The following is a 144,179-nucleotide window of genomic DNA, read 5'->3' as shown; positions in this document are numbered from 1 at the left end:
GAGAATGCCTGAGAGGGCTCGACTGCATGGATGTTCAACTCTTAAGTGTTGCCTGACATTGTCAGGGTTACCACCACTCAGCAGAGGCCTGCAGGCTAGTTCTAATTGTGCTCCTCTTGTCTTAAACCATCTCCTGAGACTGAAGCTAATTTGTTAAGCAAAGTGATAGTGTCTCTCATCACTGACAAATATTTTATTTCTTCAGACTATTTGACAATATGATAAGCTTTTCCTATGTATAAATGAGCCTGAGAAATAATTATATTTTATGATTGAACTCAGCTGTCCATTCATTTCCAGTTATCTCAAGTTTCATTCCTGGAGGGAGATGAACTTCCTTAGTCCTGGCAACCTAACTACATTTTCCAGATTATATTCAAACATATTGTCTACATTATGCACTTAGCTTAATATTAGGAGCATTATTGTATCTTCCCTTAGCTCTCTAAAAGGAATAGATATCATTTCTACATAAGCAAATGTTAAAATGGAGGGAAACTCTTTTAAGGGAGGTTTAGGCTTTTTGTTTGTTTTTAACTTCCTATACTCAGAAATACCTGCATTAAAAAACACTGGCTTATCTAATGATGCTGTCAGGTTCTCATTAATATATTGAGGAGAGTTGGGAGTGAAATTGATTATGGAGAATAATTTATGTCAGAAATACTCCTTGTGAAAAAAATATGGGGAGAAACAAAATTTGTGACCGTAACATTTTTTAGTTCACCTTTTCTTAAAATGAGAATCCTAGGAGATACAAAATGTTGCCATCCAGTTAAGAATAATTCAAAGATGTGCTGATAGTCCTAAGAGGTTTCTGAAGTCGTTAAAATTAATACGGAAGTCTATTATTTCCCCTATATTTTGTGCTCAGTAGAACATTTTTACTGATGCTATCACTTCTGAGTATCCAGGTTTATAGCCAATATAGTTGCATTTCTTGCTCTTTATTTTTATTTTAAATTATTTTTATTGTTGAGAATTTCACAGATGTCTCTCATTTCCCCCCATTTACCCCCTCTACCCTGCTTATGCCCCACCCCAGGCCTTTACCACACTATTGTATGTCTGAGTTCATGATCTATGCATATATGCATACAAGTTCCTTGGTTAATCTCTTCCCCTCACCTCTGAGATCTGACAGTCTGTTCCATGCTTCCATGTTTCTGTGCTTATTTTGTTCATCAGTTATTTTAATTGTTAGATTCCACATATAAGTGAGATCGTGGGATAGTTTCCTTTCTCTGATTGGCTTATTTCACTTACTAGCATGATCTTCAGCTCCATTCATGCTGTCTCAAGGGTAAGAAATCTTTCTTTTTTATAGTTTCATATAATTCCATTGTATAATGTACCACAGCTTTTTTATCCACTCATCCACGGATGTGTACTTGGACTCTTTCCAGATCTCAGCTAATGTAAATTGTGCTGCTATGAACATAGGAATGCATATTTTTTTTGAAATGGTGTTTCAGGATTCTTAGGTTATATTCCAAGATGTGGGATTTCTGGGTCAAATGGCAGTACCATTTTTAGTTTTCAAGATTTTTTAAAATGTTTTGCACAGTGACTGCACTGTTCTGCATTCCCACCAACAGTATACATCCGCACCAGCACTTGTTTGTTGATTTATTGATGGTACAGTAGTAGATATTCTGGCAGGTGTGAGGTGTTATCTCATTGTGGTTTTCATTTGCATCCCTCTGATAACTAGTAATGTTGACTATTTTTTCATATGTCTATTGGCCATCTGTAAGTCCTCTTTGGAGAAGTGTCTTTTCAGGTCCTTTGTCTATTTTTAATTGGGTTTTCTATCTTCCTTTTGTTGAGTTGTATGACTTCTTCATATATTTTGGAAAATAACCCCTTATCAGATGTATCATTGGTGAATATGTTCTCCCATACAGTGGGTTCCCTTTGCATTTGAGGATGGTTCTTTTGCTGTGCAGAAGATTTATGTTTAATGTAGTCCCATTTGTTTATTTTTTCCTTTGTTTCTCCTGCCCTAGAAGATGTATTGGAGAAAATTCTGCTTCATGAGATGTCTGATATTTTACTGCCTATATTTTCTTCTGGGATTTTTATGGTGTTGAGACTTACTTTGAAGTCTTTTATCCATTTTGAATTTATTCTTGTGTGTGGTGTAAATTGGTGGTCCAGTTTCATTTGTTTTCCTGTAACCGTCTAATTTTCCCAGCACCATTTACTGAAGTGACTGTCTTTACTCCATTGTATGCTCTTGTCTCCTTTGCCAAATATTAATTGACCTTATGGGATAGGTAGATGTCTGGAGTTTCTGTTCTATTCCATTGGCCTATACGCCTGTTATTATGCCAGTATCAGGATGATTTTATTGTAATAGCTTTGTAGTATAGTTTGATTTCTTTAAAAAATTGAATTCCTTTGTTATTTTTCATATAATGTTGTTGAGAGTTTTACCAATGTCCCCCTTTTTTTAACTCTTGGAGAAGTGTCTATTCTTAACCATCACATTTTAATCTTTCATTTTAGATATAACATTCTTTCTAATACTTTTACTATATATGGATAGACACTCATTGTATGTGTCATCGTTGTGTTTTATTGTCAATTGTCATAAATTTGACATGATTTAATATGTTAAACTCTCCTTTCTTGATTTCTGGAGTATTTAAAAATTGGCATTTGTTTCTGATGCAACCAACATTGTACAAAATAATTAAGAGAATCCTTAAGTAATGTAATAAGATGCAGAGGTGCTATGCTGTATAAGAACATTGAGGATATGAAGTAAGCAGAGATTTGGAATGAATAAAATGGTTTTATAATTGCAATGATGTGATTGGTAACAATTTTGAGATTTTCTTTGTGTTTTAACTTCTTTAGAATTATTTTTATTCTATTTTATTTTAGAGGCAATTCTTAATGTGAATCATTACCCTGTGTCTACAAATATGATATTTATTTGATTATAAACATTATATTAAGCATATTAATTGACACACATTGGGTTAAATATAGTGTGGGGGTTAGATTGTGACTGCATTGATCATAAAGTCAAACCTGGTGAAAGAATTGACCATTCTTTTTTTAAAAAAATATATTTTATTGATTTTTTACAGAGAGGAAGGGAGAGAGAGAGTTAGAAACATTGATGAGAGAGAAACATCGATCAGCTGCCTCCTGCACATCTTCTACTGGGGATGTGCCCGCAACCAAGGTACATGCCCTTGACCGGAATCGAACCCGGGACCTTTCAGTCCGCAAGCTGACGCTCTATCCACTGAGCCAAACCGGTTTCGGCGAATTGACCATTCTGTTTAATTTCAAAAACATTTGATTTATCTTATCCCTGAATAGAATTGCCCTTTAATAGGGCTGCAATAACCAATTAAAAAGCATTTTAGCTATTGATTGCTTTGACTTTCTAAATTTTGTCTCCTCAATACACAATAAAATTTTTTAAATTTGTTCCAACATTTGGAACATTCAGAAATATATTTTGGACTTTAGGAATACTGATAACATAAATAATAATGTTTTTCAACAGATAGTAGCTGAGGAAAGATATAACCAAGTTTCAGTAGATATTCATTTTTTCACATTTCAAATTTTGTCAGTTATAACTGGAAAAATCATAAGTTCTAAACTTTAAAATATTTACTTAGCCTAAAGTTCTCAAATTTTCTAGAATTAACAAAGAAACAATCTTGTTTTTATTGACTCCAGTAATTATTTGTAGGCCTCATCCTTTTATAAATATGGATTAATTGGGGGATAAAACTGGTCATAGCATACAAATCCTCTCTGGGCATAGAAGAAAAAGCATTTTTAAAGAACAAATGTACAATTTGGGAATGCATAAATCTTGATCTTATAGGTGTTCAATTTACAACAAGGGTAATGGAAAATGGTTCACTCTGTGATTTTGTTGAGCTTAATTTTGTCAAAAAGACAGGCTTATGTTTGATTCCTGACAACTAAAGATATAGAACCAGGTCCTACTGTCCTTATGTAATCAGGTCCTATGGTGCCTTTGGAATTATTTGTCTATTTTATTAGGTAAAAACTAAGTTTTTAAAATTATTCTAAAGCATTGTCTTTTCTTCAAAATAATTTTATTTTTATCAAGTAATATGTATACAGGTTTAAGTGGCAAATAGTACCACACATGTCATAACGAAACAGATTTGTACTCTGTTCCCCTCTCCCCCCATATTGATCACCCCAGGATCAACTAATTGTATCCCAGACTCTCCTGGAAGTTTGTGTGCAGTTCTTTCTTAATTTTTCAGTATTGGACATTATTTTTAGATGTACTCACATGAAAAAGGAGAATTTAACCTCCTTACACTTGTACATCTCTAGACAACCTCTCCCAGCTCATTTTCCTGCACCCAAATCTCCTAGTGCTTTGGTACCACAAGATTTAATTTACAATATTCTAACTACGTCAGCATATTTCCTATATAAATCCCATGGTTTTATGATTACTGTTTTTTAATTTATTTCACAACTCTTTGTAAGCCTGGAGTTATAAAAAATGTGCTTAGTTTTTGTTTGGCTTAGTTTGCGATGAATATTTCATTCCTAACTTTAATCATTTCCTTTTTGTCCTATATCTTTCTCCTCTTTCTTCCAGTTGGATCCAATTACTCACTAAGCCTACTGAATTTTAGGAGACCGGGACTTTGTGTCATCAGAATCTAGTAAATCCTTTTACTTTTCCTCTTTCTTGGGTGTCCTTCAGTAGTTTACTAAGGAAGCCTGTTCAGGAATTAAACATTCTGTGATGTTACCTATCTGACATGTCTTTATTCTACTTTCAACCTGAGTATAGACTTCAGTAGAAATCTGTAGCCTGGATTTAGACTCCCAGGTGAAAATAATTTTCCCTTAGAATTCTGAGGTAGTTTTTCTATTGTCTCCAAGGTGTTTGTTGTTATTCCCAAATTTAATACTTAATGATTTCTGATTTTTATACCTTGTATGAAAACTGTTCGCTGCCCCTACCAATGCCCTTAGATAGTACAGAGTAATTTCTTAGCCATTTTGTTGTTTTATATTATTGTCACTTGATTTATAACTGCTATTATTACTGTTATTCATTGTGTTTAACACTTTTTGATGCCTCTGAAACTTCAGTATTACATCTTCAGTTCTGGCAAATTTTATTTGTTAATTATTTGACTTCCCTTTATTAATTCTGTCTATATTTCAGTTAGCATTTGCTTTGCAGCAGACTGCCCCAAACTTAGAAGCTTACAGCAGTGCTTATTTGTTCTTTTTTCTCGCCTCTCTTACTGTGGCCCTCTGACTTGATGTGGCTTGGCTGGGCTTCTCTGCTTTACACTTCAGGTATGTGAGTCAGCTGGAGTGGCTGTTCCGTGTGTTCCTCAGAGCAGTGGGCTAGCCAGGTGTGTTCTCCACATGGCAGGGCACATGTACAATAGGCTCAGAATTAACACACTGCCATTTCCCTCCTTATGACATTGCCAGTACTCCGCCTACTGCAAGTGTGGGAATGTAGAGGACATGAAAGAATTGGAGTCAATCATGTAATGAGCCACGCTGGAAGTCCTGTTCATTGAATCTTATATCTCCTGCTTGATTACATTTATATCCTCCCCCCTTTATATTCATTTATGCTACATTTGGAAGACTCTCTTTGATGGTCTCTTTTAACCCTTCAATTGATTTTTTCTTCATTTAAAAAATATGTTTTTATCGATTTCAGTGAGAGGCAGGGAGAGGGAGCGAGATACAGAAACATAAATGATGAGAGAGAATCATCCATCAGCTGCCTTCTGCACACCCCTTATTGGGGAGTGAGCCCACAATCCTGACATGATGCTCAACCACTGGGCAACACTAGCGGGGCATTTTTCATCATTTAAAAAAATTCTTAACAGTGCTTTGTTTGGTTTTAATTTTGTAGCACAGTGTTTTTATTTCATGAAATAAATTATTTTGTCTTTACAAGAATGTTAATTGCAAATATCCTTGCCTATAATTCAAATGATATATATGTATATGTACACGTTTTTTAGGTACTCTTTTTCTCCTGAACATGACATTTCTACAGATTTTTTTTTCCCTTTTGGTGTAGTGGTTTTGTCTCTGTCTTTTATGTTAAAGGTCTTCTCAAGTATCTGGTGATCCTTATTAATTAATTCATATTTAAGTCTAATACATGAAAAAGTTAATGGAAACTCTACATGTAGGTATGGTGGCAAACTGGTGGGCTTCTGGCAGAGATGAATATTCAATATCAAGTTTTCAGGTAAAGGCCTGAGTAACTTGTCCTATGTCTCATGGGTATACAAGCAAGTTATAGCTGATTTACATTTTATTTCTGGAAATAGAAAGGGATTGAATGGTATTTTTTTTCTACTGGGAATTTTTTATCACTTTTACTCACTGTAATTTAGGTGATTCTCCAGGGATACAGAATAGAAGCAAGAAAATTAAGGTGTTCAGATACCAATCCAGAAATTTAAACAGACTTTTCTGCCTCATTAAGCAAGCATTGATGGCAGAAAAGCAGGGAAAAAACAAGCCATTGACACTGACATTTCCATATTCACCATTTCCATACTTCTCAAACTCAGTCCAATAGACATGATTGTGACTTTAATTCCTTTCCCACCCCATTTTTTGACAGCTTGATTCATATTTAATCTTTATGTTGATTTTTTTCACTCTCATCTCTCTTCTATCTCCATTAAATGCTACTTATTCTTGCCTATAATACAAATATAGAATAGTTTATATTTTAAACTATTGTTAGCTTAGCTTCTAGCTTTCCTCTTCATCAGTCATAGTACAGATATGTGCTTAAACATAATTTGGCACAGTTATGGATGTTTTTCAGTGTTTTCAACTAAATTCCCAGCTGATTTATTATTCAACAGTTTGTCATTTTTAAACAAACTGTTGGAGAAGTCTGACAGTTGTAATGTCTAAAGCTCCAGTCAAGTGAGAGATAGGAATTATGGAGAGTACTGCAGAACACTTCCCTTTCTGCCACTATAGCAGTGCTGAATTTATATTGTGGCAAGGAATTGTAAATTCCAATAAACTTTGCCAATTTCTATGTTAAGATTATAACCAAAAGTGTTTTATTTGTTTGTTACATGAATTAAATCAATTAATGACTGTTTTTATTTCTCTTTTAGTATGATGAGTACCTGTATGCAATGACTGGTTCTAGATTTACCTTCCACATTCCTAAACATGGCTAATTTTAGATGAACAGGCTATCACAATTAATAAGTAAATTTTAGGAAGCAGGTGACTTTTATTGATTAATAGCTGTGTGTGTGTGTGTGTGTGTGTGTGCTTATAAAATAGAAAAAGGCTTTAAAACTACCATTCTCTATTTATCCTTGGTTTTCTCTGTATATTCCAGATTTCATATTGCAATACAAATGCCTTCTATTCCTCTGCTCTGGAGAGTTAATTCCATTCTTCTGCTTTTTAATAGTGGGAAAAAGTGATATGATTATCATTATACTTGTAATGATTCCAAAATATTGTCAAATTAACTTTTTTATTTTTGACATTTTAAAATTGGAAAAAATAGTACAATTTACAGATATTGGTTTTAACTGTCATTAACATTTGCCATATTTTCATAATCATGTAGATACATACATAAGTGGATATATTTTGGCTGCATTAATGAAAGGTTCCAGAGACTTGATATTTGAGTCATAGTTATAAAGGCTTTCCCTACTCACAGATGATAAAGATGATAAACATAAATTTACCACAAATAAATACATGCTATCAAGTTTTTAAAACTATTCTTAAAAGACTGATTTTCACTTACTGGATTTTTTATTTACTTAAATTTATTTCCGGACTCCCAGTTAAATTCCATAGTATATTTACTTATCAACCAATATCTCTATATTTTAATTGAAGTGGTAGAGAAAACTATCCTTAATTTCTTCAGTTTTCTTCTTTTTGAAAACACTTTTCCCTGCCTTTTGTGATTATTTTCAGCATAAACTTTATAATCAACTTGTCTAGCTTCAGAAAAAAATAAATATAACAGTATCCATACACCTGAGCACCTGCACAAAATAAGCTTGTTGAAATTGGTGTTAATTACTTAAAAACAATAACCTTAGGGAGAACTAGAGTCTTTGTGTTTTATAGTCTTCTATAGAAATGTTTAATGTCATATCATTTGTTGAAATCTATTGTTATCATTTAGGACTTTAATTTTTCTGTATAGCAATCCTCTAAGTCTGGCATACTTCAAAAGATTTTTTTTCCTGGTAATTTTTTCTGCTGCCATTTATTTATTGGATTTCTCCTTCCATTATATTATCTGTCTTTTTATGTATGATAGCTTTTGACTTTTGTATGTTAACTTATTAGCCTGCTACTATACTGAAATATTTTATTTCCCAAAATAGTTTTCTATTTGATTTTTTAAATTTTATTTATTAAATTATTTGCAAATAAAATTATCTTTACCTTTTGCTATCCATTATTCTATTCTTAGTGGTTTTTTTTTCTTTTCAGATTGAATTGAATAATACCCCAAAAGTAATTTAAAGTTCTAGAGATTATGAATTTACTTAATCATTGCTTTTGGGCTGGCTTTAGATGTCATGTTGATTTAGGGTTTAAAACATACTATTTCAAGTTTTGAAGAAATCACACTTTCTATTTTATTGAATTGTTAATCCAGAAATAAATTTTAGAGCCATTTCAGTAACTCAAGGTAATAAACATATGACTGGATAGGATTTTTCTATATTTCATAAAAGTATTAATGGATTTCCTAATATTGAGCCATTCATAACTATCCTAGAATAAATATTGCTTCATGGTGATGTATTTATTTTTAATCTGCTGATAGATACACTGTTCTTTTTAACATATAAAGTTTCTGGATTGGTATTGCTCTCAAATCCTTTTTTCTTGCCATTTTTATCAAGATTAGATACTGTATTAGTTTCCAATGCCTGATATAACACATCACCACGAAGTTAGTGACTTAAAACAATAGACACTTACTTTCTCACAGGACGAGACCAGAATTCCAAAATCAGGCTGTCAGCCGAGCCACAATCCCTCAGACCCCGAGATTATCTGTTCTTTGCCTTTCCCAGCTCTGGTGACTATCAGCATTCCTTCACTTGTGGCTGCCTCTCTTCCTCTCTTTACCTCTCCTGTGTATGTGTCTAATGTTCTTATACCTATCCCTTACCCAAACACTTGATTGGCATTTAAAGTCGACCTGAATGTTCTCCAATAATTTCATCTCAAAAATGTTAATGTAACTACTTCTGCAAAAAAAACACACACCAGCTTTTTCCAAATAAGTTCTCAGTTCAGGTTCTAGGATGGGGACATTGACATACCTCTTTTGAACTCCATTCAGCCTACTATAGGCACCACTGTTGTTTTTATTGTTTGTGTACAATAAACATTTTAAAAGCCATAGTAAGCTTATTTGGATTTTTTTTAAAAAAGTACGTTTTTATTGATTTCAGAAAGAGTAAGGGAGAGATAGAAACATTAGGGATGAGAGAGAAGCGTTAAGCCGCTGCCTCCTGCACACCCCACTCTGGGGATGGGGACCACAACCCGGGCATGTGCCCTGATTGGGAACTGAACTGTGACCTCCTTGTTCATGGGCCAGTGCTCAACCACTGAGCAACACTGCTGGGCAGCTTATCTGGATTTTTGAAGTTGTAGTAGAATTTCTTCATGAAAATATAGGAGGCTGGGATTTCTTTGAATGTGAGTAGTGTATAAGTTCTTAGATAAACTCCAATACTTTTACCAAGAACATTGGAATTTAAAATTTCTCTTTCTACTGAATTCACTTTTAGTGAATTCTGTTTTCTGAGAAAACTAGTCAGTTTAATTAGGCATCTCCATTTCTCTCTTTCTTAGAATCTTTCCACCCTTTCTTCCTCCTTTACTCCCTCCCTCCCTTCCTTTTTTCCCTCTTCCCCCCACCCCCGCCCTTTTTTGCTCCCTTCCATCCACTCTTTCTTCCTTCCTTGCTTTTGGTCTTTCTAAATTTGTCTTTTTAAATTTTCAGTATATCAATACTTATTTCTCTGTCTTGTTTTTGTTGTATTTCTAACTTCACCTCTTTAAATTTCACATTTTTCAAAGAGAACAGCATATTTAATTAAAAGTTTTATTTTTAATTAAAATATGTTATTTCTGCTCATATCTTTATTTTTTCTTCTCATTCAACTGATTTACTTTACTGTTTCTTTTCTAAAACTTGATTTAGGTGTTCAATGAAATATTCAAAAGGATTACCTTATTAATTATGTTTCTGGGCTCCTCTATATCCTTATGTAATTTTTATCCACATTTTTTTTCACTGCCAGGGGTTTATAAAATTTTCCTATGATCAGTACATTTCTGTTGGCTTCTCCTTTTTATCCCTTATAATTCTTTTACTTTATTAAGAATGCTGTTCATTGATGTGTAATTTGGTGTCCTACTTTGTTTCACTTTATTCTTTGATGAGAATTCTAACCTGTCAGCTCTTTGTATCACCAATCTAATTTTGATCACATTTGTCTTACATACCATTGACTATTCATTTATTTTTAACCATTCTGATTATAAACAAAATCTCTTTTATACAAGTAGAATTGAATTTTGTTCTTTATGTTAATAAGAAAACACAGCTTTATTTTTACTAGGCTAGCTAAGCCTATTTTCATTTATCAGTTCAACTGATTTTTGTCTGTTTTTCAGTAAGTATTTTATGTTAATACTAGAGACCCTGTGCACGAAATTCGTGCGGGGGTGGGGGGGGGCGTCCCTCAGCCCAGCCTGCACCCTTTCCAATCTGGAACCCTGACTGCAGTCAGACATCCCTCTCACAATCCAGGACTGCTGGCTCCCAACCTCTCACCTGCCTGCCTGCCTAATTGCCCCTAACTGCTTGTGCCTGCCAGCCTGATCACCCCCTAACCACTCCCCTGCCAGCCTGATCGACGCCTAACTGCTCCCCTGCCAGCCCAGTTGCCCCTAACTGCCCTCCCCTGCTGGCCCGGTCACCCCTAACTGCCCTCCCTTGCCAGCCTGGTCACTCCTAACTATCCTCCCCTGCCAGCCTGGTCACCCCTAACTACCCTCCCCTCTGGCCTGGTCACCCCTAACTACCATCCCCTGCCAGCCTGGTCATCCATAACTACCCTCCCCTGCTGGCCTGGTCACCCCTAACACCCTCCCCTACTGGCCCAGTCACCCCTAACTGCCCTCCCTTGCCAGCCTGGTTGCCCCTAACTGCCCTCCCCTACTGGCCCAGTTACCCCTAACTGCCCTCCCCTGCTGGCTTAGACATTCCCAACTGCCCTCTCCTGCAGGGCTGGTTCCCCCCAACTGCCCTCTTCGGCTTGCCTGGTCCCTCCAACTGCCCTCCCCTGCAGGGCTGGTCCCCCCAACTGCCCTACCCTGCAGGCCTGGTAGCCCACAACTGCCCTCCCCTGCTGGCCTGATCACCCACAACTGCCCTCCCCTGCTGGCTTGGTCACCCACAACTGCTGTCCCCTGCTGGCCATCTTGTGGCGGCCATCTTTGACCACATGGGGGTGGCCATCTTGTGTGTTGGAGTGATGGTCGATTTGCATATTACCGCTTTATTATATAGGATACATGTCCTATTCTGTATACCCTGTATCATTAACTGTATTTTCTATTTTGATTTCAATATTAAATTTTAGAGTTTTATTTAGATTTTTGCCTTAAGAAGGTCTGTTTTATTCTAATGATTACCTTTATGCCAAAACCTCTATATGGCATCCTATTCTCCTTTTATGTCATATCTGCTACCCATCAGCTTTAAATGAGATTCTGGACTTCTATGTGTTACCTATCATGTAACCACTGAGCCGTTTTTGTTTTCCTCTTACTTTCTCCTTCCTCCACCTTTTCCTAATACATATTGACTCTTAGCCCAAACTTTATTTTGTTTTAAATATTTAGCTAAATGTAATCGATTTTTTCCTGATTATGTTTCCCCAATCATCTTCTATAGAATGAGGATCATTCTCTAGTAGAATCTATAGGATGTCTCTTGGTCACAATATACATTGACTGGCGGCATATTTAAAAGTATATTTCTGTAGCTTGGGTGAATATATACTTGTCTGATATTTCTTTCATTGGATTTCTTCTTGTTACCCCACTGCTGTGATATCCTGGAAGATGCTGTCCAGAATTCTGATAATATGCCATTTTCTTTCCCTTGAGTGGGGCTTGGTATTTTTTTGCTTGGAGATTCTTATATTTTGATTGGCCAAGGTAATTCTTCCCAGGCCTGTGGTAGAAGCTTTTATTATGTAAATTAAAGCCACTACCTCCCTCAAGGAAGGTTTTTTTGAGTTATTGCTCTTAACATTAATTTTTCTTTTATTGGCAGGCTTCATTATCTTTTTGTTCTGTGATCATTTTAAACCTGTAACTTTGTCTCTATTTTTTGGCCCTTTCTCTTTCTGTATTCAATGTCCATTACTGCACTCTTACTTATATGTATTTGTTCTTAGGCATCTTCCATTTTTTCCTGTACTCTGTTAGCTATATTTTACCTCTCCTATTGTAGGCTTACTTGTTGAAAATAAGACTGTAGTAATTATCTCAAATCATTTTAACCAATGCCATGGGGACAAAAATATTTTACTTTAACAATTATACTTCAGACCAATTAGCAGACTCATATCATCAAGGTATGACACAATGCAGATACTAAGCTGGTTGTTGATACTCCCATTTTAACTTCTTTCCTTTTGATTAAAACTTTCTCTATTTCTATATACTTTATTTTTAATGCTTTATAATCTAGAGGAAAATATATTTTCCCACCAAGACAACTGTTAACAGTTGCAACAAGCTTAGCTGGCACAGCAAAATACTATTTAATGAGCACTTAGGTATTTGTGTATGTGTGTTTGCAATTCAATTTTTTTTCCTTAATATAATTGCTTCGAGATTAAAAAAATAATTTGGCCTATTTATCTTCTTTTCCTATAGTACTTCTAGTTATGCTTGATTCTATTTTTGTCCTCTTTATGTATATTTGTATTAATGGCTCAGCTATAGCAGGACATATTATGGGGGAGGAAATAGATGACATGCTTCTTAGTTTGGTTCTGGGTTCTGTTACTACCTCTTTTGTTCTTAGGGAGAAGTTCAGTTTCTTTATAAATGGTGCTGTTTGTCTTCCTCTAAACCTTTAATACGTGTATCAATAGACCCTTTATTTATATGTTACCCTACATCATCCAGAAGAGACAGCACCATCCAAGGTGCCTCCTTCCCAAATTGTCTTCTCGAGCCAATAGACATTCCTACTCACTTTCCAAGCCCTTCAGCTTCCTAGTAATTATTTAACTTCCTAGTATCTATTATTCTGAAACTCCAGAACTCACATGTGCTGTTAGTATTTCCTACTAAATTATGGGAATAATCTACTGGGTGTAAAGCCTATCTTTATGTACAGGTTGTTGTTGTTGTTTTAATCCTCACCTAAGGATCTATTTTTATAGATTTTTTGAGAGAGAGGAGAGAGAGAGAGCAAGGAGAGAGAAGAGTGAGGAAGGGAAGAAGGGAAGAAGGGAGAGAGGGGCAGAGGGAAGTAGGGAGGGGGAGGGAGGGAGAGAGACAGTGAGAGGGAAACATTTGATGTGAGAGAGAAACAATCTATTGGTTGCCTCCCCTGTGCTCCCCAACCAGGGACTGAACCCGCAACTAGGTGTGTGCCCTGACCAGGAATTGAAATCACAACCCTTTGGTGCATGGGAAGATGGTCCAACCAACTGTGCCTCCCTGCCAGGGCTCTTCTCTCTTTATTAATGTAAACATGTCTAATTTCTCTGCTAATAAATTATTTGTTTTTTAATGAATTTTTTGAATTCCAAACTTTACAAATTTTCTACCCTTTTAATTTACTTCCATCTTTAGTTTTAGAAGACCCTGGTTAAATGGTTTTCCTCTTTCCTTCTAGCCTTAATATCTTCATTCATTTTAAAAATTTAACTGAGAGAATACTTGCAGACTAGAAGGATGTAGGTAGTAAAGCATTGAAGCACAACATCACTGGTCTGTGCTTTGTGCATTAGGGAATAAAGGAGCACAAAGCATAATGAATTATTCCATAGATAAGTTCAGGTATGTGATTAACTTTTAGCATATGTTTGGATAGGTAGATGATTACATAAATATAAGCACAATAATTAGCAGTGATATCTTGACTCTCATTATCAAATCTAATACCTGTTCAAAATTAGATAATTCTCTTATATATAAGTCATGAATGCTACCCTAAAAGTGTTAATCTTTCAAATAAATCATGAGCATTTTGACTTTATTCCAAAGATATTATTTTTTTAAGTTTATTGGTATTCTTAAGACACTATTATAAGGTGTAGTTACAGGAAGCAAGTCAGTAAATAAGTGTGAAAACGGATGTATAAATTTGTTTAATAATATGCTTTTTATTAACCATAAGCAGATAGTTAATGTAGGTTATACATTGCATTTGTACAGAATATAATTATAGACCTATGAATCTAAATATAAAAATGGTCAACCAAACATTTAGTAATGGATTTTAAAATCAGAAGAACAAAATTGGAAGATTTCAAATACCTGAAATATGACAAGAATGCTCAATGTCGATAATCATCAGAGACATGTAAATTAAAACCTTGATGAGATATCACCTCATTCCTGCCAGAATGGCTACCATCAACAAATTGACAAATAAGTGCTGGAGAGGATGTGGAGAAAAGGGAGCCTTAGTGCACTATTGGTGAAAATGCAGATGGGTGGAAAACAGTGTGGAGTTTTTTTCAAAAAATTAAAGTGGAACTGCCTTTTAACCCAGTGATCTCACTTCAAGGAATGTATCCTAAAGATCCTGAAACACCAGTCAGAAAGAATATATGCACTCCTATGTTCACAGCAGTGTTATTTCAATAGCCAACATCTGGAAGCAGCCCAACTGCCCATCAGGAGATGAGTGGGTAAAAATGCTGTGGTACATTTACATAATGGAATACGATGTGGCTGTGAAAACAAAGAAACTCTTACCTTTTGTGATAGCATGGCTGGGTCTGGAGCTTTTATGCTAATTGAAACAAGCCAGTCAAAGATAGACAAATAATATTTGATCTCACTTATATGTGAGATCTAATGAACAAAAGAAACGAACAAAATAGAAGCAGAGGCATAGATACATGGAACAGACCAATAACTGTGTGTGTGTGTGTGTGTGTGGTGGGGGCGTGGGGTGGGGGGGAGTTGAAGAAAGAATTTGAAGGGTTTAGCCAAAAAAAGTGTGTGTGTGTGTGTGTGTGTGTGTGTGTGTGTTACTGATACAAATAACAATAGTGGATAGTGGTTGGGTTCAGATATGAAAAAAAATCGCACCAAAGTTGTCAACTGAGGATTTGGACTCAGACCAGCTTGGACTTCATCTGTCCCATCATCTCTTAGCCTTTGTTTTCTCCACTGTAAGGAGTAGAAGGAATCAAATGATACCTTCCTCACAGGTAACTGAAACAATTAAATTGCCACCTTTTCTCATAATAAGTACTCAACAAATGGTAACAATTCTGATGCTTAAAAAACTTAGTAGATAGACCCATTTGTGAACACAAATTTCTACCATTCCAGGAATCCTATTATATCCAATTCAAAATAGGAAAGTTGCGCCATGTTTTTTAACTGAGTTTTATTTTTAAAGAAATTACATGCTATTCCTTTATAGTGTCATTTGATTTGTGTTACTGGAGGAATTAACGGGCCAGATTTCCCTATTGTTAGTGGGCTCTTGGGGTTCTGCTGTAATAAGTGTTTTCAAAAGCCCACATAGGAGAATAGATGCGGTAGAAGACATTATTTGCATGGAGTTACATTTCTCAGGCTGCAAAGTCCCATGCCCCCTTTACTGAGTCGTGGAAAAGGTGCAGCTAGTGGTTCAGCAAAGCCAAAAGGTGGGCCTGTGTCCAGAGTTTCTGTTCCTGTTGCAGCTGGGTCTAGTTCAGCATCAGTTAATTAAAGTCCATCAGTCTATTGTGCGGTCTCACATGTCTGTGGGACACGTGGGTGAGTGCAGGGGAGCACGCCCTCTGAACAGAAGTCACAGGAGCATAGGCAGACAGGAGAGGCAAGAGCCCACGGAGTAAAAACCAAAATATTGTCCTTTTTTTATAATCCTCACCTGAAGATATTTTTCCATTAATTTTTTTTTAGAGAGAGTGGAAGCGGGGAGGAGAGACAGAAACACCGATGAGGGAAAGACAGAAACACCAATATGTGAGAGAAACACATCAATTGGTTGCCTCCCACTTGCCCCGCAACCAGGGCCAGGGACCTGCAACCAAGGCATGTGCCCTTGACCAGACTCAAACCTGGGACCCTTCCGTCCACAGGCAGATGCTCTATCCACTGAGCCAAACCTGCTAGGGCAAGAGTGTGCTCCTTTGCTCATACATTTAAGTATTCAGGTTTCGTGCCCTTGTTGTGGCCCCTCCTATTCTGGCCACTAACTCACTCCCAGGTGTGACCGACAGACGGGTACGCACCTTCCTACCTAACACAGACCTTACTGGGCATATGTCCAAATTCCTTTATCTAGTACCTTCCACTGTTGGTCAGTGGGGAACAAACTTGCACAGTATTAAATTAGCAAAGCTGTATAAATGGCATGCTTCTATTATCCATCCTTCCCTTTACTCCTTTCCTGTTAAATGAAAACCAGGTTATTATAACAGTATCATAAATGTTCGTTTGTTCAGCTGTGCTGCATGTTCTTGCGGAGGGGGAGTACCCATTTCTGACATCCTCTTGTAATTGTCAGAGTCGGTCATATCTGTCGCAGAATAGACACTGAGTACATGTGGTTTAGTGCTCGGCACCTTTGGTAGCTTTTCATTCTGTATATCCAACATTTGACATTAGCAAGCTAATAATGCAGCACCGGTAGGGGGGTGAGGTCATTTTGGTTGAGGTTCTTATAAACTTTAAAGTTACTTTAAAATAAGCTGTTTTTCATCTTAACACTACGCTGTCGGGTGAATTTCCCGCCAAAATATAAGATGGCGCGGGCAATTATTTAGGTTTCCCCGCGCAAAATCAGAGTTAGTTTAAACACGTAATAATATTCACAAAACTCAAAACTAAAGACGTCCGGACACAAGAAGTATTTCTCAATAACTATTCTCTTTGCATGGTGAGATATCCAGGGATATCGGTTATAAAATGAGAAAACAATACATTGGTACCCTAACAGTATTGTACTCGACCAGCGCCATAAAGTGTTCTCTACTTACAAGGGATTTTTATGATACCTATTACCCCAATGGGTATGAAACGGTTCGCATACGCAGGTAGGTATCTTTGTGAACGGCAAACAAACAAATATTTGGTAATACGCAGTTACAATCGGCCCGAGTTTACACGTTTCCCGCACTCCACCGCAAATCTATATGAACCGAGTTAAGACGGCTCCCGCGGAGTACGACTTAACTCGTTTCCCGCACTCCAAGTGTAGTCTTGAAATCAAGAACCATCCTTTACTTCAAGACTTTAATATAATGCATTTAACTACAACTTTTGAAGTAATTCTAATTTACTCTTTGGTTATTTTCTCTTTAAAACATTTTTTTGTTCTAATGTATACTTCTTTTTTTTAATGTATACTTCTTTAAAAGGGGGATTATTTTTAAATATGTATTAAACAAGCATGAAACATATATCTGATTTAAGGTAGAAAAAGAATTTACAAACTAAAGTAAGTAATGTGGGAAGCACAGGTTTTTAGAGTCAACTAATGCAAAATGGAGTATATCTTAGGCAGGTAGAAGGTCAAATATTCAGTCAGATAAGGATGTAGGAGTCCAAAAGACACAGGAAAGGAAATCCAGGCAGCAGTTATTTGTATACTGAGAAAAACAGCCATTATTAAGGAAAGCATATGAGAATCTACATGAATTTTTCTACCTAACACAAGTTATATGCACTGGAGATGAATGCAATCCATGTTGATTTCATAGTCTATTTCCTCATTACTCTGTTTCGTTTCTGGAAGTGGCCAAAGGGTATATAGTTGGAATAGTCAATAGAATTCAATGGGGGAAGGGGTAAAGAGAAAAGAGTTCCTGACACTTTTAGATTTTTTAGCAGGAAAAAGTTTTAGTTTTGTTTTTCTCCCAGATACCCTTAAACTAAAATGATACATATCTGCTGCTAAATATATGCAGTAGCATTAAGGATATGTATTATTTTCTGATATTTGAATAGATGCAAACATTATATTTAGAGCTTTGACCTCAATCTCAACTGTAGTATTTCAACAACAATGTTGTATACGTCAAAAATATTATTGCCTGGCCAGTATTGCTCAGTGATTGTCAGCCCATGAGCCAGGAGGTCAGGGTTCAATTCCTGGTCAGGGCACATGTCCAGGTTGCAGCCTTGATCTACAGTAGGGGCTGTTTAGGAGGCAACTGATGAATGATTTTCTCTCATCACTGATGTTTTTCTCCCTTTCCCTTCCTCTCTGAAATTTTAAAATATGTATTATTTTCAAATATAGCAGTTTTGCCATAGAAGAAATCTGAACTAGATATTTAACACATTTAACTAATTTACAGATTTAGGGTAGTTTATAATGTGACCTCTTTAGGGATTATGTTTATGCTTAGGTCCATTTTGCAGCTGGTGAGAAATAAGAAACATTATAAATTTGTTGGCTTTCATTTTTAGTTTATCTACAGTTGTAATACCTCCATACTTCATGTTGAGTAAAATGTCTCTTGACAGTTGTAGCTGCAATATGTTATTATTTTTCCTTTGCTGATTTATAGATATAGACTTGGGGAATATTGTGAACTATGACAATTATTTTCTTTTTAAGTTTTCCTTGGATTTTTTTTTCATTTAAAAATAATGTCTACATTACATAGTTATAGGGATGCATAATATATGCTCAATTTCCTTTCTTCTTAATTTTCTATTTTTTCTTCCTCCCACTATGCACAGCATGCCACTGAGTTACTTAAATATTCTCTACCTTTTTGCCCCTAACTATGGGCTTCCAGATTGGAAAAGATCTGCCATTTAGTGTTACATTGGGGTATATGCTGCTTATAATAATTTAAAATAGGATATTATTTTTAACCTTAAATTAGTTATGAGACATCTTTTGCCGATTAGTCATTTACTAACGTTATTACCTTTGACCTACAAATTATACCCCAGAGGACATGACCCTGCCTATTTTAAACCATTCCCTGCTAATATGCTAAAACCATGCTTATATAAATCAGTGCATAGTTTATCATTACTGGGATTTAAAGGAATAGAACTTGATGATTTCACATGCACAACAAAATATGCTGCTCTTCCATGTTATTATCTTACTAACACTATGGAGTTCTCTTTTTTAAATCTTCCTGCTCATTATCCTTTGATGTCCTGGAGCAATTCCAGTTATAAGCATTTTCTCACCACGTGAACACCAACTTTTTAGACAGTAAATCCTATACAGTAATTCCATTATTTTTTAAATTTTAAATCACTCTGTGTTCCAATTTTAACCCTCAACTTATTTTTCTATCATTTTACACTTTATTATTTGTAAAGTCTTTAGATTTCCCAGATGGTATTTATTAGTGTTCAGTCTCAGTAAAATGTTACTCACTTCCTCTTTGTAGTCTTATTGATTCTGCTACAATATATGAGCTACATTTAGCATACTGTGAATGATTTACCAATGTAAATCTATCTTTTCAAGAAAAAAAAAAATTACAAAATTCACCAGCTGATGTACTATTGCAGTTATTTATTCTTTTCTACTAATTGTGAGACCCTAAAACAAAGTTTTTTATTATAATGCTCTGGGGACTAAATAAATTTAGTAATATCTGACAAAATCTCTTACCAGTATTCTATACTTTGTTGTCTTATTGTTTGCATTAGTTAGCAAGGAATCAGATAAAGTTTAATATGGAGACTTTAAAAATGTAATTACATTTTCTTTTCAATAGTTTTAACTAGAGTATACTTTGTTATTTTCTAAGTATTCTTAAGCAACATCTTAACTTGCTCTAATTGTGAAATGCAATCCAACTACATCATAGTGATTCAATGAAAGAAGAATGGGTTTCCAGTCCCAGATCCATATACTGAGAAAATTTACTTAAATCATGTAAGCTCTTTATGTTCAGTGTTCTAACTTGTAAAATTGGGATAACATTTCCCTTCTCATAGTGATAATGTTAGAAGATACAAGTAAAGATAAAATTTACCAAGAAAGAGTTTCCTAAAATTAAATTATTTACCTAAATTAACTGAATGTGATTATCATCATGCTTCCCAGAAATTACATTAATTTTGATTTTGATATCACACTTTGACTGATAATTCCTATTTTATAGGCAAGGAGTCTAGTGAAATGTTATATAATAGATGACATAGGGTCATAATATTATCATGAGGATTAAAAGAAGATCTTTTAGCACAATGCCAAGAACACAATCACTATTCAGTAAAGGTTAGTTATGGCTTTTATTATAATAGCTATGTTTTATCCATACTATTTTCTTTTTTAAAAAACATATTTCCATTGATTTTTTACAGAGATGAAGGGAGACAGATAGAGAGTTAGAAACAACGATGAGAGAGAAACATCGATCAGCTGCCTCCTGCACACCCCCTACTGGGGATGTGCCCTCAACCAAGGTACATGCCCTTGACCAGAATCGAATCCGGGACCCCTTAGTCAGCAGGCCGACGCTCTATCCAACGAGCCAAACCGGTCAGGGCATACTATTTTCTTTTTAAAAATTTACCTGAGTTTACTGAAGTGACATTATAATAATCATCTGCATTTTGTGTGTGCACCACTCCAAGTCAAGTCTCCTTCCTTCACCATTTATCCCCTCTTTAACCTCGTCTATCTCCCCCCAGCCTCCTTCATCTGGTGATCACCACACTTTCGAATGTGTCTATGAGTTTTTTGTTTTGTTTTGTTTGTTTGTGTGTGTGTGCTTAACTCCATACTACTTTTTGTTAGATATTATATTCAGAAGAATTAGGATTATCCCAAAGTATAGAGTCACCAGTTGAGTATGCATTCTTTTATTCATTAGCTGCTCAAATGATTGGAATCATGGCAAATATTTAACCTTAAAGCATGTTTCCACATGAAAACTGAATTAGACTAATATCCAGTAATGGGTCAGATATCAAATAAGGGAGGTAAGGAAAATATACCTTAAAGAAACAGAAGAAAATAGTAAATGTGTATTTATTATTTAAATTTAAGATGGTACTATGGTACTTTAAATATAGATGAAAACCTATCCTATCTAATAAAAGACAAAAAGGGTAATTGTACCTTCGCTACGCTTCCCATTGGCTAATCAGGGTGATATGCAAATTAACCGCCAACAAAGATGGCAGTTAATTTGCATACTAGGCTCCAGGTGGTGGAGCGAAGCCAAACGTATCCGAAACCTGCCTGACTGCGAGGCCTCACGCCCCCGGGATCAGCGGAGCAGCGAAGCCTAAAGGCTGGGGGGATCGGGGGCCATCTGGTTGGAGCCCAGCCAGAGCAAAGGCCTGGGTCCCAGGTGCCAGAGGAAAACTGGTGCCAGCAGCCAAGGGAAGGGAAGGCCTATTGCACGAATCTCTTCATGCAACAGGCCACTAGTTGGTTTATATTCTTTGGTAGTAAGCAGATATACACTCTTAATCTATCTTAGAAGCAGAAACTTGGATCTGTTTCCTAGAGTGGATTCACTTGATGTATCACACTTTAAATATTAATCATTCTTCTGTGGTTTTCTTTTCATTTTCCTAATGAGTAAAAATAATGAGTACTTTCTAAACATTTCCTTGTCATTTGGATATCTTCTTTTCAGAATGCCTCTTTGAGTCCTTTCACCATTAAAAGTACTTTATATATTTTGTATATTAACCCCTTATCAGAGGTGTTGTTTGCAAATATCTTTCCTTTAGTTGGTTGCCTTTTGATTTAGTGGATGGTTTCTTTGGCTGTGCAGAAGCCTGTGGTTTGATATAGTCCCATTCATTCATTTATTTTTGCTTTTGAGGTTAAATCCATAAAATCCTCTTTAAGACCAAGGTCCATAAGTTCCGCACATATGTTTTCTTCTATGAATCTTATTTTTATTTTATTCTAGGTCTTATATTTAGGTCTTTGACCCATGTTGAGTTAATTTTTGTGTATGTTGACACCTAGCAGTCTTGTTTCTTTCTTTTGCATGTAACTTTTTTCTAACACTATTTATTGAAGAGGCTTTATTTTTCCATTGTATGTTTTTGGCTCCTTTGTCAGAAATTATTTGTCCATATATATGTGAATTAATTTCTGGACTCTAAATTTTGTTTCATTTGTCTGTGTGTCAACACCATGCTGTTTTGATCATTGTCACTTTGCATAATAATATAAAGTTAGGATGTATGATACCTTTGATTTTGCAATTTTTTTTTTATTGCTTTGGTTATTTTAGGTCTTTTGTGGTTCCACACAAATCTGATGACTTTTTGTCTTTATCTTAAATTTTTTTCCATTGAGATTTTGATGGGGATTATTTAAATTTATATATTACTTTGGGTTATATGACCATTTTAACTATGTTGATTTTGCCAGTTTATGAACATGGAATATTTTTATATGGTGTCTTCTCCAATTCCTTTTAATGTCTTATAGTTTTCAGTGTTTAGATCTTTCACATCTTTTAAGTTTATTCATAGGTATTTTCTTCTTGTTGTTTTGCAATTACAAAAGGAACTTAAAAATATTTTTCTGAAATTTCATTAATACATGGGAACATCATGGATTTTTTTAAAAAATATATTTTATTGATTTTTTACAGAGAGGAAGGGAGAGGGATAGAGAGTTAGAAACATCGATGAGAGAGAAACATCGATCAGCTGCCTCCTGCACGCCCCCCACTGGCGATGTGCCCGCAACCCAAGTAGATGCCCTTGACCGGAATCGAACCTGGGACCTTTCAGTCCGCAGGACGACGCTCTATCCACTGAGCCAAACCGATTTCAGCCATCATGGATTTTTGTACATTGATTTTGTATCCTGAATAGCAGTGGTAAGAATAGGCATCTTTGTCATTTCCTGATCTTAGAGAAAATCTTTTTTTCACCATTGAGTATAATATTAGCTGAGGATTTGTCATATATGGCCTTTAGTATGTTGAGGTACTTTTCTTTTATAATGATTTTATTGAGTACTTTAATCATTAGTGAATGCTGTACCTTGTCAAATGGTTTTACTGCATGTATTGATATAATTATATTATCTTTTTTAAGATGTTTTTTATTGTTGTATTACAGATTCTCCCTCTTCCCCTCATTAACTCCTACCACCCCACCTCAACACCCATTAGCCCTACTGCACTATTGTCTGTGTACATGGGTTATGCCTATATTATTTGGTTAATCTCTCCCCACCCTTCCCTCTGAGATTCATCAATCTGTTCCTTGCTTCCATGTTTCTGAATCTATTTTGTTCATCAGTTTATTTTGTCCATTGGATTCCACATATAAGTGAGATCATGTGATACTTGATCTTTATCTAGAGGCCCAGTGCACGAATTTGTGCACTTTGGAAGGAAATTAATTAGAAGAAATATTTTAGAAGCCGGGAAGGGACCACAGGAGGTTGGCTCCAGGGCATGTCTGGCCCCTCTCGCCCAGGCCCCATTAGGGTTGATCAGGGCCAGCCAGCCAGGGAGGGATCATGGGAGGGCTCCAGGGAGTATCTGGCCCATCTTGCTCAGTCCTGATTGGCTGGACCCCAGAAGCAAGCTAACCTACCATTCGGAGCATCTGTCCCCTGGTGTTCAGTGCTCATCATAGCGACTGGTCAAGTGGTTGACCAAACCACTTAACATATTAGGCATATATATATATAGATAGATAGATAGATAGATAGATTTTGTTTAATGTGGTGTATCACATTGATTGATTTGCTTATGTTCAACCATCTTTGTTTCCCGGATTGACCCCCACTTGATCATGATGTATTATTTTTTTATATGTATTGTTATATTTGATTTGCTAGTACTTAGTTAGAATTTTTGCATCTGTATTCATCAGAGATAATGGTTTGTAGCTTTCTTAGTTTTATCTTGCCCAGGTTTTGGTATTAGGGTAATGTTAGCTTTATAAAATTAGTTGAGAATTATTGCCTTTTCTAGTAGAATATTTTTTTAAGTGAAACACATTTTAATATTTTTCATAGGTTTCTTTTCAAAGAGGATCACATAAATGAGAATATTTTTATTTTATAAAAATAACATACATATCTTTGTTCTGGTTGGCCACTTACTAGGGATATTACTTGGTCTAATACCTATCCTATTTTTTATTGATTTAATTGTTTGTAATTGGTGATATTTATAAAATTATTTCCTACTGCACCAGAGGTTCAAACATCTCATTCTGAATGAATAAGACATTGGCTTCTGAATTACTATTATGGGAATATTTTTACTCATCCCTCATGCCCTACACAACACCTTTGAGAACTGCTAGTATCCCATTAGTGTATTCTTTGGCCATGGAGACAGTCACTATTAACATTCACTTCTGAAGAGAAATACAGAAAATCTTCCCTTCGACATTTCCTTTCACTATTACAGTTCACATCACCTGGTATTGCTATTTAAAAATAAATCTCTGCCATCAATATCTTAGCATGGTGCTTTCCCAGACAGAAAATGTATTTGGTACCCTAGAAACAAACTCCATTATTGGACTTTAAGTAGTTTTCACCTCTGCCCATCTCAGATTTTTTCACACACCTTACAAAAATAAATTTGCATTCTTAATGTTATAGGGTTTTGATTATGCTGTACTTTAATTTACAAACTCACTTATAGATGTACTAGAGGCCCAGTGCATGAATTCGTGCACGGGAGAGGTCTGACTGGCCCAGCCCCAATAAGGACGGATCGGGGCTGGATCGGGGCCGGCATGTCAGGAGGAGGTGATGGTGGGAGCTTGGCCAGCTGGCCTGCCCCAATCAGGGCCTGATCAGGGCTGGGCTGGCTGGGGGGAGGGGCCGTGGGCAATTGGCCAGCAGGCCCCGCCCCCTAATGGGGTGATGGGGCTGATTGGGGGCCAGTGGTCTGGGGGAGGGGCTGTGGGTGGTTGGCTGGCTGGCCCTGCCCCTGATCAGAGTAGGGTGGCCGATCGGGGTCGGAGCTGGCTGGGGGAGGGGCTGTGGGCCATCAGGGTGGTGGGGACCTATTGGGGGTGGGGTGGCCAGGGGGAAGGGCTGCAGGAGGTTGGCCTGCCAGCCCCACCCCCTGACTGGGCTGGTTACTGGCTGCAGTGGGCATCATAGAACCAGTCATCCTGGTCGTTATGGTGTTATGGTCGCTGGCTTTATATATAGGGAGAGATAATATACTTTTATAGATAGAGGATAAAACCTTTCTATATGCTAAAAGTCATTTTGCTATGTTGTCAGTAAAGTTTTTATAAAACTCATCGTTTTAAAACAAATATAAACATGACTATTTTTTTTTAAGTCAGAATTTATAAATGAGCTCATGAGTAAAAAAAAGCAGCATTATTTCGCCTAACCTCTTTCCCATCCACAGAGGTAAACCTTGTCATTTTTGCTTTAAGTTTTTTTTAGGGTTTGCCTCCAACATTTCAAAAATATGTCCTTGATTAGTCAACAATAAAGAGAACTTGTTGAGCCGAGGCCAGTTTGGCTCAGTGGATGGAGCGTCGGCCTGCGGACTGAGGGGTCCCGGGTTCGATTCCGGTCAGGGGCATGTACCTGGGTTGCGGGCACGTCCCCGGTGGGAGATGTGCAGGAGGCAGCTGATCGATGTTTCTCTCTCATCGATGTTTCTGACTCTCTATCTCTCTCTCCCTTCCTCTCTGTGGAAGATCAATAAAATATATTAAAAAAAAAAAAAAAAAAAGAGAACTTGTTGAGTCCCCACCATGAAAGATAAGGATTTATTTGATTTAATTACTTCTCTTCCTCTTCCTTCACCCGATATTACAGCCTTATATTGTTTTTTACATTTCTTCTATCTATCTATCTATCTATCTATCTATCTATCTATCTATCTATTTATTTACCAGAGGCCCAGAGTATAGCGCACGATTAGGGCCATGCCTGCCGTCAGGGCCACGTCTGTCGCCCCGCGACGCCTCACACGCTCCATGGACACTGCCGGCACCCCGCCCGCCGCGAGAGCCACTTCTCATTTGTGATATAGGCTATCATAATATCACAGGCCTTTTATGATACAGATTTTTGTAATCTGAAACACGAGGTTACAAAATAGTATGAACGAGTTAGAGTCATCATGCCTATGAGTAGTCCACAACATATGTCTATGTCTATGTTTTTATCATCTATCTGTCTGTCCGTCTATCTACCTACGAGTATATCCTAGAAGCCATTATTAAACCCACAAGGAAGACCTGGAAAAATGGAAAACCGTTTGTTTTGTGGTGACATGGCATATGAGGGACACTGGCATAGATATCTTATGTTTAGAACTAAAAGTAAATATCAGACTTTGAATTAAACCACAATGTTCACTTTCACTCTAAGTACCAAGTGTCAACTCTCACCCAGCAGCCAAGCCCTCAGGAGGCCTGAGTTCCACTTCACTGCACCTTCCTGTTAATCTCCCAGTTTAGCTTTTCTGACAGATTTGATCCAGCAACTTGCTACATACAGATTTCCTTTTTCTCAAATTTGTTGAATTTTCTACTCAGCTGATAACATCCAAGCCCTGAACATAATTTTCTTCTCTTCACTGTTGTTGATTTATTCCTTTTTTGGGCTTACACAATTTTATTTCTGCAGGGTTGTAGAGAGAGTGAAGGCTCATATATGTAATTGCACAGTCACCTTGAATAAATGTCAACCAGCTCATATTTAAATGAGATTTATACTTACATGATAAGATGACTGATACCAGGCTTGCTCACAATTGTTGTAACTGTTTATTGCTCTGAATTGAGGCTAAATATGAGAGTGGCTAAAGTTCCACAGCAAGGACAATCTGGGTATTTTCTTATTTTGTTTTGTGGGTGGTAGGAAGCTTGTTAATACAGTAAAAAAGAAAAATCTTGCATAAGATCTATTTTACTACTTCTAATAGAAAACTATTGAAATTTAATTTTTAGTAATTACTTGTATGTATATATGTCTCTCTGAAGAGGTCTAAGAACATTTTTTCATCATCGAACTTTTTAATAGTGTGGCTTCTATTAAGTGTAGAATGTTGGATCTTTAAGACTTTGAGATCTGCTATTGATAAGAGAAAATATATGTAGCTAAGGCAAATTATTTCAAGAACTGTCTCATAGTGCCCTGATGCCCTTTATTAGCCAACTTATAACATTGGAAGCGCATTCATGAATAGATAACTTAATCTTCCCATTGAGATGTTAAACCAAGGTCCCAACCATAAGTCTTTATTATGTCTTTCATTGTAATTCTTGAGAGGATATAAGATTGCCAGAAAATCTTGGCCAATTTCCAACTCCAATATTTTACCTGGCATTTTACATAGCTTACTTTCATAGGGATATTTTTTAGATTTCATCCTGTCCTCTCACCCTGGCATGTTATAATTTGTAAATCAGAGGCAAACTACCTTTATCAGATATAATTGGTGACCCTCGTTTACTATACTTAGAAAAAAGGAAATAAGATTGCAATTATTTTAGTGTGTATTTGAGAATAATAGTCAGTTCCAAACTTTGCTATTTTATTTTCTCTACTTTTAAATACTAATATCTGATATGTAAAAAAAACAAAAAAATTAAACAAATCCCAAAATAGAATTGGGCCCTGGCCAGCTGTGTCTTAGTTGGTGGGAGCATCATGTTCTGTACTGAAGGGTTACTGGTTCAATTCTTAGTCAGGCCACCCAGGTTTAGGGTTTTAGTCCCTGTGGAGACATGTATAGGAGGCACCTGAGCAATGTTTCTCTCTTTTTCTCTATCTTCCTCCCTCTCTCTAAAAATAAAAAATCAAACAATGGAATAATGAGAAGAAGATTTAGTCTTATGTTTATATGACCAAATAAAGAAAAAAATAGGAGCATTTTAGCATACATTGATACTTTATGAGGTAGTAGTCAGCCTATAAGATTCTTTCTCTGGAATAAAATAAGTTATTACAGCTGAAATGAAGAAAAACAAACATACAAACAAGCAAACATAACCTATAGAGATTTAAAAATGGTTAGCCAATAAAATTTTGTTTCTTTGAACACTGAGACTTGTGGAAAGATGGACAAATCATTGGTATGTTGTTTACATTATCTATTCGTTAATGGATATAACTAGCTAGCATACTACAGAGAGTTTTCTTTCATTTTTGCTAAATGTCAGCAGTGATGTGGCTCAATAGTTCATATGCTCATTTTTAAAAAACGGATTCACTGTTTAATACAAGTCTTAATTAAAGATAGTTAGGGCAGAAGATTGTTTTTCTGGCGCTGACACAGACATCTAGGTTTTTTTTTACTGACCCTGTCTGCCAAAAGTGAAACATAATGCCTGAGGGTCCATTTTGCTCTCAGAAAATGAAAGCTGTGAGACTCCTGCAGGCTCTGCATAGCAAGCATACACATGTGGTGATTATTTTTAATCCTGATGCTTTGATTCACTCAGAAAATATAAGAAGACTGTTTCTGTGAATTATGCTTGTGAAACTGTAGTGAAGTAACTTGCCTGAAGTGTCTTTTTAAATGCAGAATCAGGAATTGCTTTCATACAGAAGAGAATCAATTTTCCCACTGCAAGTGGTTATTGAAAGAAAGGACGCGTTTTATAACTCACTGAGTATTCCAGTGAGGAAATACTGAATTCTGGTGAGGACAGTGCAAAGAGAGACACAGACAAGGAGATAGTATTGATCTGGCTTAGGGCTTACTTGGTCTTTGAATCTGAATGATCAGAATTTGTATCACACTGGTTTGAATCTCAGCTCTGATGCTTACCATGTTAGCTGATCATGCGGCTGGTTTCTGTTTATCCTCTGCTACTTCATCTCTAAAATGAACCTCGCTGTGAATGCACCATAAACGTTAGGTATGTACAACTTCTTTATTATGTATGTACAACTGCTGGGCACAGAGCAAAATCCAGCTTAAAAGGAATACACTGAATGGCTTAGTACTGTCCACTTCCCACAGCGATTTTTCTTTCCCTTCTAAAATGTGTGCCCCACAGCAGGACAGAAGGGATACTCTATGGAATTATTTTGTCCAAATCCTCTCAAGCTGCTTCTGTGGGGATGCAGACATCTAAGAATTAACTCTGACAGCGGGGAACTCTCAGGAGATAATATAGTCTCTGTATTTCTCTGGCTGCAATTCTTCTGAAGCCTGTGGGCCCTACAAACAATTGCTTTCTCTCTCTCTTCTTTAGTTTATTCTAGAGGATCACTGCTAACGTGAGTTTGAGCTCCAACTTCAGGTGGCTTAATTCTGGGGATAGAGAAAATTAAATGCTCTCTGGGTGTCTGTAACTACTTGATTGTGTTCAAGGTGCTTCCTCCTCTAATATGTTATGGAATGATGACTTCAGTACCAAGAAGGAGAATCACATTGATTAAATGCAGAAAAAGTTTGGCAAACATCTTTTTATATTTTGGCTATGGCAAATGTCTCGGAAAGAAAAAGAAGGTGCAAAGTTTAACAGGGCAGAGGATGGCTCACATGTAATAGGTGCAATGAAAATTTAGAGTAATTATTCTACTAAAAGTTTGTCAAAATATATTTTACTTCCAAGAGTTGGTTATTTTTCAGGAGGCAATTTGTAAAATACAACTGCTGTGCAAAAATAGATAAATCCACGACAAGTGATAAGTTATAAAGACATTCAGAATAAAAACACTTGGAGTTGGCAAGTGTAGGATGCTGATTCTTTCTTGTGAATTCATCACTGTGAAGAATGGAAGTAGCAATTACATTTGCTGTATCATGTCCGACTGTACAAACAATTTATGGGACTCTTTTTCATTGAAATTAAAAAGCATAGTGTTCGAGTCAAGAATCATTTCCAAATTGATGCACATATATCAGTTTCTTCCTCCAAGGGTTTTGCTTTGGATTTGGGAGAGTGTGGCTTATCTGTTTCACAGAATCAAATTGTTAATCTGTCCCTTCTTTTCTGTGTGGCTGGAAGAAACATCGCTTGATGGTACTGAATGCACGAGTAAAACAAAAAAGTTGACTAATTTTGTAGGATTTTAAATAGAGATTAGAAGTAATACACATATAACAAATATTGCCAGGCCTGTCTGACTTTGAGGTAAATATAATTGAAAATGACACCCTGCGATACAGCCCTCACCTGTGTAACTACAAGGCTTTGGTCCCTAATTACTGTGAGATGCTTTCTAGGCTTTCATGGGTGATCTGTATGCACACAAATTTTTCCCCAAGTTGTTGTGCTTCATATTTCCATTGGAAATCAGCTTCACTCAAGCAGTTTTACGGGAAAACCTTACTAATTCGACTTGCTGACAAAGGAACTCTGCTTTCCTGTCATTCTGGGTCTTTCCTGTCAACCCTGCTGAGTGCTGAGTTTCAGGTTCAGAGAAATACTGAGCAGAAATGAGAGATTTTCCGTAACCTACAAATGCATAGCAGCCTACCCATTATCGAAACCCCCCACCACTCTTGGTTACAACTGATGAACCTACATTGACACACCATCACCCAAAGTCCGTAGTTTTTATTACTGCTCCTCTGGGGGTTGTACATCTTACGGGATTGGACAAATTTATAATGGCAACTTATCACCATTATAATATCACACAGAAGAGTTTCACTGCCCTAAATAAACTCTGTGCTCCACCTACTCATCCCTCTCTCCCTTAACCCCCTGGCAACCTCTGATCTCTTTATTGCCTTCATAGTTTTGCTTTTTACTAAATGTCATAGAGTTGGACTTATACAATATATAGCCTTTCGTGATTGTCTTCTTTCATTTTGTAATATATATACGTTTCCTCTTTTTATAGCTTGATAGCTCCCTTGTTTTCAGCGCTAATATTCCAGTGTCTGAATGTACTGCTATTTACTTAACCATTCTCCTAAAGAAGGAAATGTTGGTTGCTTCCAAATTTTGGCAGTTATTAATAAAGCTGCTCTAAATATCCATGGGCAGGTTCTTTTTTTGTGACATATGTTTTCACCTCCTTTGTGTTTACGACATTGCACGATTGCTGGATAGTATGGCGAAGAATAAGTTTTAGTTTGTCAAATACAGCAAAACAAACTAACAAGAAAACAAACAAGCCAGTCTATTTTCCAAGGTGGCTGTACCATTTTGAATGTCCACAAGCAACGAGAGTTCCTGTTGCTGCATATCCTTGCATATGTTTATTCTCTGTTATGTTCTAGGTGTTATGATAATCAGTCTACATAAGTAATGCCATTTATATTTACTCAATCTAGGAGTACAGACAGAATTTTACAGATGAATAAACTAATACGTAGAGATTTTAAATTGGAAATAAGAAGTAAAGGCAAGATTTTATTTTGTGTCTCTGAATTCAAATTCTGCACATTTAAGCACCTAGGATTGCCACACACAAAGATGCATTACTTCCTTCTCTTCATCATTTTAAAAATATTATTTCCTACTTTTCTGTATCTCCACCTTCTTCACTACTAATTTTATTAGTGTTTTTTAAAATTTATTTTTATTGATTTCAGAGAGGAAGGAAGAGGGTGAGATAGAAACATCAATCATGAGAGAGCATCATTGATCAGCTGCCTCCTGTGCTTTTGGGGATTGAGCCTGCAACCCGGGCATACTACTGGGAATCGAACTGTGACCCCCTGCTTCATAGGCTGATGCACAACCACAGAGTCACCACAGCCAGGCTAATTTTATTCATGTTTTTCATAAAAGGTAAGGCTTTACTCTGTTGAGTGTTTGGTGTTCAATTCATTAAAGGTGTTAGGTACATCCAGAGTAATCAACTATGCCTATTGGAACAGCCTATTGGACAGGGAGCAATAATGTCTTCATACCTAGTAATAGCCCTAGAAAAAGCACACCGGCTTGATCATGGGGGAATGAGACCAAGGGTAGCAAAGGAGGCCACTGTTGCTGCCTCCTTGCCTCACATTTGGGAGGAGTTAATTATTGAGCAGCAGTGGTTTCAGTCCTCAGCAGACAGCCTCCCCAGAGCAAAGCTGCCAGGGCTGCTTCCAAACCTGAGCTAAACTGATCCAGCCATTATCTGGCACAAGGAACCAAGCTTTCTGCCCTGGGGAATGTTACATTGTATTTTCTGGGATTTCTTCCAGCACATATCCCCTCAGAGAGCATGGCCTCATCGCGTTATTTTTGACTGACTGGACTAAGACTGCAGGTTTTGCCTTTCTGGAAATCAACCCGCAGCAAATCAGCTTTGATTATCGATTGAATTTACAAAGCTGTTTATTCCTCCTCGAATTTCCTGGTCTCAGGAACTCTGGAGTGAAGTCCAGTAAGATAGCACATTATGCTATGTCACCTAGCTTCCAGCTTCCAAACCTGTCTGAAGGCTTTTTAAAAAACACTAATGAAGATTCACTCTTCTTCATTCAAAAAGTGAACCTATTCCAACTTGCTTAACTATCCATCCTAGGACAACCAACCAGTATTAAATTAAAATAAATTGTATGTTATATTTCTAAGAGCAATTTCTAACAGTTTTATATTAATTGTTTTATGTGAGAATTTTAGAGGGACTTGGGATGATAAATAGCATTGTTGGAAATGCCCACTAAAGAGTAAAAAAAAAAAAATAATAACTTGGTATAATCCTATCCTATATAATAAAAGCCTAATATGTTAAGTGTCCGACCATTTGTTCAACTGTTCGACCAGTCGCTATGACACAGACTGACCACCAGGGGGCGGACGCTTCAACTGGTAGGTTAGCTAGCTGCTGAGGTCCAGCCGACCGGTACTGGGCGAGATGGGGCAGAAACATCCTGGAGCCCTCCCACAGTCCCTTCCCTGGCCAGCCAACCTCCTGCGGTCCCTCCCTGGCCAGCTGGCCCCAATCAGGACTGGGCGAGACAGGTGAGATGGGCCAGACACACCCTGCAGCTCTCCCTTAATCCCTCCCCAACCTGATTGTGCACCGGTGGGATCCCTCGGCCTGGCCTTAACTTCTCGCAACTTGGGAACCCTCAGGGGATGTCAGAGAGCTGGCTTCAGCCCTGCAGGCCAGGCCAAGGGACCCTACCAGTGCACGAATCCATGCACCAGGCCTTTAGTACATTAATAAAGATAATTATAACAGCATAGTAGTTATTACTTAATATCAAATTGTGCTAAGCTTTTTAAACACATTTTATAAATTAACCTTCATAATAATAATAAGTAGGAAATATGATTTCTATTTTTGTTCCAAGTACAGAAACTGAGATTTGATTTAATGATAGACTTCAGTTCCTGGCACATTCTCATGATTGTCCTGTGCCCACAAATCTTCCCTTTTCACTCAGCATACATTTTTAATATTTTCTTCCTTGATTCCCAATCTCAAGGCCCATTTTCTCGATTCCGCACAGGCAGATTTACACTTTACAGTGTTAATATATGTCCTGGATAATCATATATTTACATATTTTTGCTAAATACACAGAGCTGTGTTGTTAATTTATGTAAATGCTATTGTGTTATAGAAAGCAGCACTATGGTTTAAAGTTCTACTTTGGTGCTGAATGTATATCTACTCTTTTGTTTCAAGCCACTAAACAGTATTGTTATCTGTCATATTTTACTGAACCATTCCACTAGTGATAGGCATCTATGTTACTCTGCTTCCCATGATCAAAACTGCAGAATGGTGAATATACTGTAAATCCCCACCTTTAGGTCAACTATAGTTTAATATTAGCAAGTTTATGCTATTTAAAATAAGATATATCCTTTATATCTGAGCAAGACATTCTCTGACTCATATATGCAGACTTTTCTAAAGACCATTTTCAGAGCAGTTTTAGGTGCACAGCAAAATTGAGAGAAGGCAACAAATACCCATATTTCCCCATCTCCACACATGCACAGCCTCCTCCACTTATCAACATCCCCACCAGATTAGTACTCCCTTTTTGTTATAATTGATGTACCTCCATGGACAAATTCAAAGCAGAGTCTCTTCAAAGTTATTGTTCCTTCACCATGTTATTATAAATACTACACATTATCTTTAATTGCATGCTATTTATAATTATTTTATAAGTATATTGCATGGAATATTACATACACATATCACAATGTGTATTTCTGTGTGAATTTATATGGGATTACATATTTGAGATATCTTAAGGATGCATCCACATAATTTGCTTAGTAACTCCAAAATGTCATTTTTCTAACCTTGTGATTTATATTTTAGGTTTGGGTACCAAAATAGTGCCAAAAGCAAAGTTTCTTATTTGGTTGTTTTTCATGTATAATAAATTCAAGTTCTGAACATACCATTTTTTTGGTTCAGTTATGTACAACTTTTTAACGGCCAATAGCAAGCTGATTAGTTGGAAAAAGAGTTGTAGCTTATCACTGATTTTATAGGACTGGAGAAATTTGATATTATTTGCTTGTATCTTCCTTATATGTTACATGACATGTAGTGGCTTTGCTTACATAGCTAGATATACAACCTTGCTTCCTGAATATAAATATGTATACTACTACTATAGTTTTTTCTCTGTAAGTCTAATAACACATCATTTTTAGATGCCATTGATAAAAAAAATTATCTTCCAGATTTAAAAATACAGAAAAGTTGCACTCATTATCTTTTAATCTCAACTTTAAATTTACTAATCTTTATACATTCCTAGTAAAGACTTAATTATAACATTTGCCAGATGTTTACCATTAGAAATAGGATACAAACATGATACCAAGTTATCTTCTTTGAGATGTATTATTACATTCTTTTGGCTCCTGCCCTCATCCATATATCTGAGACATTCATATTACAGGAGAGCCATACTTCTCTACTTATTCTGATCACTGCCTTTTAAATATCAGTTTAATTGATAAAAAAAAAGGCAGTTGACATGTCATTTAATCACCAGATTAGGACAAGTAAAATTCCAAAAATGATAATCAGATTCTCAAAATCCCCTAAAGAACCATTGCAAAACCTTATTTTCTGGCCCAGGGAGACAGTAATGGAATTAACAAAGAATCTCTGACTCATCAGTCCTGACAACTGTGATCACTGCATTGTTGGAGAATGTTCTTGATCTCCATGATCATGCCATGGGCTACTTCATGGGCTACTTCACTGGTTTGCTTAGTAAGTCTGTCTTCTGCTGTTGTCTTATTGTTGTTTTTTCACTGCCTCTGCCAGTGACTCAGAACTCCCCTCTCTTCCTAGGTACTCCAATATTCCAAAAAGGAAATTGGGAATGTTTTTGCTGAAGTAACAAAAAAAAAAGTTACAGCACACTTGACCTGTGTCTGTAGCTAAGTATTGCTCTGTTTGTAGCAAGCATGACTTCTGGTATGACATGACAATCCTCCAGCTTTAATTCTCTAGAGTAGAACTTCATCCACTCATAATTCTGTTACCAGACAACTGATAACAAGTGACTGCTGTAAGCATAAAAGCAATGCACTCTTCATCTGGTGTTTAATCTGGGAAAATACTGTGTAGTTACCATTGGCTCTGAAACTTGTTCAATGAGGTTATCCATAATCTAGAGGTTTAAAAATCTCCTTGAAATAAATTAGAACTTTCTCCCCCAAGTGTTCATGCCAAAGCACTTTGTGAGGCATCGATTAAATAAAAGCGATGGGCTTCTACAGAGTAAGAATCTTTTTCTAACAAAAAGGGCCTGTATGAAACAACATGGATCACCCAAGTGTGAAGTGATTAATAGGACTATGTACCCAGCCAGAGACCTTTGCAATTAGAGAAAACATTTTTGCTTCATCTTTTTGCAAGGTCGGAATCAATTAGCATGTTCAATGGACAGTACAGTCCTGGCTTTTTCTTACAACCTGTAATAGACTCAATTATTTTTCAGGGTTGCTTCCATTCTGTAAATAAGCCAGTATTGCCTGGTTTAAACCTAAATGTATTTTTAAAGTATATTTTTATTGATTTTAGAGAGGAAGGGTGAGGGAGAGAGAGAGATAGAAACATCAATGATGAGAGAGAATCATTGATTGGGGATTGAGCCCACAACCCGGGCATGTGCCCTTGACCAGAATGGAACCTGGGACCCTTCAGTCCACAGGCTGATGCTCTATCCACTGAGCCAATCCGGCTACGGCAAAACTAAATGTATTTTAATGAGAACTGTAGCTCCTAATTCCTCTCTTTTCTGGGAGACTTACACAGTGGCAGAAATGTCATACCAAGGAAGATGAAATAGGTAAACGGTAAACTGTTTTGCCTAAATGTATAGTGTATATTAAATGTGTGCTCAATATACTAATAGTAATATCAACCTTACCTTTGATCTATTCTACTTATCCTGAATCAGGATTGTCATTTGAACACATTAGCAAAATCAGGCAGATTTGTCCAACATGATGGATATTCACTAGGACTTATGTCAGTAAGACAAAAAGTATACCAAGGAGGTAGTGAGTTCAATTAGTGATCCCCCACCTTTCTCTGCTACATAACAATCCAGTGAAGATAATTGTCAGGACATAGACCTTCGGATTACACATACACTGCTTTGCTGTGGACCGGATCAATATGTGGTCTGACACTTTTTTTCTTTATCATTTTGAGGTCCAAATTCCTCCCAATGGCTGTGAATTATTTAGCAGAAATTGACAGAAAAAATTAATCTCATAAGTGAATATATAAGTAAACATATTTTATAGGCTGCTCAGAGTGATAGTCTTATCATTATTAAACTACCATCCTTGTACACAAAGGATAGAAAACCTGGGTATTATCTCTTTTTTTCTGTGCCTTACTCATTTTCTGTATAGGAGTCCAAATTTTCAAAAAGAGCTGGCAGTGTTCCAGAAGTTAATTTGTGAATCAGTTGTTTGAAACTCAGAATATATTTTCCCATAGAAACAATATTTAAAATGATGGTTATGTTCTCGGGACAGCCTATAACATCCTTACTTAAACTGTAATAAACTTTAATTGTAGAACCTAACATAGCTGTATAAAACGGGCTTGATTTGTCAGAGCTTCAGTGGAATGCGGTTTTATCAAAGGAGGAGTCAAAATTATATTTCTTCCACCTCATCCCCCATGTACACCAATTTCTCAATAGCTGGATTTTGAGTGAAGAAGTAGGCAGTCTCAGTGCATTTGGTAGTGGTCTGACTGAAGTAGTTTGTCTAGGCTTTGTCTGGGAGATACTGGGAGGAGGGGAAATTGTAAAACTCTAAATGTGGAAGCTTAGTCAGAAAGATTCTAGTGCAAATTTGCCACAAAAAGCATCAAATTGCAAACAAACCAAAACAAAGCATGGTACTAAATAGTCTGTGTAGAGAAGACTACAAAACCCTTTGTTTGACCTCAGCTAGGAATGTGCACACCAGGAGATACAAATTGTTAGCTGCTCTGCACATGTCTAAGAATGATCATGAGAGCATCCTGAGTATTGATTCTGGAAATTTTTATACTTGGGAAAGTCTAAGTTATGTTACATAACATTCAACCACAAACATTATTGCCTTAAAATAGCAAACTTTTATTTCTCACTCATACTACATACTCCTCACATTTTGGTCGCAAGAATGTGGATGGGACGTTCCTGAACAGTATAATCACTCAGAAATCTAGGGTAACAGCATAGCCAACATCACAATAGTTTCAATTCATCATGCCAGATAAAAAGAAATCTCAGGAGGATCCCTCTCCAGGAAAAAAAAAAAAAAAGCCTTAGCCTGGAAGTCTCAGCTCAGCCAGAACTAATCACATCATCTCCACCCAATCACAAGAGAACCAGGGGTGCAATCCTACTATGTAAACACGTACGCGTGAAGTACGTGTTTAAGAAGAAAATCAGGAATATTTGTGGAAGTTTTTAAGACTGCCCCACACAGATCGTTGACAAGCTATACTCAAGCAGTGTTTGATAATCATCTTGCAAACTCCTACTACTAGTTTTGCAGATCTCAGGTAAGTGCTAGGACTGGAAACTCAAGTGCCTAAATAATCATTACTGAGGTTTGATTGTGAATGTGTTAGCATAGCCAGTGGTCGGCAAACACATTAGTCAACAGAGCCAAATATCAACAGTACAACAATTGAAATTTCTTTTGAGAGCCAAATTTTTTAAACTTAAACTATATAGGTAGGTACATTGTTATTAACTTAATTAGAGTACTCCTAAGGCTTAGGAAGAGCCACACTCAAGGGGCCAAAAAGCCGCATGTGGCTCAAGAGCTGCAGTTTGCTGACCATGGGTATAGGCTATTTTCATACATTTATAGAAATTTATTTACAGGGTGGGGCAAAAGTAGGTTTAAAGTGGTTTCTGTGGGAAATAATGCAAATAATTAATAAATCATAATAAAAGAAGAAACTGTTTCTCGTACTCAAAACTGTAAGCCCACTTTTGCTCCACTCTGTATGTATCACACAAAACCAAACAATGGATTTTTCTCCTAAGAAAAATATGCTTGAACTGAAGGATTTTACTTGAAATCTTTCCTCTTGCCAATTTGATTGGAGAACCAGTTCTGTGATTTTGCTTTTGTCCCTGAATAGCACAAGAGGCCTCCTGTCCTATATCAGATCTTCTTCAGGTGCCCTCAATCCATTTTCTTTATCCCGCTAAATCAAGTATGCAGTGTGAAATGAGTAGCTCAAGATTTATTATAGTCAGTGGGTTCAAAAGCTCCTGTCTCTCTGATTCTTACACTGTCTAGGTTTTGAAGTAAAATTCATCATGCCCAGAGTACTTAACATTTATTAGTTACATAATTTTAATTTATTAAAAAATAGATGTATTGTCTGTTAATTATAAAAGAAAAACGCTTCACTTTAAAAGTTCTATGCTGAGTTGTTTATATTTTCCATAGTGCCAATTTTTAGTATTATCAGTGGAGGACTATTTTTCTAATCCTAAAAAAAATAGTATTTGGATTAGATTTGAGAGAATTTCAAATCCATTTTATTTTATTTATGTGTGTGTGTGTTTGCTGTTAAACTTCCAAGGATTTAACAGTGGTAAAGATAAAAATCCATTAATAAAATATATACAGTAATTGGTTTTACCTTTTTTTAGTTATATGTATAATAGTAATTTTGAGCAAACCAAATATTCCTGAAAAATACTTTGGTTTTTCATATAGCTTACAACTTAAAATTGTTTTATCATAGCAACCTGATGTTTTTGACAAGATGAATAAGTGTGGCATGCAGGTAATTTGTTCAGTAAGTCGTTTGGATATAATAGTTGAGAGAGAGGAGAAAGAGAGAAAACCTAATGTTTTTTCCTTCTTTTTCATCCAGTAACATTGTTTATTACTGATTAATTTATTCATTCTTTTATTGAGTACCTACTACGTAACTGCCATATGAGATATGTTACAGATGGCCTCTTTGTACTTTCAACAAGAAAGATAAATTAATAAAATATAAGAAAATTAAAGAGGCATATATGTTAAGAAAAACACACCCACTCTTTGTTGGTACATTTCAGTGTGGTGAACAGATAGTGAATAAATGAGCCAAGCATCTAATATGCCTGATGATGAATGGTATAATGAAGGGAAATAAAACTGGAAAAGAGAATGTCTCTGTATATTTGACTTAAGAAATTAGTAATTTCTTTGCTTAGAAGCATATTTTATTAGAGGCCCAGTACATGAATTCTTACACTGGTGGGGTCCAGCCAGCCCAGCACCAATTGGGGCAGATGGGGGCAGAGCCTGTTGGGCGGAGAAGATGGTGGGAGGTTGGCCAGCCTGCCTGCCCCAATTGGGGCCAGATCAGGTCTGGGCTGGCTGGGGGGAGGGGCCATGGGCAATTGGCCGGTGGCCCTGCCCCCGATTGGGGTGGGTGGGTAATTGGGGGTGAGGCTGGTCGTGGGGAGGGGCTGTGGGAGGTGGGCCAGCAGGCCACACCCACAAATGGGGTGGGGGGCCTATCAGTGGTCAGGAGCTGGGGGAGAGGGCAGGAGAGGTTGGCCAGCCAGCCCCACCCCTGATTGGTTTGTGTGTGGGCCATCGGGGGGGAACTGGCTAGGAGGAAGGGCTGCAGGCTGATCAGAGTGGTGGGGGCTGTTTGGGGGTGGAGCTGGCTGGGGGGAGGGACTGTGGGGAATCAGGATGGTGGGGGCCCATGGGGGGGGTGGGGCTGGCTGGGGGGAGGGGCTGTGGGCTGATTGGGGTGGTAGGGGCCCATCAGGGGTGGGGCCAGCTGGGGGAGAGGGGCTGCAGGAGGTTGGCTGTCTGGCTCTGTACCCTATTGGGATGGGCAATCGGGGGTGGGGCTGGCGGGGGGGAGGGCTGCAGGCCAATCTTGGTGGGAGAGGCCAATTAGGGGCAGGGCCAGCTAGGGAGAGGGGCCATAGGAGGTTGACTGGCTGGCCTCACCCCCTGATTAGGCCAGTTCGCTGGCCGCAGTGGGCGTCATAGCGACAGGTCATTTGGCCTTTTATATATATAGATTGTTTAAAAACAGGTTGAGAGAGAAGGGCAGAGGAGAAAAGAGAAGAGAATTTTCAAGAAAAACCTTGCGCTTAACAACCTGATGTAACAAATGCCTCATCCACATAGAACTGAACAGTTTCGATGTGCATTTATCATATGTAACTGTTCAGAAAGCACCAAAGCACTGTTTGTTGACCTAACCCAGTATTGGCAGGGGCCCTTCTCTAGAGAAGTGTTAAAATTGAATACTTTAAATCTTTCTCGCTTCTATTTATTTTATTTTTCTCTTGGGTTCATCCAGCAGACTAAAGAGTTTCCATGCTGAGCTCCAGTCATTCATTTTTCAAGTATTACAACACAAAAGTAAAACCTTTAAAGAATATATATATATATACACATATATTCATTCTAACAGAATAGGTTTAAAACTGATGACATTCTTGACATCCAATGTAATAAAAAGGAGATAATTAGGGTTAGGTCATGAATTAGAAGACTATTTCATAACATATTTATTCTAGCATATAAACTTTCTACATTATATATCAGCAAATTGAAAAATGTTCATTTTACCATTGGGGGCATGAGAAATGTAAACAAAATCAGTTCCCATCTATCCTTTTACTCATTATCATCCAGCCTCACTTCAATCTCTAAGCCTGTTCAAATTTGAAAGGCAGTAGAGGGAACAGTCAGTCAAAAAATGAAACACACAGACACAAATAAAAGGAATAAATAAATAAAATTATTCTTTTTATTTACTTCCTTAAAACACAAACACAGCACAATAAATGATAATAAAGGAATAGATTGCTCTTACACCTAACTGTTTCACAGACGCACAGCATCCATTGCCTAAGTAATTAATTGTGAGTTTCCTGGTAAAACTGCTCAACCGACGTGCTTATAATGTCTGGCCTTCCCTTTGCTCCTTTAGTTTTATTAATACTAGAGGCCCGGTGCACAGGATTTGTGCACTAGTGTGGGGCGTGGCCTGCGGCCATCAGCCTGCTGTGGGAACGTCACTCATCCAGGACAGCTGAGTGGCTGTGGACCCACCCTCTGTGGGAGCAGCTGCTCATCCCAGTCAGCAGAGCGTCCCACTGTGGGAGTGCACTGACCACCAGGGGGCAGCTCCTATGTTGAGCATCTACCCCTTGGTGGTCAGTGTGCGTCATAGTGACTGGTCAACTGGTTGTTCTGGTCGTTCTGCCATTCGGTTACTGGGCTTTTATTATATAGACTAGGGGTCCAGTGCACGAAATTCATGCACTGGTTGGGGGGGTCCCTCAGCCTGGCCTGCCCCTTCTCACAGCCCGGGAGACCTCAGGGGATGTCCTACTGATGGCTTAGGCCTGCTCTGGGAGTGGGCATAAGCTGCAGTCTGGCCTCCCTCTGCCGGAGGTGACCGGCTGATCATGGAAAGGCACCGCCCCCGTCGCCCCCTCGCTGCTGCTGCCTCTGCCATCCCTCTGCAGGCGGTGACCCAATGATCAGGGGAAGGTGACGCCCCCATCATGCCTCTGCTGCTGTTACTGCCAGCCGCGAGGCTGCCTGAGCCTCGGCCTTCACAGCCACTGCAGCTTGCCTGAGCCTCGGGCCCTTGCAATGGCAGTGGCCATTGGCGACTTGCCTGAGCCCTGGGGCAGCCCTGGGCAAGTCCCTGCCCAACTGCACCTGCTGCAAGCGCAGCCTGCTGATCGGTCATTACTGTGATGGTGTCCCGACCAATTTGCATATTACCCTATTATTAGATAAATAGGATTAGCTAGCTAGTTACAATGGTAACAATTATGTTTGAAACGAGAGAATATTACCATGTTAAGAGATGAAATTATTTTTTAACATGTTCAGTTAAACCAAAATGTAACAATTGCAGAATTATTAACTAAAATGGTGTAAATGATGACAATTCTCAATTTGGGACACATAAAGGCTGATCATTTTGTTTACTAAATTTTAATTTGAGTGCATTTTCAATTTTTCTCAAGCTTAAGAATAATAATGAATGATAACCAAGCAGATATGTCAGAAACCGATCTTTGATCATTTATATACATTATCATTTTTGCAAATGAGCCTAGTTCTCTCATAGTAATTGTTGAGTAATTTACATATACACTAAAGGCCAGGTGCATGGATTCATACACTGGTGGGGTCCCTCGGCCTGGCCTGCACCCTCTCACAATCTGAGACCCCTCAGGGGATGTCGGAGAGCCAGTTTTGGCCTGGTCCCTGCAGGCCAGGATTCATGCACTAGGCCTTTAGTATGCATATAAGGTCTTTGGTTAATCTCTTCTTGCACTCCCCCCACCCCCATTCCCTCTGAGATTTATCAGTCTGTTCCATGTTTCCATGCCTGTGTGTTGAGCGTCTGGCCCCTGGTGGTCATTGCACATCATAGCTATTGGCCGGTCGGCTGGTTGGACAGTTGCTTAGGCTTTTATATATTTCTAGATATATCAGTCTCATTTTGAAAATAACTGGTTCAAAGTATAAAATACTATGTTGGCTGATCTTAAAACCCCCAATACTGAGACATTTTGGTTCTAAGGATACCCGCTATATGATATATTGACAGAACCAGAATGTTTCTCTGTGTGGATATAATTATTAATAGGAAAGCAGTTTTCTTTTATTTTAGGTGGTCTTCCTTTTCTGTCATTGACCAGCTACAAAATTATTAAACACTAGGAGTGTACATTTCTTCATTTGTAATATGAGGGTTTAGCTGAGTCTTTCTAAAACCTAAAACGTTCAGTAATTTTAAGAGAGATGAAATCTTTCTAGGCCTCAGTTACAACACATTTTAAAGAAAGGGTGGATTGCATGATCTCTGAGATCTTATGAAGTTCTCCTTGTGTGTGTGTATGTGATTGCGATTGTAGTTCTGTGTGTCTATGTATCTATTCCTACTGAGAAAATAGACTTTGAGAGTAAGTTACAGGATATCTTATAAATAAGTAATTTTAAAATCCTAAAGAGAAAATAGAGGAACAATAAAATAAAGCAAAATTAGAAGATGTTCACACCATATAATAAGTTTATTGATTTTAGATATTAAGATATACATGGAGTCAATAAAGGTATTAATAGTAAAAACAAACAAACAAAAAACCCCCAAAAACCCAGATAGTGATTTTTGGAAGCCAAGTTTCTCAGTGCTGGAGTGGGAAGTTATAGATAAGCAAGGTGAGAAGACTAGAATGGTCTACGTTTAAACTCAGGTTTAGCTTAAAATAGATCCAGTTGGATACTTATAGAAATACAGTTATGTGTATATACATTAGTTAGTGCACACATGTATTTTGCTCAGTCAGCTGAGAGGGCCTGGAAGCAGCAAGATTCAAGATTCAAGATTCAAGCAATAGAGCACTCATGGTATTCCGGAACTTGGTTTTTAAGACCATTCTCCAATGAAAGCAACTAGAATTCCTTGGATAAATGGCTGGTGTTGAGGGATGTTTAAGAATGTTTAATGAATCAAAGATGCAGAGGTAAGACGAGCACACAGGCGATTGATGCTGGGCAGAGGGCTACAGCTCACTTAGGCATGTAGCAAACTCTGTACTCTCAACCATTGCTTTTATTGGGGTTTGGCGCGAGGTTAGTGCGTCAGCAGTTAATCAACTAAATCTTGTTTTGTTCTATATTATAACAATAGCGTATTGAAGACAACTTGCAGCTGTGCCCTCCCTTTCTGCTCTACACCCATGACTATTTAATCTTATCCTTTCTCAGGTAGGTAAATGTTCCAGGAACTCAAGATTGTGTGCAATCTTGACCCAGCGTGACTCGCTTGCAAGTCACGCGGTGCTCCTGATGGAACATCCACTTCTTCTTAGCAGGATTTCAGATCCTTGTTTACAAATGTCCAGCTACAGCTGGTTCTAGGGCTCAGCCAGGAAATACATACGATGAGGAAGTGTTCAAAATAGACAAACCCCTCACTCATGGCATATGTCAGAGAACTCAGGAACAACATGCAAGAGCTCTTGATGGCCAAAGTTGGAGTAATTTAAGCACCATAAGTAAGCAGTATTACAAGCCAAAGTATAAAATAAATATCCTTGAGACTGTACTGACATGAGTAAGTGACTGGATAAATAAATACATAGGGGAGAAAAGACAAACCTCTCAACGTACAAGAATTACAAATATATGTTTTAGATACTCCATCTTCAAGAAGAGGAACATAACTTCTCATTCCTTAAGTGTGGGCTGTACATAGTGACTTTTCTTCCAAAGAGTATTGCATGGGAAGAGGGGCAGTGAATTTACATTTGGTAAACCTCAAAGACGCTACCTCAGTCAAATGATCAAGGTAAATATCCATAATAATGCCTTCTCAATAGTGTAGACCCTTAATAAATGACAAAACTGGAAATTTACCTCTGTGGTCTTCCTCCCCCAAACCAATAATCTCAATTGAACCGTGGGAAAGGCATTTTTAAAATCCCAATGGAGGAACAATCTACAAATTATCTGACCAATATTCCACAAAACTGAATAAAAAGCAAAGTTTGAGCAACTCTAATATCTAAAAGGAGCCTAAGGAGATAACAAAATATAATGTGGTGCCCTGGGTGGCATGGTGAAACAGTAAAAGAGTAAGAGGACACTAGATATGAACTAAAAAAATCTGAACGAAGTATGAACTTGTTTAAGATAGTGCGTCAATACTGTTTCAATAGTTGTGACAAATGTACCGTTGTAATGTGAGATGCGAATGATAAGGGAAACTGGGTGTGGGCTATGTGGAGCTCCCTGTAAGCTGTCTCCAATTTTTCCGTGAATATAAAAGTATTCTAAAATTAAAATTTTATTAAATAATTTAATATTTTAAATTTGACTACTAAATCAAGATTTTTAATTTATTCAACTTTTTTTTTTTTTTTCTGAACGTTTTCTTTACAATTTTTTACAAGGCAGTATTTTTTTGGTAAAGTTTCTCTGAGGTTTCAAAGGACTTTAGAACAATTTCAAATGTTGCCTTGATCATATGAATGGGAGTGGCTATTAGAGTTTAATGTTCAAGAGGCTTTTGTAGGTGTATTGATAATACGTTTCTCTCAGGAAGATAAAAATAAGGCAAATTTTCACAGTGCCAGAATTGTCACTCTAGGATTGCAGAGACATTGGGGGAAATCTGGTTTAATAAGAGATACATGTGGATTTTGAAGACTTTTCTGTAAGGATATCACACATTCTATTTTTAACTTCATTCATATTGTCTTCTTTATCATTCCATTTGGGTTGGATTTTGTTAACCTTGATTTTTATGCTCACAGGAGTGACGTTGTTGCAAATTAGCAATTGCAAGACTTAGATTGTAAAATTGACTATAATAGGGATGGTTTAGAATTAAGCAAAAATATTGTATTCTGAGGATTAGTTAGCTTTTATTTATTTACAGACACTTTAAAAAATGTTTTTATTGATTTCAGAGAAAGGAAAGGAGAGGGAGAGATAGAAACATCAATGATGAGGGAGAATCATTGATCAGCTGCCATCGGCTTGCCCCCTACTGGGTAAATTGAGCCCGAAACCCAGACATGTGCAACTGACTGGGAATCAAACCCTGACCTTCCAGTTCATGGGTCGATGCCCAACCACTGAGCCACACCTGCTGGGCTAGTTATGCTTTGAAATGAAAAAAAAAAAAAAATAGTAAGTTTACTGGCTTGTCTAAAGTTGTAGGAGTACAGTTGGTTTGTTTGGATATTTTATACATCCCCTCTCTTTTTCCATTTCAATTGACAGCTCTTCACCTCCTTCTCTCTTCTCTGACAGCCTGCTGACATGTCTTGGTATCTTCTCACCCTGTTCACTTTCTCTAACCTCTCCCTCAGGGAAACTAAAATGTCAGCTTTGACTCTGGAAAAAAATTGATTCTTCTTTGGTAGTTTATTTCTCCTTCATAATATTCTTTATTATATTGTTTGGATGCTCATATGCCATTATATTAATAAAATTATAAGAAACGCAATTATTATTTTCCATTCCCTTTTTTTATATTACATTGAGGGATCTCCAAGAATTAGCATTCAGAGATTTAACTGATTTGGTAACTTATTATCTCTGTTTTTCTCTCAAAACATGATAACTTGTAAATTTCCAGTGGCCATGTTCCCATTGATGGGGGAGACAATGAAGTTTAATGCCTCCACAGAAAAACTACTTGTCATGCTCTACCCAATATATTAAGTTTAGACTCAGAAGAGATTATATTACTGTAAAAACCTGGTGTACTATAATTTATGGCGGAAAAAATGTACTCTCATTTTTTTAAATTCAAATTTTTAGTACAAGTGTGATTTATAAGGATATAAGTCTTTGCTAAACAATGTTAAGTTCCCCATTAATACCTAATCAGTTTCCAATAAGGAGTCTCTGTGATTGTACCTATTGAATAGATTTCAGGATTTAAACCATTTCTTCTTGTAAACAGAATCTCAGAACCACTTTAATTTTTATTTTAAAATCCTATTAAACACCTCCCTCCAGGTAGACAAAAGGATCTAAATGGAGCATAGAACAAATAGACCCATCAGTTAGCCTAGAGATAGGAAAGTCCAAGAATAGTCATTGAGGGATAGCAAATGGAAATGGGTCAGAGAGGGTAATGTTGCTGAAAATTAAGATCAGAAATGAACATCAAACGAAAAAAAAGGGGGTCAGTTTCTAGGAATTATTAGAGACCTGGGTGGAATCCCATGGAGAATCAAGTAGACAAATTTGGGTAAAAAGAGGTTAAATATATAGGAAAGGAGCCATAATTTATAGGAATATGAGAATGTGTATCTATCAAAGCATCAGAGATAATACTTCTGCTCAAGTCACACAAGGCAGGAAGTCACAGTGTCAGTAACATCTTTTTTCTGATACTGAAGTGGAAGTGGATGTGATCTTTGACACATATAAGCAAAAGAACTGTTCATTCTGCAATAGAATATTGGGAGCCAAATGCATGTTAAATAGTAGCCAGAAGTGAAACGAGGTAGAAGACATATTTAGATGCAGTTAGAAAAGGAATTTAATGATCCAAGCATAGACATTAGAAACTAAGCCCAAACTGGAAATCTGAAACCTATGCTTACTAAAGAAAATACCAAGTTGTGTTCTATAAAGTTATAGATTTTAATAATTGGCTCCTCAATAAATGTGACAAAGTTATTAAGGCTTATGTGAAATTACTCCAGACTGTTACATAAAACCCAAGAAACCTTACATAAGCGAAAAGAAAACTTCTGGGAATTTTGTTTGTTAGGAAATTGGGCTCATAAATTGCTAATGCCTTTTCTAGATATTGCCCATAGTAAAAATATATTAAAATAAGAGAGGTGTAGGAGGCTTAACTATAAATATATACAACTGCCTTACATCATAAAAAGTCTTTTAATATTATGCAATGATGTGGATAGATTAATGAAAGAACTTATTCATATATGCATAATCCATGGACAGACAATAGTTCTGTGAAGACTTGGGGAGGGGGCAGGAGTGGGGGGAGGGGGTCAAAGGGGGAAAGGGGGGGCACATCTGTGATACTTTAAACAATAAAGATAAAGATAAATTAAAAAATCTAATTACCTGTCTCATGTATCCCAGTTGACAGCTTGGGGGATGTTATTAATGCACTAGTGACCCGGTGCACGAAATTCGTGCACATTAAAAGGGAATTAATTAGAGGAAATATTTTAATATTGCTATTTGTTCTTTCTCTATAATAGAAGTGTCAGAGATGAAAGAAAATTAGTAAAATGTATATGAAAATCTTCCTCCTGTCAGAGTCTGGGGTGCGCCACGGGAACCAGTGTCAAGTCCGGGCCCACCCATGTGCGCCTCAAAATTGCATGAGACCCAGACCTGGCCGGCCCCACCCCCACTGGGCTAGATCCAGACCCGGCCGGCCCCACCACTGTCAAGCCCCGCTGGGTGGGGGGTGTGGCCTCAGGTTGCCTGGCCTGGGCCAGGGTGTGCGCCTTGAGGTCCCCTGGCCCGGGCCAGGGTGCGAGGCCTGAGGTTCCCTGTCAAGCCCCGCCAGGCAGGGGGCACAGCCTCAGGTCCGCCGGCCTGGGGCGAGGTGTGTAGCCTAAGGTCCCTTGGCATGAGCCAGGGCAGGGGGCATGCCTTGAGGTTCCCCATCAAGCCCCACTAGGAGGGGGGCACAGCCTCAGTTCCCTGCTGATTGCTCATTATGGCTTATTACAGGAACTTGGCCTCCGCTGTGGGCGTAGCCATCTTGGCTGTTATGGTGCGATGGTCAATTTGCATATTCCTGCTTTATTAGATAAGATTTCCATATGTCTGAAATGTTCCATTTAAGCAAAGTACTTTCTGTAGCATCAATGTATAAAATAGGTAAAAGTGGACTGATTGACTTAGCTGGTGAGGGATATCCAGCATAATTTTGACCACATTGTCTTTTATCAGCCTTCACAGTGGTGCTAGGTAATGGGAGTTCTAGGTTTCTCTGGAATGTAAAATAAATCCACTGTTGTAAACCACATAACTTTCAATGACAAATACTACACTCTTGGGTCACATTAGTTTTTTTTGTGTGTGTGTGTGTTTTTTTTTTTTTGCAAGTCATTTAGAAGCATTGGAAAATCATTTATCTTTTACCATTTCAATAATTTTAGCAAGAAAATAAAGTCATATGTTTTTAAAATAGTGAGAAAATAGTTACATAAAAATGAATCAGTATCCCATTATTATTTTCATATTATATTTTCAAGATATATTACTGTTTTGAATGCTTATGAATGTTTCCAAAAATACTTTATGCACTTGCATATGCACACACACACACGCTCCTCTTTATACATATGATAATGTAAATAACATATCAAAGTTCTGATAGGTTAAATATATACTTGTATCTTAAATATATATTAAATGTATGCTTATATCTCTTTTAAATATATATTTTATTGATTTTTTACAGAGAGGAAGGGAGAGAGATAGAGAGTTAGAAACATCAATGAGAGAGAAACATTGATCACCTGCCTCCTGCACACCCCTTACTGGGTATGTGCCCGCAATCAAGGTACATGCCTTTGACCGGAATCGAACCTAAAACCCTTCAGTCCACAGGCCGATGCTCTATTCACCGAGCCAAACCAGCTACGGTTGCTTATATCTTATTAAACATATATTTGTATCTTATTAAATGCTGCATAGAATTTCAATGTTTGGATAAGCCATTATTTATTTTACCAATCATTATTTTTTATTTTTTTAATATATTTTATTGATTTCAGAGAGAAAGGGAGAGGGAGAGATAGAAAATCAATGATGAGAGAGAATCACTAATCAGCTGCCTCCTGCATGCCCCCTACTCGTGAGAGAACCCACAACCCCAGCATGTGCCTTGACCAGAATCAAACCAGAGACCCTTCAGTCTACAGGCCAACGCTCTATCCACTGAGCCAAACCATCTAGGGCTTACCAATCATTATTAATTAACTATGTATTTTACCGTAGGCTAAATTTTTATTACAAACTATTATTTAATGACCATCTTTATAGATATATTTATAAATGTGTGCACATGTTTATGTAGATGGAGCCCTAGAGATGGAGTTATTGCAGAATTGCTGTCAATGAGCTATGGGGGAACTCATGCCAACAATGATATGAAAGGTACTGTACCTCTGCTTCCTCCACCATGTGGTAAGTCATTACATCTATTTTATCTTTGCCAGAGATTTGAAAATGCTGTATAATTTTTTATTTTATTCTGCATTTCTTAATAGTAGGCAGACTGAAAATATTTTCATATATTTCGCAGCCATTTTATTTTTTTTTATAAACTGCCTGTTCATATCAGTTGCCAATTTTCTATTTAATGTTAAGGAAATTGCCCTCTTTTAAATGGCTTGAAAAAATATCCAAAGTTTTCTATTTTAATTTTTATTAATGAATTAACACTTGGTATTATTTTTTATGGATTTGATATAAAAGCTAATTGTGAGTAGTTTTTACTGTCAGGAACTCTTTTTTTTTTACATTATCTAGTTACCTGCATAAAATGCACCTTAGAAACAGAATTTCCCTTTGTTTACATAAATATAATAAATATCTTGAGTAGTTATTTTTTTCTCATTTCAATAATGAGACATATATACTATTTTCCTTTTTGATTCATGATGGCTGGAATTTCAGAGCCAAGTTTAAAAATTTGTATTTGCTGTCATTTTTAGTATATTTCTATCCTTTATTTTGCAATCCACTTTTTACTTTAGATCCATATTTTATTGGGCAATCTGAAAATAATGCTATTTTTTATATGTGTGTATACATATATGTATGTAGATCTAGCTGAGTATATGGTGGGGGGGAGGGGGGTGTGGTGAGGGAGGGAGAGGGACAGAGGAAGGGAGAGAAAGAAATCTGTTCCAAGGAGCGTGAAATTAACCTTGACAGTAATGTCAAAATTTAGTCTTTCTGGTTATCTACTTCTACATAATAAACTTCCACAGAATGTAATGGCTTAAAACAACATGCTGTCTTTTATAAATTTTGAGATTGATGAGCTGGACTAGGAGGTTCTCATTGAATTACAGTTAGATGGCAGCTGAGGTTGGAGTCATCAGGAAGCTTTCTTCACCTTCTTACACTTAGACTGAAATAGCTGGACTAAGGGGGGATTAGTCATTTCTCTCTCTCTCTCCACATGTCCCTGTCATGTGGCTCACTTGACCGCTTTCTCAGCCTCACAATCTCAGGAAAATTGGATTTCTTACATGGTAGCTCAGATTTCCAGGAGATTCAAGGAGAGGGTACATAGATCTTGATCCTCAATGAAAGAATTAACAAAAGATTTATACCATTTGTAATTTCAAATGCCATCTAACAAGAGTATATTGCTTTGGATAAAATTGCTTATAATACATTGGTATATCCTATAAATATATGTATCATGCAATACAGCTGATACTTAAACATATATTCATGTATTCTCTACTATATTGTACTGAGTATAATTCTGTGCATGTCCTATTCTCTATATGAAGGTGTTTTATTACTCTTCATCTCTTCCTCACAATTCTATAGGTTGCTATTATAATTCCCTTCAGTACCTTTTTGGCAATAGGCACAGAGTAATTTGTTTTAAGTTAGATTGCTAAGCATTAGTGTTATAACTGAAATTTTAATCTAGTGACATAAGAATTTTTATCCTGGGAATTGCTAGGATGATGTGATTATCTACAGGAGGGGGCTCAACAGGGAATACATGTAAATGCTCATAGATCCACAGAATCTTAGAAAATACAGATGCAACTAAAGTTCCTCTCTATGCAAAGGGAGAAAATGACTTTTAACACAGAATATATAATTTCATGATAAATATTGTATAGATACCCTTCCTTCTAATCTCTCTTTTATGAAGTTAGCCGATACAGGTGAAGATAATTTATCTCAAACCCCAAATTAAACTTTTAAAAATATATATGTCTTTTTATTGATTTTAGAGAGGAAGGGAGAAGAAGAGAGAGATAGAAACCTCAAGGATGAGAGAGAATCATTGATTGGTTGCCTCCTGCACGCTCCACACTGGGGATCCAGCCTGCAATCTGTGCATGTGCCCTGACCGGGAGTAGAACTGTGACCTCCTGGTTCATAGGTCGATGCTCAATCACTGAGCCACACCAGCCAGGCTAAACGTTGTTTGAAAGTAAAGAACAGAATGTATGCTATGTTCCCCCCGCTCCCCCATGAAATGTTTGGTGGTTGCTTGGAAAGTAAAGAGATCTTTAAAGACTGATTTTCAGCCATAAATAATATTATCACTAAAACAGTCTTTTCTTTTTTTATTTATAAATTTATTTTTTATCAAAAGTTGAAAATAGAGCTATGAGGCAGGTAGAACACATATAAAGGTAGGACACATATAAGGATCTGCATTTAAAAAAAATATTTGAAATACAAATGATGAGGTTCAGAGAATTTATATCATATGCATAAGTCACATAGCTAGTATGTAACTGAGCTAGGATTGGAATCTGGGTGTTCAGACTTCTAACACATGGCTTCTCCTACCATATCAGCAATCTCTTCGGGCTTGACCCTCATAATCTTTGACTTCATAAAGTCTTCAGAAGCACCCTATAGAGTAGGTGTTTTGTGCCCCAATTTTTAGATGGCAAGATTGCAGTTAAGATAGAGTAATATAGCTTGCCTAGGCCATAGCTAACAAGTGTTTGCCTGCATCTGTTATAAATTATTTCCTTCATGCTAGTGAACCATTCTCAGTATGTGATGTGGACACTCATTTCTAGTAGCGTTTTTAGCAGTTTACTAAATTATTATTGCTCTAAGATTAAATGGTTGAGTATATATGGAGTTGTTTATGTACTGTCTATAAATAACCCCTAAAATCCCATCTCATTCTCTGCAATTAAAAAAAAAAGTGCCCCCAATGCAACTGCTACCAAATGGAAAGTATCAATGTGTTATGGAGTCATTTGCTCTTTCCCAAATTTTAGGTGCTCACATTTTTATTCTGATTAAAATGCTCTCATTGATTTTTCAAATTTTATAAAATGAAAAGCCTAAGATAGAGTGAGAATTCACCACTGGGAGCCATGACTTTAAAATGATTTGTGACTGTTCTTCAAATAGAACTGAGAAGATTAGGACTTATTTCCTGTAAGGATGATGCTGATTTTCATCTTTTTAAAATCTTACCAGAATAGAAGCTATATTCATTCTTCACAAGCCAAGATACCTTTCTCATATATATATATGGATATTAAGATAATTTTTAAAAATCATATTTCTGAGAACTGATTTCAGCAATAATTAGAGATAGGCCGCATTTGTGACTAAGTGGCCATCTCAACTCTAGTTACTCTCTGTTCAAGACACTGAAATAGAGCACCCTAGTTGCTTTCTATGTGTTTTTAGATTGAATTAGCAGAGAGATTGAAATAACTGTTTTCCTCTAAGGTATAGAATCTAGTTCTTTGGCAACAAGATAGGAAAGTTTTATTTTTCATCTACTCCTCTTGTTCTGTTAAGAGGATAAATATATCATTTTGATTGCACAAAGATAGATACTCTAATTCCGATATCAACACATTAATTCTTCAACATAAAATCAGATGAAATTTGTTAAGGGCTTTCAGTAAAATAATCTGCAGGATTTTAAAGGTTTAAGATTATTGAAATAAAGGGAAATAACAAGGACACACTGAAATTCAAGAAATCATTTTTATCAAATATGGATCTTTAAATATTTAAATTTAAAATACATACTTTAAAAAATCTGAGGTTATTTGGGTTTAGGAAAATGCAGTGTTATAAAAAGCAAATGCTTATAAACTCTGAAGTTTATAACATAACCTTAATCAAGTGTCTATATTTTACACACATGAGATTGTTTGACTAAACAATTATTTTACTTAAATGTGCAGAATTTTTTCTATCATGTAATTCTTTCACAAACTTGAGCTTTATCATAATACCACGTTAAACTTTACTACATAAAGGAAATTTAAAGATATTTGTTTATTTTGTCTGTGAACAAGTATCCTTTACAAAAAACTTTGATCAATTGGTGTACTGAATTGCCATATTGAATAGGGAATCCCAAGACTAACCTGTTCTAAATCTTAATTCCATTTATCTTTTAACATAATATCAAAAAATATTTTCACTTTTAAAGGTTGGAATAATATTGTTATAGGCAGCTTGTTCAGTTAGATACAACTAGGGAAAAAGAACAAAGGACCAGAAGAAAAGGAGAGGGTAAGAAGAAAATATATTATTCTTTTTATTTCTTACAAAAAAGATTATTTGAGTCAGAATATAAGTGTTTAAGATTCCATTTATTACTATTCAGCACACATTTTGAGTGTTTTTTTTTTATTTGAGATAGTCTCAGCTTGAATATTCCATTACCTTCCTTGAAATTTAAAATATAAGTTTATTAAACAAAGTGAAATATAAATATATCAAAATTATACACTGGTAGTATGGAATTTTACGAGTTCATGTTTGCATTTTTGGAAACTCATTTTCTTCAAAATCCAAAGGGTTCACATCTCTTCTAAATCTTTCCACAATTCCCAACAAGAATATTCAGGAAGGATTCTCAGATATTTAATAGTTGGTAAATAGAGTAATATAGTCTAAGGCTGTCCTGGAATCCCTTTCCAGAAGTACTTACTTGCAATGAATATAAATAAGGCAATGAATTATTATTTGTTACCTTATCTCTTCAGAGAACCATTTTATCTAGACGGTTATTTTTTGAGACTATGAAAGGTTCTATACTCTTGACACTTCTGTTACATGTGCTGTCACTTCATATGCTTAAAACATAATGACACATATTTTGGCATGTGCTTTTTTATGATAATTCAAGCATATTCACTCCACAGTTCCCCATCAACACAAACATCTGGCATTTCCGTATGTAAAAGGGAGCATTTCTGGGGTTTTACAGAAAGTGGCTCTAGTTCCCTTTAGCTCAATCAGGATAAGAAATAGTTCAGGGTAACCAGAGACGGGCACTAATATATGGTGTCTCTAAGCATCACTGAAACACTGAAGATGTAACAGCTACTTAAAAACTCAGTGAAAATGCATGAAAAGCTTCAAAGGAGCTCATCTTCTGGGAAACAAATTCTAAGCCATGGCAGCTGTCATTCCATAACCAGTTTTGTCAGCAGTGCCAACATGAAGCTCCTTCAAATAGATCTATGGTCACAAGGACTGAATTAGGGTGGGCCTATTAGTTGTATACATTTTTTCCGGACTTTAGCAGCGTAATCAACACAGATTTATTATCTTAGAATCCTGTAGGAAAGGATTTAACATGGGTCCCATTGAGCTAAAATCAAGGTGTCAACCAGGCTGTAGACCTTCCTGAAGACTCTAGCTGAGAATATTGCCTTTTGAAGCCTCTACAAGCTCCTTGAGTTTCGTTTTTTGTTTGTTTGTTTGTTTTTTCTTCATGTAAAATTTTTATTGAGATAAATGTACTTTATTACATTATATAGGTTTTAGGTGTGCAGCATTATAACTCTACATCTGTATACACTATGGAGTGATCACCACCAAAGGTCTAGTTTTTATGCATCACATACAATTTTTTACCTTAATCCATTTTGCTTTTTCTCACCCCCTTCTGTTCTGGTAACCATCAATCTGTTGTTTCTATTTGTTTGATTTTGTTTTTGTTTCTTATATTCCCCATATAAGTGAAATCATATGGTATTGACTTTAAAAAAATTAATTGAATTAATATATAATTTACATACCATAAAATACATTCAAAGAGTTCATAGAGTTTTGATGAATGTATATGCCCGTGTAACCAACACTACAATCGACATATAGTAAATTTCTATAACCTGAAAAATACATTTGTGCCCATTTGCAATTAATAATACCTCCTAATCCCAGGAATGCATATCTACTGACCTACTTCCTATCAGTATAGACTTTTCTTACTTTTTCTATAATTTTATGTAAGGGAAGTCATTCAGTATGTGGGCTCTTAATTTGACTAGCTGTTTTCAGTCAGCATGTTTTTTTGGATCTACCCATATTGTTGAGTGTATAAATACTTGTGGTAGGTAAAATTCTAAAATGGGTCTCAAGATCCCTGCCCTCTGGTGTACATACAACTTCTCCAAGTTATGCAATCAAGCCCTGATCTAGGAGGGATTTTGCAGACAGAATTAAAGTACTAAATCAATCCACCTTAAAGCAGTGAGGTAATGCTGTGAGTCTACATTTAATTTAAATTCCATTTTCCAATTGATTGTTGCTTGTATATAAAAGTACCAATGATTTTTGTCTATCCGACTTGTATCCTCTGTCCTTACTAAATCACTATTAGATCAAGGAATTTTTTATTGTATTGTATTTTTAAATTAAATGTATTGGGATAACATTGATTAATAAGATTATATAATTTTATATAATCTGCATTTCTTAATTTGTGGTTTCTTCCTGGTCAAAGCCAGCAGTGGTGGTTGAATCCTTCTCACCTGGCATCACTTTGTTGTTGTTGTTGGTTTTTTTTTCTGAATTTAATTATATATTTATTTTTATTTTTTAATTTTTTAAAACTTCTTTATTGATCAAGGTATTACATATGTGTCTGTATCCCCCCATTACCCCCCACTCATGCCCTCTCCCCCCTGTTGTCTGTGTCCATTTGTTAAGCTTATATGCATGCGTACAAGTCCTTTGGTTAATCTCTCTCCCTTACCCCCACCCTCCCCTACCTTCCCTCTGAGGTTTGACAGTCTGATCGATGCTTCTTTGTCTCTGGATCTGTTTTTGTTCATCCATTGATGTTGTTCATTATATTCCATAAATGAGTGAGACCATGAAATATTTATCTTTCTCTGACTGGCTTATTTCACTTACATAATGCTCTCCAGTTCCATCCATGCTGTTGCAAATGGTAAGAATTCCTTCTTTTTTACCACAGTGTAGTATTTTATTGTGTAGATGTACCACAGTTTTTTAATCCACTCATCTGCTGATGGGCATTTAGACTATTTCCAAATCTTAGCTATGGTGCATTGTGCCTTAAAAATGTAGGGGTGCATATATCCTTTCTGATTGGTGTTTCTAATTTCTTGGGATATATTACTAGAAGTAGAATTACTGGGTCAAATGGGAGTTCCATTTTTAGTTTTCTGAGGAAACGCCATACTGTTCTCCACAGTGGCTGCACTAGTATGCATTCCCACCAGCAGTGCATGAGGGTTCCTTTTTCTCCACATCCTCTCCAGCACTTGTTGTTTGTTGATTTGTTGATGATAGCCATTCTGACAGGTGTGAGATGGTACCGCATTATCATTTTGATTTGCATCTCTTGGATGATTAGTGACTTTGAGCATGTTTTCATATGTCTCTTGAAAAGTATCTATTTAGGTCTGTTGCCCATTTTTTGATTGGGTGGTTTATCTTCCTTTTGTTAAGTTGTATGAGTTCCCTGTAAATGTTGGAGATTAAACCCTTATCGGTGATAAATTGGCAAATATGTTCTCCCATGCAGTGGGCTTTCTTGTTGTTTTGTTGATGGTTTCTTTTGCTGTGCAAAAGCTTTTTATTTTGATGTAGTCCCATTTGTTTATTTTCTCCTTAGTTTCCATTGTCCTAGGGTCAGTATTAGTGAAGAAATTGCTTTGGCATATGTCTGAGATTTTGCTGTCACTTGGCATCACTTTGAACTCTTCTATGTATTCCTCTTCCACTCTTCGGGACCCCTGTGATTATCTTGGGCCCACCAGGACAGTCCAGGATAATTTCTCTATTTTAAGGTCAACTGACTTGCAACCCTTAATCCTCCCTCCCCTTTTTTTAAATGTAAGATAACATATTCACAGATTACAGAGATTAGGGTGTGGGCATCTTTGGGGGCTGTTATTCTGCCTATCTCCTTTATCACTAATCATCTGGTTTGTAGACTAGGTATTTCTTAAACTCTTCAAACTGTGGTCTAAAACCAGCTTGTTCACATCTCTTTTTGTGCTATTTTTATCTGTTATTGCTCATTGAATATATTTTGGATGACTCTAAGACCAATCATTCTCCATATTTCTTCCTGTCTCTATAACATGACTGTCATTTCATGAGAAGTTTATAAATTAAGGGTAATAATAGACCTGCCTTTATTTTTCTCTTGTGGGTGCCAGCTCTGATTATAGTCTTTTTCCCCCCTCCATAAATGTTTGCATCAGTCTGACTGTCTGTCACTTTTTTTAATCCTTCTTTTTGGCAGCAAATTACTGGCTTTCATTGGTTCCTTATCCTACCTTTACCATGCTTTGATTTTCTTTGTTATCTAACACCTTTAGCACTTCTAGAATGACTGTCTTCACTGCTAGAAAGAATATGAGAAATCTACACTTGTAAGACAAAGGTGACAAAATTTGGGCTGTGTTGTCTACTGTTGTTTCCCCCTGTTTTATAGTAAGCTTAATGCTGATGCACACTGAACTAGCCTTTTGGGAACCCAAAGCCACACGTTCTGTTTGTTTGTTTGTTTTGGTAATCCACACCCAAGTATATTTTTCCATTGATTTTCTTAGAGAGAGTGGAAAGCAAGGGGAGGGAAACATTGATGTGAGAGAGACACATGGATTGGTTGCCTCCCACATGAGCCTTGATCAGGGCTGGAATAGTGCCTGCTGCAACAAAGGTATGTTTCCCTGAGCAGAATTGAATCTGGGGCCCTTCAGTCCACTGGCTGATGCTCTATCCACCGAGCAAACCAGCTAGGGCCACCCTGCTTTTAAACAGTAAATACCTATGCTTTTGTAGATAACTATATTATTTAAGGGTGTCAGTTTTGAAGCTAGACTGCATTGGCTTGAACAGTAGCTCTAATATTTACTTGGCTATATAGCCTTTGGCAAATTACTTAACTTCTTCCTGTGTCAGTTTTCTCATGTGAAGTAGCCTTCTTAAAAGGATGAAGTGAAATGGATTGACATTTGTATGCTATATTATGTGCTAAGTAAGTTATTCTTTAACAAGAGTTTATAATGTACCAAGTAAATACCTACATACTAGTTACCAAATGTAATCAATGTTTCTACATGTTTTTTTTTTCACACACATAATCAACTTTTACTTCACCTTTACTCTTTAACCTTTTAAGTAAGTATTTTCTTACCTTTGGTTCCAGATAATTAGTACATTGGCATCAGGTGAGCAAACACATTGAACCAAGCATCCATGAATACCAAAGGCCTTACTTAGACAGTCAAAGACCCAAGGGAAGCGATTTTTTTTACAGTTGCCATTTATAAAGAAAAGTAAGTTATTGATATGAAGAAATCACAAAAATGTCCTATCAACAAATAAGTATTTTTTCCTGATAAAAATATTAATAGACAATTCCCCTAATATCATATATATGAATACCTATCTCTGGCACTCTGATGTTCATTAAAGGTTTGTATTTAAAAATAGGTCCAAGTGACTCTTTCTAGAATGTCAAAACAACTTGTTAGGACAATTAAAAAACTGGTTAAATTTTTTGTGGGTGTCTTACAGGAAAAATAGGCAATTGAATATATTTATTTTCCTCTTTTAAGTACACAGAGCAGTTTCGGTAAAGAGAGGCAGGGGATGGGGGACACATAGGGAAGGAGAGAAAAGTAAAGAGAGACAGAGATAAAGAAATGGGGCTGGGCAGATTTATGTTTCTCTTATACTTAGACTCTCAGCTCCTCTGAGCAGTGAATAATTCACCAGGGAGACAAATATAGTCTCCTTAACTCAATGCTCATGCCACCAGGCAAAGACCAAAAATGATACACAGTTTTATGAACAAGATGATTCACTTGTTAATAGAATAAGTATCCTGAAAGTTTTAAGAAAGTTAGAAAAATGTAGGCATCAGAGCAGAATTTTGTTATGATATTCAATATATTATATTTAATATATATTTTGGCCAGAAATAAAAATCAACTAACAGACTGAATATAAGAAATGGATTTTAGAAAACAGTAAGGGGTAAAGCCCAGGGTTCAATATAAGAGACCCCCCAAAAAAATCATCTAAGAAGGAGGAAGTTAGGAAAAAATGTTATACATAACAGAACTATGGTATTTGCATAATTCACAACATGCGTTGATCTAGAAAGTAACCTGATTGCACAACTTAAGTCATATCAGGGTCACAACCCGGAAGTGTGGACCACAGTGTCTGCAGTGAATATGATGTTAGGCTTTCAGTTCTCTTCATAAGAACTCATAATTGAAACTTGATGACAGCAAATAGATGATTGATAGGCAGATAAGCAGATAGAGGTGTAATATATGTATTCAATTGAAAAGGTAGGTTAGTAGGCTGTTATGACTCATTTGACCAAGTTTATGGATTGTAATTTTTTATATATGTTTTTATTGATTTTAGAGGAAAGGAGAGGGAGATATAGAGAGAGAAATATCGATCGGCTGGACCTATATTTTTTAATATTATTTCAGATTTTATCTGAAGACTTCGTTAATGGATGTATTTTCTTCCTAAGAACAAGAGTATAATAATTAATTCTTGACTTAATTGGAATCTTGAGCCTGTAGGAAAGTTTAGTTGAAAAAAGCCAATACAATAAAAAAAATTGATTACTAAAAGGTCATCCAGGAATATTACATCCCTTCTTCTCTGAGTAATCAGAACTAACATTGGCAGAGTTTTTGGCAAACAAAAGCAGAACATGATTCACATTCTATAAGTCAAAAGCCAGATGAAACAATAAACCAAGGACATAGAGATAAGCTTAAATGTAAGTCAAAATAATCATCTTCCATAAATAGTGTCTCTTGTGATGAAAGCTGAGAAGCCAAGGGCAAAAATAATTTTGAGATCCAATTTTCTCACAGTATCATGACTTAAAGTAATACAGGTCCAGTGGGATAACATAACTATACATTGTCTAAATTAATTACAAAATGGATTCACTTATAGAAATAGAGTATTAAAGATCAGTTTTTCAATATGATATTTGTTTGCAGAGTTCTACACGATATCAGATTTAATTTAGAGCTACACATCCAAAGGAAGGGCAGAAAAGATGAAAATTTCAAGTATTAGAAAAAATAATCATTTGATAAATACTGTTATAACCAGTCATTTTTAATAGCCATTTAAGGAATGTGTTTGTAAAAAGCCATGATCTCTATTTGATAAATATGCACCTCACATGTTATATTGCCCCTTTATTTTCATAGCCCCTTATGGATAAGTGACTTTAATCTTCTCTTTAAGAAACAATTACATTAATTTACATTTTACTTTTGAATGTTATATATTTTTCTAAATAGCATGTAAAGAAATATAACAAAACCCAAGTTTCTAATTTTATTATACTGACATTTGTTAAATTTCCATTTCACTGATTTTTCTGTAATTTTCAAGAGCAAATGCTAAAGTCAAGTGTGTTAATTAGATAGGAAGGGGGAAAATTACCATGCTGATTTAGCAAGTGAGCATCACAAGGGATTGGAGGTGACTAACAAAGGGTCCTTATCTTTTTTATTCTGGCTGTGGGAGGAAAACAGTGCAGGTACTCTAAACTATCAGCTGCGTGCAATTTGGGGAACAAAACATGATAGCTTTGATTTGGCTCCCCAGAAAGCAGAGGCACAGATGACAACCTCCCCTTTGGATTTAAAGATGCAAGAGAATAATGATGTTAGAGGTTTCACAGAAGTTTCCAATCCAAAAACTGTGATGATTCAAAATTTAACAAAGGATTTAAAATTTCAGACTAACCAGATTGATAGGAAGCAATGATTGAAGGTAAGGACCAATGGTGAGTTACCAAACTATTGTTAGGAGATCACCATGATTTATAACAGAGGTTCTCAACCTGTGGGTTGTGACCCCTTTGGGGGTCGAACAACCCTTTCACAGGGGTCGCCTAAGACCATCGGAAAACACTTATACAATTACATATTGTTTTTGTGATTAATCGCTAGGCTTTAATGATGTTCAATTTGTAACAATGAAATTGGGGGTCACCACAACATGAGGAACTGTATTAAAGGGTCGCGGCATTAGGAAGGTTGAGAACCACTGATTTATAAGAATATCCTATATCATAGGATTTGTTAATTTTGGCTAATTTTGATCAGAGAACTCCTCACTTAAAAATATATTTAAACATTACACCGAACCATTTATTTTTTATTCTTCCTTAATGAGAATTGGCAACTTTCAAGCATGCTCACTACAAAAGCAGCCACATATTCAATGATGTTTGGCAGAAGAATATAAAAAGCTTTAAGTATTAGCACTTCCTGTGGCAAACTCAGAATCATCATTGATACAAAAGTCAATACCAACAGAAGCCATTTGCCTGCTTCAAATAACCTCTATATAACCAACATAACATGTGTGATGATGAAATGGCAGGGGGGAATGTTTCAACAACTATAACTAACATAGTTACCCATATGGACAACATGCTGAGGTGAATGTGTAACCCAAGTACTCTGACTAGGAAAATGAGTCAAGAAACATTAAAAAGGAGGCCAAAATTTACAATATTTTATATCACATAAAATTGTGTAACTAACGTCATTTCCTTAGGAATATTAGATTTTCTTTAAAATAAATGATGTTTTATTATGTTGCAATTCATAAAGCCCTTTATTATAGAAAATATTACTGGGTTTTATATTAATGGTTTTGACATTTTAGCATTACATTTTATGTAAAATTTTTAAGACGTCCTGTGCTTCATAGAATTTTTATCTCTGTATTTCTGTCAGTGTTTGACATAATGCTTTGCATATGGAATGTGCTAAAAAACTGCTTGCTTGCTAGATTTAATTTAAATTAAAAGTTCAGGAACTCGATTTTATAGGCACCGTGCATGATAGAACTTTAAACCTCCTTCAACAGAGGAAGGCCAATGTAAATCTTGACTTTGGTCTGTCTTTAGTTTTTGAAATTGTTCAGTGCCAATAGGAAACACTGATAAAAGTCCCACTTGAGGAATTGCACTTGTTTTTTAAAAGCTTTTAATAGATTTTATGGCTACAATGATCTATCTATATCTATCTATCTATCTATCTATCTATCTATCATCTGTCAACCTACCTATATTTAAAGTGGAAAGATACTATATTTACCATATATATTTGCTTTAGTATATCTGTACTTTAAAAAACTTTGTAAGTCGATTCATTTATAATTACAAACAATCCTTACTATAGAGATAAACAGAATTAGATTCTTATAAGGGAATTTGAGAAACTCTAATCTCTATTCACATTTCTAACTATGAGGGCCCTTAAATCATTAAAATCAGAAAAGCAAAAAAGAACCAAATTCAGTCTGTCCAAACTAAACATCACTCTATTTCATTCATAGAATTCTCCTTTTTATGAAGAATGGAATTGCTTTCAAAACATCCCTGTAAAAAGACTCAACTCTCCTGTCTCTGAGAATGAATGTACTAATCCCACTAAACTAAAGCATCCTCAGGATCAGTCAGCCTTTATTACATTTTGAATTTTAATGTCTAGCTCAGTACTAGGCTCAGAAAAGCTACTAAAATATGCTTATCGCAGTGTATCCCATTACTTTGCATTAATTTAGCAAAGTTTCTATCTCCTGATATTCTTTAGAAATGGAGCAAAAAATAGAGTATTTCGATGTGAAGAAACTCTAGAGTAGTAGTTTTGAGGTGTGTTCTAGGAAGCACTAATCTAGCAAAATGATTGCATTAAAAATATTCCACAGTTTCACCTGGAGAAGTGTATAACACATGCTACTTTGTATGTTTATGCATCGCTTCCCAATTTGGTTTAAAACCGTTTTCTGCACAGTACTCACACATTCTTTGGAGAAGACTAGGAGCGATTGGGAGGATGTTTCAAGTGGGGCATCTTCTTAAGTTAGGCCCTGGTAATGTGACAAAAGAGGTGGAAGATGTTGGAAGGAGAGCTATGTGAGCACAATGCTAATAATGTCATGATTTCGGCTCAGTTTTATTGCTCCACTGTGAGGAATTCAGAAATGGAATGTAACATTTAAAAGCCCTCTCCTCACTCTGAAAACACATAGCATTTATTCTCTGTAACAGTTTTAACTATGACCTCTCCTATTCACTGCACATATATGCCGATGTGTCTGAGTACTGCTGACCTCCCTAAGTTGTAACCATATTGAGGATATCTGCTCATTGTTGGTTATTAAGTGATTATAAAGCAGTTTTTTAAACAGTTTATTGGTGTATAATTGATATGCAAAAATTGCAGATATGTAATGTATTCAATTTTACGATTTTGGACATATGCATTAATCCATGAAACCATCTCCACAATCAAAGTAATAGATATATCCATCACCTCCAAAGCGTATGTTGCCTTGTTTTTTTAAGGTAAGAACAATATTTTTTAAAGATGTAATGCTTTAAAAATTTAATACTTTATACAAGATGGTGAAATATATTACCCATATTTCACATATGCAAGAAGTTTAGTCTTAAGCTGGTACCTACCCAGGGAAGGATTGGTTGTAGGTGGGGTGTGTGGAGAACATTTGAGTTAACATGAGAAATTATGGTTGTAGAGCTCTGTCATTTAAGAGCTGTGTAAGCTGGGATAAGCCAATGCATTTCTATATAAAAATATAAAAAGATACATGCCCTGTATATTTCTCCGATTTATTATGAGGTTCAAATGGGAGCATGGACGAGATGATTCTATTAAGGAGTCCATTATTATGATTTTATTTAATTCCAACAAGTATTTGAGGATTGTTTGAATTATCATTTTTCTTCCAATGGACTAAATTGCTTTTCATGCTGCCAGCTTGCCTGAATGTCTTTGAAGCTGAATAATCCAACTTTCTATATAGGGATCTACCTTTTGACTTTATTACATTTTAATACAGATACAAGTTTAATTCCTCTTTTTTACTACATTTAACTACATTTCCCCTTTAGAAAAATTCAGTAAGTGAAATTACTTTAAAAACATTTTCTCTATGTATTTGGATTGGGAACCCACACACCTATAACATTGGTTCTTAAGTAGGTTGGTAATGCAGCCAATTCACCTGAAGGGTTTTGAAAAGAGACTGTAGTGTCCCTTCAACAGAGTTTGATTCAGTAAGTCTCAAGTGAGGCCCAAGGATCTGTAATTCTAACAGATTGCCATGCGATGCTATGGTTTTCTTTCTGAGTCAATCTGTAATTGACTTCTCTGACCTTAATTTTCCATCCTGTTTTCAATCCATACCCAGTCTATTGCTGTCAGATCTTTAAAAAAATTCTTCTTCTTCTAATTATATTTATACTAGAGGCCCGGTGCACAAAAATTTGTGCACTCGGGGGAAGCAGGGGGGTCCCCCAGCCTGGCCTGTGCCCTCTTACAGTCTGGGACCCCTCGGGAGATGATGACCTGCTGGCTTAGGCCTGCTCCAGGGTGGCAGAGGGCACGCCCAATCCCTAGGTGCAGCCCCTGGTCAGGCTCAGAGCAGGGCCGATTGGGGAGTTGGGGCGCCGCCCCCTGTCATGCACAGAGCAGGGCAGATCGGGAGGTTGCGATGCCACCCTCAGTCACGCTCAGGGTAGGGCTGATTGGGGGGTTGGGTCACCGCCACCTGTCACACTCAAGGCAGGGTCGATGGGGATGTTGCAGCGCCTCCCCTGTCACGCACAGAGCAGGGCCAATCAGGGGGTCGGGGCGCTGCCCCCTGTCACTCACAGAGCAGGGCCCATCAGGGGGGTTGGGGCTCCGTACCCTGTCACACACAGAGCAGGGCCCAGCAGGGAGTTGAGGAGCTCCCCCCCTGTCATGCACAGAGTAGGGCAAATAGGGGAGTTGGGGCATCACCCCCTGTCACACACAGAGCAGGCCGGATCAGGGGGTTGGGGAGCTGCTCCTTGTCACACTCAGGGCAGGGCCAATGGGGAGGTTATGGCTCTACCCCGTTACACGCAGAGCAAGGCCCGTGGAGGGGGGTTGGGGCGCCACCCTCTATCACCCACAGAGCAGGGCCGATCAGGGGGTTGGGCACCACCACTGTCACACTCAGGGCAGGGCTGATGGAGAGGTTATGGCTCTACCCTGTCACACACAGAGCAGGGCCCGTGGGGGGGGGGGGAGGGGTTTGGGGCGCTGCACCCAGTCAAACACAAGCCGCAGGGCGATCAGGGGATTGGGGAGCTCCCCCCTATCAGGCACAGAGCAGGGCTGATCAGGAGGTTGGGGCACCTTCCCCTTTCACAAACAGAGCAGGGCGGATAGGGAGGTTGTGGCCCCGCCACCTGTCACACACAGAGCCGCAGGGCAATCGGGGTTTGGGCGCTGCCCCCTGTCACGCTGATCCTGGTGCCGGGAGGCCTCGCTGCTCCGCTGATCCCGGTGCTGGGAGGCATATTACCCTTTTACTATATAGAATAGAGGCCTGGTGCATGGGTGGGGGCTGGCTGGTTTGCACTGAAGGGTGTCCTGGATCAGGGTGGGTGTCCCGATTGGGGTGCCTGGCCAGTCTGGCTGAGGGGCTGAGGGCTGTTTTCAGGCTGGTGGGTTGACTGAAGCTCCCAACCGCTCCTTTTTTTCTTTTTTTTTTTTTTTATTCTGGGCAAGCTTTAGCTCTGAGGCCTTGGCTGCTGAAAGCCGGTTTGTGGCCTTTGTTTTTCCTTCTGTATTTGATACAATGTTGCGGTCCGGCTGGCTGAAGCCTGGCTGACTAACACAGGTTTCTGGGGTTTTGTTTAGCTTCTATATTTGCAACATAGTTGCTTAGAGTTGCAGTGAGAGGCCGGCAAGTCAGGCGGGGAACGTTGGAGTCTGCTGTCACTGGAGCAAGCAAGCCTCCCTGTTCGCTTCAGTGCATGGCTGCCGGCCGCCATCTTGGCTGACAGTTAATTTGCATAAGGATATGCTGATTAGCCAATGGGAAGGGTAGCGGTCATATACTAATTACCATGTTTCTCTTTTATTAGTGTAGATAGTTATGTTTTACCTTAGTATGAGTGAAATTTAAAAGAATGTTAAAACCATGAAGCAATAAAAAAATACTCATGAAGAAATCAGCCTATCTCCCGGACCCCAATAACTTAACTAGCCTTTCTCTGTTGGTCAACACCCAAATGTCAGTGTATCCTCGAATTTTAGCTACATGCCATTTGTCAGGACCCATCCTTATTTCCAAGAAGTGATACAATAATTGGAGATCAAGACCCATTTTTCACATTTGTCATGGTGGGGAAGTAACAACTAGGCTACTTCAAAATGAGTCAGGTGGATGGATTATATGTTAGGGATACTGTGACCTAGAATAGGGCTGGGTTTTGCAGATAATGAGGGAAAACTGGTCTATTCAGCAACTCTAGCTGAAAGTTGCAATTCTGGTGTACTTTATAGATGAGTTCCTTATTTTATTTTAAAAAAATATAAGGTGTACTAGGAAAATTAAGAAGATATTGATAAAGATCACTAAAGATAATGTTGATTATGAATCTGAACTTCAGAAGTAATTCTGAATACTAATTTTATGACTTAGGAAAGGATCCATTAACCCAGAAGAAGTGTTGTTCACAAAACCGGTAATGAACTAACACAAGCAAATCACTAGTTGTCTTTGTTCTTATAAATTCAGAAAAGCTGTGTTTCTACTTGGCTGTAAAAAAGGAATGTTTAACACAAGAAAATGACATAATTAGCAGTTAATGTAAAGTAACTAAAGTGTATTAGCCCTAGTCAAATGAACAGTTTTATTTTTCTTGCTGTCTTTAGTAATCACACATATATGAGTCATTAAAAAGCCAGTCTGGTTGGTTTGGTGCATACTGTTTTATCACTTTTTCTCTTTGCCAGCACACACATTTACCCTTAAATGGTTCACATCTGTTCTTTGGCATGTAGTGATATCTGAAGGCCTCTGTGCCTCCTTCTTTATTTTAAAGGGACAATGGGAAGCTTTATTGTATGAGACTTAAGGAAAAGTCTTGATTTCTGAGGCTTCTGGGTAATTGGCAGATTTCCCTTACAAGTGGGCATCAACTCTTTACAAAATGTTAATCATTTAGAATCTATTTATTTGTTATGATTATGCCAGGTTATCTGATAAAATTTGATGAGCAGTCCCTGATATTTTTTCAAGTTAATGCCGATACTTAATCATTTTGCTTCCTATCCAAAAATAAACCTGGTTCATTAGGATAAACATATATCCCAGTCCCAGAGCAGTCCCACGTCACACCTGTTGTCCTAATGCATTCATTAATTTTTTATTTAAAAAATATTTTTATTGATTTCAGAGAGGTAGGGAGAGGGAGAGATATTTAGAAACATCAATTATGATAGAGAATCATTAATCAGCTGTCTCCCACATGCCCCATACCAGGGATGGAGCCTGCAACCCGGGCATGTGCCCTTACCAGGAATTAAACCATGACCCCCTTGTTCATAGGTCATTGCTCAACCACTGAGCCAAGCCGGCCTGACTTAATGTATTTATTGATGTTCTTTCTTATACTCTCAAAATTGCACACAATTGTATGACCGATAATATGTTCACCCTAAATATGAAGCAGAACTGTGGAATCAGTAAAGTGAGAGAGTAGCTGCTGTGGGAAAGGATCTTAGTAAAGGGACCACTAAGTTAAATTTATGAGAATCAAAATTAAAGGTTTTAAAATTGATAAATGCTTTAACGAGGTATGAATTATAGCATGTTCTGTAAAGGCTATTTTTTTCGTTTTTATGTATTGTCTGGTCCATTTTTAGCTATTTGGTATAGCGAAAATTGGAACACTATTTAATCTGTTCCATTGTTACTTCTAGAGAGATGCTCTTTTGCCTGCATCGAGTGTGCTTTTTTTTCCTATTGAACTTATTAATATCATCTAGTTTTGCCGACTGTGGGTATTCAGTATGTACTTTAGCCCAGCTGCATGGCTCAGTGGCTGAGCATGTACCTATGAACCAGGAGGTCATGGTTCAATTCTCAGTCAGTCTCATACCCAGGTTGTGGGCTCAATCCTAAGTAGGGGGCATGCAGGAGGTAGCTGATCAATGATTCTCTCTCATCATTGATGTTTCTCTTTTTCCTTCTCCCTTCCTCTCTGAAATCAATAAAAATATATTACACACACACACACACACATGCACACACACACACATACACACATACACACACATATATACTTCAGTGATTTTTATCTGTTTCTTAGCTTCTGTATAGAAAGACCCATGACATCTTTTATTTTATTTGAATCAATTAGAGAGCCAGGTGTTTGATAGTGGTGAATAGAGAACTATTTACCTAGCATTATGAACAATTTCTTGTGTTAGTTGCAGTGCTGGATTTCCTACTGAGAAGTTTTCCAAACACAAGTCCCTGTGTCAGTATTCTATACTTGCTTTAGTTGATAAGGTTACATCAATAATTTTTTTATCTAAGAATACTGTGGATATAAAAAGATCTGGTGCTGTGCAATGTAAGAATAGAAAATGACACTGGGACTAAGCAAAGGGATTTACCTCTGACCACAGGCATGTTTCTGATGTTCCTGCTGTGTTTCTTTTCTCTCAAAAATGAGATTAGGGCTTCTCTAAGCTGCATCATAAGTAATAAATAGTAGTTTATAAACTACCAAGGATACAAAAAAAATTTCTGTCTGCTTTTCAGTTAATGATCTCAATACATATTCTCCTTAAGCAACCTGTAGTTCCCTACATATAAGTAATATATTTATATGGTTTCAGAAAAACATTCAGTGAGAACTGTAGCTGATTCAAATGTGAAATAGTGATATTTTCTGGAGAGTCATTCATAGCAACAAAAAGGGTACATTATACTTAGTTACAGGGCTTTCAGCCAATACTCATTAAATCTTACTGTGTCGACTATGGTATTATTCTTAGAACTACCACTATTATAGATATTATTAGCTATCTATTCTGCAAATTACAAATAATGGCAAATACCTTTTAGAGTTTAGGCCGTACATGCTATCAGACATAGACATTCCCAGGTGTTTCTAAGAGATGTCTGTTCTGAAGGTAGAGCAGTCAATATTAAATGCAGACATATTTTAAGATCACCCATAGTAGCTGTGTTTCTAAGGCTTTCAGAGTGACATAGGTGATTTTTAAGGAAATCTGTTGTAGAAATTTTTAAATGTGGTCAGTTTTTAATTTGCAAATATACCTAGTTGAATGTGTGTCTGTGGCTCGTGTGTATACACACATACGTACGTTAGGGCAAAGCAATAGTTGTTTAAAAAGACAACATAGCCATAACCGGTTTGGCTCAGTGAATAGAGCATCGGCCTGCAGACTGAAGGGTCCCAGGTTCGATTCCTGTCAAGGGCATGTACCTTGGTTGCGGGCACATCCCCAGTGGTGGGTGTGCAGGAGGCAGCTGATCGATGTTTCTCTCTCATCGATGTTTCTAACTCTCTATCCCCTTCCCTTCCTCTCTGTAAAAAATCAATAAAATCTATTTTTAAAAAAAGACAACATAAAACCATATAATTTGGACTCTTAAAATGTATTTCTTGTCATTGTTGATTATATAGAACTATTAACAAAAATAGTCTTTTCATCAAAGAGACATAAAACTAATACATTTTGTATGCTCTTATTGCTTCATTATATGATTTCCAAGATATTTTGACTATATCAAACAACCATTACTATCTAAAATATCCAATTATAAGTCATAACTAACATACACAGAAAATCAAAGGCATTAAGTAGATTTAATTTTTATGTGTCAAGAAGAAAAATGTATGTGTAACACTAAACCCTGTATTTAAAAGACATAAGTAGATAAGTGGAACCCATCAAAAAATTTTGAAAGATAATCATATTAAAATTCCAAACAAGAAAAACTGAAAGGGAGCGAGAGGAGGAAAAGAGGGGAAAAACCCTCAATGATCTGCAATAGATGGGACACAGAAGACGTTCTCTCGCCCAAATCTCCTAATCCAGGTCAAAGTAAGCATTTCGCCGCTAACTCCCCAATGACATTTTTGTAGAGTCAAACAGAGAAAACACAAGCAGACACCAAAACACCAAAAACAACAATTGGAAAACATCTTTGAGAGGATGACTATGTTTTCTTCTTTTTAAGTGCTATATTCTCTATTCTGGTCTTTCCCATGCAAAAATCCAAACAAACAGAGTAGGTGCCAGTAGCTGGAAGACTATAGTTGGTGTCTGAGCTACCTATATAAAGATTTTAATGTGGATTACATAAAATCAATATTATTGTTAAAAATCATTTTTTTTCAGAATATAAAAAAATTCTCAAGTTTGCAGGGAGTGTGCAGCACCAAAAATGATTTATTAGCTTCTGTATTGAAATACTTGCTTTAAGTCTACTATAGTTACATAGTGTTATAATTTACTAGAGGACTGATGCACAAAATTCGTGCAAGAGTAGGCCTTCGCAGCCCCGGCTGCTTAGGCCCTCCCAGCCCTGGCTTTGTCCAGAAGGTTGTCCAGAAGGTCGTTCCGCTGTTTGGCTGTTCGGTCAATTTGCATATTATGCTTTTATTATTATAAATTGTTATAAATAGAAATTTGCTAAGACACATTCCTCCTTGGTATGTATGAGATAGCTGATCATTGCACACACATTATACTTTAACTCATTATATCTAGAGAGGAAAAAATATTCTGTATCAGGTATACATAGAAATGTGAATTATTAAAATTTTACTATGGTTTTAGGTCAGTCTTCTATAATATTTATAATTATCCTGCAAATAAATATAGAAATGCCAGTAGTATACTAGAAGTGCTTATGTTTTATTTCATGGTTGTATTATTTAAAATGTCACTATTGTTAATAACAAAGCACTAAACAAAACTAAACTAAAAACAAAAATGTCATATTTGTTTCTAGTATAGTTTAAAAAAGTAAGCACACTCTACTGAAAGCCAAATATAGGGGAATAAAATTCTTGTGTAACAATCCAGAGAAAAGTGATACATTATACATGGGAGAACAATTATTCAAATGAATTTAGATTTCTCATCAGAAAACATAGAAACAAGAAGGCAAATTTTAGATGCTGATAGAAAAGAATTCTATATAAACATATCCTTCTGATATAAAAGTGAATAAACCATCTTCAAATTAAAATAAACTGAAAGAATTTGTTGTTAGCAGACTTGCTTTAAGTAAATATCAAAGGAAATTTCTTAGGAAAAACTACCACCTCAGGTAAAAATGAATGTTTAGAAATAAAGAATGAGCAACATAAATTGTAAATTTGTTCGTAAATGTGATAGACTATTTTTCTCCTCCTAAGTTTTAAAAAATATATATAATAGTTGAATGCAAAAAAAATATTGTCTAATGAAATTTTCATTCTATTCAGGTATAATATACATGAAAACTACAACAAAAAAGAGGGATGGTGATGATATCTGTAGGCAACATTTTTACATTTTTAATTTGAAATGGTAAAATATTAATAGACTGAAATATGAAGCTTGTATATTAATATCCCTTAAAATCACTTAAAACTATAGAGATATTTAATAAATAAGTTAATATAAATACTGAATAATATTTAAACATCCCCTAAAGACAGAAAGTTGAACACAAAAAAAAAAATACAAAAGGCCAATCAGAAAATAAATTATAAAATTATATACCCAAATCCAAATGTATCAATAATAACATTAAATGTAAATGTAAATATCTCAGTTAAATAGATTATGATTAGATGGTATTTATTATTAGAGAGATGTACATTAAAACCATAGCAAGGTAGAGACTTTTGTCTGGCTCCAACACACCTCTCAGAATGGCTAAAAATGAAAAATTTATACAAATAACACTAAAAAGGATGGGTGTAAATCGAAACACTCATACAGTGCTGATAGGAATGAAAATGCCTCAGCCGCTCATTAAAAATTTGTCAGTTTCTAGTGAAAATATATGAGCATGAACCACGTAATCCAGCAGCTGCATTCTTGATGTTTAATATCGGAGAAATGAACATTTATATCTACACAAAAACCTGTACATGAATGTTCATAGCAACTTTTTTCATAACAGCCAAGAAAAAGAGAAACAATCCAAGTGTCTTTAAAATGGATGAGTGGTCGCCAAAACCGGTTTGGCTCAGTGGATAGAGCGTCGGCCTGCGGACTGAAAGGTCCCAGGTTCGATTCCGGTCAAGGGCATGTACCTGGGTTGCGGGCACATCCCCAGTGGGAGATGTGCAGGAGGCAGCTGGTCGATGTTTCTCCCTCATCGATGTTTCTAACTCTCTGTCCCTCTCCCTTCCTCTCTGTAAAAAATCAATAAAGTATATTTAAAAAAAAATAAAAAAATAAAATGGATGAGTGGTTAATCTCTTCCCACCCATTCATCCATTTTAAAATTTATTTTTTATTCCTCACCCAAGATATTTTTAGAGACAGTGGAAGAGAGAGGGAAAGACAGAGAGAAACATCTATGTGAGAGAAACACATCGATTGGTTGCCTCCTGCAGGCACACTGACCAGGGCCCAGGCTGCGGAGGAGCCTAGAACCAAGGTACGTGCCCTTGACTGGAATCAAACCCCCCTTCGGTCCACAGGCCTATGCTTTATCCACTGAACCAAACCGGTGAGGGCCATTCATCTATTTTAAAGGCACCTAGATTGTGTCCATTAAAAACAAAACAAAACACTTCTATGCGTATATGCAAAACCCACGGACATAGACCATAGTGTGGTGAAGGCCTGGGGAGCTGGCTACAAGGGGTCAATGGGGAAAAAAGGGGGATATCTGTAACACTTTCAACAATAAAGATAAATATATATTTAAAAATGGATGAATTATTATGCAAATTGTGGCACATTCATACCCTGGGATATTACTCAGTACTGAGAAGGAATAAATTATTGGCACAGTAATACATGCAAGAATGGGAATGGAACCTCAGGCTCATGCAGAGCGAAGGAAATACCTGTCTCTAATAATTACATAGTGCTTGATAACAACCATGTAGCATCCTTGAAATGACAAAATTATAGAAATAGAGAACAGGTTCGTGGTTTCCAGGTATTAGGCAGGGGAGGAGAAAGGGCAAGGAATTAGCTGTGCCTATAAATGGGTATCATGGAGGATGCTTGCGATAAAATTATTCTCTATCAAGACTGTGGTAGTGATCACATGTATCAGAAATGAGAAAATTGCATAGAACTAAACACACAAACATGGCATAGGGTATGTAAAACTGGTAAATTCTGACTAAGGTCATTGGATCGTATCTGTGAATTTCCATGTTGTGATATTACGCTATATTTATGTGAGATATCACCATTGGGAGAAACTTTATGGAAATACACTTGAATCAGCTCAAGCACTGTTTTCTCTATTCCAGCACACCTATGTCATGCACAATGGACCAAATTAATTCTCCTTAATGACTGGTATAAGTTTCAATTCTGTTATTGAATACATTACTGTACAGTTTATAAGTGTTTTTCTCACTGAAGTGTGAGCTTATTCAGGAAAGTGTATATGTCCGATCAATTTTGCTATTCTCAGATCCTTAGTATACTGCCTGGCACATTGTAGGTACTCTATTTAAGTATTTCTTCAATGAATAAATACAGGAAAGAATGAAATACCACAAAATAAAAAAAGTACTCTGAAAAATTTCTTAGGTCTACAGAGACTTAGATTTTTCAAAAAAAATTATTTTAAAGAGAAGTGCTAAATTTTATTGGTTAGAATCTTTGGCAATATATTTTTCTGACGTATTATAAGTGCCTATTTATCAGTAATAAAAGAAATTGCGACCAATAGAAAAATGGTCAATTCTGTATCTTAAATAGCCACTGCCGACATGACCATCTAATTTCTATTGAGGTGTACAGAGGCAGCCAGACACATGACTGTTACTGTGCAGCTATTTATTTTCTTCACAGCATAATTTCCCTTCCAACAGAGATTTGCTTCTAGAGCCACAGTAGAAGGTCTGAACATAAATATATTATTAATTTGAGATTTTTGATTTGTTTTTGGTGGTAAGTCCTATTGGATAAGTAATTTTCTAATAATTTGTTTAGGAGACATAAATATTGACATGATAAATAATGAAAATCTGGATTACTAACTTTGGAATTACACATTACTCACATCCTTGTTTATGTAATTCCATGTAATTATTGGCTAAATAGCAGGGAAAAAGATGTATGTGCACACAGTTTATTCTGATTCAGTTATGGCACTGTCTTTACATGAACTATTACAAAAGCAGAGATATATGTGAACAGCTCTCTAAACAGTTATTTGATGTGTGGTATATAGACTGAGATTAGGGAGCTACTAACCAGAAACAACTATATGAGGTACGAAAATTAGAAAGGATCAAGGAAAACCTTAAAGTATATTTTCTTTCCCTTTCTTTGCTATTCCTTTTCCCCCCTCTTTTATTCCTTTCTTTGCTTCCTTCCCTTTCTCCTTTCTCTCTCTTCCTATCTCTGTCCTCCCTTCCCCAAGTCTATCTTTTCTTTTTTTCTTTCATCCTTTCTTAATACAAATTGTTTTCTTGTTTGTTCATTTGTTGCTTAGTTGTATATCCCACATATGAATGAAATCATATGGTTCTTGACTTTTCCTGATTTAGTTCACTTAGCATGATATTCTCAAAACCCACCTATGTTGTTGTAAATGGCAGTATTTCATCTTTTCTTATGGCTGAGTAGTATTCCCTCATGTATATGTACCACATCTTCTGTAAGTAATCTATCAACAGACACATTGGTTGTTTCTATGTGTTGGCCACTGCATATAATGTTTCAGTGAACACAAGGGTGCATGTATCTTTGTAATTAAATACTTTATTTCATTCTTCAGGTAGATACCCAGAAGAGGGGTTGTGTAAGTTTTTTTATATATTTAGATAGTAACCCCTTGTCAGAGCTGCTGTTTGCAAATATCTTCTCCATTCAGTTGGTTGCCTTTTTATTTTATTGACAGTTTCTTTGGCATGTAGAGATTTTTAGTTTGATTTTTTAGTCCCATTCATTCATTGTTGCTTTTACTTCCCTTGTCTTTGGACTCAAATTTATAACATCCTCTCTAAGACTCATATGTGAGATATAAATTTGAAAGCAACCAATGATCAAATAAGACAAATAAAAAATGCTAGACATAGACAACAGTGTGGTGATTACCAGAGGGAAAGGGGGCCGGGAGGGATTGAGGGGTAGAGCGGCTCAACTGTATGGTGACAGAAGGAGATTTGACTTCGATTGGTGGGCACACAATGAAATATACATCTATTTAATGTTATTAACCAATGTCACACTAATAAATTTAAGATAAATAAAACATGTAAATCATGTTAAGTCACTTACCCCATGCTCAAAGCTCTCCAGTGACTTCCTATTGCATTTCAATGTATAACCCAAAATCTTAACCAGCACTTTAAAGAAACAACATGGACATAATCTGGTCTCTGATACCACTTTCTCTTCAGTCAAACTGGGTTTATTGATCTTTCTTGACCCACAGTAAGGAATATCCTGTCATGGCATCTTTGTAGTCACTCTTCTCTCCACATGGGCGGTTCTAGGTATTCTCAAAGTCTTTTCCCTCCCTTCATTCATGTCTCCACCCAAGACAGCCATGTCATACCTTACTGCCCAGCCTACCTAATACAGTATATCTTTGTAAGTCACTTACTGTGACCCTATGATTTTAGTTTCTTCAAAGCACTTATCACTATAAAACACTATGTGTGTTTATTTTCTCACCCATTAGACGCAAGCGATGTGAATGCAGGGGCTTATTTTGTTCGGTACCAAATCCTAGTGTCTGGAAAGCATTAGGGCCTAAATTATTATTTTTTCCTCCAGTGTAAGAATGAATGGGAAAAGAAAAAAATGGAGAGCTAAGTGTTTTTTAAACACAAATAACTGGACAGCACTCTCCAATATATCTTTCCTTAATGGTGAAAGTGTTCTATATTTGTGCTGTCTCACATAGTAGCCACTAGAAAAATGAGTGTATTAAGGGCTTCATATATGGCAAGCAATACTGAGGAATGCATTTTTTATTTTCTTTCATTTAATTTGAACAGCCACATTTCTATCATATTGGACAGCACAGCTCAGGACAATAGCAGAGGCAGGGAAATTACTAGGCCTACTAGCATAGCATATTGACCCAAATATTCACTGTGCAATTAATGTTTTAATGCCCATCAAAATGTTTGTATTATTTGAAATGAGTGCCCTGGTGTTACTATGTTATCAAAAAATTTAATTTCAATTCCAGTGATCTCATTTTGACTTAAACTTATAGTTCAATTATGTGATATTGGAACTTACAAGCATATGAGCAAACATTATGTTTTTAAGTACTGAGAATAAAATGAAAATAGAAAGAAATAAATTTTGATTTTCAAAATTTCCAAACATTTAGTAAACAGTTATTTCTGTTGTTAGCAAAGGTTTGAATGTATTTAGAGAATTAAAAATTAAAGAATTACCCATTTTATTTCATGTCTAATAAAATAATCAGAAAACTATTAAATGTGCTTGGTGTACAAGTATTTTCAATGACTCTATTACTTACAACAATGCAAATTGGGTATAGTCTTCACACCCAAGAATAATGGACTTACAGGAACTAGAAATATACTATATCCTATTGTTGAAGTTCATATTTGGGACTAAACCACTTGTCCTAAAAATGTATAACAGAATACAATATAGTATCTCTATATATAAAGCAGTAATATGCAAATTATCCATTAGGGTGTCACAGTCACAACCGCGGGTGGGAGGGCCTGCATGGGGTAGTGGGCGGGGCTGTGCGTGGTGAGGGGCAGGGCTGGGTGCACATCAGTTCACCAGGAGATAGGTCCGCCCCACGCCCCCCCCCCCCCCCCTCACTGGAGGCCGCGGCTCCCTCCCGGCTCCCACGGAAACGGTGTGGCTCCCTCCTGGCTCTAGTGGGCGCTGGTGGCTCACTTCCGCCCGGTCAGGGAACATGCCTGGGTTGTGGGCTTGATCCCCAGTGTGGGGCCTGCAGGATGCAGCTGATCACAGTTTCTCTCTCATTATTGATGTTTCTATCTCTCTCTCCCTCTGCCTTCCTCTCTGAAATCAATAAAAGAAATTTAAAAAAAAAGAAATACCCCAAATTACAATTCTGAATTACATAAGTTTCTGGGGCCAGAATGCACACTATTCAGATGTTGAAACCAATTATGCATTGTTTCTGGGAAGTTCTAAATATACCTGAGGAAAAATTAAGACATGAAAGAAAAACAGTTTTTTTGTTGTTGGCATCATTTTTCTCTAGAGAAGAGTATCTCTTAAGAAATGCTATTTGTGATGGACCGAATGTCAGGAATAATTATTCCACATGACATTGAGTAGGACAGCGGAGATGCTTCATCCTTCAAAATTTCCTGACTCCAGGTAGCGTTTTTGAGAGTTCAAAATTAACACTTAAGGCAGACTACAGCTGACAGTATTCACTCAGATTTGTATATGCAGGAAAATGAATCATTTTCACTTATTTTCAGTCGTAATATAGAATCTTTTGGCATCAGGAGCGAAAAGCTAAGCTTTTCTGGTGTTCCTTTGCCATGAACACTGTAACAATAATGATGAGTTACACTTGGATAAATTTATAAAGGGCTTATGTGATTATTCTCAGTGAACAATTGTAAACCTGCCATGTAAAATACATGGATTGCTTAATTTGGGTTTAAATACCAGCTATAATGCAAATAATGTATTAGGTCTTGACAACCCTGTAGATGTATACTCTTTAATGGGCCTGCATGTAAAAAGTATGGAGTGCAATTAAAAAATGACATGTAATATTTTAGGAAAATTAAAAAGAAACTCAATCAACATGCCCACTGATTCTAAAATACCTTATAAAATATACCTCAGAACGGTAATTTCATACTAACAATGTTTCTTCCATTGTTAAATTGTCTTTATGTATACTTCAGGTTTCTTCCGGTGCCACTGTTCATAATATTGTCCAATGTAGGGCCGACAAATACTGTTTCTGAGGCAAATAAAGCTTGTTTTTAGCCCTTTCGCGATCTGAAGAAACTAGAATCATGTATGAAAGTTTTATATAATTAGATACTAAACATAAGGAATTATGTATTTTAACTCAACTTTTAAAATAAGTTTAATTACTGACAATATATAAACATGTAAGGAAATTTGATGTTTATCAAGAATTTAAAATTCTATTTTATGATATTGGAGGTATCCCATTTACAATGAAAGAAAGCAATGTTAATCGGTGAAAAAAAGTTTACAATATGGCAATTGCGTCATGAAGTATCCACATCAGAGTCTGCTTTGCCATAAGGAAACAGATACTTCCCACAATCATATGTCTTTAGAAGATATTGGTAACATAACCATGTCTCTATCTACCTTTTCTTACATGGCCTTGTAGCTAAAACTTTCTATTTTTAGTCCATATTTATCATTTAATCCTGTATTCTTGAAAACTATATTGTGATGTTATCCCATAATCTTTTATGAATCTCTTCTTTCTTTGAGGCCTTTATCTTCTCTATAGGTTTCCATGTTATTGGGAGATACAAGGTTTGATAACCAGAAAATCTTTTCAGTAGTAAATCCCATTCTAATTTAGGAGTCCCTCATCTTGATGCCTTAACACCCTGAATTTTTCTCAGTATTTTTTCTTATTTCCCCAAACACCTTGTTATTTCTTCATAGACTCAACGGTTTCTATACACAAGTGGTTCTCGTTGCATAATGCCTTTATACTCTTACAGTTATTGAGGACCCCGAAGAACCTTTGTTTGTGTGACATATCTATTGATAGTACCCCATTAAAAACAAAAATGAAACAAAATTAAACACAAGTATACACAAATGCATACTTCATCAGATATGGCATCAATGATGTCATCACAATACATGTAGCCTTTGGAGAACCAATGAGAAAATGAGAGTTAAAAACAGCAAATAATGTCCTAGTATTAGATCCATTGTAAGGTGCCTCGGAGACTTTAGGGGTCCCTATACCACATTTTAAAAACTAATCTTTTCCATAATTGTTTTATGTGTCTCTCCTCTGCTCAATGATTCTTTTCTCCCTGGATCTTGTATCATTTTACTTTATCTTTCTAAAACCCACTAACATGACTTCTTTATAGTAAAAGCTTGGTCAATATTTGTTGAATAAATATATAGGTTATGTATCACATGGCTACATTTTCTTATTATTTTAATACATATGAAAATATATTACTTTATACTGTAATACTATATAAAGTTGTAAATATATACATTTATGCATGTATATACTTATATATGCACAGTTTTGTACACATAAATATTACAGTTGTGCCTAAGTTCAAGTTATTATGGTGACTCCTGATTACTATTGTCTCAACAGGCAGAGCACCTTGGGCAACACCATATTTTCAATAAGGCTTTGATTCTGCTTCTATACTGAAGTGAAATTTAAAAAAAATGACAGATAGTTTGCATTTTGTTAAATAGAGAACTCTGGAATATTAGAAGGGAGTCGTGGTGGCAAAGCCAGGAATTGTGGAGTAAGACTAGCTACACAGGGTCTTTTGTGGTTCCATACAAATACAATGACTTGGTGTTCTATTTCTTTTTTAAAAAGCCTATATCATTGAAACCTATATCATTTAATTAACCAATATCACCCCAATAAATTTAATTTAAAAAGGAGAAGAAATGGCTACAAACTCTGGTAAACTAAGATTTAGTGCCTTGGCCTTTTCTCTTATCACATTGAGGGCCGTGTTACAGAACTCTGTCTCTGCTCAGGTATCTCCTCCTGCCAGTTGTTATTTCCTTCTTCCCCTCCGGTTTGATGTTTCTCACCAACTGTAAACACTGAATTAGGTCTGTATCACAGAAGGATGTCTAAAGAGAGAGGGCGCTGTAATACATAACACTCCAGAAAGAGGGGTTGCTCACTAATATGCTCTTTATTATATCAAAATACTGATTCCTACATAATAAAAGATAGTTTAAAACAGAATTTGGAGCTAGATTAAACCTGAGTTTAAATCTGTTTCTGCCATGAACTGGTTGTGCATCATTAATTCAATTATTTAAATTCACCAAGCCACAATATTCTCTAGTCTAACAGTAAGATGATGTTCCTAATTTATTAAAATGTTTTAAGGATAAATAGATGACTATGTATTATGTACTTAGCATAGTACTTGACACAGGGTATTTAATTACCTGTGGCTATAAGCCAGATATTTAGGCAAGGGTAAAGGTAGTTACCAATTGTATATAAACATTGTAAAAAAAAATTCCCACAAGTGATTCTGATCTCAACTATCCCTGTTACCCTACGCAGTCTACCTCCCACATTGAAAATCATATCTCTTTCCATAGTACACAATTGGTGTATTTTTATGGCTATGCACATTTTGTTTTAATAAAATACATGACATTTTTTTCTTTTTTGTGTCTTTTTATAACAATTATGGAAAATTCCCACACACATACCGAAGTAGAGAGAATAATACAATGAACCCACATTCTCAATAATCAACAACTTGTGGCCAATTTTCTTCCATCTGTGTTCCCATTCTTTTTAAAAATCTTTTTATTGAAAGTATTACATATGTCCCTCTTTTTCCTCCATTGACCTCTTCTAGCCTGCCCCTGCCCCGACCCCAGGCGCTCACAACCCTATCTGTGTCCATGGGTTATGCATATATGCACACAAAAGTTCTTTGATTGATCTCTCAACATAATTGCTCCAACAATTTTATTGAGGTCCCTTAAATTTAAATAGTATATACGATTCCATTTCATTTTCCTATATAAACATAATAGTATTACATATAACATTTTATTACAGAATATATGATGTACTAAGTAAACAAACATATGGTATATAAGCTAAAGGAAAAAAATCCACTTACAACTTAGTCAAAATTATTTGGGAGCTTCTATCTACCTATTAATTCAATGACTAATTGCTACCCATGCTAGAGAGTAATGGGGTCAACTTTAAAAAGAAAAAGAAAAACCCAGAAGCTTGAATTTTTACTGTTCTGTTTTAAACATCTGTTCTGCTATCCTACGGGGTAAGCTTTTGACAAAATCATCTATTAAGATGTCTCTTCACAGTTTCACTTTTAAATAGTTTTCTAAGCAGAGATTGAATGGAAAATTTAAATCCTATCTAATAAAAGACAAACATGGTAATTGACCATACCTTTGCTACGCTTCCCATTGGCTAATCAGGGTGATATGCAAATTAACTGCCAAGGAAGATGGCCGTTAAACGCCAACAAAGATGGCAGTTAATTTGCATACATAGGCTCAATGATGGGAGGTGAAAGGGGAAGGACAGAAGAAAGGTGATCGGAAACCCAGGCGGCAGGCAAGAGCTTTTGCCCTGCACCCGGGCTCTGGATCAGAGAACCGGGACCGCCTTTGCCCGCCCCCCAGTTGGTGATCGGGATCAGAAAGCCGGGCCACAGGCAAGGTGGCAACCCTGGGACCCAGGAGCCCGACGGCGAGGTCTGCAGGCGAAGCAGCGATCAAGCTATGAGGGGGAGTGTGGGGGGTGGAAGGAGCTACAGGAGCAGCTCTGGCCGGAGACTGAAGACTCCCGCCGGAGCAAGGAGCAAAGACTGAAGGCTCCAGCCACAGCGAAGACTGTGTCCAGAGAGAAGATGGAAGGCGGTGGCCAGAGTGAAGGCCTGGGTCCTGGGTGCCAGAGGAAAACTGGTGCCAGCAGCCAGGGGAAGGGAAAGCCTATTGCACGAATCTTTTTGTGCAACAGGCCTCTAGTTTCTAATACAAAACTAAGAACCTTAGTCTTGTTAATGCCCCACCTATCAAGCCTGTCAGCCTAGAGCTGCAGTAAAGAGGGAACCTCTGTAATAGAAGAGGGGCTGTTTTCATGATATAAAAAATTAATGATTTTAATGGTTTGTGATTAAGTTCTGTGATGGCAGAAATTTTATCTATTTTGTTCTCTGATGGAATCCCTGCCACTTATAGGAATTATTTTAATTCTTCTTGCTTTATTGTGAATCCAGGTATACTTCCATCTTTCTAGTATTCCACTCCTTTTTATGCCAAAAATATTGATAATGAATTTAAGAAATCTATTTCCTAGATGTTGGACTATAGTTGTGTATTAAATAAAGCATAGGGTACAGCATAGCATAGTGGGCCCATGATAAACTTTTAAATATTTCTATTTATTAGAAGAGTAAGAATCTATGATAAAGAATCACAGTAAAGCATCATGGGAAACTCACATTGCACCTTTTTAAAAAATTGAGACACACAATCAGCTACACCTGTTATATAGTGAGTGCCACAATGTAAGTTGCCATATTCTAAATGATAAATCATCTCATTATCTTCATAGTTACAAATGGAATCCTGCCTGCTAACATTTCTTAAAATTTTAGAAGTTTTTAGGATGCAGCATTTTTTCTTCCCTTTTTCTTATTTTTATGAAAAGCTCCCTTTTTACTTTGGATTCACATGGTGTTTTTTAGCTTTAACTACAACAGAAAACACCTAGAATGCATGAATTAAATATCTAACTGGCACAGCAAAATTAATAGCTTTCTTTGGTTTTGTTTTTGATATGGCAAGAATGGGTTTTTATACTAACTGCTTATTTACAATGATCTCCTTTCAGCAGCTTGCCCTGAACAACATGAAAACACAATTAATATCAAAGTTTATCATCTGACTTATAGCAGATGAAATTCACAATCTATTACAAGCTTTTTTAGTAGTGTTGCTCCCTTGATTTATAGTGTGTAAAAACCAAAAGCCCTTTTGCAGTTGTGTAGAAATCTGCTTTAGTAGAGTTGAATGATTCATTGGTTTATCATCAAATGTCCTCCAATATATTTAGTACATAAATATTAAAAGCAGACCATTCTTAGATATAGGATGAACATTGTAGAATTGTAACTTTTCTGCTGTTGGAACAATTTTGGCAAACATTAAGTCAACATATCTCATTTAATGGGCTCACAGTGAGTTAGGTATGGTGTGGGCGAGGTTTGCCTCATGTAAGGGAAGCAATTAAAGATTTTGAAGCTAAAAGCAGTGGTTCTCAACCTTCCTAATGCCATGATCCTTTAATACAATTCCTCATGTTATGGTGACCCCCAATTTCATTGTTACAAATTGAACATAATTAAAGCATAGTGATTAATCACAAAACAATATGTAAATATATATGTGTTTTCTGATGGTCTTAGGCAACCCCTGTGAAAAGGTCCTTTGACCCCCAAAGGGGTCGTGACCCACAGGTTGAGAACCGCTGAGCTAAAGTAAGACATGACCCAATATACCTCTTTGTAAGATCACTTTACCATGAAGAGAATAGACCCAAGGGAAAAGAACAGAAGGACTTGTTGGGACACTATTGTCATGGTCTGAGTTTTTTACTCTATAGATTTTTTACTACATGTTGAATAATAAACTTAGATTTTTTTATATGATAAGTGTCCCTTGAATCATGTGTTATATCTTTATTCTAGTTCAGTATTATTTCTGGCTCCTGAAAAATACAGGGATTAGTACAAGTACCATATCAAATAAAGTGTCTCCTAACTTTGCTTATCATCATGAATAGAGAATATTATACAGCCTGAATATATTAAAAGTGATATTTGCAAATAAGCAGCTAAAAGAGCATTCGTTTGTAGAGATGTTTAAGTTATGACTACTTGATTTTACCCAGAAAATTGAAATATGCCTGAGTTGCAGGATACTTATAACATTAAAATATATTGGCTCTTTAGCTTCTTTCTTCAAGCTAAGCAGTTTTTGTCTTAGAGAGTTAGGCTGTTGTTTATGCTCCCACCTGTATAGTCTGTGATTCAAATTGCTGATATAAAAAAGAATAAATATATTGCCTTTCATGTCAATAAATATATTGACTTCCACATAAAGCATGGCCACCAGTTCAAAATAGCTGGAACTAATACCTTCCTATTTTGCTTACTTTAAAAACTATATATCATCCTAAAAAAATAGCCATAGACATCGTAAGCAAAGTAGCTTTGCTTTGCCAAAACACTCTGAAATAGAGGATTACTGTTTAATAGAAAATTAGATATAATTATAACTTAGTCTTCTGGGTATAGTTGTTTGCTGTTATCACCAGGGGAAGTAGGAATAGGTGGTTTTTAGTCTATGCAGGGGCAGAGACAAAGCAACAGCTGCAATATGGACAGATTTGAAGTATCTAATTTTATATTTACTAGTACATTAGAGGCCTGGTGCACGAATTCATGCACCAGTGGGGTCCCTAGGCCTGGCCTGCAGGATCTGGCTGAAACCAGCTCTCTGACATCCCCCGAGGGGTCCCGGATTGCGATAGGACACAGGCTAGGTCGAGGAACTCCAACAGTGCATGATCGGGGCCAGGAAGGGATGAGGGAGGTTGGCCAGCCAGGGAGGGACCGCGAGAGGGCTACAGGGTGTGTTCGGCCTGTCTTGCTCAGTCCTGATCGGCTGAACCCCAGCAATAAGCTAACCTACTAATCAGAGCATCTGCCTCCTGGTGGTCAGTGCACATCATAACGAGCGGTTGAGCGGTCTTAGCATATCATTAGCATATTACGCTTTGATTGGTTGAATGGAAGACAGGACGACTGGACACTCAGCACATTAGGCTTTTATTACATAGGATACATTTTTAAAAGATTCTTTTCCTTGCTTTACAGTTTAGTATTCTGATTTCCCATTGGGGGAAGGTTCACAGATAGCACGTGTGTATAGATAAAATGGTGTCCCATTCAGAAGAGTGGATCCTCAACAGGCACAATGTTCAGTGGTTCTTCTTGGATCATCTTTACTACCCAACCACTGTTTTCCCCTGCCAACCATCAACCTAGAAGGCAGAGGTGTGGCAGGAAATGGTTTCAGGCTAAAGTCTGAAGAGGATGCAGTCTAATGCTTAGCACAGGGCATCCATTTTTCACACTATTTAATTTGCCCTTTCTACTCCTGAGTCCTTTAATTTTCTCTACTCACTGTACAGGACTGCCTCATAAGTAATTAGTCGCTTGTTATAGGGGCACAAATAATAAAACCAAGGCCCATGAGACTATCTTACTGCTTATTTCTTTTTTAAATTCAATCAGATTAATTAGGACTCATAATACTCTGCTCAACCTTTTATCTTATTTAGAACAACTTATTTGATATATCAGAACATTTTCTATATATTTCATGTAGACATTAAAATCTTAGTTGTTAAATTATTTTTAATTATGATAGGCTTGTCAAATAGGAATAGATGGTAATATGAATCTCTAAATCTCTCAGAGAGGTACAATTATTGAATTAAAACATTTCAAAAAATTGTACTTAAATTATTGTATTTGTATTCAAGATAAGCCAATTATGAGGATAATTTTATTATTTCCAATAAAGATTTTTAAATGTTAAGTTTACAATATTGACATTTTTCCATAATTCTCTATGATTTCAAAACTCATAGCTTCAAAAATGATTTCTATGACAGACATCTAGAATTCTTAGTAGAAAGTATGGTTTTCACAGTGTCTGAGGAAAATATATAAACATTTGGTTGGGGGACAAATTGGGTCAAGAGGAATATAAGAAGATAGGTAGTAGATGTTGACAATTTCTTGGTTAAATATAAATGGAAAAGAGAGAGGGAGGGAAGGAAAATATATAAAATGGAAAAGGGGCAAAGGAAAAAATGAAAAATTTATAAGATTAGGTCAATATTATCTGATTTTGTGTAAGAAAATATGAATCTCTATAAGGGATCAAGTAATCTAAAATATTATCATATGCTCCTTTAAAAATTTTTAAAACTGAAATAATAGGTTCTTATTACCCAGATAAATAGTAACTGAAATGAATGTTTATGGAAAGGTAAATAATCTCCTTTTAAAATATCTGATCTTTCAAAGAAGATTAAAAGAAAGTGCAAAAATCTATATAAAATATACATTATATACTAGAAAAATATTCTAAAATGCATTACATATATTTTATGTATACATTTATTATGTTTTATTTATTATGTTAGAGACTCGGTGCACGAATTCATGCACGGGTGGGGTCTCTCTGGGTGGCCTGCAGGGATCGGACCAATACCCATGGTCCAACGCCACCTGCAGCTCCTACCTGCCTTTCTTGCTCATCCCGGCCCCACTGTGCCTGCCATGGGTTCATGCCCAATCAGTCCCATTCGGGAGAGGCTTGCACTGCCCCAGCAGTGTTTGCCAGCCATGAGTCCTGCATCTGGTGCCCCCCAAGGGGAGTGGCCTGTGGGATCGGGCCAAAACTGGCTCTCTGACATCTCCCAAGGGGTCCCGGATTGCGAGAAGGCACAGGCCAGGCTGAGGGACCCCACCAGTGCACCACTGGGCCACGGAGGGACTGCAGTAGGGCTCCAGGGCATGTCCGGCCCATCTCGTTCAGTCCTGATTGGCTGACCCCAGCAGCAAGCTCATCTACTAGTGCATGTCATAGTGACTGGTCAACCAGTTAACTGCCCCCTGGTGGTCAGTGCATGTCATAGCGAGCAGTTGAGCAGCCTTAGCATATCATTAGCATATTACGCTTTGATTAGTTGTTTGGTTGTTCTGCCATTTGGTCTATTTACATATTACCCTTTTATTACATAGGATAAAGAGGTTTTTTTCTAATAGGAAAATATTTTCATAGTACTTAATTAAGACACAATGATATATCTTCCTTCTGTTTTTTCTTTTAGAAAGTTTTAAAATCATACTTTATATACATATTTCTAAACATAATTAACAAAACTTTTTATATTAATCTTTTAGTTTCTCTAGCAGGTAATCTATATGGTTGCACTTTATCTACATCTTTAAAAAGGTATATTTTTCTTTCATTTTGCCATGTTATTTTTTGCCCTTTCATATTCTCATTTTTGAATGTGAAAATGAATATTACTACTTTTATATCTGAATTCACCTGGACCTTCTATTCTTTTTTTAAAAATATATTTTATTGATTTTGTACAGAGAGGAAGGGAGAGAGACAGAGAGTTAGAAACATCGATGAGAGAGAAACATTGATCAGCCGCCTCCTGCACATCTCCCACCGGGGATGTGCCCACAACCCAGGTACATGCCCTTGACCGGAATTGAACCTGTGACTTTTCAGTCCGTAGGCCGACGCTCTATCCACTGAGCCAAACCAGTTTCGGCTGAACTTTCTATTCTGACATTTCCAACATGCCTAGGGTATGATTTGACTTTACTCTGTCAGTTATGGCATTCAATAGAATCTTCTCCTCTACATTTCCAATATTATCTTGGGAGTTTATTAAACCTATGATGTTTCTATGAAATCAAAAGGCAACTTCTCTTTTCCTTACTTCCAGGCTGTCCTGAAACTTTGAATGTATAGAATACCCAAAACTCTGCCATCCTGAAAATGCTCTGTTATCCCAGTTTTTACTGCTACTGCCTCTATTTTCAAAAGATATTTCCTGAGGACTTGATTCTCCAAAAGGGAATATACCACAATTTATGTTCTTACAAAAGCTCATCTTCTTGTTTCTTAGGAGGTTTAGATTCCGAATAAATGTAGAGATGAAGCACTCATAGGAACTGTGTTGGGGGGAAAGTGTTTTATCTCATAACGCAGCAGGAGTATAACATTTTTGGTTGGTAGAGAACTTCTATTTTTATTCTAGAAAATTGAAAAAGAACTTGAATTACTGGTATTTATCTAAACTTTCAGGTGGGCAAGCTCAGTGGCAATAGAAAAATATCAAATGGTTGATATTTTGATCTAGTTTCAATCATTTGCCTCATAGAAAATTTAGATTTGGTAGATTATCTACATTGATTGATGTAATTGGTAGATTACCTATATTTTCATAACTTTAGTAATAGTTTGGGTAGATCTACAAATCATTTTATATTATATAGGTTCATAAGTTTTTATTTATTTAAATTTTTTTGCAAATTCAGTGATTATCAGAATAACAAGTTGCAGGCTAAAACTGTTTCTAAATTTACAATATTACTGTATTATAACTTATGTGAGATCATTGCAAGTTAAATTATTAAATAGAATAATATATGTGATTGTTTTTGTTCCTGGTCATGTTCACATCTGGTATGATATGGAAGAAGACAAAGTTGATAAATTTTATTCTCCCAAATTGTCAAGCACTTTAGAAGTCACAGAGTGTACTTGTAAGCATTGTCAAATTTTATCCTAGTAACACTTTCATAAGTATTATTTCCCTCTCTCTATTTGACACAGTTAAAAATTGATGTTTCTATTGGTGAATTGCCTTACCTAGTGTGGGACAGCAGGAGAAAGGAATTTGCAATTAGGTTAGCTCATTCCCAATAAATAGTTTTGCAGTGCCTGGTTGTACCAAACATGATGAAAGGTCCTAAAGAAACAGAAAAAAAATACATGCAGTCCCTTAACTTCCCCTGTGTGGTGTCTCTTTCTCCCATTATGGCATGGGCAGCTGTTTGCCAGGAGGCTAGTGTTCCAAGGCCCACCTGACTGCAGGTCTTTCCACGGGTATCAGGGAATGACACATTGCCCACCCCCAGCCTCTGCCCCAATGTATATAAATGGAAGTGATTCTAAAACATTTTATCTCTGCCTTTGAGTAATAACCCCCTCAAATTCATATGCTTTGTTTGTGCCAAGAGTAACAATTAAAATTAAAGTATGAAGTCCAGTATTCCCATTTCAACTGGTAGGTTCTGAGCTAGTCATATAGCCATAAGTTTTGGCTCATTCTTCTATTTCCTGGTTGTGATATTGTTCTATACTTTTCCAAGATGTCACTATTGGTAGAATAAAAGGCACATACAATCCCTCTGGATTGTTTCTTAAAACAACATGTAAAGCTGCAGTTATCTCAAAATAAAATATTAACTTAAAATTGCTTACAACATTAAAAAATCCGTTTGTCTTCAACTATTATAACATGTTATGTGATTTGAAAATGCCTGATAAACTTCCTAAACCAATATTTTTCTAAATTGAATCAAATTTAAATGTAATACTTAAGCTCAATTAAAAAAAAGTGCCTAAAGAAATCCCTATTTAGATACAAATATGCAAATTCTGATATAAATATTTAGTATTGGGCAGGGTTACTTTTTTATATTGATTGCTTTTAGGTTTGTTCACTTATAGGGGTATGCTTCTATAAGTGACGCTGTCCTATGTGACACGTAAAGAAATATAGTGCCGGAGAGAAAATATGACAGAATTTTCAGAATCTTTCTTCTCCTGCGTCTTGGATTTTCACGGTCCCAACAGGCTGTATTTCTTTGGTGAGTGTTGCTGCATAACGTTTCTTTGCTTGTTATGCATGTCAACATGTCACTCACTGGTGAAGACTAAAATTATCTAGAAGGCAGTTTAGATGCTGTTTGCGTCTGCTGAAAGGAAGCACCTCCTCTTGAGCAATAGCCTCAAAGAAAATGTCAGTGCTGAAAATAGCTTGACTTGAGTTGTGATTTAGTGGACAGCAGCCCAAAATTTCAGAGGCTAATAGAGATTCAACTCTGGATTCCAAGTGGAAACTATGGAATAGTGATTCTAAAAAGTATTTTTAAAAACCTATAGAAGACTTGTGTAGTTGTCTAATCACATTTGATGCCAATATAAGCAATTATATTTACTATTATGAAGTCCGTAGACCAGAAGTGTATTTAGATATCTCTTCCATAAAAGATTTACACAATTCTGTATTATTCAAGTGACTTATTACATCCATCTCCTTCTATAATCATTTCATGTAAACCCAACTTTATAGTCCCAACATAACTAATAGGTTTCTTGGAGATAATTCTGCCTTGCAAAGAATTTAAAACTTCCTCACCAGGTGCTTTCTGGTTCAATTATAATTAAAGACTTGCATCAGTATCAAGTAGCCTAAGTACTTAATTGTCATCTCCGGATTGAATTCAGTCCAATTCTGCGTATTAGCATTTGGATACAGGTCTATCCTCGTGGCTAGAAACTCTTCCATTGACAACAGTAAAGGAATCTCAAAGAAATTATACTGTAAATAGTATGAATTTCCTAATTAAAAACCAATTATAGTCAGATAGAGATTTTGCAAACCTAGGCAACAAGATTCCTCTGACTTTAGGCCCTTCCCTAATTAAGTGCTTTTTCATTGATTGCTAGCCAGCAGTTCAACTCTGTGCTGTGCATTGAGAAGGACATCATTGTCTGATTTGCAGAAATAGGGTCATAGGTGGTGCCTGAGTTTTCTTTTAATCTGCACAGAAAGTAATGTCATAGCATCACTTATCTATAGGTTAAGTAACACCTTTAATTAAAACAGTCACATGGAATTGGCTGGGCTTTGAATTGTCGTTTTAATGATCACATGACATCCTGTTTCTAAATGAGGTGAAAAGGTAACACAGGTTTCAACTCATCGAAAAGGAGGAGCTATCTTTTGTAGAGACGGGGATACATGTTAAAAAGGGGCCAACCCAGAAGTTACTTAAGTTTTTTTTTTTTTTAAAAAGGATTATTTCTATAAATCTGTTTTCAAAAAGTAGAATGCATCACACAAAAAAATTACAGAATAGAAACAATGAAGTTGGCTTTAAAAGTTTGCACTTAAAATGTAAAGACTTATAAAGGAACAGAGTAATATGATTTTATTTTGTGGGGATGGTAACATTATTCCTTATCTTGTCTGAGATGATAGTTACATGAATGTGTGTTTGTCATACTCAGGGAACTGTGCACAAACACAAAAAAGAATACATTTTGCTATATATAATTTTCTGAAAAAATAAGTTCAAAAACATTTCCAAATGGACAAAACGCAGCCTACAAATCAGTGTGTTACTGCCTCAAATAGCTCTGACTGGTTTTTCTCAGTGGTTAGGCAGGGGTGGGCAAACTTTTTGACTCGAGAGCCACAATGGGTTCTTAAACTGGACCGGAGGGCCGGAACAAAAGCATGGATGGAGTGTTTGTGTGAACTAATATAAATTCAAAGTAAACATCATTACATAAAAGGGTATGATCTTTTTTTTTTTTTTTAGTTTTATTCATTTCAAACGGGCCGGATCCGGCCCGCGGGCAGTAGTTTGCCCTTGGCTGGGTTAGAGTATCAGCCCAGAGACCTAAAGGTCCTGGGTTTGATTCCCTATCAAGGGCTTGTCACCATCCTGATCAGGGTACATTCAGGAGGTAATCGACTTGTTATCTATGCTTCTCTCTCTCCCCTCCTCTATTCCTTCCACTATCTCTAAGAATCAATGGAAAAAATATCCTTTGGTGAGGACTAAAAAAAAAAAAAATAGCCTCATATAATATTTTATGGAGATAGAAAACAAAAGAAAGAGTCGAAGCATACATTTTACTAATAGTCCCATAATGTGAGAGAGAATGTGTACACCTAAGACCATGTTTAAATAAAGTAACTTTCATTACCCTTCTTTCTCTCTTACCTGTGAAGAAGATGAAGGCACTGGGCATGTTTAGACACTTTACCTTGCTGTATTTTGTAAGTAATTCTTGTTAATCCCATTGCTGGTTCCTCTCAGCACTCTGAAAGAAATCCTTCGCCTGCCTCTGACCTTATGTGCATGGGTTTTGGAAGTGCTCAATGCTGAAAACATAAAAAAGAAGGAAACCTTGGTGTGCTCTGTGGAGGTTAATGCTAAAATTGTAGTTTCCAACTAGCTTTGCTTTTAGTGTATTTTTAAACTTGACATAGTTTTACTGATTGAACAGAAGCTGTAAATAAAAAGAAGGAACCGTATAATTGAGACTATGTTTTTGTATATACATAAATAACTGGTATATTGCAAGTTACATGTTTATTTTTTCTTGTAATATGTGTTGACATAACATTACCCTCATGCTTATCTATTTGGATATTACTACAGAAAAAGGCTCCTGTAAAGTCTTCCACCTTTAAGACAGTCCCAGATGTAAAAATCATCTTTTAGAGAAAACATTATTTAGAAAGAGGTGAGCCTGGTCAGTGTGGCTCAGTGATTGTCAGCCTATGAATCAGGTCACGGTTAGATTTCTGGTCAGGGTACATGCCCTGGCTTCAGGCTCAATCACCCCGTGGTTGTTCACTTTCTGTTCTTTTTTTCTTTCCAGATTTATTGAGGTATAAATGACAAAATTTATAGATATTTAAGATGAACAACATGATGATTTGATATACATATGCATTGTGAAATCCTTACCATAATCAAGCCAATTAAAACATTCATTTCCTCTTTTTTTTGTGTGTGATGTGAATATTTAATATCTACTGTCTTAGGAAACTATGTTCAACTACAGCATTATTAACTGTACTACATTAGATTTCCCAGAACTTATTCATCTTATAACTGAAAGTTTGTACATTTGACCAATATCTCCCCACTCCACTCCTCACCCAGCTTCTGGCATTCACCATTTATTTCACTCTGCATTTGTGAATTTGACTTTTTAGATTCCACATGTGAGATCACACAGTAATTGTCTTTCTCTGGCTGGCTTATTTAACTTAGCATAAGGTCCTCGAGTTCCTTATATATTGTTGAAAATAGTAAGACCTAATCACCCCCACAAACAAAGAGATAAGACAAAGAACAAAAAGCACACACAGGCACACAATAACTAGGTTGAGGTCTAGCCAGACCACCTTTGCCTTTAGACCTAGTCACAGAGAAGCTTCTAGCATAATGCTCAGAGTTCACTCTCCCTGCCGTTGTTTATTCTTAAGCCAAATGAAGGAGTGTCCCTGGTTTACCTGTTTACCTAAATGACCTCCTTTCTTGTTGGTAATAGTTTGACAGCGAAGTATAGCTTTACTGAGGTAGTTTTCCAAGGAAAACATTTTTCAAATCACTGATTTAGAGTCCTTACATGATAATATTGATTAGGTTATCAATTACTATAGGCTTATTTCAATTAGCTATCTATTTATTCATTCAGTCATTCAAATTAAGTGTTTAGTGTATGTTAGGCAAAATACCAGTAGTAAGGGTGATGGAGGTGAATATAACACACTTCCATTATAAAAATTTTATATGAATTTTAAATGGCAACTTTTAACTAAAATGATCATAGTCTAATTGAATATTAAACTTGGAACCAACTTTTGAGTAGAACATCCTTCTCAATATAGGATTTTTTCTCTTTTGCTTCATGTGTGACAACTCCAAATCGTTGTTCTTTTTTTCTTATTGTAAACGTAGATATACTAAAACCAATAATATTTATGTATTAGTATCATGCATCTATATTAATGAAGAACACTTTTTGAAATCTAAATATAAAATAAATTAATGTACTATTTTAGGTAAAAAGTAAGAGTAATGATATGCTAGTTTTAAATCATGGAACTGATTTGAGACTTTAAAAGAAAATTGAAGATTTAACAAATGGATCCTAAAATAGCAAGTCCATTAAATATGCACTTGGTTCATACAAATGCATGGAAAGAAATATGTAATAAAACTTAAGAAAAGTGTAAGGATGCAAAGAGAAATATTCTTCATCATGAGCACTGGAAATGGGATGTCTGACTTCTCAATATAAAAAAAATGATTATGCAAAATATAGGCTGACTGTGATTGATTGGATACATTCAAATCCGCGGGGACGAAAAAGAAGCTCATTTTGGTCTCAGTCTAGTGCGAGTTTTGAAACAGACCTTTGGAAATGAGTTTGCTATTTTGTTTAATTTGTTCATTATTGATTCCTAGGGCTGTGCCCACATAGTACTATTGAATTAATATTTGTTAAATACATGAATATATTACAAAGATAAAGAAACTCAGAGACTCCTGCTACAGATTTTACCTAATTTTATGGAGTTTTGTATTATAAAGTTATACTCTGCATTACTGACAATTAAAAAGATTGTCTTATTTAAATATTTAGGAAGAGGGCTGACAATAACAGCTGTGTAACTTACTGATTACCAAAAAAGAAAACCTGGAGAGTGTGCTTTTTGGGAAAGTAATTATTCAGAGTATTGTTTTAATGCAGCAGTTTTCTTACAAAGAAAGTAACCACCGCAAAATATTAGCCCACAACTGAAGTTTCAAAAAAGCAGACTTTCGGCTTATCTCCTGCCAATTGAGTGTTTTCTTTCTTTGTTTTTGCTGCAGCCTCAGGCAAACAGATGGGGTGGGTAGGCCAGAGAAATAGGACTTCCAGCATGGTGCTCTCCCAGGGCAGGGGATCTCTACTCTAAGCCCTGGGCCCTCAGAGTCATTACCATTACCCAAGTCTTCCCTGCTTCTGCGGTCAGTCTTTGTCCTTTACCCAAATCTGTCCACTGCATTGTGTGTCCAGGCCCCGCAGCAGCCAACTCCTACCTTGGCTCGCCTCCTCTTATAGAAACACTACACGCCAGTCCCCTGATCCTCAAAGACTAGGCTAAACTCAGAACGCCTGGGTATGGCATACGAGCCCCTCAGAAGCCTGGCCTCTGCTGCTCCCCCATCCTTCCATGGATCCACTCTTTCCTCTCTCCAGAATGACAGCCCACTCCCCCAGCTCTCCCTTCAAGTCCCAGCTCTAACTTTCCTGGCTGTCTTAATTCATCTCTGTATACCCAGCACAAATCACCAGCTGATCTATAGGGGGCGCCAATAAATCTTTCTGAAATCAAGAAAAAATAAAACAAAACAAAAAAGCAGACTTTCACTTATAGTTTGGATATTTTTAATGGAAAGAAAACATCAGTAGATGTTATGAGCGTTTTTCATTTGGTTATTGCCATATGAATCTTAAGTTTCATTTTTATAACATTTCAAAATGTATCCTCACTCACAGTTGTTATTATTTAAATCTTTGAATAATGCATGAAAAAAGAAAATAAATGATAGAACAGCTTTCCTCCCATGAGTATCTGTACTCAACTTTGAGATAAATACCAGTATATACTTCACTAAGGTAATTCTGAAGTAGCTGCTTGGTACATTTAGGTGTTTAATAAGTTTTATAAAGAAAATAGAGTGATAGCCTGCGATTTCACGGGCTTACCATTATGGAATGAGTATGTTGTCTGCTTCTTATTACCTTTTAATTCTGTAGGGAAGAAATTATATCCAAGGAGGTGTCAGCTCTCACAACCATTTATTTAAAATTATTCATTCAACAAATACTCATTAAGTGCTTATATGCTCCATGGTCCCACTCACCTGTAAAGGCATCTCAGCTTTAGGAATTTATCCAAAGTAAACAATATTGATTGGAAGCAAAGACTTAATCCCAAATGTCCATATGATGCTGGTTTAAATAGGGCTCTTCGGTGGAGTCAAGAGAAAAGCATTTCGGGGACCCACTCATAGGAGATGAGATGTAGTAGAGGCACAAACTGTCCTCAGGTGCCCAGTGGCTCAGCTCCTTCCTGCTGTGGACGAAGCCCAGCCTCTGGGGCCTCAGACCTGCACTTGTCCTTCCCAGGCCCAGGAGGGCCAGGGCCCAGAGCTGCAGATGTATCTCATTTCCCCATCTGTACATCTGGCTCCAAGGCTGTACTTGGGCCTGCATGGCTGCCAGGCCCGCCTTGCTGGTACAGAGAAAGCATGGGAGCAAATGTATGAAAAAAAGGGAGGGGGAAAAGGAACGGACATGTGCTACCCAGAGGGGCCTTTGTTAAGCTTCAATTATATTACCTCAGGCTTGGGAGGGAGCAGGCTTTCTTTCAAATGAACCAATCTCTTTTCTAATACCTTGTGAGCTTGTGCTGGTTCCTCCCCCTAACCAATCCCTTTTCTGGATCTTCTGGAGTTTCATGTCCCTTATCCAATCTGATACTTTTCCCAGGCTAGATTCTGCCCTTTTATGTAGCCATCTTGGCTCCTACTGTGCATGCCCTGAAGTTTTGCTGCATCATCTGGTCTCTAGTGCACATTTACCTAGCAAAGGATTTTCCCCTGTATTGGTTTACCCTTTCTTCTCCCTCCCCGAACAGGCCAGTTGAGTGGACCAGTTGTTCCCTGGAGAGGTTGGAAAATTGGTCCTTCCTCCCTACACTGGGGGATGGAGGGATGTTAATCCCCTTGGAGGGGATTTGGCTATCCCCTGGGGTATCTGAAGGGTAACTTCCAGACTCAAGCCTTATTACCTATAACTTCCAGACTCAATTAGGCCCAACCCGTCTAGTTCCCTTCTCCTTTGTTAATTCCTAGCTGCCTACACTAACATATTAGAAACAACATCAACAAAACTACAAATTGTACAGTTTTAGCATAGGGGAATTAAATTGAAAAGGTATATTCTAAGTTACTAAATGTCATTGTGCCTTGAATATGATGTTGTGAAATAATACTCTGTAATATAAAATATGTCCATTTTGTCTTAAATAAAAATTCATGCCAAAAATTTTGTGGAACACACTCATAAAAACATATATATGCTGTATATGTTTTATATGATACTAGAGGCCCGGTGCATGAATTCGTGCATGGGTGAAGTTCCCTCTGCCTGGCTGGCGATTGGGGCCGATCTGGGCTGCCGGCTGGGGGGAGGGAGTGCAGGAGGTTGGCTGTGGGAGCACACTGACCACCAGGGGGCAGCTCCTGCATTGAGCATCTGCCCCCTGGTGGTCAGTGCGCGTCATAGCTGCTGGCCAGTCATCCGATCATCTGGTCTTAATGATTGCTTAGGCTTTTATATATATAGATATATACACTTAACACTGTGTGTAAATGTATCTATCCCAAAGAATTAATAGTTTTAAGTCTGGGTGGTGATGTTAGGAGGTAATTTCATTAATTTGTTAACCTATGTCTGCATAGAACATATAGTACACTTGTATATCTATATATAGAATACAGTATAATTGTAGAAAAGTATATTGGAAGCTCAATATATTTAGAGAGGTAACAAAACTATTGAACTCTAGTTAACATTTAATTTACTCTGTATTAGAATTTGAGGGAATCACATTTTATTTTTCCAAATCTAGGATCTTCCTGCTGGTTATACCATCTGTTGACCATTTCTTCTCTTTATCTAAACTTCGATTTCCAATGCATGTTTAGAATAAACCAAAAGTTATCATTGCTCAAACCACATGATTTCCCTATAGAAATGCACTCAGACTTTTGGCATTTGTTTTGATGCTGTTGTAAGTGCCCCATGATAAGTGTCTGCCTATCTTTCCTGGCCAAATGTCAGTCTAGTTACATTGGACTTGAAAAGAAAAATAAAACTGATGAAGTCCAAAAACGAAAGACAAGTAGGGGGTTAAAATGCTGGGATAGTACAGGAGAGATACCTTAAAATTTTTGCTCTGATAAAAGCAGATTGGGTCACCGGTTGGAGTCAATTATTGGTACAGACTAGCGATTTTCAACTTTTTTCTTTATCTCATGGCATAGATAAAGTAATTATTAAAATTCTGCAGCACAGATCTGACAAAAAATAGGCATAATTTTGATTGATTCTCACCATCTGGCTATTGCTGAATTGGCTGCTCTCATTTTTTTTTATTTGACAATCTGAGGGAAAAGAGGTCAGTGCTCCTAACTAAATAGGCAATGCATGTTTTAAAAATTCTTGTGGCACACGAGTTAAAAATCGCTGGTATGTACCAATAGAGAAAGAGAAAAAAAAGCAAGTGGGAGATAGGGGAAAGGGTTAGAGTTGTAGTATCATTTTATATTAGAGTTCCTACATGAACTCTACCTCTAGGACCATAAATCACCCTTTTAAGGAAAATGGCACAGATTCTGTGTAATACTCCCTAATTTTTAAAACATTCCTTTGATAAAGTCAGGTAATGGGCACTTCTCATCGTGAACTTTATCTTTATTCCCTGTTGAGAACTTACTTTCTGTGTAGTTGAGAGCAAAGCAAAGTTGTGCACTCTCAGTCTACATTTATACTGACTTACTGGGGTAGTGGCCTTTTTCACTGCCCCCTTGGAAGGGTTGAAAGCAATCTCTTAAGACCTTTAACCTCAATAGTATAGCCCTGAGCTGCTCTCTAAAATACACATGACTCATAAAAGAACCAAATGTTTTCATTAGAGGACCATAGATAGATTTCTGTGTTGTATGAGATTTGTGTGGACTTTTCTGATGACTAGAACATTCACTGCAGTCTCTATGGGTTTTAGAAGAGAACTTCATGGAAAGGACATAAAAGTCAAAGTTATATTGAATTCTAAAACATTGGGATATTGAAAGTCATTTCATTTGTAGGACTTACTTTTCATGTGCCCATTTTACAGAACAAATATAGTGATAGGCATTCAAAATAATGATCATAATAATTAACTATATTTGTGTCAACTTTTATGTTCACAAAGTACTTTTATGAGTTAGTTTTTTCCCCTCACTTAGTTCAAAAAGAGTGTTTTGGTTTTTTTTAGTAGATGTCCTATTTCTTATACTGTTTGACATGCTGCTGGCTGAGAACCATAGAGAATGAATAACCTTGTCAAAATATGTATCTAGAAAGTGTAGAAAGCAGGATGAAAGTTGGTTATTCTGATTCATTATTTCATTCAACAAAGTTTATTGAGTATCTGTGATGCACAAAACTCTGTGCTAAATACTAAATTCTGACTGAAAATAAAACTCAGCAGGCAGGCAGAAGGAATGAGGGAGGGAAGGAAGAAAAAAAAGGAAAGAAGGAAGGAAAGCAGTAAGGAAGGAAAGAAGCCTGATCTATTGTTGAAACTATCCAAACTCTTTTTTTAAAATGTTTTTATTGATTTTAGGTAGAAAAGAAGGGAGAGGGAGAGAGAGATAGAAACATTGATGAGAGAGAAACATCCATGGACTACCTCCTGCATGCTCCCTACTGGTGATGGAGCCCACACCCAGGGCATGTGCCCTGACTCAGAATCAAATTGACAACCACTTGGTGCATGAGACAATGCTCAACCAACTGAGCCACACCAGCTTGACTATCTAAACTCATGATGAAAATTTTTGAAATGTTTCTCAGCAGTCTGGAAAAGTTGCCTTTTATATACAGGGTGGATCAAAAGTAGGTTATTTGTATGGAAAATAATATAATAATTAATCTACACTAATAAAAGACAAAGATGCTAATTGACCGTACCTTCGCTACACCCTAAGCCGTGCCCCCCAGCCAGTCAGAGCGACTATATGCAAATTAACTCAACCAAGATGGCAGCCGACAGCCACGGAGCTGGAGCAAGCAGGAGGCTTGGTTGCCCAGGCAGTGGAGGAAGCCAAGCTTCCCGCCAGCTGTGAGCTGACTGTAGCCTCTGCTAAAGGCAACAAAGTTTCAATTATAGAAGATAAACAAATCCCAGATAACTACTTACAGCCAGCCTCCACTGGGAGTTTGGGTGTCTGGGGGCTGTAGCCAGCCTGCAAACAGCCATTAACCCCTCACCCAGGATGGCCACACCCTCAAGGGGTGAGGGTCCCCGCTGGGGGGCTTAGCCAGCCTTCAAACAGCCATCAGCCCCTCACCCAGGCTGGCCAGGCACCCCAGCGGGGATCCCCACCCTCAAGGGGCTCTGGCCAGCCTGAAAACAGCCATCAGCCACTCACCCAGGCTGGCCACGCCCTCATGGGGTGAGGGTCCCAGCTGGGGGGCTTGACCAGCATGCAAACACCCATCAGCCCCTCACCCAGGCTGGCCAGGCACTCCTATATAATAAAAGGGTAATATGCAAATTAACCCTAACAGCAGAATGACTGGGAATGACTGGTCACTATGACACACACTGACCACCAGGGGGCAGATGCTCAATGCAGGAGCTGCCCCCTGGTGGTCAGTACGCTCCCACAGGGGGAGCTCTGCTCAGCCACAAGCCAGGCTGATGGCTGCCAGTACAGCGGTGGTGGTGGGAGCCTCTCCCACCTCCTCAGCAGCGCTAAGGATGTCCGACTGCAGCTTAGGCCTGATCCCCGCTGGCAAGTGGACATCCCCTGAGGGGTCCCAGACTGCAAGAGGGCACAGGCCCACCTGAGGGACCCCCCCCCTGAGTGCACAAATTTTTGTGCACTGGGCCTCTAGTAAATAATAATAGAAGAATAAACCGTGTATTGTGTACTCACAACTGTAAACTTACTTTTGCCCCACCCTGTATTAATCAGTTAATTCTTGCAAGTAAACTTTTAGTTATTCGACGACTTTGATTTATTCAACAACAATTTTGCATTGGTCAACAATCAATGGGCTTGATCTAGCCAGGAGTAGAGTGAATGAGGAAGGGAAGTCTTTAATGAAGGAGTGATATTTGAGCTAAGATCTGGAGACTAACAGGGTGATCACTAGGTGATATACAGAGATAGGGAGGCAGTACATATACTAAAGATTGAAGAAACAGCATGTGTAAAGGCTCAGAGTGTACAAAGGATCTGGTATTTAAATGGCAATGAAAGTAGGCAATGTGGCTTAAGATCAAGAAATGAGTTGCAGGGCCTCACAGATAGCCGTGTTAAGAACCTTTGTCTTGACCATATGAATAAGGGGTAGCTATTGACTGTTTAAATAGGGGAATTAAATTTTTTGTTTGAATTCTTAAATGATTGCTCTTCCTGAATACTGGAGAACAAGGTCAGTAAAAGTTAATATAGACATAATCTTTTTCAAGCTATTGCATTAGTTCAGGCAGGAAATGATGGCTATTTGAACTCTGGTGTTTGTTGCTGAGAAAAATGAATAATTTTATTAATATCTAGGATCCAAAACTATATTGGTAATGTCTTAGAAATGGGAAGTGTTGAAGAGAAAAGTATCAGGAACAAGTCTCAGATTTCAATCATGTGTTTTTGAGTATATAGTTACGGCGTTGGTTAAAAGACTAAATTCTGGAACACAATCATTATATATATATTTTTTTTAGTAATGGAATAGGGAGTGGAACAATGAGTATGCATTTTGTTTCATGTATGTTTACATGGTCTTTGAAAAATCTAATTTTCAAGTTTTAAATATATGGATTCGATCCACAGAGATGGGTAGTACAGAGGTACATGTATGGGAATCATTATCATATCAATCATGATTGTAGTATTGGGCATGGATGACATTTCCTATGATAAAGTCAGAATAACAAAACCAGGAATAAGCTTTCATTAAAAAAAAATAACTTGCCAAGAAAAATAAATATCAGTGGCAAGAGACACAGGAAAGAAAAGAGAGATTGTAATGTCTGAGAAGGTAAGAGTTTCATGAAAAAAAGAAAAAGTGTGTTGTCAGAAGTGTAGCACTTAAGAGTGGTACGAAAAAAAAAGACCATTAAGTTTAGTAGCATGGAAGTCATTAAAGAGCTTAGGAAACATAGTTTTGATAGAATTATGGGGGAGTGAATAGAATGGAACAAGGGAAGACAAGGAAGGAGATACAGGTGATATATTAACTTCTTTCCTTATGATGTTATTATTCTACACTCCCATGCCCCTCATTAAACGTGGTCTCTGAATTTGTGAATCACTTATTATCTGGTATAAAAAAAACAGAATATGGTGGAGAAAGCAAAAATATTGGAAAAACTAATTAGTATTTACTATGTATGAAGTAGCCTCAATGCATTATACCAGCTCAGGCATTCCTGTATTACATTGTTAATATGCTACAATATTAGGATCTTTGTTCCCCCTCAGTATCTTATTTAACATCTGGCTGCAGTCTATTACGGATAAGTTAACTTTAAAAAATCCATTATGTACTTCAAAATTAGTTCTGTAATTGTATTATCACTATGGAAGAATTGGCTACATTTCAACATAAAATATAAATGGATTTGACTTTTCTCATTAATATTTGATGGTACATGGTTTAATATTGAATTTAAGCAGAACCCTGAGGTGGTCATGAAAAGGGCAATTTATAAAAGTGAATTTAACCAGGAAATGATAAAAATAAATCTTAGTTTTAGTTCTTCTATGTGAATGCGGCTTACTAGAATCTTTACTTACAAGACATGTGCAATGAAAAGTATAACATCTTCATTACTATGATGAAATAATATCTCCGTTTGATATTTAAAAAATGAGGCTCATGAAGAATCAACAATATCCTATCTTTTTTACACACCCTAATAGCCTCTGCCTGTTATCAATACAATTGAGAGATGGTGACATTTTTTTTTTAATATATTTTATTGATTTTTTACAGAGAAGAAGGGAGAGGGACAGAGAGCCAGAAACATCGATGAGAGAGATCGATCAGCTGCCTCCTGCACGCCCCCCAGTGGGGATGTGCCCGCAACCAAGGTACATGCCCTTGACCGGAATCGAACCCAGGACCCTTGAGTCCGCAGGCCGACGCTCTATCCACTGAGCCAAACCGGTTTGGCAACATTTTTATTTGAATCCTTGTTTCTTCCAAAGGGGATTGATTGGCTTTATCCACATCATGAAACCTCAATATTGTCAAGTGGACTACTTCTATTAGTTAATTTACTTTGCTTGTCATTTATAGCAAAGAAATTCTATTTGGTGTCTTTGCTCTGGAAACATAAATGCATAGCAGTAAACTGTCTTCCTTATTTGATGTGCAACCATAATATGCTGCTGCATATTTATCATGATTATTTTTTAGAAAACAGAATTTTAAACACACTTAACATAAAAAAAATGCCTTCTGTCCCTAACTAAACTGTGGGTTTATTATAGAAACCAAAAACTATGGTGTTAAATAAGAAGAAGAGTACCTGCATGACACTTTTTAAGAAACAAATGCATTGGGGTGACATTGGTTAATAATTATATAGATTTTAAGTGTGCAATGTTAATACCATATCATCTGTATATTCCACTGTGTGCCCATCACCCAAAGTCATTATCTTCTTCCATTCACCAAATATTTGACCCCTTTTACCCTTCACTACCTCCACCTCCCTACCCTTTGGCATCCCCCATAGTGTTACCAGCATCTATGAGTTTTTGTTTTTCTTGTTTGTTCATTTGTTGCTTTCAGTTTTATATCCCACATATGAGTGAAGTCATATGGTTCTTAACTTCTTCTGTCCGACTTATTTCACTTAGCATGATATTCTCAAGATCCACCCATGGTGTCGCAAAAAAATGCCTTTAATTTGATAATCCTAAAAGGCTTTGGGAATCATGGCATGGTTATTCATGGGCTCTGTCCTTATTCCTTTCCCATGTTTGTTGATCCGCAATTTAGTATGAGACATGATACCTGATACAAATGTTTTAAAATTAATCTGTTTCCTTTTTTTTTTTTTAAATATATTTTATTGATTTTTTACAGAGAGGAAGGGAGAGAGATAGAGAGCTAGAAACATCAATGAGAGAGAAACATCGATCAGCTGCCTCCTGCACATCTCCCACTGGGGATGTGCCCGCAACCCAGGTACATGCCCTTGACCGGAATCGAACCTGGGACCTTTCAGTCCGCAGGCCAACGCTCTATCCACTGAGCCAAACCGGTTTCGGCTAATCTGTTTCCTTTAACCCAATTTATAATATGAAAAAGGAAGACTTGTTACATACTTTTTGGGACTCAGTAGAAAATGACATTTTGGGAGCTCTTAACAATTTTACAAAATTTCTAGGCAGCAATTACAGAGCATTAACCAAGCACAGGGCCCTTCTAAGTGTGGATTCTAGATGATTATACAGGTTATCAGTGAAATAACCTGCTAATAAGACACTTAAACAATCCTGAGAAAACTAAGCCATGATCTAAAAGTCCATTCCAAACAAAATCTAAGACCCCTATTTATATCTCAGGACCCATGTTCCTCACCAAAGGATGTCAACAGTTCTTATCCTTGCTGTACTTTTCTGAATTGTAATATTTATATAATTTTCCTACACATCCACTACATACATTTTTATCCCAACAACTCCCCTTGGCATTGCATATTAATTACATGATCTGCCATCTGCTGGTGAAACCCCCTCTATTTCTGAGTATATTTTGTAGCTTCTCTTGAAATAAAGCTCCCTTTGTGTAGGTTTGTGGTTCTTATTTTTAAAAATCAAGTAAGGTTTTCACAGTTATAAACTAAAGGGCTCTCACCCCTCTTAGGCATTGAAGCCTGAATTTGCCCAACTTATCTTCCATGAGTGTTTCACCCAAGCTCATGGCCTAAATTGGGTAGATGCTCAAAATGTGACACTGCAGACTAAAATGAAGTTTGAGCATAGAATTGAGTTAAATGGAGTATAAAATTGGAGCAGCCTGTTTTCGAGCCTGGGTTTGCCTCAGGCTCTGTATGCTATCAGGAAGGCTCAGACTTGAATACTCCTCAGGTTGACAGGAATTGCAGAATCCTGTCTGAGATGTTTTAATGTGAAAAGAGAGAAGGCAAGAATTAGAAACCATTGAAACATCTCGTGTCTCTCATTCAATAGTACTTCTAATTTGTCTAGTCAACTTATTAAACATTCTTGAAAAGTTTACAAATATATTTCCAATGAGAAGTATTCAAATTAGAAATTCTCTTTGATTCTGGCTAAGCCAATTATCTTAATTAATACTCAACTCTTTATTTATTGAAAGTAATATTGTTGAGAGGGGTAGAAATAATTGTCTGAACACATCAGGCTCATCCAAAACTTGTAAGTAACAATCAGATTTGAGAGACAGTAAAATAATAGAGGACTATGGTAGTTACTTATTAACATAGTAAAAACATAACTTTATATATATGTAAACTTTCTAGCTACAACTTAAACTTATCTAGGTTTTTAATTTTTTAGTTTGTATGCTTTTAATTTTCAGAGATACATATCCATCCCCCATGACAACAACAACAAATATATGTTCTGTTTTATTCCAGTGAAGTTGAAAAACTATATGCAGAAATAGATAATTATGATTGTTAAATACAATCATAACAACATATTAACTTGTCTTCTTATTTCCCTGATTGTATTGGCATATATTTAATGGTGCATCCTTTCCTGTCTATTCAAACAAATGTCACAATGATATGTTTTTATTGCTAAGTTGATGCTCTAAAAACCACATTCAGAACATGATCACTTCCAAGCTTAACTAGTCCTATTGGCAATAATAATGTCTCGCCATCATAAACAGTTATGAGATATTGCCAAAGAAGAGCAGGAGAAATATACTTTGAAAAGTTATTTTCTCTATTTAAAAAATGGTCATCTGTCCTCTGATGAGCATTTTCATTGGTGGAATCTCATCACCTAGCACCCTTTGGACCATGATAGACTTTCTAATTATTCTGTTGATAGTAGCAGCATAACGGGGATTGTCCTTATAAGGCACAAGCAAAGTCAAGAGATATTTACACTGATTTTGAAGAGTGAAAAAATATCATCTCACAAATACCCTCTGCCAAGTGCCACATTGCCACAAATTGTGAACAATTTTTAAAAACTAGGATCATCAGTTGTTTTTAGCAGTCTGCCATTGTGCAAGCTCTTTATGCTTCTAACAAAGCAGGTTGAATTATCACAGTGTGATAGAGGTTCGCTTTTCACTTCACTGTGGATTTCACAGGATCCCCTCTGTGAGATATTTTGGAATGAATAGATACCAAGAAAGAAACATGTGTAACTATTTACTAGAGTTTATGGTGTGCCTAATATATAAAATGTCTAACATGCCCAAACTGAAAACTGTGTGTAGAGGTCTACATTTCAGAAGAGTTCCTCTTTTTCAAAAAATAACATTACAAGGTTATTTTTAAAAGAAGTTTTTTTTTTTTAATGCAGTTAGTATCTAATAGATCATAATCTATATTAAAAAAAAAAGACTGAGTTGCAAAGGAACATATATTGAAGTTTTGAGATTTCTTGCTTATTGCTGGTCAACCTGAAATCAAGGCAATGTATGTTAAGTTAACTAGGAAAAAAAGTCAAGAATATCAGGAAAAAAATATATATGTGTGTCAAATTAGATACAGTGAATGATCCTCCTGCTATATATAGGGATGAAGTGCTTTATTAACATATTATCTATTTAAACAAATTCGTGGGCTAACTTACAATGAGAAATCTGCAGATCCATTGAATAAGTTGGAATGAGGGTGACCAGAGAGCTTTAAAGTAAACTCTTTATTGAAGAATTCTTTCAAACCCTCAGATCTGAAAACTCTGTTTTGAGAGCTCTAAGGGCATTGGAAGGAAGAAATTTGCTCAGGGCCTTCTCAAGCTGGGTAATTAAAAAGGGGTACATGAATAAAATTGGGGAGCCAAATAACTATAAGGCTTGGAAGGATTAAAAATTGTATTCCTTTTTACAGAAATAGATAAATGCAGTGCTGGTCTTGAGAATGGGCTTTGTTTGAGGAAAAAGAAATTTATCCTGAAAATTCAGAATCACAAGGTAGCCCACAAGCACATTTACAGTAGTAGTATTCTGTAAAAAAATTGCAAGTGTGTATATCATTTCACATGTATATTAGTTGATGATGCCCTCGTTTGTCTGATAGAAAGACACTAAAATTATCTCTGGATAAATTCAATTTTAATCCAAGATTAAAATTTCCATAGATAAACTAAAATTGAAACTGGACAATTAATAGTGAAGTCATAAAAAATTAGCAATAAAATAAAGCACTGAATGAAATAATATATATTAAAATTAATAAATGTTATTATTAATAACAAATTTAATAAGTCAAATTTTATACATAAAACAATTTTATGTTTTATGTTAAACATAAAATAACAATGACATATTTCTAAATATGAATAAGCTAGCAAAAATTAGAGAACGATGTAGTATGATAAAGCAGAATAAAAGCTTTTAAAACAATAGAAATAATTACAAATACAGATTTTGGGGGACACATTAAACAGCAAATTAGACATAATTAAAGAATAGCCAGTAGAGCCAGAGACTAGTAAAAATGTATTTTAAAATCTGTGCTATCATTATGCTTCCTCATTTTGGGGAAATTTAAAATATTTCCATATAAAAATTATGGAGGAGAGATCATGAAAGTCATTATGTTTAATGTGAGTTCTTTAGAAACAGAGAAAATATGAAAGAGGCAACATAAAAATATCAAATAATTTTTCCTGAATAGTTGAAAAGTTGAAAGACACGTATTTAGATCATCTCAACAAATCATGCAGATTTATAAATTTTGTATGACACTTTTGAATTTGTCTGACTATAATAAATTATTAACAGTGCCTCAAAAATATAAAGCAAAAATTTACAAAACTACAAGAAGAACTCGTGGGGCATTTTATTGCATATGTCTTTTTCAAGAGTTGTCAAATAATCCTGTGTGTAGGAAATGTCCCACCATGCTGCACTGTGAGGCTAGACTCAATTGATATCCAGATTGACATTATCCTGACTTCACATTTTGACTACATCAAGATACATTAAAAAATTTAAAAAGTATATCTAAAATTTGGTTTTAGAATTAATATGAGTAATTTGTTAGGTTCCAGAATACAAAACCAAATCATACAAACCATTTTTTACCAGCTACAGTTAGAATTTATGCTTAAGTAAAAAGGTACCTTTTAACATGGAAAAATACTAAGATGTAAATGAATAAATATCATTTATGAAGAAAAATGTAAACCTTTATATAAAATACCTAAGAAGATATAAATTTTTATAATTATAAAGGGTGGGCAAAGCTAGGTTTCCAGTTGGTTGGGAGTATGTAAAGTACAGTTTATTCTTGTATTATTATTATTTATTATTATTATTATTATATTATTTTTAATATGAACATCTATAAAACTACTTTTGCCCCACCCTATATACCTGATTTTGAGGTAGAAATAAAGAATCAAGATCATATAGTTATCAACTCTTCTCTTAAATTAATTAAGAGATTCAGTGAAATTCCAGTCTATTAGATTCCAACAGACTTACCATGAATTTTGACAGGCTGATTTTAAAATGTGTAAAGATGAAATAAGCCAGTCAGAGAAAGATAAATATCACATGATCTCACTCATTTATGGAATATAATGAACAACATAAACTGATGAACAAAAACAGATCCAGAGACAGAGAAGCATCGATCAGATCATCAAACCTCAGAGGGAAGGTAGGGGAGGGTGGGGGTAAGGGAGAGATCAACCAAAGGACTTGTATGCATGCATATAAGCCTAGCCAATGGACACAGACACCAGCGGGGTGAGGGCCTGAGGGGGGAGTTGGGGGGTAATGGGGGGATAAGGACACAAATGTAATACCTTAATCAATAAAGAAATTAAAAAATAAAATGTTTCAAGAAATTAAGAAAGTAAAATTTTCTGAAAAAGAGCACAAAAGTGTGAGATACCCTACTAGATTTCAAGACTTATTATAAATAAATAGTAGTATCTGAGTGAAATTGTATATCTCTCTCTCCCTCTCCATTCCTCTATGAAATCAATAAAAATATATTTTAAAAATAAAAATAAGGCATAAATAAAAACATTCTACTTCAGAGCTATAGAATGAGTTAACATGAAAGGCAGACAAGAATGTAAATGTTCTTTTCAACTTAACCACATTCAGAGAAAATTATCCCTGAGTGGTTTTGTTTTTACCCCTTGGTTCTTTTCACTGACAGATTGAGATATTTTTTAAAAAATCATTTAATTAGTCCTCTAACTGACATGAGCTTCAGGATGATTATTAATTTCTCTACTATTCTTACATGCTACTATTGTTGCTAATGGCATTGTTTATAAGATTTCATGAGTTATATAGAGTAGAATCAATTCTCATATCACCCCTGTCAAAACGGCTCTTGTGGCAATAATAGGGGTTTAGGTGTTTTCTCTTAGAGTTTTTTTAAGTATAACATACTTAGTTTATATTTGCAAAATTACTGAATGAAATGTTACACCTCTTGTGGAACAGATATTTCATGATTCCGAGGTAAGTCTTGGGAAACAGAATAGAGGCAAGACGATCTGAGCTTCTGATGAACTATGCACAACTGAAGAAGTTAGAGACCAGGAGCCAAAATATAGACATATTGCCATAGTGCGGGGGAGTCAGGAAAATAGGAAAATGCTTACGTTGATACGTACAGGAGGTGATCACTGCTTCAATCAGTATGATCCTCACAGTAAAAAAAAACCCACTTTCTTTCCAGTTATCCCCCCACCTTTTTTTTTTTTTTTTTGCTTGAAATCGCCTGGAGTTATAAAATGCAAGTTGTGTGGTTAATTAGTCTCCCTTTTAATTAAATATGAAAGTACCTAAAAGCAAAATGGAAAAAAAACTATTCCAAAATATCTTTGTAGTGTTTATTTTTGTTCATCACTCATAGTTCTTTCCTCTTTACAACATAAGGCACAGTCCTCTGCTTAAAAAGGAAATGCAGCTTTCTAAATTCATGTACCATCTTTTTAAACCATCACAGAGTAATTTTTCTTTTCCCCTCCATGGCCAAAAGCATTGATTTAATTCATGATGATACCTGAAAGTTTAATTGGCTAAATTATTTTTAAGACATTTTTCTTTGGCATATATTTTTATGCTTTCTCTAATATTCCTTCTTCCCACATTAAAAAGAAAAAAAAAATGAGAGTCTGATAACTATTTACCATGAAAAACTTTGCAACAGTAATGAGTCTTGGTCTATTTCCCAAGACACTAGGTTTGAATCAGCAAATCATATTTCAAATGTGGATTCGATTCCATTTCAGGGACTTACGAATTGAGAATCTTAAAGTCATTGCTAAAGCAACAACAAAACAAAAACAAACAAAAAACAAACTTTTTACATTTCTTTCTTTAAAAAATATTATGTTCTACATTTATTTTACACAGATAGTACACAAATAAATTTTCACTTTAAAATATTCAATAGATGTAGAAATACATACAGCAAAAGTAAACATCCTTTTTATCACCAGTCCTTTATATATATTCATTTCCTTGTAACTGTTATTAACAACTTATGTATGATAATCTGAACATTTTTCTCTCTATTTAAAAACTTAAATGGCTTATTTATGTAAACATTTTCTGTGAGAATGCATTTAAAAATTAATATTAAGTCATTATGATTTTTCAAGTAGCAACTGGAAAGTAATCTCATTTTAAAAAATAATTTAGTAATTTCTGTTATTGATTCACTGTGGCTTATTTTACTTATTTATAATATATGTCCTTAATTATAAAATAACTCTGCAAAATTATGTTTGCTATATTTTTGTCTTGATATTTAGAATCAAAATCTTTTAGCAAAAATAGAGAAAATGGCCTTATAGAAGCGCTAGTCCCTTACCCTAATAGATGAGAGGAAGCTCTGTTCACACTCCTCCTCAGTATATGAGAGTTCATTATCCAAGAATTCTCACTAGCACTATATAAACAACATAATAATATGATTATGAATATTGAATAAAGGTAATAAGATTTCATTTATTTTAAGATAGCAATACATTAAACTCTTTGGAGACTATGAGAATGGATTCATATCATATGCATCTGCATTTTTTATTTTTTAAATTATTTTGGAATGTGATTGCAAATGTGTGTGCTTATGTGTATGTATATGTGTAGGGTTGGTGAGAGTGAAGAGTCACACATCCTTGCATTTGAATTAAGCTTTGCCACTTACTATCTGTAAGAACTTGAACAAATCTTTCATTCTCTTTAAACTTGTAAGTAAATTAATAGTAAGAATCCTGACAGCACCAAATGCTGATGAGAATGAGCAGCTACAGGAACTGTCATTCATTGTTGGTGGGAAACCCAATGGTCAAAGTCCCTTGGGAAGACAGTTTGAAGGTTTCTTTCAAAACTAACCATATTTTTCCCATGTGAGTCAGCTATCACACTTCTTAGTATTTACTCAGAAGGGTTGAAAAATAGGTCCACACAAACCCTGCACACAAAAGTTTATTCAGCTTTTATCATAATTGACAAAAGTTGGAAGCAACTAAGATGTCTTTCAGTAGGTGAATGGATTGATAAATGATGGTACATCCCAACAATGGATTATTATTTAGTGTTAAACATAAATGATTTATCAAGCCATGGAAAGACTTGGAGGAAACTTAAATGCATATTACTAAGTGAAAGAAGACCATCTGAAAAGGCTTTGAATTGTATGATTCCAACTATGTGGTGTTCTAAAGAGGCAAAGCAATGGAGAAAGTAAAAACACCAGTGGTTGCCAGGGATGAGGAAGGGAGGCTGGATGAATAGACAAAGCACAACTGATTCTCAGGTCAGTGAGGACACTCTTGATGATGCTATAATGACAGATACTTGTTATTATACATCTTTCCAAACCCATAGAATGTACATCACCAAGAGTGAACTCTGATGTAAACTGTGGATTCTGAGTAGTAATGATGTGTCCTTGTAGGCTTAATGATAATAAACATACCACTCTAATAGGAGGGTATTGATAATGGGGTAGCTATGCACGTGTGAGAAACCTCTGTGCTTCTCACTCACTTTTGCTGTGCACTTGAAACTACTTTAAAAAGTAAAGTGTATTTTTTTTAAACTACCGATTGTCACCAACAAAAAAGATATAGTGGTACATAATTCAAAGGATATTTGTGAGACGATAAATAACTGGCACTAAAAAAATTATGCAATACTGTAATTTCTTTATTTCTATTATTACTTTTATGATATTTAATTGATACCTTTAGGTGAGAGTATAAAATGTTTTTAATGCATCACATACCATTCAGTTTATTCATAGTCAATTTCAATAAAATATAAAAAGGATCAAAATTTACTTTTGCTTAAAATAATTTTTAAAAGGAAGAGTACTACATGACAATAGATGGCTATATTTCCACTATATCTTAGAGTTTAACCTACTTTTAATTGTCAATCCATGTGATAACATATCTCAAACAGTCTCTTATACATTTTCAAAAAAAATACACTACTTATATTCACCATCTAATTTGTCTTAAATACTGCAGTTCTAATCCTTGGATATATATGTTGATTTAGTTGTATTTACCTAAATAATAATACAGGAAATCATAAGCATTCTGCAAATTACATTGTTAGACTATTCTGGGATAATAAAACAACATCATCAACAACAAAAGCCTTTATGTGAATAAACACTCAAAGTGACATTATTAGATATTATTTTATTGTAGGAAATTCCAGACAACACCCATTTCTACCCTTTTGGAAAAACTCTTCACAACATTTTCTCATATAAATTTAGTATAGTGTGAAAAGAGAGGGTTGAATAATAAGTATACACTTATTTCTATAATATTCTCATTGAAAAAAAAGGTGACTATTCTTATTTTGATTAATATACACTTCTCTGAAATACCAGAACTAATCGAACTCTTAAATCAGTTAACACACCAATTAACAGTACAATTAACTGAAATTGAAGTGCTAGTCATTAAGGTAAATACTTGTACCAGGTCCAAAGGGAAATAATAAATTCACAAAATGTATGCTGTGGGTTTCACTTGGTGTCTTCTGTAATAGAACCTACTACTGTGATGGAATTAGAATTTAGTTACTTTGACTGGCAGAAAATGCTCTTAAATAAATCTATGGGAAAAACCTTTCATTCTAGGACATATTTCTTTTCACCTTAATCCTTTATCCAATTACTCTTCAAATAATTGAGTGCCAGAAATTGCTTTGCGAATGTTACTTGCATTATGTCATTTGATGATCACTTTATCTTCTCGTATAAGTTTTGGTTGCCTCACTTCACAGAGAGGAAACCTGTCCAAGTCCACATGACTTTGGAAGTGAGAGAGGTTTCATTTTAATCCAGGTCTCTGATTCCAAAATCTAGGAAGTGTCATCTTGCTTCTTTTGTCCTTGCCTCCACTCAGCAGCAGTCTGGCAAATACCTTCTGTAATTAGGAGTAGAGATTCACTCATTCGTAGCATAGTCTTTTGAGTATTCACAGAAAGCCAGGCACAGATCTAGTTACTAGTGTTAGGGCCATGTACAAAACTAAAATCCTGCCTCAAATGCAAAAAAACACCTTCTAGATGAATAGAAACATATCGCTTATATGCTTTGCTGTTCACCCACCTGCTTAGCCAAGTCAGAAAGAGCCCATCTGTTCAGATTGTAGATACAGTGTGTTTTACCTCTGAGTCCCCACTCTGCCGGAAGGATTATTTGTTTAAGAAACTAGTAGATGAAGTAGACATCTAGCTATATAATGCAGTTCTTAAAAGGTCGACAACTGCCTGGCCTGCATGGCTCAGTAGTTGAGCTTTGACCTATGAGCCAAGAGTGCAAGGTTCAATTCCTAGTCAAGGCACATGCCTGCGTTGTGGGGCATGCAGAAGGCAACCGATCAGTGATTCTCTCTCATCATTGATGTTTTTTTTTCTCTCTCTCCCTCTCCCTTCCTCTCTGAAATAAAACAAAACAAAACAAAAATGTTGAAGGCTTATTTATCGTTAAAAGAAAAAGAGGGCAACAACTGGAGTCATATTGCCTAAGCTTGAATCCTGGCAAAACTACTTACCAACTTTTTCTTTAAAGTTATATATTTTGTCTACGATTCAGTGACCATTTGTGAAATGCTATAAGCATATTGTCAACATTTTGTTTTAATAATACATCAAGGAATCAGAACATTGAAATCCTTAGAGGAGTTTTTGGTACAGAATAAGTTCTTAATGTCAGAATCTAGGAACCTCATCATGTAGGAGTCAGACGCAGCTATAGCAGGATTCAAAGAACACTGGAATTGGACTCAGAAATGAACCTCTGTCAATTACAAAAATGTATGACTTTAGTCATGGCTTTAAATTTTTCCAAACTTAGGATTTTGTAGTGATAAATTTGTAAAAATTGTCATTCTGTTTTTGAGGAATTTTTTATGCAGTTTAAGTGAAAATTGAATCATTCATTCATGTAGTCATTAAAGAACTATTTACTAGATAGAAAATATGATGTTACAGTTACTTTCTTGCATGCTGGGAGTATAATAATGGATAAAAAAGACACAGTCATGCACTTGAGATATTTACAGTGGGAAGTTATTTAGTTTTTATGAATGATTTCTCCTTTATTCAGTTTGCTTTCTATGTATCAGGCCTCAATTGGACGGAAAATTTTAGTAGTGACCTGTATAGTCACAAAATAGGATTAGGTGATTCATATTTAGCTATATCAAGGTGAGAATTTAGTTTTTCTGTTCTCTTAGCCAAAGCTTGAAGATTTCTTCTTTCTATATTAGCAAATGAAGGATTTACTTACTTTTAAAGTTTAGCCTTTGTCTCTGTCATCTCTCTTAGACCACTTTAAATGATTTCAGTGATATATCTAAGGATTCATCTTCAGAGATTATATATAGTACAAGAGGCCCGTTGCACGAAGAGATTCATGCAATAGGCCTTCCCTTCCTCTGGCTACTGGCACCAGTTTTCCTCCGGCACCCGGTACCCAGGCCTTCGCTCCAGACAGAGCCTTCAATCTTCGTGGCTCCGGACAGAGCCTTTGGTCTTCGCTCCACTGCTTCACTCCTAGGTATGCAAATTAACCGCCATCTTTGTTGGGTTAATTTGCATACTCTCCTGATTGGCTGGTGAGCACAGCGGAGGGATGATTAATTTACATGTTTGCCTATTATTAGGTAAGATTTCCCAACAGGAAAATTAAATTTATAGGGGAGGCTATGCAGAAACCAGAACGTAGTCGTTATTTGTTTTTGACGTTCTGTAGATCAAATTTTCTTTTGTTGCTAATGGAAAAATAAGTGACTTTTAATCAGTGACTTCAAGCAGACAACAGAGAAATCTAGCAAGTAGTGAGATAAGATACACATGCTTTTTGGATATCAGTCTAGAATTTACTTTTAAAATATCATTTACAAAAATATATAAACCATTTCAGATTTGAACTTTCAAGGACAAACTTTTCTAAGCTTATTAAAATTTTGAAATTATACGTAGCTATTCAGAAAACTTCTGAGAATAATGATCTCTTAAGATCACAATCCTCATTGTCCCATTTCCTCCAAACATAGCTAAGTATCTATTAGTGTATTTGTACTCTAGTGTTGTTGATGAACATGCTACAGTTTTTTTTAAATGTTAGAGGGAGAAGAAAGGAGAGGAATAGAGAGGTAGAAACATTGATGAGATTAGAGAGAAACATCATCAATTGGCTGTTTCCTATATGCCTACTACTGAGGATCCAGCCCACAACCCAGGCATGTGCCCTGACAGGGAGCTGAACTAGTGACCTCTTGGTTCCTGGGTTAATGTTAAACTGCTGAGCCATACCGGTTGGGCCATGCTATCATTTTAACGGTGGCTTCCTGCAGATGCAATGAACAAATGTGTACTAATTAGATGTAACATACTAATTTTAGGAGTATCAGTAGCAGCGAGCCAGATGGGACATCAAATGTTTCCATGACAGGTAAGCATTTTAACATCCTACAAACAACAGTGCAAGGATGGTCACACATGCAGACTGTGCCCAGACTTCTAATGCCCATGGATCTTCCTGTCCACAGCTTCACTCTTCAGTGGGGTGGCATTATGAGGAAACGTTACTTCAAAGTAGTAGATTTATTATAAAAGATTTAAATAAGAAGAAAAAATTTCTATTTACACCAATTGCATTTCATATTTTATGTCCATTATTGGGGCATATGTTGATTTAATTGGGCTGCCTCATGCTGCTTAATTAAACCCTGAGGAATTTTGATCAGTTGCATGGAAGGAAAAGCATAGCCAGGAAAATGTTTCACTGTATTTTTTTTCTTGTTTCTAAAAATTTCATGGTTAGTGATAGTGTTTGTGGACCATCAAGTTACCCCAGAGGCATCACTATTCAAAGGAAAACAGCTAACAAGCCCAAAGGATTTTACCATGAAACCGTTCATTAGACAAGACACAGTATACAGATCAGTTACAAATGTGGACTTGAGCCAAAAGTTTTTTACAGAGATCAAAGCAGAGGCATTTGTCTTTCCACATTTCACATTACTTTTGAGAGTTGAAACCCAATACTTAAAAAAAAAAGATTTTGCTTGTCTGTTCTTTCTGTTATATTTTAAAAGGCCTACAGGTAGCATGGGCCTGAGTTAACTTGTTAAATGCAAATGTGGCTTATGTCATTTGTATTTAAATTGTTTTAATATACTGTGATATGACCTAGAGGTTTGCCTTCCAAATGGGTATGAAGAATATTTTAATGAAGTCAGCAACACGTAAAAAGTAATTTTTTTAAGAGGCTGTATAAATTGGTTTAATGCATTAAACTCCATGGGAACGTTGATTTTTAAAAAGGAAAAGTGAAATTTTATGCTTAGAATCATTTATTAATGTTTTAAAATTGTTTTATTTCAGTCAGGATTTTTTTTTCCAATTTGATTTCTTCTCCACAATAATGTGCAAGTCATTTCTGTGTTCCGTTGGCATCCCCTTCTTTGCTGAAGGTTACTTTGATCACTGTGTCCTCTGTCTGGCCCCTCTCCTCCTGCCTATTTGTTTCATTCTCTTTGGCCTTTGCACACTTAGTGAGAAAATTTAAATAATTCAGATTGGAACTAATTTATTTTAGCACCATGGAAACAAGGGATCCCCTAATACCTGTAGTATCTCTGGCTTTTCTTCAGATACAATGGAGGAACAATTCTTGCTCTTACGTCTAAGGGCAGTCACTTCTTCATTTGTCACAGGATCCCACGATGTCCTACTTAAATATTTTCGCCTGCTAATATTTCTTAGTTTTGTAGCACCATCCAGTATTCACTTCCTATTGGATTATTTGACTTGTGCTAAAAACAAGTTAAACTATTAACCACCTTCTAAAATTTTATTACACCCCTGTCTAGTTCTTATGCTTTTCCTTTAGTCTTCTAGAAACAAACAAAAAATATATGTGTGTACTTGCTGTCTCCATGTCCTCAGCTCTTCTGTCCTTAATTTACTCCAATCAGTATTCTACCACCTGGCTGACATCCAGGTTTCATAAGTCCCTGATTTTGCCACGTCAAATGATTGCTTCTCAGTCATTGTCTTACACAACCATATGGCCATATTAAAGCATAGTTGACTCCTCCCTGTCCTTTGAAGTACTTTTTATTTTACTTCACTTCTGACACACATTTGCAGTCTCCTTTTCTTTTCCTCTTCCGAGACCCAGGATTCAGTACTTGACCTTTCTTTTTTTTATTCATGATTTCTTTAAGATACATATTCTTGTCCTATACATTAAGTGGCATACACATGTTTATTACCTTTGTGTTGACATTTTGAAGACTAACAGGTCTCTTGAGCTTCAGATCATGTGCTGAACTTCTTGTCTGATATGTCCAATTGAATATTCAATAGTTACATCAAACTTAATTTATATTAAGTTAGCTTGCCTCTTCTAGCCCCAAACCAAGGCTCACCTTACCAAGTCTTTTCAACCAAACTAATAGCTGAATCACTCAGCCAATTGTTTTTATCACAAGCCCGGGGCTTAAAAATTATCCTTGGTTGTGTTTATTTCAATGCCCACATTCTATTTTTCTGCCAGTCCCATATTGGATCAACTTCCAGATGATATCCCAAATCTAGCAATTGTTATTTGTTTCTCTTATAAGCTAGAAATTTAATTGGAGCCATTGCATACTATTGTGCACATTATACATAGCAGTCTCTTTTTGTGTGTAAGAAAAAATAACATGACAAGTTTTATTAGCGATTGAAATTCTGATATCCATGGCCCCAAAGCAAAATAATTATCAGTTAGCAATAGATACTTCACTTAAATGTATTTTTACCTTTTATTTATTTTTAATTTAATGTAACTGGTATACCACATTATATTAGTTTCAGGTATCAAATACAGTGATTCAATATTTTTATATCTTAAAATGTTATCACCCCACTGATGTCAGTACTTGTGTATCATTGTGCAAACTGATCACAGTGTTATTGACTATATGCCCGTTCACCTTTTTTACTCATCACCTCCCATCCCACTCCTCTGGCAATGATCCCTTTGGCCTCTGTTTTTATGAGTTTGGTTTGTTTGTGTCTTTGTCTTTGTTTTAGATTCCACACATAAATGAAACCATATGGTATTTGTCTTTGTCTGACTTATTTCACTTAGCATAATACCCTCTAGGTTCATCTGTGTGCTTGTAAATGGCAATATTTTATTTTTTATTGCATGTAATGTTCTGTGTGTGTGTGTGTGTGTGTGTGTGTGTCTTAGCTATTATAAATAATGTTCCTTCTATACCTTCGCTATTGTAAATAATGTTTCAGTGATTATAAGGGTGCATATATCATTTCAAAATAGTTCTTTCAGTTTTGAGGAGTAAATGTCCAAAGTGGAATTGCTGCGTTATATGGTAGATTTACTTTTAGTTTTTTGCAGAATTTCCATAATGCTCTACATTATGGCTGCACCACTTCCCAGCCCCACAAACAATGCACAATTTTTCATTTCTCCAAAAAAAAAATATTTTTCTGCCTGCACACATCTCAAAAATAAAGTATTCCAAAATTGAGTGTTGAGAATCATATTAGTATCTCTATACTCCTCCTTCCTTTATTTGCCATCAAGTACTTTCACTAGTTCTTTTAAATTAAGACTTAGCTATTTTATTTATATTAACACTCATCTAATTCTAGTTTCCATAAGCTCATTACTGGACTATTTAAGAACAAATTAATTTCCTTTTGGTAATCTCTTTCTTCCTCAACCATGCTTAGAAACAAATCTAATTTTCTAAAATACCATGATTATCATATTCCTATTCTTCCTAATGACCTAATCCAACTGCAAAAAGTTTAAATACAAGCTTTTCTATCCTCTGATTATTCCAGAATCTGGGCATATTTTACCTATCTGCTCTTAACTGCTTAATTTTCTGCAACATATTGCAGGCAACATGATAAATTGAGATGCTTCAAGCAATATATCTGAATTATTCTAGTCAATTTCCATGACATGAGATGTGGAATAGGCTAAACTGTTTCTAAATAAACTTGAATTTTAATCAATCACAGTCTTCTTGATATACCAATGTTAAGATTTAGAACTATCATATTGAGTTTTGAGAGCACAATCCTACTAATATTTTAATCACCACAAACTTCACAAAGCTTTCCTTGTTTATAAAAAGTCACGGAACCTCATTGTCTTTGTCATATATGATGGCATTCCCATTATTTTTTCATATAGCTTCATTTTCTCTATGTAAGGTTAAGTTTCTCCAAAAAAATTGTAGGTCCCTTGTGAAAAGAGATCTTGTTTTACGCTTCTCTTTTATGCCTGGTGCTCACCAGGTAGCAGAGGATTATAATCCTTTGTTCGATTGAACTGAATCCTCTGCCTTAAATCTGTGGCTCACCATTCCACCAGTAAACAGCTTGCTACTAGGGGAGACACCTTGCCCTCATTACAAAGGTTTCCGAGTGGAGTGTGGATCAAGGCTTCCAGATGCTGCTTTAATTGGGGCCCTGAACTCTCTGCACCATAGTCCCTAGAAAATAGCATTTTCCAAAGCCCTCATTTTAAAGAGACTTTCATTTTATAAATATTACCACATATGAAATCAACTGAAAAAGTTGTCTTCTTAGAAAAAAAAAAAATAGCCTGTAATACACCATGTTTACATTCCTTGGTATGGGAAATAACTATTGGTCTTGGACCTACTTATAAATAAATACATTTTTAAAGCTTGATATCAGTTAGTAAAACATTCTTATGTATTGGATTGATATATTTCTGTCACCTATATTATAGCATTTAAAAATGTAAAATGCATTTTCACATGTGGTAGCCATAAAAAGTATGTTTTTCTGCAAGGAGAGCCATGTATTAACTAAATGCTTAGATATCAAAAGTTTTTAAAAGATAAAGATAGAGAAAAGAAATTCAGTGACTAATTAGCATTTTGTGTAATATTCTGCCCAAACTACTAATTCTATTTCAATTTTAATATTTTATCTAATCACTACAATAGCATATTTTCATGTTGACTTTATTGCAATGTGCAATTTTCTTGACTTCAAATGCATAGTATACTGTTTGAACTATTATGTACTTAACTCACTGAACCAAAGAGTAAAATCGTTTAATTTTTGCACATTTTACAAATGGAGCCACAAACTTTATTGATCAATCAGCATACTTTAGAGTGGTTCGGTTTTATGTGCATTGCTGAATGAGCCATATACTTTACAAGAATAGCTTTATATATTTCTGGAATTCAGCTGCAAACTTTCCTAGCCAAAAGAAATACCTTATTCTGGTTCACTTAAATTGCACAATGACTTGCTGTTATTTCACGCTTTACTGGTACTTACATTCTCAATAAGTTTCAATAATTTCAGTATGTGCTTATGTTAAACTATGGTAACAATTAGTAATTCAATGAAAATAAAATTATAGGCATGAAATTCAAAGACTGAACTTTTAGAAAATATAAGGGTCAAATTATGTAGCTATGTGAAATGATAAGGTGGAATAGATGTGATCAAGCTCAGCTGCTTTGAGAAAAAAGTCATTTTACTAAATAATTGATTTTTTTCAGTCACAATTAAATTTATATTCATCTTCGCTCTCTCTCTTTCTCTCCCTCTCTCGATTCCCCCTCATGATTTCTGCCAAAGATAAAATATGTTCAAGTTAAATTTAATGTGTAAACATTGGATACAATATTACCATGAACCAGAATGTTACAAATGACACATAAACAAGGCAACAATCAGAATATTGCATTCATACAAAAATAATTGTTAGATGGAATATTTAGTAGGTGTTGTTTGACAATTATTTCTTTATATATATATTATTGATTCTTTACAGAGAGGAAGGGAGAGAGATAGAGAGTTAGAAACATCAATGAGAGAGAAACATCGACCAGCTGCCTCCTGCACATCTACTGGGGATGTGCCCACAACCCAGGTACATGCCCTTGACCAGAATCGAACCCGGGACCCTTCAGTCCGCAGGCTGATGCTCTATCCACTGAGCCAAACCAGTTTCGGCGACAATTATTTCTTTATTAGACAAATAACACATATATAAATTTCTTTATTTTTTGGACATCAGAACAGAATTAGATCAAGCATATTTGACTTATGGAACGCTGTCATTGATCATATTTGGGCTGCTTGTATTTTATGTTACTTCTTTTATTTAATAACTTAAAATAATATAGTAAACACCATGAAATGACTGCTCTGCTCAAGAACTGTAGCATTACCTATAACTTACACTTACCTATGTATAATTCTCCTCCCACTGCCATCTGATACGTATGGAAAAATCTTGCTTGTTTGCCAAACTTTGAAATTTGTAAAATGGGCATTGTCCTATATGGTATTCAGGAAAATACCTTTTTGGTATTTTTACCTTGTCAATATACAGTTTTAATATTCTGCATAACCACATATAACTGTAGTTCATGCATTTTATTCGCTGAAGGTAACTAAATTATAAATGCATGCCTCACTTGTTTTTTCATTCTTTTGTCGATGGGAATATTGGTTGTAGGCACTTGTTTTTATTATGTTACTTTTCAAGTGTCCTCGCATATTATGGTATGTAATTATATGCTTGTTTTTCTACCTTGGAATGGTAAGTCCTTTTTCTTTCTTATGATTTGAGTTTTACATTTATTCTTCATTGGCTTATGAATTTTATGAATTGCAGATCTCTTCTTTCAATTTGTATTATCTTTTCCTTTCTTAAGGTATCAAATAATAAAAAAGTTTTAATTTAATATAGACAGATTGCCAATATTCTTATGTTTAGTGCTTTTAATATATTAGTTATTTGTACATTACAATGTCAAGATGAGAATGATATTAATCTATATTCTCTTCTAAGTATTTAGATTTTGAGTTTTGAATCCTTCTGGAGTTGATTCATATTATGCAAAGAAAAGATCCATTGTACTTTATTTATTTTCCATATAGATAACCAAATTTCCCAACACCATTGGTTAGAAAAACACTCCTTTCCCAAGGGCTTCATCTTGCCACCTCTATCATAATAAAGTTGCATATATACGGATGTCTGTTTTCCCCCAATTTATAATTTGTATATCTGTCTACTTATAAACACACTGTATTTGTATATATTTAAAACATTTTTTTCATAAAATAAGATATGCACAGTGTCTGCATTAATCTGCATCCCCACCAACAGTGCATGAGGGTTCTCTTTTCTCCACATCCTGGCAACACTTGTTTTGTTTTATTTATTGATGATAGCCATTCTGATAAGTGTGAGGTGATAGCTCATTGTGGTTTTATTTTTTTTTAAATTTTTTTATTGCTTAAAGTATTACAAAGGGTATTACATATGTGTCCTTTTTTTTTCCCCGCCCTTGACAATCCCCTGGCCTCCCCTACCCCCCAGTGTCTTATGTCCATTGGTTATGCTTATATGCATGCATACAAGTCCTTCGGTTGATCTCTTATCCCCCTCTCACCTGCCCCCCAACCCTCCCAGCCTTCCTGCTGCAGTTTGACAATCTGTTTGAGGCAGCTCTGCCTCTGTATCTATTATTGTTCAAAAGTTTATAATGGTCTCTATTACTATACTGCTGTAAAAAAAAAAAAAAAAGAAGGAACTCTTACCATTTGCAATGGCATGGATGGAACTGGAGAGCATTATGCTAAGTGAAATAAGCCAGTCAATGAAGGAAAAATACCACATGATCTCACTCATTCATGGATAATAGAGACCATCATTGTGGTTTTAATCTGCATTTCTCTGATGATCAGTGACACTGAGCATCTTTTCATATGTCTATTGGCCATTTGTATTATATAATGGCATAATTACTCTGCCATGAAAAAGAAGACAATCTTACTATTTGTGACTGCATGGATGGGCCTAGAGAGTGTTATGTTAAGTGAAATAGCCAGTCATTGAAAGACACACAAAATGGAAACAGACGCATAGGTACAGAGAACAGACTGACATCTGTCAGCGGGGAAGTAAGGTTAAGGGGCTGAGTTGAAAAGGAGAAGGGAGTAAGCAAAACACAAGAACTCATAGACATGGACAACAGTATAGCGATTACTAGATGGTGAGGGTGGGGTTAGGGGAGGTAGAAGGGGGTAAAGGAGGGATAAATGGTGATGGAAGGAGACTTGACTACAGGTGCAGAACACACAATAAAATATACAGATGATGTATTATAGAATTGTGCATCTGAAATATATATATATAATTTTATTAACCAACTAGAGGCCCGGTACACAAAAATTTGTGCACTTGGGGGGGGGGGTCCCTCAGCCCAGCCTATGCCCTCTTGCAGTCTGGGACCCCTTGGAGGATGTCCACCTGCTGGCTTAGGCCCACTCCCTGGGAGAACGGGCCCAAGCTGGCAGTCAGACATCCCTCTGGCAGCCCGGCAGCCCTCGGGGGATGTCCACTTACCAGCAGGGAGCAGACCTAAGCTGTAGTCGGACATCCTTAGTGCTGCTGAGGAGGGGAGAGAGGCTCCCGCCACCACCGCTGTGCTGGCAGCCATCAGCCTGGCTTGTGGCTGAGCAGAGATCCCCCTGTGGGAGCGCAGCAACCACCAGGGGACAGCTCCTGCATTGAGCATCTGCCCCCTGGTGGTCAATGTGTGTCATAGTGACCAGTCATTCCCAGTTGATCTGCTGTTAGGGTCAATTTGTATATTACCCTTTTATTATATGGGATAGATGCCTGGTGCATGGGTGGGGGCCGTCTGGTTTGCCCTGAAGGGTGTCCTGGATCAGGGTGGGGGTCCCGCTGGGGTGCCTGGCCAGCCTGAGTGAGTGGCTGATGGGTGTTTTCAGGCTGGCCACACCTCCTTTAGGGTGGAGGATCCCCACTGGGGTGCCTGGCCAGTCTGGGTGAGGGCCCGAGGGCCATTTTCAGGCTGGCCAAGACCCTCCAGCGATGGAAGCTCCCAGCCTCTCCTTTTTTCTTTTTTTTTTTTATTCTGGGATTTATTTACCTTCTATAATTGAAACTGTGTTGCTTTGAGTGGAGCTAGAGCCGGCCAGGGCGGGTGGGAGGGAAGCCTCCTGCTTGCTCCAGCTCCATGGCCACGGCTGGCTGAAAGCAGGTGTCAGGGGTTTATTTACATTCTATAATTGAAACTTTGTTGCTTTGAGTGGAGCTCAGAGCCACCGCGGCAGCTTGGCTTCCTCCATCATTGGGGCAAGCAAGCCTCCTGCTCGCTCCAGCTCCGTGGCTGCTGGTCGCCATCTTGGTTGGGTTAATTTGCATAGAGTCGCTCTGATGGGCTGGTGGGCATGGCTTAAGGCATAGCGAATGTATGGTCAATTTGCATGTTTGTCTTTTATCAGTGCAGATGTCACCCCAATAAATTAAAATAAATAAGCAATACATAAATATATATGTATGTGAATGTAAATAAATGTGTGCATTTATTAAATGTAATTAAAGACCATAATAACTAAATAGAAAAAGTCACGATTCCAGTTCTATAGGAAAAGAATAAAACTTGTAATTCCCCCAAAATAAGTAGATTAGATTGGGGTTATACATATAATGAGCTACACTACTGTTACACAGTCTTCAGTTTGACAAAAATGCAAAAAAAGAAAAATAATTCTTAAACAATATGATGGTTAACACTCTAATGTTTGTAAAGTATAAAATGACAGAATCTAAATTTGTCAGAGATGCAAATTTGGCTGCTTTTCAAATTGAATGTCGACATGCCCTCTATGACCAGGTCATTTCTTCTATACATTCTCTTGAAAGGCATGCTCTTACTTTTACATATGTATATGTATGCAGGATTTCTACACCAGTGTAATTTTACTGTTAGAAAATGAGAAGTTCCAATAGGGTGTCCAATATGGGTGTTGAAAAATCTATACAAGACACTCTCCTTAACTGATAAGGAAAAACTCCAAGATGCAATGTCAAGTGATGAGAGATAGAAGAGAACAATAGGTTGAAAATAGAATCTCATTTGTGAAAAACACATACGTATCCATGTGGCAACATGTAAGTTTTTGTTTATTTGTACTTCAACTTTCACTCATGTGCATTAATCAGTGTAAGGAAAGCCATTCAGGGATTACACTTCAAACAGATGACACTAATTAACTCTGGGGCAAAAAATAGGACTGAAAGTTTTGAAAAAAGGGAACATTTTATTTTTTTTTTGGTTATACTCCTATTTGTGACTAAATGTACTTACAAGAAAAATATAAGTTTAAATTTGAAAATAATCATTACTGAAAAGACAAAAGAGAAAGAACTACAAGGTCTTCAAAATCCTGGAAATTTATTGAACTTATCAGTAAATTCATCTTTGTAAATGACTGTTGCAAAATTATGCAAAGCCATCAGAATTTTTGATATATAGAAGCACATGCATCTGAGCACATGGAGCGTCTCCCCCATTTTTTGCTTTGATCCAATCACATTTGCTTTTCTTGTTGAAAGCAGTTAGATTAGAAATAAAAGTTTCCTAAACTAAACTATATTTCTAGTTAGGTTATAAATCCAAGAAGTCTTATAACTGAGAGACTTTTCATTTGAATTTAGGTGCTTTGTTGTTACACATTATTCTTATGTAATTGCAGCCTCTCTTCTTCAGCTTATTAATGGAGAATTACCAGAGATAATACTAATTCAGACTCTTTTTCACACATGTTGCTCAATACAGATAACTCATTTATTTTCATATTGTCTTTTTTCCCCAAAATAGCAATATTTAATATATCCCTATATGTCTGATTGGGTGTCATTTAAAGTACTGTGGAAAAAGTTCTAGAACTCAGATGCATAAAGGCAATTACATGCGAATAAGAGTTCAATTATCATGATATTTATCCACAGGCTGATACTATGATTCTTCTAAAATGTGCACTTGTCCTAACTCTTACCTCTTAATCAAAAAAGGCACCATGGATAACTTCTTGCTGGAACAGTAAAGTACTGATAAGGCACTTATTTCTGGGTCAGTAATGCAAACTCTGAATTTCCTTATTGATTTTCCAGATGCTGTTCCATGTAGGATGTTGGCATTATAATGGTGCCAGGAACTGCTTTTGCAGATCACTCATTGCCAACTCTATATCTGACCAAGGTCAGTTTTCTCTGCATGGTTGCCAGCATAGAATTCTTTCTGGTTTAGTTTTCTGAGGCTTTAGTAGAAATTTGCTGTCTTCACTGATACAAAAGTGTTTTTGAGAAACGGAAACTTATCGTCACAAATTCATTTCATGCTATCCATGATGGAGTGTGAGAGGAAAGAATCATAACCAGGTCAGGCATTGAATCTTACAGTATTGATCACATGGCTGGAATGCCAGCCCTTCTGATATTTGTCCTGAGATACTGGACAATGTTTTGGACACCCTGGTTTATGAAGTGATTTCCAGAACCTTTCTTTGTCTTAGAGTAATATTTCAACACTGAAAGATTTTAAAAACAGAATGTTCAATGTAAATATAAGGAATTATGATCTATGAATCACACCTAGTACTATGGAGTGAATGCTTGTGTCCTTCAAAATTCATATACTGAAATCCTAACCCCTGGTGTGATGTTGCTAGGAGGTTGGGCTTTTAGCGGGTGATTAGATCTTGAGGGTGTAACCTTCATCAATGGTATTAGTGCCCTTAAAAGAGGAGATGTGTGGGCTTGCTTGCCTGCTGTCCAATACTAGTACTCTCTGTCGTGTGAGGATACAATGAGAATACGGCCATCTGCAAACCAGGAAGCAGGCTCTAACCAGCTCAGGACATGCCAATGTTCTAGGCTCTATAACTGTAGAACTAAATGCTTTAAAAAATATATATTTTATTGATTTTTTACAGAGAGGAAGGGAGAGGGATAGAGAGTTAGAAACATCAATGAGAGAGAAACATTGATCAGCTACCTCCTGCACACCTCCTACTGGGGATGTGCCCGCAACCAAGGTACATGCCCTTGGCCAGAATCGAACCTGGGACCTTTCAGTCCACAGACCGACCCTCCATCCATTGAGCCAAACCGGTTAGGTCCTAAATGCTTTTTTCAATTAAACTACCAGTCTATAGTAAATTGTTAAAGATGCCCAAACTGACTAGAACACCTGATATTTTCAATTTTAATCTGGTTGAGGAAAACCTAAATTTCTCTAGTTTTGGGTGAGAATCAAACACTGGAAATAAAACCTTCAAATATGATTTGAATAGCTCACTGTAGTAAATAATAAAATAACACTGTAACTTATAATGCTTTGAGTTTTTGGCTTCTTTTGAGTTAATTTATTTTGCTTTGACTTTTCCATAATTGTTCCAAATTTATATTAGTAGTTCCCTATTAATTGTTTTTGAAGATCCTAAGTTCCAAAACATTGCTGTGTATGTTTCTAGATGCAGACAATTGAAGAGAAAATATCTTTAAACTCCTGTTTTCGTCCACTAGACAACAGAACTAGAACAGTAATAACTTCGACTTTTATGTTTTACACATCATGTTACACTCTAAACAGTGATTGATTTTTTGACAGCCCGCTTTGTGCTTCAAACTCATGCAAAACTACTTTGATTTTTATCTCTTGGATGAGTGACTTGTCAAAACTGGTTAGATTTGAAAGAGTGCAACAGCTGAAAGAAAGGAAACCGTTCAGAATAGAAGACACAAATAAAATTTGTATCATTTATTTAAGAAAACAATAATGGGGGAAAATAATGTCATCCTTCGGAAGGACTTTGGTCCAAAGCAAATTAGAATTTCTATAACTTCCAAAGTCATGGTATTTCATTTAGATTTTTTAATGGAAATGGTGGCCTGTCTTATATAAACAACCACATTTCTGCACACCCTAGATTCCATATAATTATTTTCTCATTAAGAATGAATGAGCTCCTTGGTTCCCTTATTCTGACAGTACATTGCTCAGGTCAGTAAATTTTAAGATTATAGTTAAACACATTGATCTCAGTTGTTTGCAAAAAATATCAGGAGACTAGAAGACAGAACACTCAGGTGGAAGATGGTGAACTTGACTTTTTTTTCAATTGTCCAAAGAATAATCCATAAAGATTATAGAATTGCATATTTTCTCATTCCTCTAGAGGTGCATATTTCATAATCCTGAAGTGGGATTTAGAATATGCAATTTTAGTCAATATATCAAGAGTGTGGTGAACACATTTTTGAGAAACATTTGTCCAGTGAGGAATGAGCATAGTTTTCTTCTGTTTACTATTTTTAGAGGTCCATGCATGTTAATATGCAAGCTTATTTTTGTTAAAGCTGAAGAAACTCGATCAAGAAAAATATATCAAGAATGAGCTTAAGCCCTAACCGGTTTGGCTCAGTAGATAGAGCATTGGCCTGGGGACTGAAGGGTCCCAGGTTCAATTCCGGTCAAGGGCATGTACCTTGGTTGCGGGCACATCCCCACTAGGGGGTGTGCAGAAGGCAGCTGATTGATGTTTCCCTCTCATCGATGTTTCTAATTCTCTATCCCTCTCCCTTCCTCTCTGTAAAAAATAAAATATATTTTAAAAAGAAGAAAAAAAAAGAATGAGTTTAAGTGAAAGGGATTCATGGCAAGCGAGAAAAGAGAATAACTCCAGTGGGAGGTATAGAAAGCACATGGATCAGGGAATAGAAGGTAGTGTTTCACTTCATGGAGTAGTGTCTCTGATATTCTGGAGTACATTACATTTTGGTCCATAGCAGTGTGGTTCAAAAGTCTCTGACAGCTGTTATTGGGGTGGTGGTGGGGGGGCTGGATTTGGGAGTTTGAGAAAAAAAGAGAGAAATAATTCATAGACACAGATTCCCAAATTCATAGACAACTATTTCCAATAGTTGTATTTGGATGGAGAGGTGGAGGAGCATAGAGGGATAAATGGTGATGGAAGGAGACTTGAGTTGGGGAGAAAACACACAACATATTGTACAGATGATCTGTTGTGAAATTGGGCACCTGAAACTTGTATAATTTTGTTAACCAGTGTCACTCCAGTAAATTCAATAAAATGAGGGAAAAGTCTCTAAAGAGGACTAAGGATAGGCTACCAGAATCTCATTGTATATGCATTAAATTGACAATAGTGATCTTTTGCAAATAAAATAATAAATGTATTTTAAGGTCCACAGACATATTTAAGACTTCACAGGTTTTAAAGCAACATTATTTAACCTTATTTTAAAATTATTTTATTGAGTAAAATGACAGGCTAAGTGAGAAGGAGCATTAACATTTAACATGCAGAGATACAGTAAGATATGAGTGATTTCTTTTGAACATAGCGATCAATTCTGGATAGGAATTTCAAGCCCAGTGTTCAATGATTTGAATGAAAGCTGTTTTGAATTTAGAAATAAATGAGACACTCAGAACTCACTTTAGGCAGAGCTCATGTTTGAGAGAGCCTCTCAAAGCCTCAATGTTGATGGTTATTGTCAGTTAATTATCCATTTTAACATTTACTGAGTCCCAGAATTGTGCTTGTCACAGAACAAAATATGGTTTTAAAAGCACCAGCTCTCACTGATTTGCAGCTTTCATTTTGGGAAAGAATGAGGGTTTCTATGAGGAGCTAAAGCTACATGAACCATCCTAGGAAAAGTAAAAAATAAAAATAAAACAATTGAACCTAACCTATTTAACAACAAATATGGTAGATAATCATTAAGTGGATGTTTTCAAAGAGTCTGGCATTGTTAGTCACATAAATTTTCTTCCTAAGTAGCAATTTGGGACCACAATTTCCCCATGGTATTTTCATCATGATTTGAATACAGCAGAGTCTCCTTTTGCTATTTACAATTCCCTGCCTGCATTTAATATTTATGCAATATTGAATTAAATAAAATCCTGAAGTTCTGTGCTTGTTCATTTGTTGTGTGTTTAGGGGAAACTGTGCAGGGTACAATAGAGTAGGAAAATACATTCTATTATTCTCATTATAAACATAGCTGCTTACTGACAGACTATCCTGGGAAATAAACTTCCCTTTTAGGCAATGTTTCCTTGTTTTCATTCACCAACTTCAGTTGTTTTATTTTCTACCATGAATGATAGTTGTTTTGAAGAAGATCTTCTATAAGCATTCTTTTATAAGCCCTGTATTCCATTTCCACTAGAAAAATACATGTGAAAGGTTGTTCATACTTACCCAACCCAGTTCCAAATGATTTTTTCCCTTATTCTCTTCATTATTAGCTTTTAACTCCTTACCTCACTCACCATATGCAATGTTTTTGTCCCTTATGGCATCCTACCAGGCCTTAAATACTCAGAATGTGGATACTTTCCTACTTTATATATGACAATAGTCCCTATCTTGTTCCTGCCCCAAAGACTGACCTACAGCTTTGCCTAATCATTGCTTTACAAAGGATCTTTTCAATGTACGGGACAATATATATGAATCTAGACTCTTCCTCCCCACGTCTGAAAATTCATCATTAATTCTCCACAACCAAGTCTTTTTTCTTCTAGAATTATTTCCCCTAAACTTCCCAATTAAAAAAAAAAAGAAAAAGAAAGCAAAATCTCAGAATTGTCAAGTCCCTCATGGTTAACAGTACTTTTTAGAGTTTATAAGTTTTGATTAGTAATAAAATAGTCCTGGGTTCTAATCTCAGTTCTGCCTTTTGTAGCTATGTAGCCTGAAAAAAACAACAAAAGAAACCCAACTTTTCTCAACCTCAGTTATATAATAATTATGCTGAATTAATAGGATTAAATTCAATATTTGTACAGAACACATAGTACAATGCCTAACATAGTTATTCCTATTAGTTACCTTGGTACATTGTAAAGACCTGGTACATTGTAAATACCAACAGGTGGTATTGTAGGAACTATCTCCCATCATTCTGTAACTGAGGAAATCTATGACCCTGAGCAAAAAGAAAGCAATATTCAGTCTCTTGTTCACCTTGTTACTCCTTAATAGTAGTCATTTGGGCTTATTTTTTACTATGCATTTTATATATGTTATCCACAATGTGAAAGCTTTTTACGTTTGTCTTTCATATTGAATAGTATATATTAAAAATATTTTAATTGAATATTTTAATGTACAAATCACCTTTATGTTCTTAAGAGTTGGCATTTGAACTTTTCACTGCTCATAAGGAACCCAGAAAAGTCATCCTATATTTATGTATTTTTTAATTTTTGAGAAATATTCTGGGAGAAAAACCCCTCAAAACATTTCAAAAGATAAAAAGATGGAATTATTAAAACATTTTAGTTGTATGTTTTCATTTGTTTTATTATTATTTTATTTATTTGTGTCTCTGTGTCTTTTTGCATAGATAATTAAGCTTATGATGAACAGACTACGTTAGAGGCCCTATTTCTCACTTGTGTCTCCTGGATTAGAATGCCCTGTGTGTAAGGTTTGGGCAAACATAATTCATTTAGAGAGAATGAGCCTGGCCAAGTGCCCAGCAAAACCATCTCAATCAAACATCTGCACTTGAGGCAGCATGCATGTTTATACGGCAAATGATGTGTTGCTCTGATATAACTTAATTAGGCAATTTATAGAAGGCAAAGGGACCTGTGTCTTATTACTATCAGGTGGATATTTTAATTTATAGAAATAGAGAAAACATTTGGCATTGCTTCACACGTAAGTGCAATTGAAACTTGTCAGTCTGCTAAATCGGTTTTTGATGTTTTCTTGCAGAGCCATCTTTTTTACTGTTGTTTGCAAAAGATAATTTAAATAGAAATAAACCAAAGCAGAATAACTGACCTCTGTATTTATACTAACCAAATCCATTTCATTTTTATAAATGCTTAGTTCTTAGTTAAGTGTGTTTAATTACTTTCTAATTTGTAATATCGATACACTATGACTTGTTCCATTAACTCGTGAATTAACTGCATTGAAACTCTAAGAAAAAAGTATTTACCATGTTGTTCAGGCAGTGTAGAAGGAGGCATTACTAAAAAAACTTACAAGGGAATTTATTGCTGGGTTTGTGAAGAAGAATAGCATAAGTCACTTGCATAAACATCTAAGAATTGGGATTATCCTTTTTACTCTCTCAGACATCTGTAGGTATAACTGCTGTGGATATATTAAAAAGTGAGAGCTACGTGTCATATCTGGCCTGCGCCTGTCTGCATACTAAGCACTTGTTCCAAGCCTGAGAGTCTACAACAAGGAAATGGTGATATTTTGTTATAGCAAGGATCCTGTGACTTCTTGGGGATGTCAGGATAACTTAAAATAAACAAGTAGAAGTCAAGGTAACTTGATTGTTAGTGTTCCTAAAATGAAATTTTATAGGAAAGAGCCATATGACAACTTGGGTATATATCAGTTAAGTCCAGTGTGACCCCTTCTCTTAGTTCGGACTGCTATAACAAATAACCCTAGACCGGGTGGTTTATGTATCAAACGTTTGTTTTACAAGTTCTGGAGGCTTAAAAGTCTGAGATCAGAGTATAGGCATGATTGGGTTCTTGGTGGTTTGTAGTCCCTCTTTTCTGGTTTGCAGAAGACTGTCATTGTATCCTCTCACGATGGGGAGAGAGAGAGGAGGGAGAACACAAGATCACTTGTCTTTTTCACAAGGTCACTAACCTTATTCACGAGGGCTTCACCCTCATGACTAAATACCTCCCAATGGCCTCCCTTCTTAATACCATCACATATGGATTTCAACATATAAATTTGGGAAGTACACAAGCATTTAGTCCTTAATACAGACTGATCACAAAAATCTCTTCTACCCTGTGCCCAGCAAAAGGAGATGGCCAACTCTCTTAGATGCCTACATTCTCTAAATGATGAACAATTATGTCACACATTTCCTCACCGTGGGGGGATTTCTGCAGCTAATATTATCTCACCTTGGATGGCCTCATTGCACTTAAGCTTTACAGATAAGGAGACTCTGATTCCCTGCAACGACTACAAAAGTCTATGTTCACGGTGGAATTGAGTGATCTCTTATTCAAAGTGTTGTCATGCCATAAAGCTAAATTATTATACCTTTTTGTTTTAATTTAAAAGAGGAGTTCAGATTTCCGGTTTAACATTGCATATATTATCAATGGGATCATAAATAGTTTATATAAATTTTAATTATGTTCCATTGCTGTTGAAGTTCCAAACTATTAATAATATTTTAAATATATGTAGAGCACATTTAATCTGCAAAGGTCTTTCTACTTTTATGGTTTGAAATAAGCATTTTACAGAAAAGAATTAAGGCATGATTGATCTTCTTATATCCAAACTAGTTCTCCTTAGGATTGTCTAATAGCGATGGCTCATGTTTGATGTTTAGGTAGGCTGTTATATTTCCGAATATAGGTAATTAAATACTACCCAATTTTAGAATGATCTTTTTGAGTTAAGGAGGAATCATAGCACTGAACAAAAATAATAATCTATTGATATTTATTCAAATAGGTGAGAAATCTTGGCCAACTGGATTAACCTCTTTAAAATGTTTTCCAAACTTGTGAAATGAAAAACTCAAAGGTCTGAAGTTCTAGAACTTCCTGTGTTTTTTGCAAATAAAAGTTAACTGGAAAACAAAATTATAGAGCTGCACCAATACATTGCATTATATAACTACTTTCACCATTAAAAGCCTATTTACAGAATTTAGGACCTAACAGTTAGTGTGTTAAACTTCCTAAGGTAAAAAACAAACAGTTAACAGAAATATTTTAATTGCTATATTCTGGATGTGTTCAGGTAATGCACATAAGTTTATATTTTCTAAACACAATGCAGTTTTTTGTTTGATATTAATTATATGAAATATTTGCATATTTGATGTATTACATTTGAGCTTCAATTTTCATATTATGAAAACTTGTGAAATGTGATCCAGATATGTGTGTGTATATTATATATATATGAATTTAAATAAAATTATATTATTTTATTATACCAAATTAGTTTTGCACAAATTATTAGATCATTTAATTAATTTTATGAGAAGCTTATGATATAATTTATCACAGTCACATCATACACTTAAACCAATAGTAATGTGTAAGCCTTGACAATTATATAAATAGAATGTTCTTAATGTTGATTTACAGTGGTAGCTAACATTTCAGTCAAACCTATGGTTTCTATTCAGATAAAAGTTAAATGTATTCAATAGAAAAAAGTTACCCGTTGATTATGCAGTATTTTTTCAAAATATGGAGTTAATATTGCTTTCTAAATATAAAATGGCAACTTAATCGTGGAAGAATTTGATTTCTTTTTGTGATATTTCTTTTGATTAGGAATATGGATATTTCTATTAATGTTTAATAAGACACAAATTGCTCAATACTTGAAAATTAGTATTTCTCATTAAAAGTACGCTTTCTATTGCTCACCTCATTAACTTAGCAATTAGGAATTAAGCTACTTCTATTATAATAGTGAAGCATGTAGGTGGATGGATTGTCAGAGAGATGTCGTGTTCTACTCAGTTTACTCTCAATTGTATGCCAAGGAATATTTCGATAATCGTTCTAATGTTTCTTCCAATTTATATGAATTGAGTAATTTTAAGAGACTTTTCTAGAACAATCAAAGGAAGAAAGTGCCTATTTAATTAGTGGTACTAATGGCTACCATTTCAGAGCATCTGCTAGAAATTTCATTTTAAGTCCTTATTGTTAAACTCCACAACAATAGTGTGTGCTGTTAATATTATAACAACCTTAACAATCTTTTAAATTAGAAGAGAGAGAGAGAGAGAGAGAAAATCCAAGCTAAAAAAAGAAGAAAATAGAGAAGGTGGAACTGAGCTCTGCTGGACTCCCAGGAACATTTTCTTTTTATTACCCTTGGTTGCCAGAAATTTTAGAAAGGAAAAAAATTAAACAACAACACAGAAAACTATTCTTCAGATTTTAAACCTACCTCTAGTCAAAAGGAAAAATGAGATTGGTTTTGCATCATGACATTAAAATATTTAATAATAAAGTTTGAGTTTACTGAAATACTGAATCATAGAGAGTCTCTAAACAGAATAAGATTTTTACTGCTCATTATGGTTCCTATGTGAACCTGAAGAATGGCCAATATGATCAAGGCCTTGGACCTACTAGGATGAGAATGCTTCTTACAGTATAATGCAAAGTTGTTAATTTAGGGTTTTAAAAATTAGATGCTACCGGTAGAAGATGGCTTGTTGTGTCCCAATCTCTTTGGGAGTTTCCCAGGTATAATCTGAGTCGTCCCCCATACCTGGAGGGCAGGGAAAGACTGATGAAAAAGCCAGACCTTTACAGACTGGTAGGTTTCAGATTTAATAAGCAAGGATACTTACTCATGAGGCGTGTCTTGGGCAACCATAAAATGAATAGTTTCCTGCACCCACCCATCAGAATCTCAAAAGTTTATATAGAGGCCTTAACTGGATTCATTCACATACACAGAGGTCCTTAATGGGTCTAAGCACGGACTAAGTCCAGCTGGTCTCTTCATCACCTTATTATCTCAAGGATGTGTCCTTGGGCAGCTTCTAGCATTGGGAAGGCAACTGGAGCACGCATTCCAAGCATGGGAAGGGAGTGGGGAGCCTTCACTTGCCTGGGTCCATCTTAGGGCCTAACTGGCAATTATGACTTCTTTATGATCTTCCCAAACAGGAAAAGTAATCAAATACAAGAGTCATGAAGAGGCAAACCATTGCTTTGCAAAGTGCAAAGTTAGCTTGGCAAATACTTCTATTCTGCCTAACGTTGTCAAATCAAAGGGTTAATTTATCAGGGTGACTTATGAAGATAGAACAAGATATGAGGCAAAGAGACACTAAAAGGAAGACCTGGGACTTGATTGAGTGTAACTGACAACATACATAGCTGTGTTTTGTAATGATCTTAACATCTTTTCTGAAAGCATGGGGCCTGGACCTTGTGATTGTACATACCAGGGATATCATTACAGGATTTAAATTTATTTGTGTAAATTTTGGCAAAACTATAGAATCTTAGTTAACTTCCACATACCCAGTGAATTGCAGGATATAGTCATGAAGTGAGTATATGGTAGCTTGTTAAAACCCACACTTTCTACTGACTCTGCTTCTATACTAGTGTATCTAGAAATGGGGTAAGGGGAGCACCCAGGAGGTATGAAATCATTGAATGTTCTCTTAGAGAATGCCAAACATAGCCTATTTTCAATAACACACACACACACACACACACACACACACACACGTAATTATCTTATATAAAATATCAGAAAATAGTCGCAGCTGGTTTGGCTCAGTGGATAGAGAATCAGCCTGTGGACTGGAGGGTCCCAGGTTCAATTCTGGTTAAGGACACATGCCTGGGTTGCAGGCTCAGGCTTGCAGGAGGCAGCCGATTAATGATTCTCATCATTGATGTTTCTATCTCTCTTTCCCTCTCCCTTCTTCTCTGAAAGCAATAAAAATATATTTAAAATCCCAGAAAATAACCTTCTACAAAAATAAATCTTTCCAAATTATTTTTTATGTATTTTCCGTAACAACTTTTCACTTTTCAAAAATGCTAATCAACAAATAATTTTTCTAAAAACTTCAATTTTTAATGTTATAAAGTTTTAGGAATTTATTTAAATATTAGATGATAAAATTATTCCCAGTAATATGTGAGGCCTATGTTAAAAAAAAAATAGTAAGGTCTGCCTGATTAAATTTCACATATCTCATTCAGTAAAACACAAACTATAATGTTGATGTAGTTATTACATTATGAATAGCATTACATCTACCTTACTCTAAACTGTTCCGAGTTATCTATATAATAAAAGCCTAAGCGACCATTACAGCGGAATGACCAGAGCAACCAGTCGCTATGATGCACACTGACCACCAGGTGGCAGACACTCAATGTAGGAACTACTTCCTGGTGGTCAGTGCGTTCCCACAGGGGTAACACTGCTCAGCAGGAAGCTGAGCTCATGGCTGGTGAGTGCATTGGTGGAGGCGGGAGCCGCTTCCGCCTCTGCGGCAGCACTAAGGAGCAGCGAGCCAAGTGGTAAGGAGCAGTGAGCAGGAGGGCAGTAAGGAGCGAGGGGTCCCAGACTGCGAGAGGGTGCAGGCCGGGCTGAGGACCACTCCCCCCCCACAGTGGATGAATTTTGTGCACTGGGCCTCTAGTATAATTATAATTATGACAAACTTGACAAGCCAATCCTCAGATAACTTCACAAAAACCTCTATATGGTTCAAGCACTTGAAATATAATCATTCTTCCTATTAGTATTTTAGGAATTATTTTCTTTCTATATGTGTCCTCTAAGAAAAATATTGTGTAAAATAAGTAACTTGAGAATTTAATAATAAATTAATGTCATCGTGCAATTTAAGATTAATTTTCCTTGTGAAGACAATACACATATAATTGTATCTTTTTCACTTGTCAAAATTTTCATTATCTTTTCCTGAACTATTTCGATAGCCTCAACTTTTATACCCTACCACTTTATTTTTGATCCATCCAAGAGAATGAAAACAAATGTGATCATGCCATTTTAATGTTTAAATGTGTGCAGTTAATTTCTCTTTCTTAAAGGACATTGTTCACTCCTAGCAACCAGCACCAATTTCTTCTTCCCAATTTTATTTTAGATAGATTAAATAGAATTCAAATTTTGTTTTAGAGAATCATCTTCATTTTGGGCAGACTTGAAAGATAAATAAGCAATAGTGTATCCTTAAAAGGTTAGTTTAGTAAGCTTAGCTAATTAACTTCACTCAAAACAACTCTTAGACCCTAGCTGATTTGCTCAGTGGATAGAGCATACATGGATTGAAGGATCCAAGTTTGATTCTGGAAGGGCACGCATGTACCTAGGTTGCAGGCTCAATTCCAGGCCCTGATCAGGCATATGCTGGAGGCAACCAATGTGTCTCTCTCACATCAGTGTTTCTCTCTCTGTGTCTCTCCCCCTCCCTTCTATTCTCTCTAAAAATCAGTGGAAAAATATACTGGAGCAGCGGTTCTCAACCTGTGGGTTGCGACCATTGGAAAACACATATAGCATATCAGATATTTACATTATGATTCATAACAGTAGCAAAATTACAGTTATGAAGTAGCAACAAAAATAATTTTATGGTTGGAGGTCACTACAACATGAAGAACTGTATTAAAGGGTCGCAGCATTAGGAAGGTTGAGAACCACTGTGATGATTAACAAAAACTCACACACAAAACAAGTAAACAAACAAACATAAAACAACTCTTAGGACTTTGAATAACGAGCTAAATAGAACAAAGATTTTTTAAACTTCAAGTTCATTTTTTTCCAGTATCTGTACTCTAGTAAGCCTTTTTAAAATGTTTGAATTGATTTCACACAGGAGGGGAGAGGCAAAGATAGAAACATCAATGATGAGAGAGAATCATTGATCAGCTGACTCCTGCAATTTCCTTACTATGTATCAAGCCTGCAACCCTAGTATGTTCCCCAATCTGGAACCCAACCACAACCCCCCTGGTTCATAGGTCAGTGCTCAACCACTGAGTCACACTAATTGGGCCCTAATAAGATTTTTTACAATATCTGAGACCTAAATTCTGTTAACTATATTGTTATTCTTCTACTCTGATCAAGTTCTTTAGGTTTCTTATCAATTATAGGACCTTACCAATATTTTTTCAATAAATTAATCTTCTGGTTGAGTTATCCAGATTCAATTTTATAGCTCGCCATCAATAAACACTATTTAAAACACTATCACTTATGGGATAAAATTCAAGTTCCTTACATGAACAAAATTATTATCTGGATATATTATCTGGATATATATATATATATGTGTGTGTGTGTGTGTGTGTGTGTGTGTGTATAATCGCCAATATTGAAATATTTCTAATTCAGGTGAATTACCCACTAGTGTTAATAAAAGGTAATGATCTCTTTATTCTCTAAAATGTCTGATTGGCTTTTCCAGGCATGACTGTAATTAGCCTTTCCAGTTTCAGCTTCTGACACTTCATAATTTTTGTTGAATTACATGCCAAAAGCACTGTTTACTCTTGTAAGTTTTCATAATATTTCCAATTTCAGTCCCTCTTCCTACTGCATCTACCAACTGCCAACAATGTCTCTTTTTTAAAAAATTGATTTCAGAGACAAAGGGAGAGAGAGAGAGATAGAAACATCTATGATGAGAGAAAATAATTGATTGGCTGCCTCTTGCACACCCACACTGGGGATCAAGCTAGCAAGCCAGGCATGTGCCCTGACCTGGAATCGAACCTCGACCTCCTGGCTCATAGGACATGCTTAACCACTGAGCCATGCTGGCTGGGCCCAACTGCCAACAATCTTAAAAGACATTTTATTTTTCTGTAAAGATTTAGCTGAGACATGACATCATGCATCATGCTGAGGCACTCTCCTGTTTTCCAAGAGAATTCACTCTCACCTGCCTTTCCATAGGTACCAGGCATCTCTGCCCTTTGTCTGTTTTTATTACTCTTTCCATAGCCAACACTCCATGAAAGCTCTTCTTATATTTTCCTTAAACTCAATAAATTTTCTTACATAGTATGAATGCTCAATACATTTTTGATAACATTTAATCATGGATAAGTATGATATATGATTTAATATATAATCATACATATTTTATTAAAAATAAGAAATTAAATAGTAATGTATTTGTTTTCTTCAAGTCATAAATATTGTTCCATGTGTTCACAAATGATTTTTGTTCAATTTGCATTTACTAAATATATATTATTTATATTATTACATTCACCCAGCATATATTATTTAAATAAGCTTAAATCATTTTATAAATCACTAACAGTGCTTTAAATAAAAGTATTATAAACTACCCTAAGTGGTGAGATGTGTTTAAAACTGTATGTGTATAGATGTATATGCTAAATATAATTTTGTATAGGATATGCAGTAACCAGAGTATATTACAGTTAATTAGAAATTAACAAAAATATGTTTTTTCCATTCCAAATACATCACAATTTTAAACTGTACTCCTCTGGAAAATTAATTTACTTCAAATAGAAAAGATAATATTCTATTACCACCATAAACCATGAAGACTAAGAAAGGCTCCTAATAGCTACCTGGGCTCAAAAGCAAAAAAGCAAAGCAACAACAAAGCAGAGCCTAGCGGCCTGTGCAAGGGCAGCTCATGCAAATTCTATGTCAGGGAGAAGTCTCAGTGCTACACTGCCCCTGTGCTGCTAAGCTGCCTGCCTGCTTGCCTGTCTGCCACCACTGTTTTTCTGCCAACTGAGCCAGCCCTTATAAAGGAGTTCCTGAAATTCTAGTTCAACCAATAGGACTGATACTTTCCACATCCAATTAGAGCTATGCTTCTCTGACCAGTCAAAGTGTCTCTATTCTGACCAATCAGGGACTAGTGGTGAGGACTTCTGTCTGTATAAACCAGTTCCCCACTAGATCATAGCACACTTTCCACCAGAGCGAACCCTGTGTTTTCCCAGCTAGAGCTGAACCACTGAAGATGTTGGGTTGCCTAGGGAAGGAGGGGCCTGGGCCCAGGAGCAGAGCAGCCTTAGGGCCCTGCTGTTTTCACAGCAGTGGAGCTGGCTGCCCTGTAGCCCTATGGAGTTGTTCCACAGCAATGCTATCTTCACAGCCATGCTGTGTTGCTGTCAAGCTGTTTTCACTAAATAAAGTTTTCTACTTCACCACACCCCCCTCCCCCCCCCCCCCCCCGCCGCCAGCCCCCTAAGTTGGAGATTCCAGTTGGTGCCAATGACCATCAATTGACACTACATTGTTCATATGTAGCAACATTAAATAAATGTTATATTACTGACATTTCTTTAGTTCTGTGTTATAGGCATTGACACTATCTTAGAAGCTATTTCCATAGATTACTGCACTTGTCCCTCACTGTAGTCTGTGGAATGCCTCTACATAGAACAGTTCTTTAATAGAGTGGAGTTGAACAGGTTACTAATATAGTTCACATTTTTAAAATTATAGCACTCAATTCTGAGAAATAAGAGCTCCCACGTGCGCACAGCGAGAAACTGGTCAAGATTGGATCAAAACCCAGATCTGCTAAAACTCTTAATCACTTGCTCTTTTATTCAGCTCGCTATTATTCCAAAGGAAATTGCCCTTTTACATGTAAGAGTACAATTTTCTAAAGAGTCTGCAAACACATTTTGGTGTATGATTGGTTTCATTATATAATATTTGAAAGAAAACTAAAGCGAAATAAAATGTTGGCATGTTGGCTTATTTTTCCATATTTGCCTCATCACTGACTTAACACTTTAGATATAAGTATACTATGGATCATAAATTCATAAAGGAAAATATTTTCTCCAAATGCCTATGTTAATTGTCTTTTGCTAAGTAACATTAATGGCAATAAGGAAATGCTGTCAACACAGTGTGTGACTTAAATCAATTACAGAGTTATAAAAGTTAAAGGTGTACATATGGAGTGAGTGTATACTTAATATTTTTTTTTCTCTTCATATACTTAATTTTAAATATGTCTCCCCCTTAATGTGATTAGTAGAGATTACTTGTGAAGCCTAGTTAAGGCTTTTTTCACAACAGATTACAAGCCTATCGCCTATATAATAAAAGCATAATATGCAAATCGACCAAATGGCAGAACAACCAACAGAACCACCGACAGAACAACCTGTCACTATGACACGCACTGACCACCAGGGGGCAGACGCTCAATGCAGGAACTTCCCCTAGCCCGCAAGCCCTGACCGGCAGCGGCAGGGGGCCAGGCCAGCCAAGGCGGGCATCCGCTGGTCGCCCTGCAGATCAGCCCTGATCGCCGGCCGGGCCTAGGGCCCCTTCCCGTGAATGAATTTCATGCACCGGGCCTCTAGTATTTTAGTAAAGTTTTAAATACTGTATTATTTTACTTCAGGTAGTACCTACCATTTATATTTTTCAGTTTGGAAAAATTTTTCTAGCCATAATTTTTCTCAGATGATACTTCAGATTTGACTATCTTTTGCCCTGCAGTCACATGCCTACCTCATATGATAAATTTTAAATATGCTGGGGGAATTCTCTATTATGTAGATTTTATAGAAAATTTAAGGGACTTTTAATTTTATAGATTTTACCTCAACTCTAGAGGGAATGAAAGAGCTGATAAACTGGAGGGAAAATATGATATTTTTGAACTTTGGGCTTTTCTTTTGTTGTGAATTATTTTTACCCACGTTTAGAACTTCATAGTGTGGTCAAAACGTAATGCTCCCAAGACTTTCTAATCTTTAAATATTACAAGAAATATGGTCAATATTGTGCAGTGGGTAAATGATAAGTACTATTCTTTTGCAAATTTTGAAATTGTGACATATAATTTAAATGAGGCATTAGATCACAGGGCATTAAATTCATGTTAATGAAATTCACTAATTTTAAGATTTGATTTGCCATAATTTTTAAAATATCAAATAAAAGAGATGATTGGGATACCATCTGATGTTTCAAAAGCATAACAGGTAGGATGAACTGCCTTTGCAGGACCCCTCCCTAGTATGAAATTTCACTAGTATGAAAACATGGACTTGAAATATCAGGTTGATGTATATACACATTTGCTTATATCCTGGTAGATAACTGCACAGAGACACTCACATTTAACACTCAATTACAAAATAATTGCTATCTTCTTGAGGGGGAGGAATGTTTTGCTGTAGCTATTCTTTTTTTTTTTTAAGTAGTACGTGTACATAGTTTTAAACATCAAATTGTCCTCTTAAAGCTTAGAATAAAACCAGCAACAGGATACCACATTGAACTCTTAGTCTGGTGCTCAATATAAAATATTCCTTCTGTTTTTTACTGCCACCCTTCTAGATAATATTTTTATACAGGCATTTCTAATTTTTAAAAATAACACAGGATGTACGAACTTTTTTAGTAGGATGCTAATAAGGCTTGAAACATAGGCAGACACACATAATAAATGCCGTATTGATTTTATATTCTATTGTGTGATGCGTACAACATTACACATGATATGTACAATTTGTTGCCCCCCCCAACACTTAATGTTTTCAAAGTTCATGTCCTCATGACTTTTCATAGGTTGTGAAAAATTGGAATGAATAGAGCGCATTAAGCATTTCATTAGTCCCTGTATGTGTTGCCTTAGCTGTATGCGACTTTGATTGATTTCACTAAATAAATCTGTACATTTTGCATACTCTAGAATAAGTAGTGGGGGGGGGGGGGGAGATGTGACTGTCAAATCTGCAGAAAATGTCAAATATAATATGCTGTGTTTTAAGTCTGCATGTATAAAGTGAAGATTGCTTTTTATTTTTT

This window comes from Myotis yumanensis, unplaced genomic scaffold (assembly GCF_028538775.1).
Source record: "Myotis yumanensis isolate MYYU_CA2020_CCGP unplaced genomic scaffold, mMyoYum1.0.hap1 SCAF_13, whole genome shotgun sequence".
Lineage (NCBI taxonomy): Eukaryota > Metazoa > Chordata > Mammalia > Chiroptera > Vespertilionidae > Myotis > Myotis yumanensis.
This window is presented reverse-complemented; position numbering follows the sequence as displayed.